Below are 144,179 nucleotides of genomic sequence, written 5' to 3' on the forward strand. Positions count from 1 at the left end.
TGATTGAATTATTTTGGAGTGACCATGTATTAAGCACTAACTGTGCTAGGTACTTTGCAAATGTTATCTAGACCCTTGCTACTCCAAGTGTGGTCGGTGGACCAGCAACATGGGCATCACCTGGAGCTTACCGGCAGTGAAGACTCTCCAGCCCCATCTCAGACCTACTGAATCAGGGTCAGCAGTTTAGCAAGATCCCCCAGGTGATCTGTATGTGACTTGAAAGTTAAGAAGCACCGACTCCCTGGTCCAGGATAGACACTTAAAATAGCATCCTAACAACCCTGCAACAACTCCTCAAGGCAGATACTATCATGCCCAATTTATAGATGAGATAACTAAAGCTCAGAGATATTATTTGGCCTTTTCAAGGTCTCCACAGCTAAACTTAGATTTGTCCGGCTTCAGAGCTTATGATTTTACCGCTTAGAGCATGCTGCCTCCCAGCTAGGGGGCTCACTTTTGGGTTAACTCAGTGGAAAAAGAAAAGGAGATGGTAGTATGTGTTTGCACAACAGAGGACCGACCAGTCATCCTGGCAGATGATGACGACAGCGACGACGACAGCGACGATGACAGCAACAACAGAAAACCAAACAGTTTGCTATTATGCACGCAATCACTTGCTCCACTGAAAGACTTTTTCACTTTTCAACCAGTTATTATGGAATCGTGTAGGCAGCTAAATATTTCAGAGCGGTCAGAGGTCAGGAAAAAAAACTGGAGCAATTATCAAAGTTAGTCCCCCTTGACAGTATCTGTTGACCCAAATATGAACCAAACTGCAAACCATATGCTTTCCCAGAACAGAGAGAAGATGTGCTATAGACTCACATAACTGGTAAATGCATTTCTAAAAATCCGTCAGGCCAGTTTGACATCATATAGGCAGGAAAGGCAGGTTTCACTTTCCAACCAGCTGGGCAGTTTTAACCTATAGCTCTGCTTATACTGAGAAGGGAGCCTGAAATGGCTGAGCACTGTTGGGCAATGCAATAGGACCCTTTGTGTTCTGGGTAGCATTTTGAAAGGAATATTACAGGAAAAGGTAGAGAAAAAGCATAATTCTGGGAGCACACCCCAACTTTAGCAGAAACTCATTAGATCTTAGGAACTTCTCCCTCTAATCCTAGCAGGAGATTAGGCCGTTTCCTACTCTTTCTGCTGCGCTAATGACTCAGGGGATCAGCATGGCTGCTTGCTTTTGCAATGAGCTGATCTGATGATTAATTAGCCTCTAGCAGAAACCTGATGAAGTTCTCAGTTCAAAGCCCCAGGGATCTAGTTCAGGGCAATCTGTCCTCAACAAAAAAAGACTAGGTGAAGAGGCACGCAAACTGGCCTGGTGAGAGGGGGCCGCAGGGCTTATGATTGACTTTCTACTTTACAACCAAATGACCTGGACACAGCCTGCTGTTGTAAAACAGTATTCCTACTGAAAAACAGTAAACCCACTGGCTCAACAAAGCTAATAGTCTACGTGCATGAAATCAAATTCCTAGTGTATCATCTCTGCCTTGTAAATACCTATTTGGATCACTTTATCCCACATTCTTTTTTTTTAATCCCACATTCTAATAGATTTCATAACATTTTATGGCCAACCTTGCCCTCATGCTAAAAAATATAATGAACAATACTAGGAATTGAGTCAAAAGAGGCCCAAATAAAGCCACCTAAGGTAAAATGGATGTCTTATGAAAGTTATCTTAAGAATGTTTTTCTACACATTGAAGGAGATTTTAAATAGTATTTTAATACTGTATTTGAATATTTTGATCACTATATTTTCCCTCTGAAAATCTCACAAAGACATTTCTAAGATCTATTTATCTAAATGACCACCTTTGTAAGGTTAGGAGGGCAGTTATTATTGATCCCTCTTGTGAAGATGAGGAAACAGAGGCTCTGACAGTTGAAGTTAATTGCCCTCCAGCAAGGAAGGGGCACAGCCTAGATCAGCATCCTGATGGTGAGCCGGCCCTCTCTTCTTTCCACTTAACACAGGTTGAAGAAAAAGGTAGCACAAGAGTAGCCACAAAACTATCCCCTAAAAAAACTAAGGCAGCTGAGAACATGCCAGGATTATTAAATTAGTTGGAAATACCTTTTCACTTTGGAAATTACAAGTTACACCCATGGGTCATTTGGTGAGGGGGAAGACACTGAGACACGAGTACTGAAGGCCTTTGGGTTGTAAGCTGTGCTATGGACCCAGAGGAATGGCACTTGGGGTGGGGCACAAAGCTAGCTGCATTCTGTCCTTCCTTTCCTCACTGCTCATACTCTCCCCACCTAAGGGGAAGTCAGGAATATTCTGGAAGGCAGGGGCCCCTACTCAGAAAGTAGGGAGCTGGGGCACTGTTGTGCCAACTTCAAGAAGAGGGCATTCAGTAGACTGCAGTGTCTCCTGGGCCAAAGTCAGATGCCTTCCCCACCTCTACTTCTGGGGCTGGCTATGGAGGGAACCATTAGTTCGAATTTATTCTAAAGGGCACGTCCTAGTGGGTCTGAGTCTGGATCTGTGTATGTGCTGCTATCCAGCTGTGGAGAGCACAGCGCTCTTCGTGACGTGAAGAGCGAGTTAAGTTCGTGAAAAGATTTCAAAATAGTCCAGGGGAGAGGAGGTGGGGGAACCCCCATAGCTTCACTTCTGCTAGCCCCTTCCAGTTTTACCATGACTTTGAGTCATTATTTTCTGATGTTCCTACAACGGGCTATAGGGTGCCCCGTAAAGCTCTCTTCCCCACAAGGGAGTCCTGGGGAGTTGGGCTCCAGTTCGGATTATCTAACAGAATGACCCTTGTAGATACCATGTAGATAACACACAATCAGCCCAAGAAATAAATTCCACACATGAACCACATACATTTGAAAGGCCCCAACTGCTGGGAGCCAGACTAATCTGTAGTTAAGGAAGGGATTTCTGGAATTTTCTGTGAGCCTCCCAGGCTTCCCGCATCTCATCCCTCTCATTACGTAAAAGGAATGGAAAAAGGAGATGTTTGTTTGGGCCAGGACAGTGTGTGATGGGAAAAATCAGCAGGTGAGAGGGCATTTTGTAATATTTAATCTAAAGGTAAGAGTTTTGCTAACTACTGAATAAATTTACGGAAGGAAACAATGTCCTTGGTATAAATATTTATATCAAATAACTCAACACTCCTAAAATCCTGGAGAACGTTCTGGTTTGCATGTCATAGGGGCTGGCTGGACACTTGGAGGAGATGTCGTAGACAGAATTTGGGCATGGGATGGGAGACTGGGCTGGAGAAGTTACTCCTTCAGGCCTGAAATTCTGTGAAAACTAGAGGTGCCAACCCATTTTCTTACGGAAACTGTACTTTTTAAAGTACAAAATTATAGAGATGGAGAACAAATTAATGGTTACCAGAGGTTAGGGATGGTGGAGGGGGACGGGGTAGGTGTGACTATAAAGGGGCACACCAGGGAGATCTTTGTGGTGACAGAATACTTTTGTGTCTTGATTGCGGTGGTGGTTCCACGAATCTATACATGTAATAAAATGGTGTAGAACTATACACACACATTGTACCTATGTCCACTTCATGGCCTTTATATGGTACTATAATTATGTGCAATGTGATCATTGGGGGAGATGGAGTGAAGGGGAACTTCCTATGAGTCTACAATTATTTCAAAATAAAAAGTTAAGAAACATCAAGCACAATCCTGCATTTCTTTTAAGTGCCCTACAAAACACTTCATTTATACAATTTTTCTTTTAAGAGAACCCTACCCCACACACCATAACTCCTTCACTCTTGAGGATTAGAACTACAGACTTAGGAACAAACTTTTCCTTTTCCATCTTAATTTCTTCATTGGGAACAAACTGTCAGAGACTGCATCTTCCCCTTTTTAATTTTAATCTACAGGTCTGACGTTTCAGATGGAGCTATTCGGTTGGTAATGCCTTGAGCAGACACAGACGGGGAGGTTCTAGGTCTGACTAAGCCAGCTCTTCTCTCTGAAATGGAAAAAAAGCAGAAACATGTTAAATTCCTGTCATGCCTTGCATGTGAATAGAAGCATAAGGGTAGGCAGGAGGGAGAAGACAGGTCAGGAGGGTCTGGGGTCCTCTGGTAAAGCAGAGAGGCTCTTCTCAGCTCCTCTGTGCTTCTGGTGTTGAGAAGCATAGAGAAATTGCCCCAGGAGGTCAGGCACTTGAAAGGTAAACAGTTCAACTAGCCTCAGAGAGGGGGCCCTTCGAGTCAAATGTAGAAATGTGAACCAGCTTCCTTCCCCACCTCCCCAAGTACATCAGAAGCGGAGGTGGACAGAGCCTGAGCCCTTCAGTGGGAACAGGTGGTTGTAACGGGCAGGTTATAAAGGGGTTTGGGATGGGAGCACCTGCCACGGGCTGTCAGCTTCCTGACACACTCTATCTGCCAGAGGCCCCAGCTTGGCCTTCGTAGATTCCATGCATCTCTCTGAAACTTCTTCAATCCATCTCATCTGACCCAGAGCACATGACTATAAGCTGTCTCATATTATTCTCTTATTTTGAGTCATAGGGGCCTGGGTTCAAATCCTAGTTCTACTGCTTATTATTTGTGTGATCTTGGGCAAGTTGTCTTAACTTTTCTGCCCCTCAGTTTGCAGATGGGGCAAATGGGGATAATACCTGCCTTACAGGGTTTGTAAAGTGTCTGGCACCTAGTAGGTGCCTAGCAAATGTTAGCCTTCTCTTTGCTCTGCTCATTGTTTTCAGTGTGGCCACATCACCCACTAGACTGGAAGCTCCTTGAGGGAGCTTCTCCCCCTGTACCTAGCATCGGGTTGAGTACACTGTTAATGAGTCCCTACTGGTTAGGCTAAATGGTGCCTTCCCAGCTGCCTCAGTGATACTACTGATGGAGACCCAGAAATGGGCATAAAGGAACATCAACATTTCATTTCTGTTTTGTTTGGCTTTGGTTTATTTTTCACTTTCTTTTTTAAAAAATCTTATTTTTTAATTGAGGTATAGTTGACTTACAGTATTATATTTTTCAGGTGCATCAACATTCCATTTCAAAGATATGAAAGTAACATACTGAATTCTTTACTTCCCTGATACATTGTTATAGTAAAACTGTCCATGTGATAAGGCCCACCTTTAGAGCAAATATAATTTTAGACGAATATTATGTACCTCAAGTAAAATTAAAGTCAGTATAGCAATACAATTCTATCTCAAGAAACAAGAAAAATCTCAAATAAACAACCTGACCTTACACCTAAAGCAATTAGAGAAAGAAGAACAAAAAACCCCAAAGTTAGCAAAAGGAAAGGAAGCATAAAGATCAGATCAGAAATAAATGAAAAAGAAATGAAGGAAAGATAGCAAAGATCAATAAAACTAAAAGCTAGCTCTTTGAGAAGATAAACAAAATTGATGAACCATTAGCCAGACTCATTAGGAAAAAAGGGAGAAGATCAAATCAATAGAATAGCAATAGGACAGGATGTCCGCAACTTACTCTCAAGTGTTTTAGAAAAAAATGTGTGTGTGTGTGCATGTGTGCGTGCGTATGCGCGCGCGTAGAGAGACAATGGTAAATGTAATAAGATGCTAACGATAGATAAATCTTCATCAAGAGTATGTGAAATTTCTTTTTACTACCTTTGCATTTGATCTTCTGTAAGTTGAAAATATCTTGAATTAAAATTTTAAAAATATATTATTTTGAGCATTTAACCATAGTGCCTGATGCTGTGCTAGGTATGATATTCAAGGAAGAACAAGACATGGTCTCTATCTTTAACCCAGAAGCTCATGGTCTGGGGCTGGCAGGACAAAAAACAGGCCAGCACAATTCAGTGTGATAAAGGATGGCACCGAGGAGGTGTGCTAAACCCAGACCTCCTAGGGTGAGGGGGTTGCAGAAGGCTCTTTACAGACGAGGTAAAGGAGAAGCTTAATGTTGGGGGAACTAATTAAGTTTGGGGTGCCAATAGGACATGCAAGCAGAGCTGACCAACAGACTGTGGGTTATAGACAAGAGGTGCCTCCTGAGGACAGACAACAAGGCCTGGATTAGCAGGTGTCAGGGGCCAGGCCAAAATCACCGTAGCCTCTGAGGTAACATAAGAAGTGCAGGCATAAGCAAAAACACCTGAAGCTGAAAGGTTGAACACAAGTGTGCTTACTGATGACTTAGGATGAACTTTGTGGTGCGAAAACTGAATGTCCCAGAGACATCAGCCCCTAGATTGATAAATATCAATAGAAGTAGCCTGGATAAGGGCATGGCCCCAAATTAGCTAGGATTGCTAATAATAGACCGTGAGGCAGGAAGAGGACATTAAGTGATCATAAGAAACAAAAGAAGTGATTTCTCAAGAACAGGATGAGCTTTACCAGCAATAAGGATAAGGTAGTACCCAATTAACACACAACAGGATGGGGAGAGGTTGTTGTTAATAGGAAAAATCCTGAGAACAGTGCTGGGTTCCACAATGAAGGGAAATCAGCAAGGCAGTACTGCTGTTTCAGAAGTCAATGGGGGAATGGGAATTTCCACTCAATTATTAGATATAAGAGCCAGGATGAGAAAGTACGTGAATGTTCCTACCAAGGGCCTGGTGGGAGCTCATTTTTCTCCTTTCTTTGAAAACTTTTATATTATGGAAAATTTATAAAAACAATGAGAACAGCATTGGCTTAAGCCACATTAAACTGCCAAAATGTGACAATTTTTGACCCACAAAAATGCAATTTCATGTTTCAAAAGCAAATGAACTCCCATATACCCATCACCCAGCTTCAGCGATTACTGACACATAAGCAACTTCATTTCATCCAAGTCCCCACCCATTACCCTGGCAAACTAATTTGAAGCAAATCTCTGGTGGGGTTTTTTTTTGTGCTTTTAAATAAATGATTTAATACCTATAAAAGAGATTCATATTATATATACATATGTATTATAATGTTTTTACTTAATTTTCTCAGTAAAGTAATATATTCATGTGGCTCAAAATTCAAAAGATACATCCTGTTGCATACCTTTAATATATACAATTTTTATTTTGTAATTACACTTCCATAAAGCAAAAACAACAACAACAACAAAAAGAAACGTACAAAGCGAAAGGACAACAGCTCTCTTTCCTCAGAGGCAACCGACATTAACAGCTTTTTATGTATCCTTCCAGAGACGTTTTACGCATATGTTAGCAAAGAGATTGCAAACTATTCCCACTGATTTTTACCTTGCTTCTCCCAACTAACAAAATATTTTAGAGATCGTTCCATATCAGCACATAAAGAGCTCCCTCTTTTTTCCAGCTACCTAGCATTCCATTTAAGAACCACAATTTATTTAACTAATCAAATCACTATTGGTGGACTTTTAGGCTGTTTCCAATCTGTTGCTGCTATAGACAGTGTTGCAATGACTCACCTTACGCATTCATCTTGCATCAAAGCAAGTAAGTGTTTATATCTGTAAGAGAAAAGCCTCAAGGCTGAATTGCTGGATGAAAAGGAACATGAACTTGTAATTTTGATAGATATTGCCAAATTGCCCTCAATCAGGTAGGAGTTATTTTAATGCTGTCTTCACCCTTTTATCACACGCAGTTTTCTTGCTGCACCTTTCCACTTCCTCCAAGGGCCCTGTAGGGGACCATTTCAACATATCAAACTCAGAAATGCCTCTCTGGCCTCAGCCTCCTATGGGTCTCTCGCTACCACTCTGGCCACACGACCACCGGCCTGTTCTTCCTCCCCTTTCCTTGCCCAGAGGTCATCATAGACTGCCGGCTTCCTTTCCTCTTTCCAAGCTGGCCCCATGATCAGCTGTCTTAGCCATGCTAGTGTTCATCCCTGGACTCACTCTCCCCATGACCTTCTGTCGTACCTGCTCTGCCAATCCTCGGCCCTGTGAAAACCCCACCACCCATTCTCTCCATCCCCCAGTCCCAGCCTGCTAACTATTGCTGGAGAAGGTCATGAGATTGGCTCTGCTACAAAGCCAGGCCAGTCAGCCTCAGCGGGGCCCCAAGGGCTGCGAGGCAGTCCTTTTATATATCTGTATCAAACTTCTCTCAGTGATTGTTCCAAATCCTCTCCCTCTCTTCAGGTCCCTTTCCCCACTCTCACCCCGACCCCTCAGTTGAGGGCCTAGCCTTGGGTTTCAATGACAGGACACAGGTCACCAAGCAGGAACTCCCCTGATTCTCTCAGCTCTTTACCTCGCCCTTCCTTGGATCTCCGCATTTTCGCCTATGCCTGCTCATCCCCCATCCCTCAGCCTCAAGAGAACAAGGGACTTCCTCCTCAAGGCTTCCTCTTCCACCTGTGCCCTTGACACTAAGTCCTATTGTATTCTCCTGCACGTGGCCCCAGGGACCATCCTTTTTCCCTTTGGGCAAGCTCTCCCTCCCTGCTAGGTTTTCCCTCTCAGCCTAAAAACACTTCCCCCCTATTGGTGTCACTGTTCCACACTACCAACAAACTTTGAAAGTTTAGTCATCTTTAAAATTACACAAGTAATTCATGCCTCCTGGCTTCACTTCTTCCTTCTAAGTCAGCCCCAAAATTTAACAGAAAACTCAGAAAATAATGATAAGTAAAAAGAAGAAAATAAAAACCACCCACAATCCCACCATGTAACTGTTAATATTTTGGTGTATTTCTTTCCAATCATTTTATATGCACATATATTCATTTACATGCCTATATGTATTGTTTTCTTACAAAAGTGGATCATAGTACACAAAGTGCTGTCATACTATATTTCAGACACCTTAGCTTTGCTATTTATTAGTTGTCTGATCCTGGTTAAGTAAATTAACATTCCTGAGTCCATTTCCTCCTGTGTAAAATGAGGACTATTGTAGTAACCATCTTGCAGGGCTGTTATGAGGATTCAATGAGATAAAAATATATAAAAACACTTATCACAGTGCCTGACACATGGCAAGTTGAATTAATGTTAGCTATTACGATCTTCCAACGTCAATAAATATAGCTCTACATAATAATGTAATGAGTTCTGTCAGTGTTGTGTCTAATAGGAGTGACTAAAGCCCTGCAGTGACACCAGCACATATTCATTTGGTACATGAGCAAGTGTATCTGTGGGATAAACTCCTTAAAGCATAACTGCCGGTTCAAAAGCTCTGCACATTTGTAGTTTTCATAGATATTGTCAAATTGCCCTTCCTCAAGTGGAAGTTACCATGAGTTCTCTAACTTATCCCTTATTGATGAATATTGAGGCTGTTTTCAAATTTTTCACTGATACAAACCCAGACTGTGAAGAACATTCTTATAACTAAATATTTGCATGGATCCATGATTATTTTTTTCAGGGCAAAGGAAAGAGTATGAGTAAATGCACAGAGATGGGGGAGCAAATGGTGTGCATGGGAAACTGCTAGTATCAGTGACACACAGAGGGGAGAAGGACAAGAGGTGAGGCTGTAAATAAATTGGGACCAGATTATAAAGGACTGTGAATGCCACATTTATTCATTTAGTCAGTCACTAAATATTTAGTGACTATCTATTACAGGCCATGCACTGTTTTAGGCACTTTATCCACTTAGTGAACAAAATCAGAAAACGATTCCTGCCCTGGGGGAGCTTACATTCTAGTGAAGAGATACAAACAATAAAAGTAATAAGTAAACTACAGACAGTGTTAGAAGGTGAAAAGAGAAAAGGGAAGGTAGAGCAGGCTAAAGGGGATCAGGAGTGCTGGGAGCAGAATTATTATATTATTGTAATATATTGTTATTAAATATTAATAATTAATATTAATATTGCACAGAGCAATATTAAATAGAGTGGCTGCCCCATTGCAGAGTTTAAACTTATTCTAGTAATGAGGAATCACTGAGGTAGGCATTCATATATGTTCATCATCACTGTGCCATATCCACATACCACCTGATACTTGATACCTAATGATTTCTTTAAATCAACTTACCATTCACGAATTAAATTTGTTTTAAATGAAGTTTTATAACACCAGCATAAATGGAAACCCAGTATCGCATGCCATGAGGGCCTAGAAGAGGGTACTGGATGACACTAGGACTGGCCTCTTCCCTTCATTACAGAGACCAGCTAGTAAATAAGAACAGTAACAACCAGCACATTTAAAATTGTGTGCTTATTATTTGCCAGGTAGCTTAGCATTTTACATGCAGCAGATAATTAATTTTATCTTCTCAGTAATTCTATGCTGTAGGTACGATTATAGTTCCCATTTTTTAGGAGGAAATTTGGGCAAGTGATTAACTCTCCCAAGCCTCAGTTTCCTCCTAAATAAATGGGGACAATAATGAGGATATAGATTTAACACCTATCTTTCTCAAACTATTCCAAAAGTTGAAGAGGAAGAAACACCTCTGAACTCATTCTACGAGGCCAGCATCACCCTGATACCAACATCAGACAAAGACACTACCAGAAAAAGAGAATTACAGGCCAATTACAGGCCACCAATGAACATAGATGCAAAAATCCTCAACAAAATATTAGCAAACTGAATCCAACAACACATCAAAAGGGTCATACACCATGATCAAGTGGGGTTAATCCCAGGGATGCAAGGATGGTTCTATATCCACAAATCAATCAATCAAAGTGATAGACCACATTAACAAACTGAAGAATAGAAATCATATGATCATCTCAGTAGATGCAGAAAAAGCTTTTGACACAATTCAACATCCATTCATGATAAAAATTCTCAACAAAGTGAGTACAGAGGGAACATACCTCAACATAATAAGAGCCGTATATGACAAACCCACAGCTAACATCATACTCAATGATGAAAAGCTAGAAGCATTTCCTCTAAGATCAGGAATAAGACAAGGATGACCACTCTCACCACTTTTGCTCAACATAGTATTGGAAGTCCTAGCCACAGCCATCAGACAAGAAAAATAAATAAAAGGAATCCAATTTGGAGACGAAGAAGTAAAACTGCCACTGTTTGCAGATGACATGATACTACAGAATATCCTAAAGACACCACCAAAAAAACTATTAGAACTAATAAATGAATTCAGTAAAGTTGCAGGATATAAAATTAATACACAGAAATCTGTTGCATGGCTATGCACTAACAATGAATTATCAGAAAGAGAAATTAAGAAAACCATCCCATTTATAATTGCATCAAAAAGAATAAAATTCTAGGAATAAATCTAACCAAGGAGGTGAAAGGCCTATACTCAGAAAACTATGAGACACTGATGAAAGAAACTGAAGATGACACAAACACATGGAAAGATATACCGTGTTCATGGGTTGGAAGAATTAATATTGTTAAAATGACCACTCTCTCCAAGGCAATCTACAGATTCAATGCAATCTCTATCAAAATACTAATGACATTTTTCACAGAACTAGAACAAATTATTCTAAAATTTGTATGGAAACACAAAAGACCCCAAATACCCAAAATAATTTTGAGAAAGAAGAACAAAGCTGAAGGTACGACACTCCTTGCTTTCACACTACAGTACAAAGCTTAAATAATCAAAACAGTATGATACTGGCACAAAAACATACACGTAGATCAATGGAGTAGAATAGAGAGCCCAGAAATAAACCTACACATATATGGTCAATTAATCTATGACAAAGTAGGTAAGAATATACAATGGGGAAAAGACAGCCTCTTCAATAAATGGTGTTGGGAAAATTGAATAGTTACATGCAAAAGAATCAAACCAGACTGACTACTTTCTCACACCATATATAAAAATAAACTCAAAATGGATTAAAGACTTAAATGTAAGATCTGAAACCATAAAACTCTTAGAAGAAAACATAGGCGTATGCTGTTGACATCGGTCTTAGCAATATTTTCTCAGATATGTCTCCTCAGGCAAGGGAAACAAAAGCAAAATTAAACAAACGGGACTACATCAAACGAAAAAGATTTGTACAGTGAAGTAAACTATCAGCAAAACGAAAAGCTGCCTAATGAATAGGAGAAGATATTTGCATATGATATATCTGATAAGGGGTTAATACCCAAAATATACAAAGAACTCATACAATTCAACATCAAAAAAACCCCAAACAACCTGATTTAAAAATGGGCACAGGATCTGAATAGACATTTTTCTAAAGAAGACATACAGAAGGCCAACAGGTACATGAAAAGATGCTCAACAGCACTAACCACCAGGGAAATGCAAATCAAAACCACAATGAGGTATCACCTCACACCAGTTAGAATGGGCATCATCAGAAAACCTACAAACAATAAATGCTGGAGAGGGTGTGGAGAAAAGGGAACACTCTTGCACTGTTGGTGGGAATGTAAATTGATACAGCCACTATGGAGAACAGTATGGAGTTTCCTTAAAAATCTAAAAATAGAACTACCATACGACCCAGCAATCCCACTACTGGGCATATACCCTGAGAAAACCATAATTCAAAAAGAGTCATGTACCACAGTGTTCACTGCAGCACTACTTACAATAGCCCGGACATAGAAGCAACCTATATGTCCATCGACAGATGAGCAGATAAAGAAGATGTGGTACATATATACACAATGGAATATTACTCAGCTATAAGCTGCTGCATAGCACAGGGAGATCAGCTCGGTGCTTTGTGACCACCTAGAGGGGTGGGATAGGGAGGGCGGGAGGGAGGCTCAAGAGGGAGGGGATATGGGGATATATGTATACATATAGCTGATTCACTTTGTTGTGAAACTAACAGCAGAAACTAGCAAAACATTGTAAAGCAATTATACTCCAATAAAAATATTAAAAAAAATTTTTTTAACTAAAAAAGAATGAAATCTTGCCATTTACGACAACATGGATGGACCTAGAGGGTATTGTGCTAAGTGAAATAAGTCAGATAGAGAAAGACTACCGTATGACTTCACTTAGATGTGGAATCTAAAAAAGAAATGAACAATCAATCATAACAAAACAGAAATAGAGTCATAGATACAGAGAACAAACAGGTGGTTTGCCCGAGGGGAAGGTGAGTTGGGAGGATGAGTAAAATCGGTGAGGGAGACTAAGAGGTACAAACCTTCAGTTACAAAATAAATGAGTCACAGAGAACTAACATAGTGTTGTAGGTCAATTATAGTTCATTTCTTTAAAAAAGGAAAATAGGGCTTCCCTGGTGGCGCAGTGGTTGAGAGTCCGCCGATGCAGGGGACGTGGGTTCGCGCCCCGGTCCGGGAAGATCCCACATGCCACGGAGCGGCTGCGCCCGTGAGCCATGGCCGTTGAGCCTGCGCGTCTGGAGCCTGTGCTCCGCAACGGGAGAGGCCACAACAGTGAGAGGCCCACATACTGCAAAAAAATTTTAAAACAAATAAATAAATAAAAAAGGAAAATAACCTAAATGCCCCCAAATGAGGGTCTAATTGGAGAAATTATATACTTATAGCTTCTAGTCAGAGTTTATAATAACATAAAAAACTTTTAAGATTTTAAATAAGTAAAACAAAACACATAAAATTATATATACAGCATGATCACAAAAATATTTCAAAAATATGCATAGAAGAAAAGACTGGAAGGAAGTACATCAAAATATTGTTGATTATCTTTGGGAGTTAAGACTATTAGTAAATTTTTAATCTTGTAGTTCTTTGACTTTTCCAATTTTTCTATGAGTATGTATTATAAAATATAAACTTTTTTAAAAAGTTTTAAAATTTTATTTATTTTTATTTTTTAGAAAAGTCAATATAGGAGAGAAGGGCCCATGGCTTCTGCTTACTCCATGTCATGCTTGGGGGAGACTTGGAGAGGGGACAGGAAGGGAACAGAAGCTCCCAGCTACATCGTCCCCTGACCACCAACCCCACAAAATCCAATGATTGAGGTTAGAGATAGATTACTGCTTTAAAATACAAACACCTCCCCTCAGAGTTAAATTTATTGGTCACTTTAATTTTCCTGCGAAGAACTTTAATCAGAATGTCCAAATTGATTACAGACTCGCTAGGATGGGAGTTTTGATTAGAAGAGGGGAAGAAGATGAACCTCTGGAGCATCGGCCCTGGCCCCTTTTGGAAGAGGGCAGACCTGGAAGGTACCAGCAGAGGGAGGGAAGGCTGGCACTTGGGCAGCTGGAGGGAAAGAGGCAACAGAAAGCAAGGTGGGACAAAACTAAAGACAAGCTATCAACTTCGGTTGTCTCTAATTCAAGTCCTTTGGGGAAAGAAACAGAATATAAATACAATAAATAATATATCAGCAGAGAGACAGTGCCTAGTTTCTGTTAACATGCTTAGTCTCTGAAAGTGTAGTACTGCTATTCAACTTCCCGAGAAGTGAGCTTTGTTTCTAAAAAAGAAAGCCACTTTCATTCATAAGAAATAATATGGGACTTTGAACCACTCAACCTAAGAATCTGAACCTGAGATATATCTTTTCCTGGTTTCAGTTATCATTGAATAATGAGACTCCCATAAAGTCACACAGATGAAGCCAGGTTCCCTGAAAGGCTTACAACCAAGAAAAGTTCAATATAATATAGTAATGCAGTCCTTCAATATTTGATTTCTAAAGGGAAGATGAATCTTTGAACGGAGTAAATAATAATATTTTTAAATAGCTTAGAGAAAATTGGAGACTGAAGAAAAGCTTCTCATGGAAACAGAAAAACTAGGAGCAGAAGGGTTATATCTCTGACATAGAGCAAGCACTGCTTAATGACCCCCAATAGTCCTCAAATGTGATATTATGTGGGTCCTATGTCACGAAGGAAAACAGTATTGGATCTGTTTGTTGCAGACCATCTATGATGGGATAGACGTCCCTAAAGGCAAGTACAGCACCCCTGCTTTCACAATGTAGGAAAGGAGACAGCAAAATCCTTTAGTTGATAGCCTGGTGAATGTGGTACCACATTTTCTAGTACACAAATAGCTTCCTTCTCCTGCCCAACACTTGAGGAGTCCCAGACAAGACTCAGACAACCCTGGCACTTCTGCTGGAGTTCCTGTTTGGTAAACTGAAATTAGCAAAGCTTGTTGCTTGGTAACATGTGCTCTATTAAACGCTTGGATCTTGGGTACGATGAAATAGACCAAGTACATCCACTATTTTGTTTTGCTTTTTTTTTTCTTTCTTTCTTTCTTGTCACCAAGATCCAAAGGCTAATACCATGCTTCATAGTTTTCCAGGTACCCACAACCCCCTAACCAACAGGACACTGGCAAATCCCTATGAAAGTCAGACTCTTCTCCTGCCAGTAGGTGAGGGAGTTTGGGAGCCTACAAACAGATTTAGTATGTCACTGAGACTTTAGCAGGCCATAGATTCTCTTGAACTGACTATGATTTATCTATGAATTAAGCCTCTGGAGAAAGTCGTCAGTTTATTTTCTAAATCAAATAGGATTATCTTTTGAAGGAAGTATTCCCCTTAGCTGATCATTTTAAACAGTAGTGAATAATTGCCTTTGGCCAAATACCAAAACCCAAGATCTACAAGGTAAATTCTTTGAAAACAAATATAATCTGATGAGCATTTTTGATAAAATAAATATTTAAACATATTTCCTCATTTTCATCGATGGCTTTCTTATCTCAAGCAACATTTAACACAACAAATCCTTTGGAAAAATAGGATTTCAAAATCAAAATATTATTTAAACAAACTACATACATGAGGCACATAAATGAACATGCATTGCTGGTGTGAATATAAAATGGTAAAATTACTTTGGAAAACAGATCGGCAATTTCTTATAAAGTTAAACATGCACTCGCCATATAATATAGCAATCCTACTAGGTATTTACTTAAGAGAAATTAAAATACACATCTACACAAAAGCTTAAACACAAATATTCATAGCAGCTTTATCTGTAATAACCCCCAACTGGAAACAACCCAAATGTCCATCAAAAGGTGAATTGTACCATATACATACAATGAAACACAACTCAGCAATAAAAAGTAATTAAGTACCGATACAGGAAGCAACATGAATGGATTTCGAGGACATTCTAAGCAAAAGCAACCAGACACAAAAGAGTATATACTATATGATTTTATACATATATATGAAATTCTATAGAAGAGAAATCTAATCTGTAGTGATGAAGAAAAGGAGATCAGTGGTAACCTAGAGCCAGTGGTAGGAGTAGAGGAAGATTAACTACAAAGGGTCGGTGGACATTTTCTGTGACAATGGAAGTGGCTATATCTTGACTGCAAGCTTAAAATAGGTGAAACTATAGTAAGTGTGGAAATTATATCTCAACAGAGTTGATTTTTAAAACAGCATAAATGAAAACTCTTCAAAAGTTGAAGATTTAAAGTTGTATCTGCTTAGCAAGTGTAACTATTAAGTGTCCTGTGCAAATTGTGTACCAAGGTGCAGTCTCTACAATTAGGAAACTACTCTCTCGAAAAAACTAAGCACATAGGAACATGTGGAAGGCATTGGGCCCAATGCTATTCGGAGCTGGTATATACAGTTAACCAGGCTCTTTTAAATAGTGCCTACCGTGTGGAAGGATTGGCAAAAGGAATAAAAGGAAAGGATTCATTAGGCTGGAAAGGAGACCAATACACACCAGGTTGGTTGGGAGATCTGGGATCAGATCAATGACAATAAATGATATTCCAGTACATCACCATGAACCCTGGCTTGTCACTGTCATCTTGTGAGGTGCCTCTCAGTAAGGAGGCCAATTAATCTGGATGCAGCTTGACCTTATCTAAAAATTGGTACCAAATAACTGGGACAAAGAGTAGAAAATGGTATAGGACAAGAGGTTCTTCAGATTCCTTGGCCAGACTATAGGGAATCCCTTGCCCTCCCCATCAGTGTGGAAGCTCTCTCATTCTCCTTTCAGTGTTTCGTAAAAAATTCTACTAGGGTTTTTATAAATGCAGGAGATCAGATGAGGAACAGATCTGGAATATTTTATTCATCTATATAGCTTTAGAAATTAAAAGATGGGAAAAATAGATAACTGAGTATCTCTCATATATAACCTTAGGATAGGATTCAGAGTACAGTCACACCACACTGGGAAATATTCTGAAATTACTTTTTTAATCAGAGGGATCTAATAATATCACAATCTTTAAGGAACTTTTAATGAAATGTGAAAAACAAGTGTGGAGTGTTGTGGTCACTTCAGGGTGCCACACTTGAAGGATATTGACAAACTGGAGGCTAATGGCCAGGATGGTAACAAGGCCTGGAAACCATCTCAGGGAATAAAATACTAGAATGGAAACCTTGAGGAGAAAAGATCTGTCTAGACATGGTAGCTGTTGCCAAGCATCTGAAAGTCTACATCTATGGGAGAGGTGATATAGACTTTGCCTATTTTGTGGCATTCCCTATGACAAATTAAGACCAAAGGATGGAAGACAGATTTTAGTTCAATATCTGGGGGAATTTTTGAATGAGTAGAACTTTCCAATAGTTGAAAGGCTCTTTGACTCTCCTTCAGTGAAAATTCAAATAGAAGTAAGTGAAGAATCCAATAGCAGTAAGGGAGTGCTAATCCTCTTATTCTGTCCCTCACATAATTAATAACTGCATGTGAGTTTCTAAAACATATTTAACTTCTATTATTTCTTGATTATACAAGTAACAGATATGCCATGTGCAAAAAATTGAAAATACAGGCAAGCAAAGAGAAATGCAAATGAAAACAAAATCATGCATCTTCCCATCTCCCAGAGATGTAAACATTTTGGCATATAGCCTTACAAGAACTTTTTCTGTTATAGATCCCTATAAAATATATGCATATACCTTTTAAAAACAAAAATGAGATCCCATTAATCACACTGCTTTTTTACTTTATGATACAGTATAAACATCTTTCCATATCAAGTAATATATGACCATGTCATCATTCTTAATGGGTGTAGAGATTTCCATGAAATGAATGTACCGTAATTTGTTTAATCCAATGTTTCCCAAAGGGCATTCTACATAACATCAATTCCACAAGATGACCCTCAAAAAAGAGAACTTAGGTTACATAGTTTAAATATGCTCCATACCATATCCCCTTTCTTGGGCTTTCACAATGTTAAAGAAATTAATTAACGGAGTTTCCCAAACTTACTTGACCATAGATTCTCCACGGCCTCTCCCTTCTTTAATTCTTCAGGACACTTACTTATTCACATTTTATAAAACACCCTGATAAGTGCTGGCTTAACGGATCCTTTAGTGTTAATACTACGTTTTTTGTTTTTTATATAAAACTTGCCATTTTAACCATTTTTAAGTATACAATTCAGTGGCATTAATTACATTCACAATGTTGTACCATTCCCACTATCTATTTCCAAAAGTTTTTCATCATTCCAAACAGATATTCTGTACCCATTAAGAATAACTCCCCATTCTCCCTTACACCAGCCCCTGGTAACCTGTAATCTACTTTCTGTTTCTACAAATTTGTCTATTCTAAGTAAGTGGCGACATGCAGTATTTATCTTTTCGTGTCTGGCTTATTTCACTTAGCATAATGTTTGCAAGGTTCATCCATGTTGTAGCATGTGTCAGAACTTTATTCCTTTTTGTGGCTGAATAATATTCTGTTGTATGGGTATACCACATTTTTATCCATTCATCTGGTGATGGACAAAAGTTGCACCTTTTGGCTGTTGTGAATGAATAATGCTGCAAGGAACACTGGCATACAAGTACCTGTTTGAGTCTTTGTTTCCAAGGAGTGGAATTATTGGATAATATGATAATTATATGTTTAATATTTTGAGGAACTGCTAAACTGTTTTCCACAGTTGCTGTGTCATTTTACATTCCAACCAGCAATGTGTAAAGGTCCTATTTCTCTGCATCCCCACCAACACTTGCTATCATATATCTTTTTGATTACAGCCATCCTCATGTATGAAGTGGTATCTCTTTGTGGTTTCTATTTGCATTTCCCTAATAACTAATGATGTTGAACATCTTTTCATGTGCTTATTGACCATTTGTATATCTTCTCTGGAGAAATGTCTATTCATGAGGTCCTTTGCCCATGTTTTGATTGGGTTATCTTTTTGTTGCTGAGTTCTAGGAATTCTGTATATATTCTGGATTAAACCCTTATCAGATATGATTTACTAATATTTTTTCTTATTCTATAGGTTGTCTTTTCACTGTCTTGTTAATGTTCTTTGATGCGCAAAAGTTCTTAATTTTTATAAAGTTCGATTTATCTATTTTTTTTCTTTTGTTGCTCATGCTTTTAGTGCTATAGCTAAGAATCCATTGCCAAATCCAAGGTCATAAAGATTTACCCCCTTTTTTATCTAAAAGTTTAATGGTTTTAGGTCTTAATATTTAGGTCGTTGATCCATTTTGAGTTAATTTTTGCATATGGCATAAGGTAGGAATCTAACTTCATTGTTTTGCACGTGGATATTCAGTTGCCCCAGCCCCATTTGTTAAAAACATTAGGCTTTTCACGGTGGCAAAGAACATTACAGTAAACATCCATTTCAACCTGTCCTATATTTTTCCCTAAGAAAAATTCCTATGAGTTGCTCCACCAAAAGATGTACACATTTTAAGGCTTTTGATACATACTACCAAACTTCCTCCAGAAAGGACATTAGGAATCTACTACAGTGAATTCAAATACCACTTTCCCCACACTCTTAACAGACTTGTCTATTATAAAATTTTTTAAATCTCTGCTAATCAATGTGGCATGGAAATGTATTCCAAATCAAGTTTAAGGGAGTTTTAGCTGAACTTCCCTTGATAGCCCGAACATGCTAGCCTTAGCACCTTCCCCTCCAAAGACCTCACACTTATGAAAAGATTATCTAAGAATAAGACTTGATGTAAACCACTGCAGAGTTTAATATGTCTAGCTAAGGAAGCAAACTAAACCCTTCTTCTCAGGAAAGCGGGACTAGAAATGAAAAGTATATTTAGGTTCCTCTGCTGGATAGTGTAATTTCAAAATATTTCTTTCCTCAGCACAGAGTCACAGACCAGCTGTTCGCGACTTTCAAGTGTGTCCTTTTTCATTTGTGTTCAATGGAGAGTTACCAAACACGAGTCATGCCAAAAAATCAACTAAACTGAAATTAGAGGAAGAAATTTTTCTTATAGCCATATAATGATTATCAAGGAAAAAGAAAAGGCTATTTTGCTGGTTATCTGCTTTTTAGTACTAGTTGAGTACTTCCAAATGTGTATTGGGACAGAATTTTTTTATAGTTGATGTTGCTTTTGGCGCTGTCTCCTTTGCTTCTCTGAAACAAATATACCAAGTATAGGGCTTCCCTGGTGGCGCAGTGGTTGAGAGTCCGCCTGCTGATGCAGGGGACACGGGTTCGTGCCCCGGTCCGGGAGGATCCCACATGCCGCGGAGCGGCTGGACCCGTGAGCCATGGCCGCTGAGCCTGCGCGTCCAGAGCCTGTGCTCCGCAACGGGAGAGGCCACAACAGTGAGAGGCCCACGTACCGCAAAAAAAAAAAATATATATATATATATATATATACACCAAGTATACCTTTATTTTGTTTTGTCTCAAGCTGTAGTTATAGTAGAAAGAAAATTTTATGATTAGTGTTTTGTCAGTGGGAACTTGTTATTAATATGGAAATCCTTAGAGGATCATCTATCCACACAAAACAAGAAACCAGGGGGAAATGAGCTTTCCACATTTCATCATAAAGCATGCATAATTCATAGAAGAGAGGAAACTATTGTTGAGGCTGAAGAAAATGAGTTTCTTGTTGCCAGAAAGAATCAAAATATTAGGTACAAAGCTCTCTAATTTCCTAAATATTTTCTTAAGGCCTTCTGAAATTTAATGTCATCATGACTTTCGCTGTCATGCTAGCAAAGATGAAGGCAGATGTTTTTACAGAATAAATAACATTTTAAGAGGCAGAAGGGATCTTACAAATATCTAGTCCAACTCTATTTTACCGATTGGAAATATGAAACCCAGAGAGGTGACGTGACCTGCCCAAAGTCATACAGAGCTAGTGACAGAGCTGGACCTACAAGTCAGGCTTCCTGACTTCTGTACTCACTAATAATGTAGGCTGTTCCCTCGCCTAAAAGGTTGGTGTGAACCAATGTTACCAATTTGCTTTGCTGTCAGTAATGCCACAGAGATCTCCGATTTCATACAATAGCTTATTGGGCAAGTTATGGGATTCAGTTTATAACTGCATCAGTTTGACACATTTCTTCTGAGAGACTAGGGTCATTGTTTCCCATTATGAAGAAAGTTGAGCAAGTTTCCAAGATTCCTGTATTCCTATATGATTCCTATTTCTATTCTTTTCCACCTATACCTTGTGGACATTTGTAAAAATCAATCTTATTTACTCTTGGGTTAAGAAGCACATTTTAAGAAATGCTGTGAGATATCATGGAATTTAAGGGAAAGAAAGCTACCTTTTCACCAGAGTAACTTATTGTTCTCTGGCCTTTTAAAAATGCACAATTTCAACTATCTGAGAGTGAAGTCTACCTATATGATGTATTTTTCAAGCTCAACTTTTAAGATTTAAAATATTTAAAAACACTTCAGGCAAATTGTAATTAGTTTTCTCCATAGATATCCAAAGTACCATACATGCATTTTCATCATGGATATTTATATATAGTTGCTTCTAGGTGAATTTTAAAAATTCATTTAGCAGATGAGATTAAATATCCTGTAGTGGGAGTACTAATAATTCAAGGAGCAGGGACAAAGATTAATGCAGAATTAGAATCTTAACTCGTGTGCTTTTAAAATCTCACTTGATTTGCCTCAGTTCTAAAGAGCCAGTGAAACAGGCCACGTAGATACAAATTCTAACTCCATACCCATTTTTAATGTAAGAGCTTTCTAATAGTGAGAGTTGTCCAACAATAGAATGAACTGGCCTGTGACGGAGTTCAGTCAGTCACTTTGAAATCACAAGATTTCAAACTCAGGCTAAAAGGTAACCTGTCTGGAGTTCTTAAAAGGATTCTTGCAATGAGAGGTAGATTAAAAGGCTTCTAAAATCCTTTAAGATCTAAGTTTCTGTAATTTCAATATTGTCTTTCTCTCATACTTTTATAGTACAGAGGTCCTTTCATATGTGTATTTATAGTCATATTATCTTAGACTGCCTTGTACCGTCATTTTTGCACTTATGTTATCCTGCTTAAAGATAGCAATAGTATCTCACTCATCTTCATATAACCTACAGTTTTAAGTATAGTTTATGTACACAGAAAGTATTCATTAGATACTTATTGAATATACTTGAAATTACAAGCTTGATTAGTTGACTTAGTCATTATAAATTTTAAGAACCATATTTTTTTCCCTGGTCTGAGAATCTAATTTATTACTGCAGTGAGTTTTCATGTTAGGATGTATCTGGGTGCTGCTCTTTTATAAGGTTATAAGTAAAATAAGAATACTTGATTGAACACGAACACATATTTAAGGGTTAAAAACGATGCTTTTAAAGTATATGAAAAACTATTTCCATTTTCATTTATCCTCTTAGTGACAATGTGAAAACTAGCATATATATATATACACCTATATACATTTATAATATATAGGAAGGAGACATACAAACACTTATGTACAATATGATCACCTCTTGTTCTTACATTTTTTTAAAGATGGGTTATAAGATAGACAATTTAAAAACTAATTTAAGAAAATTGGAACAATCAAAATACCAAAACTATCCTGTTGTGGGTTGAATTGTGTCCCCAAAAAGATAAATGTTGAATTTCTAACCCTCAGCACCTGTTAATGTGACCTTATTTGAAAATAGGGTCTCTACAGATATAATCAAGTTAAGATGACGTCATGCTGGATTAGGGTGGGCCCCAAATCCAATGACTGATGTCTTTATAAGGCCATGTGAAAACACAAGGACACAGGGAGAACCCCAAGTGATGATGGAGACAGAGACTGGAGTAATATGTCTGCAAGGCAAGGATTTCTGGCAACCACTAGAAGCTAGGAGAAAGACATTAACAGATTCTCCCTTAAAGCCTCCAGAAGGAACCAATGCTGCTGACATCTTGATCTTGGACTTTTGGCCTCCAGATCTATGAGATAATCCATTTCTGTTGTCTTGGGCTACCCAGTTTGTGGTACTCTGTTATGGCAGCCCTAGGAAACTAATACGTGTCCTTCCCTGTGGAAAACTGGCATGACAATTCCTTGGCATGTTTAGGATAACAAAACATAGTCTTTCCATAATTTAAAAAAAATCAACCACAGGACTTCCCTGGTGGCGCAGTGTTTGAGAGTCCGCCTGCTGATGCAGGGGACGCGGGTTCATGGTCCGGTCCGGGAAGATCCCACATGCCGCGGAGCGGCTGGGCCCGTGAGCCATGGCTGCTGAGCCTGCGCGACGGGAGCCTGTGCTCCGCAGCGGGAGAGGCCACAACAGTGAGAGGCCCGCGTACAGCAAAAAAAAAAAAAAAAAAAAAAAATCAACCACAAAATACCTCATGTAAAAGTTAGAATTGCTTTGGTCTGAAAATTAATAAATAGAAAATCATTTAAGATATGGAGCCCCCCAATACACAAGCTCGAAAGGTAACAGAATGGAAAACCAACTACAAAGTCCTCAATTCTGAGCATATTATAGTGATTGTGGCATCCTAGGATTCAGCTAAAACAATAAAAACTAACGAAATAGAGTGAAAGAAATTGTCTAAGTTGAAAAAAAAAAGTATATTGAGATGAGATAGCCAAGATTACCAAGATTTATTGATGAAAGTTCCTCACACAAATGAGTAGTAGTCTCACCCCCATTGTTCACTTTCTCCATCCTTAGTCTTTGTACTTGATCATTCTGAAAAACTTTTTTTGCTGAAGTGTCGATAGCACATGGGGACCTTTTTTTCTGTCATTGATCTATAATTTCATCAAGGAACACCACTGCAATCACACCTCATTCCATGAGGGCCCCCTTATATGTTCACAACTCGTCCACTGAAGTCTGGCAAGAAGCTAAGTAACAAAGGCAATATTGATAGTTCACTTGTCCTTAGCCAATTTGTAGAATCCTATCCCAGTTTCAGGAGACCATATGATTCCAGTCATCTCAGAAATATTCAGTTTCATTTATTCACAGGTGAATAGAATCTCCCCCTGCCGTATATATACATTCTAATCAATTCCATCAGGGCTATTGTCAAAAAATTCTTGATGCCAATCTTTTTCCCATGTGGAATATACCTACATCAGATTTCCATCATTCTGATTATTTCTAATGACAAGGAAAAACGTTTAATAAATATTTTAGATAGCCACTCCTACCTTCATTAGCTGAGGAAATTTAAACCAATTTTCAACTTCATTTCATGAAGATACATTTCTATTTTTCAAAATGCTAATACTACCCCCAATTACCTAAAGCACTTACTTTATATTTAAAATTTTTAATACATGATTTTTCTTATTTAAAAAATCCTTAAGACTTTTGAATAGAAAATTGGGTTTTAAACAAACCTTTATAGCCCTTTGGGAACAAGTGGAAGTGCATGGTTCTTGCAGAAAAGCCCTAACATATTAAGTCTATATTTAATCAAATCAGTAGTCATGATGATGAATAAAAGGTAATTCATAGAAATGTAAAACACCACAATTTATCCACATTGTCTTTTTTCCACACTTAATTAGAGTACAAAATTGATCAGGGATAACCAGGTTAAGTACAAATTGAGTGAAGCCCCAATTACATATTATTTTCTTGCTATTCAATTAGCTTCCATTCATCTTGCTTCCCCTACCTATTCCTCCCCAACAAATTACACATCCAAGGATTCATGTCAAAAATTGGCAATCCTTGGATCAATACAGTATAACTAGCTTAATTTTAAAACTGCTTTTGATAGATGATTTTTCCTTACCAAATGGAAACTAGCAATTACTGAAAATATTAAAAACTAGCATAAATATTCAGTACATAACTTGAAAAACCATTTTACCTGTTGATTAATGGAACAATAATATTTCATTAGAATGTATAATTTTATTTATTTATTTATTCACATAAATAGATAGAGCTCTCAATTATTTAAAAAAAAAATCAAGGTACAGCATATTTCTATACATTAGCAACTTGAAGATGTATGATTGTATTGTCAACATACTTCTTATTTAGAAAACATCTTTGAAAGTATTACTACATTGCTTTTAAGGGCATACCCAGGAATTAGACATGCAAGTTCTATAGAGAAACAGAATTCTAGGAAATTAAGAAGAAAAGATAAATAGGAAATAGTCTAAATTATACCACATACAATCCTGTTATTACTCTAATGTGTGTGTGTGTGTGTGTGTGTGTGTGTGTGTGAGAGAGAGAGAGAGAGAGAGAGACATCAAGCGAGTGCACGTTTGTTTCTCCATTGCTCTATTGGGGAGAGTCTTGGGATAGGTAAACCACTTAGTTAAAAGCTCATCTGCTAGAATAAATAGAGAACTAAAATCAGAAGGCAACACAGGAGAGTTTGTGACAGTGCTGATTTTAGCTGGTGAATTATGAGAAGACCCTGCACTGCTGCTGTTTCTATCAAGAGCATCTGAAGATAGACTAGGAAAAAGAAAATACCACTCATTGATAACAGAATTCAAGAGATCTCTGTGCTTCGTCTACAAATGAATGCAAAATATGTGAAGCAAAGAATTGGCATTAGTTACAAGAGCAGTTTCATAAGAGCAGTAAAACAAAACCAATAGTAACGGTAATAAAAATCCATTCACTGTATTTCCCATTTTGATCATTAAAACTTGCTTTACTGGCACACTTTTAAATAATATGCTCAGCCTAACAAAGCACTCAAAAATCCAAGACAGAAAAAATGGGGCAGACGATGACTCTTTTCCAAGATTGCATTTTTATGTATATCTCTAATACCTCTTAATCTAATGCCAAAACCCCACTTCTAAAAATGTGTCTAATAAATCACAGCAAGATCTTTTTTGACCCACATCCTAGAGTAATGGAAATAAAATTAAAAATAAACAACTGGGACCTAATGAAACTTAAAAGCTTTTGCACAGCAAAGGAAACCATAAAAAAGACGAAAAGACAACCCTCAGAATGGGAGAAAATATTTGCAAACAAAGCAACTGACAAAGGATTAATCTCCAAAATATACAAGCAGCTCATGTAGATCAATATCAAAAAACAAACAACCCAATCTAAAAATGGGCAGAAGACCTAAATAGACATTTCTCCAAAGTAGACATACAGATTGCCAACAAACACATGAAAAGATGCTCAACGTCACAAATCATTAGAGAAATGCAAATCAAAACCACAATGAGGTATCACCTCACACTGGTCAGAATGGCCATCATCAAAAAATCTACAAACAATAAATGCTGAAGAGGGTGTGGAGAAAAGGGAACCCTCTTGCACTGTTGGTGGGGATGTAAATTGATACAGCCACTATGGAGAACAGTATGGAGGTTCCTTAAAAAACTACAAATAGAACTACCATATGCCCCAGCAATCCCACTACTGGGCATATACCCTGAGAAAACCATAATTCAAAAAGAGTCATGTACCACAATGTTCATTGCAGCACTACTTACAATAGCCAGGACATGGAAGCAACCTAAATGTCCATCGACAGATGAATGGCTAAAGAAGATGTGGCACATATATACAATGGAATATTACTCAGCCATAAAAAGGAACTAAACTGAGTTATTTGTAGTGAGGTGGATGGACCTAGAGGCTGTCATACAGAGTGAAGTAAGTCAGAAAGAGAAAAACAAATACCGTATGCTAACGCACATACGTGGAATCTAAAAAAACAGTACCAATGAACCTAGTGGCAGGGCAGGAATAAAGACGCAGACGTTAGAGAATGGATTTGAGGACGTGGGGAGGGAGGGGAAGCTGGGATGAAGTAAGAGAGCAGCATTGACATATATACGCTACCAAATGTAAAATAGATAGCTAGTGGAAAGCAGCCACAGAGCACAGGGAGATCAGCTCCGTGTTTTTTGACCACCTAGAGGGGTGGAATAGGGAGGGTGGGAGGGAGTCTCAAGAGGGAAGGGATATGAGGATATATGTATACGTATAGCTGATTCACTCTGTTGTACAGCAGAAACTAACACAACATTGTAAAGCAATTATAATCCAATAAAGATATAAAATAAAAATGTGTCTACCATATATTAATGTCACACGTAAGTGTTGGGGAGAAGAACTAAAGTTAATATTATAGTATCCATTTGGGATATTCATTTTTTAAAACTTCTAAAAGTATTTCATAATATACCATACTTCTGAGTATATACAATAACCAAAGTAGACTTAAAAACCAAGTTAAAAGTGGCCAATGAATGCTTAAAATCTCATGTTAATACTCACAATACATTCCTATCAGATAGCTGGGTAGTATCAGAAGAAAGCACGTTGGTTGTGTCTTGGAAAAATCTCTTTGGCTGATGTTCAAATGTCATTTCACCTATGACGAAAATGCAGATCAAGGTAGATATATTTTGTCTAATGTGTTTATTATGCTTTTAATTGCAAAAGTAAAACTTGTTCATTGCAATTAATTTATAAAATACAGAAAAACAAAAGGAAGAAAATTTTACATCACCATTATCCAGAGATAACCATTTTTCAGTAATTCCTGAATGTGTGTATACATGATTTTTTTAAACAAAATTGGATTTGCACTGTATATAATACTGATACGTAATCTACTTTTTGTTTTTAATGATTATAATTTTTCTCATATTAGTAACTAAATTCTACAACATAAATTTATATAGCTATGTAGTAAGGATGTACCATAATTTAATCTCATTCCTTATTTTAAAACTTTTAAGTTACTGCTCTCCTTATTTTGCTAAACATACACAATGAACTAAATAGATCAATTTTTTTTTTACAGCATACAATGAACAAAATAAATACATTTTCAAAGATTAGGGAGAAAAACTTAATCTCAAAAAACCACATTGCTATAATCTTCACTTTGAAGTAAATGTTACACATTCATGTGATAACCATGTCTGGATGTGAGTAAAACTGATGATCAAGTCCATAACTTCTATGGTGGAATATATTTGAATGATAAAACACTACGGCCACCTACTCATTAAAAAATATCCCTAGGAATAGAGATTTCCAGACCTTCCTTAGGAGTATAATCATGGCTCATAAAGCTCGAAAGAGGTCTAGGTATTATCATATCTCATGCCAGATACACTTACACCATTATGGAAAAACTACTCATCTCTCCTTTTTGGTTTAAATTAAAAACAAGGCAAATCAAAACAAATTCATCATAGAAGAAAATTAAAATTTTCTTTGCTAAAATCATTATTACTCGTAAAACAATATTTATAGCTGCCCAATCTCTGTAGATTTCTCAGAATTCCCACTTGAAGCCTTATTTTTTCTTGCTTGTTCCCAACGGAAGTAATTGCTGCTAATCACCATAAAATATGCCTTCATATGCTTGGAGACTCTAACCCTTATTTCTCCTCCACTTTACAGAGAGTCCTCATTCTTTTTTTGTTTTTCCCCCCCAGGACCTCTTTTTGATTTTTTATACCATCTTTCCCCACACTTCACTTGTATTAATGTGATAATCGGACATACTTTGTTGTTTCCCAAATAAATATTCATATTCCAAAATATATAATTAAAATTAAATTTCTGTTTAATCTGTTATTACATCTGGAAAGTCAGATAAACTTTGACCAGATCTGTATAGACTATATTTGGGAGGGTCTGACTTAAAACATATAGACCGTGTGGTACTTATAGAATTTGCTTTGGAGTTCTTAGGGACACCTCAAAGAAATGAGGCAGTTAACTTCCAGAGCAGCTGAAAACCAGGTACAAGAAGCTCATGTGGAACATGCCACATCCACCAAAACACTGGATGGAAACCAAGTCTATTATGTCAAAATTGAAATATAAAAACAATTTTTAAAATCATAAATTCTAAGAAAATTCCAGGCATTTTCAACATCATGAAACATTTTATGTGTTATGTTAAAAGAAGAATTATTTTAATTTAGTAAAACACTGTCTTTAATTTAAGCGTATTTGATTTTAAATACTCAAATGATGCCCCCCCCCAACTTCCTAACAGCTCTTCAACTGCTAATACATTTGAATGTTTTTTCAACATTAGCCCAAACTTCACAGCACAGGTAAAAGACACTTAAGCTAGGTCATTGATCCATTGTCATAAAACAATGTGCTTAGTTTGTAAAAGAGCATTTTCCAGAACTGATCTCCTCTTAGTCTTAGAATATAACGAGTACACGCTGAGTTAGGTATGTTGTTAGGGAGACTGCCATTAATTCATGCCAAATGCAGGGAACATTGCAGTGCATTTCAGTTTCCTTCCCTCTAGTTTTGCTCTTCCCCTACCTCTGCCCCCCCACTTCCATTTCTTCTTCTTTCTCCTTCTTCTTTCCCATCTTAATGGATTTTTCACAAATACACATTTTTAAGTTTAATCTCCTTTCCCATTTCCCCTCCTTATTATAGTTTAACTTTGTATTAAGCCCATAATTCAGTAGTCATATCCAAAAAAAGGAAGAAGTACATAGCTTAGTGAGGCAGGGGTGAGAAAGGGGATCCAGAACTGTGGCAGTTTAAAAAAAAACCACTTCTGTTCTTTCCCTGCCCTTTTATTACTGAATAGGTGGATCATTTTCCATATATTTAACCAAACAGAACCCCCATAAACAACTGAAACATCAACATACACTTTAGCATATATTTTTAGTGCTGTAAGTGGATCTAATTTGTGTCAACTTATTCATATGATATCAACGTGGACGTGTAGTGGTGGGGCAGGTCAGGGGTTGAGATTCAGGAGAATACTTGATGGCTGAATCACTCTATTTATTCATTCATTCCCCACCTTGTTTCAGAAAGTATTTAAGGCAGCTAGCTTGGTGAATTATATAATGAAAATCATAATAGTTGACTAAACTGGAATTAAAATTTTCAATTCACATGGCCCTTTATAGCTTTCAAAATGTCTTTACACATAGTTTCATTTCAGTGAAACAAAAGGCCTCTAGTAATTTATCAAATATGTTTTAAATAAATAAATCCTTTAAAATGAATTTTTGTATAATACTTGATTTTATGTGATATCTTATGAAAATAAAGTTATATTTATTTCTGTTGGTAGATAAAAGTACCTTTTCTTTTTAATGGTCCAAGGATACTTGGTCTAATAGTGTTGGTTGGGACTTTGACTTCTTCTAAAATAAAATTATAATCGTTACAAGAAAACATTTGAAAAAGATCAGCTGTGACTATTTCGTTATAACAGATCTAAGGATATACACTAAAAGAGGACTGTATGTAGTATCCCACATCACATGATTTCACTGCTTTTCTCTAAATCTAGGTAAAAACAGGAAAGCCTCAGGACAGAAAACTGTCTTGTAACTTATAAGGATTCAGGATTTTCCCAAGTTGTGGGGAAAAAAAGCTAGAAGGACCTGTAGTCCTGGCTGTGACCTGCCTTAAGACAAGGTGAAAATCATGAGTGAATAAGGGGATATGGTTGTTAAACGTTCATTTGTTCATTCGAGAGTTAGCTCTGATCCTTATGAACAAGCTGGGTCAGAGGATGGCTATGTTCAGACAGGGTTAATGAATTACTGATTCTTCATATGGTCACATGTTCTCACACATTCTTAGTTGATTCTTTTCAAAAATACAAAAACGGCTTGCCTGGTGGCGCAGTGGTTGAGAGTCCGCCTGCCGATACAGGGGACGCGGGTTCGTGCCCCGGTCCGGGAGGATCCCACATCCCACATCCCGTGGAGCGGCTGGGCCCGTGAGCCATGGCCGCTGAGCCTGCGCTCCGCAACGGGAGAGGCCCGCGTACCGCAAAAAAAAAAAAAAAAAAAGATAAACCAAAACGATGACATTTTAATTTAGCTAAAAAGACATTACTTGTTTGGTTGTCACAGAACCTGGAGCTACAATTTTTTTTTTTTTTTTTGGCTGCACCGTGCAGCTTGCGGATCTTAGTTCCCCAACCAGGGATTGAACCCGGTATAACTTTTCTCAGAAAGCAGATTAGTGGTTTCCTAGGGTGGGCAGGGGTGGGGGGAGGAGATCAAGTGCGAAAGATCACGAGGAAACTGTTCAGAGTGTCGGAACTGTTCTATATCTTGATTATGGTTACGGTTACAGGATTGTACACATTTACCAAAATTAATCAAATCGTATACTTAAAGATTGGTGACTTTTGTAATATGTAAATAATAGTTTAAGAAATGAAAGGGAAAACTGCCATTTTGAATCAGCTATAACTATAGCAAAATGTATCTCCCAAAAGATTTGGGTGGTGAAACATTGATGTTTTATAAGTATTTCAAGGGACACAGACTTTTAGACACTCCTTTCTTACCTTCTCAGTCGCCCTGGTGAGAGAAGCTGTTGGGGGTGCTAGAATTAAATCAGTGGACTTTGGAGAAGGTGGTTTCTCTAAATCGTTGTTACTCTTTATAAGCAGTGTCCAATTGTAGCACCTATTGCTTACTTATCAGGTGCTGAGGGTGATAGCTATGGCACGGGGAAGGGAATCCTTACTGCGTCAGTGGTTGTACCATGGAGCTCTCACCATCCTAAAGCAAGCAGGGAACCCAAGATTCACTTCAATAAGCAAAGGCACCTTTTGCCTTTTGGGAAAGAGAGCTACATGCCGGATAAGGGGCTTCCCTAGCACCCAAAAAAGACCTAGAATGTGACTACTCAATATTGAGCAATACCTAACAGATACACAAATCCTAAATTTCAGTCTTTCTCTTTGGGTTTGACCTGTGATTTGTTATTGAAAACTACAATGCTGTGTCCAGGAAAGGATCAAAAAAGCTTTGGTTAGAACGAAGATGCAAATGGGACAACAAAAATAAACAGCTATAAAAATGTTTATAGATTTTACGTGGACAAAATCAGGACCACACAATTCAGGATTTTAAAACATGTTCTTTTCTTCTCCAAGACACAAGTAAAGTTATATTACATGTTTCCTTCCTCTTTCTAACACACTTGCAGATTTACTCACTCACACTAACACTTAAATTAATTAGAATTAGGTCAGTTAAGGGAATCCAAGAGCCTCTATAAATTGTATTAGCACCAAAACATGAAAAGTGACAGGCTCCAGAGGTTATCTACTCATTCTTCAGGACTTATTCATAAATCAGGAATAGATGGCAATCTAAGGCGCTCAGGGCTCAAAAGAAAATAAGATGTCACTGCTTCTGCTGATGACCCATTTCCCTACCTAATAATCCCCAAATCTAGAAACTGACATCTAACCAGAACCTCTTCTACTCAAATTTCAGCTCAGTTCTTATTTTGTCATTATCTGAGATGTCCATGGAAAAGAACCCTAAACATCATTCAACTACTACAACTTAGTAATTATAATATGTACAGGGACATAAAAAAATGTTAGCAAGGAATGTAACTACATTCCAAACATGTTTAAATGAAAGGCTGTACGTTAAAATGCTAGTAGGAGTATATGTATTACAGGCATAAAAATGCAGTATTTTCCCAGTAAATCCATGGCCTGTGGTTTAAAATTCTAATATATAGTTAATAAATTACATAGAAGGGAGTGAAATCATTTATCATTTCATCATCTAAGCAATTCAACCAGCACAACTGAACTTTTTTTAGACTCACTAGGACAGAGAGGAAGTTGATCCACAGGAACAGTGGTTTTGTATCAGACAACTATTTACTTTGAACCCCACTCTCAAACAATTAGTTATTTTTATGAGTAAATCATAAACTGTTTCTTAAGAGCAATAAAAAATTATGCAGGGCTTCCCTGGTGGCACAGTGGTTGAGAATCCACCTGCCGATTCAGGGGACACGGGTTCGTGCTCCGTTCCGGAAGGATCCCACATGCCGTGGAGCAGCTGGGCCTGTGAGCCATGGCCGCTGAGCCTATGCGTCCGGAGCCTGTGCTCCACAACGGGCGAGGCCACAGCAGTGAGAGGCCCGCGTACCGCAAAAAAAAAAAAAAAAAAAATTATGGAGCATATATAATTTTAGTTTCAAATGAGAGTTTAAATGTCTAGAAATTACAGCAAAACTAGGTAGTGCCAACATGAAAAATCAGTAAAAATTTCAAATTTTCTACAAAATTGAAGTGCTAATACCATACCATACCATACTTCAAAGTTTCTTTCCAAGATTGACCCGTCTGTATTGCAGTTTGTACCTCCTTACAAAAGAAAAGATATCAGTACTGAAGTTTACCTACCTAAAAAAAAAGATATAACTGAATATGATCAGAATAGTAATTCAATGCACACTACTCACCATTCATGCATTGTTTCCCTATTCATTAAATTCATGGCTTCTTCCTGAAAGGTGAGAACGTGAGGATAAACTGAATGCCCTGTTCCTATGATTTTACAAAGTTTTACTTCATTTGGCTGTACATTTATTATTATTCACTGGGCTATAGTAGAGCTAGAGTATAAACAAATCTCTAAACAAGTGTCCGGTTCTCTACTTTTCATTGTTGCACCTACCACACAGAGATCTATTACTTATGCATTATAGTACATTGGATATGCAGGAATTGATTAGATGAAAAACTTTGTACCTTTCTTCATTCAAAAGAGAAAACATCAAACATTAAACATTAAACTATTTTTCCAACCATTAATACTATATTAACAAATAGTACTCACAGTCCAACAAACTAAATGTCTTTCAGCATGGGTTTGCTTAAGCAAATGATGGTACAAGCATGATTTAAATCTAGTCATTGACATTGAAAAACATGTATTACATATTAAGTAGGAAAAAACCACAAATGCTTCTTACGTAAAACTGTAAATGAGAGGTGCTCAGAAGGATGTTCCCCAAAAGGTTAACAGTACTTATCAATGAGTAGTGAGATCTGTGACAGTTTGTTCTTTCTTTCTCTGTACTTTACCATATTGTTTGACCTTTTTATAAGTATGCAAGTATTTTTCACATAAATAGTTACTTAAAAAAATAACCCACATATGGAAAGACATCCTGTGTTTGTGAATTGGAAGACTTAATATTGTTAAAAAGGCAATACTACCCAAAGTGATTTACAGATGCAAGGCAACCCCTATCAAAATCTCAATGGCATTTTCTGTCAAAATAGAAAAATGACCTTGAGAAAGAATAAACTTGGGAGGACTACACTACCTGGTTTTAAAGCTCACTACACAAAGCTACAGTAATCAAAACAGTGTGGTTCTGGCATAAGGACAGACGTATAGACCAATGGAATAGAATAGAGAGAGCCTAGAATAATCCCTTGCGTATATAGTCAATTGATTTTCAATAAGGATGCCAAGACCATTCAGTGGGGAAAGGACGGTCTTTTCAACAAATGGTGCTGGAAAACTGAACATCCACACGTGAAAGAATGAACACTTTCCTTACACCATATACAAAAGTTAACTCAAAATGGATCAAAGACCTAAACTTAAAACTTAAAACTATAAAACGCTTAGAAGAAAACATAGGGCAAAAGCTTCATGTCATTGGATTTGGCAATGATTTTTTGGATATGATACACAGGTAACAAAAGAAAAAATAAATTGAACTTCATAAAAATTAAAAATTTTCTGCATCAAAAGAGAGTGAAAAGACAATCACAGAATTGGAGATGTTTGCAAATCATATATCTGATAAAGGATTAATATCCAGAATTTATAAAATATTCCTACAACTCAGTGACAACAACAAAACAACTCACTTGAAATACAGATGGTCCCCAATTTACAATGGTTCTGCTTATAATTTTTCAACTTTACGATGGTGCAAAAGCAATGTGCATTCAGTAGAAACCCTACTTCGATTTTGAATTTGACCTTTTCCAGGGCTAGTGATATGCAGTCAGATACTCTCTCGTGATGCTGCGCAGCGGCAGCTATGGCAGCTCCCTGTCAGCCATGCAATCACGAGGGTAAACATCCGATACCCTTACAACCATTCTGTACCCAGACAACCATTCAGTTTTCACTTTCAGGGCAGTATTCAATAAATGACATAAGATATTCCTCACTTTATTATAAAATAGGCTTTGTGTTAGATGACTTTGCCCAGCTGTAGGCTAATGTAAGTGTTCTGAGCACGTTTAAGATAGGCTAGGCTAAGCTATGATGTTCAGAATTTCGCTGCATTAAATGCATTTTCGTCTTAGGATATTTTTAACTTATGATAGGTTTATTGAGACATATGCCCATCACAAGTTGAGGAAAATCTGTATGGGCAAAGGACTTAAATAGATGTTCCTCCAAAAAAGATATAGAAATGGCCAATAAGCATATGAAAAGATGCTCAACATCATTTTTTATTAGGGAAATGCAAATCAAACCCATAATAAGATACTGCTTTACATGCATTAGGATAGGCATTATTTTAAAATATGGGGGAAAAAAAACCAAGTGTTGTTGAGAATGCAGAGAAACTGGAACATGAATTGCTAGTGGGAATGTAAAATGGTGCAAACTCTGGGAAAAAATTGGTTTCTCAAAAAGTTAAAGATTAAATTATCATATGATCCAGCAATCCCATTCCTAGGTATATACCCAAAAGAATTGAAAGCAGGGACTCAAACAGATACTTGTATACCAGTGTTCATAGCAGCAGTATTCACAAGAGCCAAAAGGTATCCTTTACCAGATGAATAGTTTTTTTACATGGTATATACATACAATGGAATATTATTCAGCCACAAAAAGAATGAAGTTCTGACACATGCTACAATATGAATGAATCTTGAAAAGATTATGCTAAGTGAAATAAACCAAACACAAAAGAACAAATATTGTATGCTTCCACTTATATGAGCTACCTAGAATAGTCAAATGCATAGAGACAGAAAGTAGAACAGAGGTTACAGGAGTGGGAGGGTAGAATGGGGAGTTATTGCTGAATGGGTACGGAGTTTCTGTTTGGGATGATGAAAAAGTCCTGGAAGTGTAGAGTAGTGATGGCTGCCCAACATTGGTGCTAAATATTATGCGGAACATGAAATAAGCAGATGAGCCTTCCCTTAAAGAGGCCTAGAATCACATTGGAAAGGCAAGCTTTATCATATACATTTAGTCAATCTCCAAAGTAAGCATAGTCATAGCCCAGGGGGTATACAAGATGATCCACTGAGAAGAAAAAAGAAAACAAAATAGAAATTTAATTTATATACTTTAAAATCCAAGACAGTAAGAAATGAAAGCTTGCCGATATTAGACATACAGATTGACACTGGTGCCCTCACTCAGCCCATAGGGTCCAAAGATCTTGTGAGAGGAGAGCCTTTTTTTGGCCTTTAGCTAAGTACAACTAATTGCAGTTTTATCTAGTTTTAACTAAACCAAGCACCGCAAAATGGACAAGTGCCTTAACAAGATTCCCACGAGAAACCTTGGACAGAGATTAGTAATGCAAGTCTGTGCAGACAACAGCCTCTCCTGGCACAGCTTCTCATCAGCCACCTGACTGAAAACACAATGCTGAGCTAATCTGCTTTGTCAAGGAGCTGGCTAAAGTAATTCTAATCCTCAAGACCATTGGAAATACGAATTCATACTGACTCTCAATAATCATCTATAATTAATAAAATAAAATTTTAAAATTTCTAGAAACATCATTTCATCTTCATCTCATCCTTGTTATATCTCTAATCTTGCATATATTCTATGAGTCACACTATATGCTGGCACTCAATATACACTATATTCACAGTATATGGCGATAATGTAAATACAATAGACATAAATTGGAAGCATGTGCTCAGTTTTTATTGATGCAGTGCGTGATTAAAAGAGTTTAAATATTACTGTCCACAGTATAAACAATAAATGTCATAAATAGTCTGTAATAAAGAGTGGTGTGAGTTGTGTGACTTAAAATTTGACCTCGGCCTTGAAAGATGTTTAAAATCTGGACAAGCAGAGGGTGGAGGGGAGGCTGTAACAGCAGAAGGAACCATATGAACAGAAGTTTAGAGGAGAGAAAGTATATGGCAGGTTACACGATAGCGAGGCTAGTTTGGTTGAAAGGGAATTTGCACTACAGAGCAATGAGAAAGAAAACTGGTAAGAGCACCAGATTTATGGGATCTTAAATAATTGAAGAGATTGAATTTAAAGAGTTTGGGCAGAATAGCATAGCTGTTAGGACCACTGGTTTTGGAGCCAAACAGAACTGAGTCAAATCCCAGCTCTATAACTTACTACCTGTGTGACCTTAGGCAAGCAACTTAACCTGAGCCTCAGTTTCTTCATCCTATAAAGATGATGATAATAATAAGGATAATGACGTGGTTGTACAGTTCCTATTAAAAGGTCTGGCACGGTCCTGGTGGCGCAGTGGTTGAGAGTCCGCCTGCCGATGCAGGGGACACGGGTTCGTGCCCCGGTCCGGGAGGATCCCACATGCTGCGGAGCGGCTGGGCCCGTGAGCCATGGCCACTGAGCCTGCGCGTCCGGAGCCTGTGCTCCGCAGTGGGAGAGGCCACAACAGTGAGAGGCCTGCATACCACAAAAAAACAAAACAAAACAAAAAAAGGTCTGGCACATAGTAAGTGCTCAATACAGCCTAGCTATTCTTCTTCTTATTATTATTCAGAAGGTAATGGGAAGCCATTGTAACTTTTTGCACAGGAGAGAAAAAGATGAAAATAATGTTTTAAAAAAGATATTTTGGTGTTGGTTGTGGAAGTCAGATTAAATTAGCAGAGATAGGAAATCTATTAGAATATTATTACAGTAATCTGGACCCAAGGGACAGAAGGAAGTAGTAATGGGAACAGAGAAGGTATTGTCAAGGAAGAATTAATAGGATTAGATGCCTAATTGGATACAGTAGAAAAATAAGGAAGAATTGAAGATGAACCTAGAGCTTTGAGTCTTAAAACTGTTAGACTGACTATTTTGATGCCATTATGGAAAATGAGAGAAATTGGGAAAGGAAGTTTAAGAAGTTAATCAGTCTTTTAAAACAATGGAATAACAGTAAATCTTTTCAGCAAAACGTAATTGTTAGCATAGTTCTTCCATTTAATATTGACGTAGATGTAGATGTTTTCCTCTAGGGAGAAGCTCAAAGTATTTTGTAATTCACTCAATCCACAAGTAAAGAGCAAGTTTTCCCAGAACTAGGACAGAATTTTGCTTATTGTTTCTCCCACTGAAAGTTGGAGCATTCCCCAACATCAGCTATTTTAGTATCATTAGTAAAAGTGGGTTGACACTTTTATTATTTACATCTGGCCTATTTCCAAAACGGATATGAGATGGCTTATGATAAAATAAGATTGTTAAATTAAGGATTAAAAGTCAAGAGCCATGTAACTGTCAAGGGCAAAGAGTATGCTAGAAACCTAGGTTAAGGAGAGTTGTTGTACTTGAGCACTGAACTTAGCTTTCAACTTTTTAGTATCTAAGGTAAAAATGAAAATAGGAAGTCACCCACTTTTGCTCTCTGAAGGAGAGTATGCTTGAAAGATTTTAGTTGCCCAGTGGTACCTGGCTCAATAAATGCTTGCTGAAAGAATGAAACAATTTGTAAACTAAGATCAAATTAAATTTCTTTTAAAACAAGCTAGGCTATTCCCTTAGAGAAGGTCTCTTCATAAGAGAGACTAGGTACTTTGTAGGTTCCAAGGAAAACTCAAAAACAAATCACAGAAATCTAATGTCATTGCTTTACTAGACTAAAAAATGGTAACAAAGTCCACAAGACAGACTAACTGTGAAACCTGGCCAGCAGAAGAAAAAGCTCACAGGCACACCTTATGTAACAGACAATATCTAAATTGTCCCTATCACAATCATGCCCTGTACTCCAGCTGGTATAATCTGTTTTAAATGGCCTCATCTCATAAACCTCCCCTACATTTTTGTCTAAACCCAGTTTAATCTATCCAAACTAGGTAATATAAAAAGAAGACTGTAAAATGTGTGGCTAAAGTTCATATTTGTGAAGATATAAATACAAGGGATGCTAGGAATGCAGAGGTAGTATGTAAGTAGATAATTTTTTAATTGATTTCACTGAAGGCACTACAGAGAAAGTCAAGTTCTTATTGGGTACCAATGATTTTATTTTCTATTTAACAAGTCAGGAAATAAATGTAAAGTTATAGAATAATATGTTGTGAACGAACTGTTACGGGTTCAATTGTTTCCCCCTCAAATCCATATGTTGAAGTCCTAACCCTCAGTGCCTCAGAATATGACTTTATTTGGAGAGAGGGTCTTAGCAGAGGTAATCAAGTTAGGATAAGGTCATTATTGTGGGACCTAATCCAATACGACTAATGTCCTTATAAAAAGGAGAAATTTGGAGATAGACACTCGTATAAGGAGAATACCATGTGAACATGAAGATGGCCATCTACAAGCCAAGGAGAGAGGCCTGGAACAGATCCTTTTCTCACAGCCCTCCAAAGAAATTAACCCTGCCAACACCTTGATTTCAGATTTCTGGCCCCCAGAGCTGTGAGAAAATGAACTTCTGTTTAAGCCCCCAATTTATGATACTTTGTTAGGGTAATCCTTGCAAACTAATACACAAGCTATTTCTGCAGGGATGTTATTTGTTTAGGGGACTGGGAGAGAGGGAAATAAAGCCTGAGTGCTTTCAAACCTCTTGAAATATAAGCTCAATTGCTATTAGGAAAGGAAAATGACATAAAAAAGAATAATTGCTGAATATTTAGGAAGAATTACTATGTTTAGAAAATCAACTTCAATGGTAATCATTTTGCAATATATACACATATCAAATTATTACGTTGTACACCTTACACTTAGACAATGTTATATGTCAATTATATCTCAAAGCTGGAAAAAAAAAAAGAAAATTAACTTCTAGCTTGATGTTCTCAAGCTCTCTAATACCAAGAAAACAACTAACAACCACAGTCAAGAAGAAATTGTCCGGGACTTCCCTGGTGGCGCAGTGGTTAAGAATCCGCCTGCCAATACAGGGGACACAGGTTCGAGCCCTGGTCCGGGAAGATCCCACATGCCGCGGAGCATCTAAGCCTGTGTACCACAACTATTGAGCCTGTGCTCTAGAGCATGCGAGCCACAACTACTGAGCCCACGTGCCACAACTACTGAAGCCCGTGTGCCTAGAGTCCATGCTCTGCAACAAGAGAAGCCACCGCAATGAGAAGCCCGCGCACCACAACGAAGAGTAGCCCCCGCTCACCGCAAAACTAGAGAAAAACCTGCGCGCAGCAAGGAAGACTCAACACAGCCAAAAATAAATAAATAAATTTAAAAATAAATAAGTAAATAAATGGCTTCATTTAAAAAAAGAAGAAGAAGAAGAAGAAATTGTCCATTAACTGCCTAATAGGAAAAGGGCAACTTAAACCATACCCTTACTTAAAAGTTGACCCAGAACATAATATTGACTTGGGGCTGTGTGCTTGTTTTAGAATAAAAGCAAATATAATCAAATCAGTTTGTAGAAAATACAGGGGATAAAAGAGCATATTAAACAGCACCACATGGAAGCAAAATCAGAATGTGGGGCTTTCCACAAGACAAATGGCCTGGTTTCTTCAATAAGGAAGTGTCATGGAACAAAAACAGGAGGGGAAGACTGTTTCAAATAAGAGACCTAAAAGATCATGGTTGGAACATGTTTGAATCAGTGAAAAAGGCATTTTTTGAGAATCAGGAAAATTTAACCTGGACTGGTTATTAGATAAAATTAAGGAATAACTCTGTTAGATGTGATGATGGTATTGCAATTATGTAAAATAAAAAGTCCTCAGAGATTCATACTAAGTATTTAAGGGTAAAAAGATATTAGGGTTTCACTTTAAATCACACTCCTCCCCCCAGAACAGAAGGGGATAGTTGAAAAATGATGTACAAAATGTAATCAATAGTTGAAGCTAGATATTGAATACATGGAGGTTCTTTTTTGCATGTTTTAAAATTTCCATTAAACGATTTTTAATGTAGTGTGCCAGGAACCATACATATATTAAATCCTTTCATCCTCACAAAAATCCTATGAAGTAGCTACTATTATTTCCCCCGTTTTGCTACAAAATGAAATTAAATAAATGCCTTTGTTAATGTCATTAGAGTGAAAGTTCAGAATGTAATGAGGCAAGAAACAGACATTTCTGTTTTGTACTTAAAAGGTTAAGTTCAACAGCTAAAAAGAAGTCATGGTTAAAGAATGCATGTAAAGAAATATGCAACTTAAGATATCTATCAGACAATTAAACTGCTGAAAATAAGTCTTAATTTTCCATTCAATCAGCACCCAGATTGAAAGTTAATGTTATTTCTATTTTCCCATTTCATTCATTTTCTACTTGTGTTTCATTTTATTTTATTTTAGCTTTAATTTTTGTTTTTTAATTTTTTTAAATTTTAATTTATTTTTTACTGAAGTATAATTCACCTACAACACTATGTTAGTTCCAGGTGCACAGCATAGTGATTCACTATTTCTATATATTACAAAAAATGATCACCACTTGTGTTTCATTTTAAATGTTTATAATATATATTCTGTCACTATGGAAGTAAGTTGCTTTACAATTTATATTACTAACCAGTTAAATTAGTCCTGATTTCAAGCTTCATAATCAAATAGAAACATGTAGTAATCAATTTAAAAATATTTGGTCTAATTTAGGGGAAGCAAAAAAAAAGCACAAGTAAACCAGAGGTCCCTTTAACTACTAGTTTTAGGTTCTTTCATTAAGAATTTCTTAAATAGCTACATACTCACAAAGACAAACAGTAAAAGAATGTCTTATTTACTAAAAAGTAAAAGGATCTTTTAAACCATACTCTCTTGCTAGTGGATGATAAGCTGGGCGTTAGGGAAGCCATGGTGTGAGGGAGAGAGGGAGAGAGGGAAAGGAAGCAGGAGCTGGAGCACAAAAAACTAAGGTTACGAGATACTCTGGGTTTTGTGCCACTGAAAACATGGTGAGGGTAGCTGTAAAAGAATCCAGTAATTTGGGGCTAAGTCTTGGCTTGACACTTGCTAACTCTGGACATTTGGTAAATTACTAACTTTCTGCCATCTTTGGTTTCTGACCTTATAAGTTTGTTGTGGGATGAAATGAGACCACAGATGAGACCTATTATAGTGCTAAGTGAATAATAAGTGCTTCATAACAGTTAAGCGGCCCCGCCTTGAACAAAAGTCTGCTTGTAGTTGGGTGAAAAAAATAATCCCACCACCTGTGGTGAAATGGCGATTTGATCTTTTGAGTTCTGTGGCTAATCCTTGGATAAATCAAAGATTTAATTCTGTATTAGGCTTTTGCTATTAAACACACACACACACACACACACACACACACACACACATACACACACAAAACATAAGACAGTGAGGTACAATGTGTTCCTGAACTCAAATCACTGAGAAGTGAACACAAAATGATAGCATAAAGATGGTTTTATGTGTCAAAAAAATTCTTCATCTGGGGATTTAAGAAAACCATGATAACTATGGCTGTTATGAACCTGAAAATTAATTTTCATATATAGCATTCATCATCTTCTTTGAGATCCCTGAAAGAAATTAGATTCAAGGTAAAAGAGTATGCAGTATTTCGGGAAGCTATCAGTTTATTAAGACAGTTAATAACCCAAATAAATAGAGGGCTCCTTAGTTGTTTTGGATTCTTTTTTCTTTCTTTTTTTTTTTTTTTTAGAGAAACCATTCCTGGAATTAAAAACTTAATCACATGTGACCTCACTTAGAATTACTGAACCACAGGTATTGTTTAAAAGAAAAATAAAATTTACTTTTTTTAATGAACAGCTGTCAGTTTCTCAAAACTTCTTCTTACCTGTTTGATTTGATGAAGGTGACTGGTGGAAGCCTGAATGGGAGAAGGTGGCACAAACTGAAATTTAAAATATAAAAGTCAAGTTTCCTTTAATGTTTCTGATTATTTCTAAACATTAATTAAGTCAATGTTGAATGGCTTAAAGTATTTCTTGAATGCCTAATGCATGCTAGCAACAGCATTAATTAAATTTAAAGTTTTTAAAAATCCAATTGAATCTTGCCTGAAAATTATACTACTTGAAAGTCTATATATACCATAACAGAACAAAATAATTGTTAACATAAATACGGGGCAGAACATCAATAGAACATTTTGTTTATCTCTAGCTGTCCCTTCCCAAAGCACTACGATCTTAAAATCACCTCATTTTTCCTTGCCATTTTTAGCTCATTATTAAAGCTTAGTGATAGGCATTATCCAGAAAAAACTGAAACAGTCATTAAATCAGCAGCTAACTTAATAAGCATATAAAAGAAACAAACAAAATAATTCCAAATATCTTGGAATCTAGCTGGGGAAACTAAACTTTCATAATAAGGAATGAGTAAGGCAATCATGTTCAAGGAGTTCAACACATTTTACTCTTGCTTGGTCAGGTACTTGCTGTCTAGGCCCTTTCTCTTTTGCAGGACTATTTTCTCCTTTTTGGTCTTTTCTCAACGCTTATGAAGACCCATACAAGAGGGAAATGAAAGAATGGAGAGATTTAAAGCTGTGTGAAAATAAGGCTTGAAAATTACCTTTAGAATTCATTTATCAATTCTATCTGTAGCCTGGTTCGTTCTTGAAATGCTAGATAATGAATTTACCATAAATTATGTTCACATTATATCTTAAGATCACATTGAATTGTATTAAAACATATTTAATGAGCACCTACTATATGCTAAAGCACTGTGCTAGGCCCTGAGGATCCAAAGACAAATAAGACATTTTCCTGTCCTTGAGAAATTCAAAGTCCAGGTAGGGAAAACTAGGCCACAGGTAAGTGCCAGAACAAGTTAGGATTTGTAGGAATTCAAAGGACAGAGAATATGATTCTGCCCGGGGTCTTCGAGACGGCATCACAGAAGAGGGCAGGAATTCATTAGATAGAAAAGAGGAGGGAGGCTATTTCAGGGAGTGGGGAAGAGATGCTCAGGCAGAGAGCCATGTTTGGGGAACAGAGAGGTTCAGGGTGACTGAAACTTGGCACGTGATAGTGCACAGCAAGAAGCAAACTTGGGGGAAATTTGGCTGAAACCAGGTTGTTGTTTTTGTACTTTAGCCTTTGAGCCTAATAGGAAACCTAAAGCATAGGGCCCTCTGAGGTCTTAAACCTCAAAGGTATTTTAGACAAGAAGATCATATCTATTTTAGAAAGGCAACCCTAGCAGCATATGCAAAACAAATTGAGGGTGGAGGGAAGAGGTACTAGAAGCAGGGTCACGGGCCAGGTAAAAGATGACAAGGGTTTGACCGAAAAAGGGAGGGATGAAGACAAGGAGGCAGATTGGAGAAATGATAAGAAAGTAGAAAGAGCTAAAGGTTGGCCTGAGGGTTCTAGCTGAAACTATAGATGGGTGGTGGTCAAGAAAGGCAGTGAGAGGAGCGTGTTGGCCAAATAAATATTCTTATGAAGCAGACAGTCTGAATTTTTATTACGTTTTAAAATTTATCATATGACTTTTAAAGGAGATATTACCTCGCCAATTATATTTTTCTGAAGAAAGTGTTGAAATCAGTTTTTTTTTCTAATCATTTGCTAGAAGATGGAGGAAACAGCCAAGGTTCAATGACATTGACACATCATCAACCAAAGTTCACAGCTCATATTAGAGTTCACTCTTGGTGTTATACATCCTATGGGTTTGGACAAATGTATAATAACACAAATCCATTGTTACAGTATCATACTGAGCAGTTTCCCTGCCCTTAAAATCCTCTGTGCTCCACCTATTCATCCTGATCTTTAATTTTTTCAGCAGAAATTGACTCACTTTCTTTCTCATTATAAAGCAATCAATACATGCTCAGTATAAAACATAATTAATGGGGGAAAAAAGCATCATCCACTCTCCAGAGATGACCATAGTAAATATTTCAGTGTTTATTTTTCCAGATACTATTTTGCAGTTTGAGTTTTTGGGTTTTTTGATAACACATTCCAGCTCCACATCTGGGGCCACTTGCAGCTCTCAGCTCCTGGTCCAGCTTCTATCAGAATGTCTACTGTTCACAGAATTCTGTGCAAGTTTGACACTATCCACCTGACCACTGACCACTATCCACCCCCAAATGTAGACAGGTCAGTCAAAGCATACACCAACTGGGATGCTGAGCGGGACGCTATGAACATTGAAACGGCCATCAAGACTAAAGGTGTGGATGAGGTCACCATCGTCAACATTTTGACCAACTGTAGCAATGAACAGAGACAGAATATTACTTTTGCCTATCAGAGAAGGACCAAAAAGGAACTCGCATCAGCACTGAAGTCAGACTTGTCCAGCCACCTGGAGAAGGTTATTTGGGGCCTTCTGAAAACACCCACTCAGTACGAGGATTCCAAGTTGAAAGCCTCCTCCATGAAGGGGCTGGTGACAGATGAAGACCCTCTCATTGAAATCACCTGCTCAGGGACCAACCAGGGGCTGCAGGAAATTAACAGTCTACAAGGAAATGTACAAGATTGATCTGGAGAAGGACATTGTTTCTTTTTAAAAATATTTATTTATTATTTTTGGCTGCGTCAGGCCTTAGTTGCGGCATGCAGGATCTTTCATTGCAGCGAGCAGGCTTCTCTCTACTTGTGGCACATGGGCTCTCTAAGTTGAGGTGCGTGGGCTCAGTTGCCCCGTGGCATGTGGGACCTTCATTCCCTGACCAGGGATCGAACCCATGTCCCCTGCATTGGAAGGTGGATTTTTAACCACTGGACTACCAGGAAGTCCCAGGACGTTGCTTCTGACACATCTGATGACTTCTGCAAGCCGATAGTTGCCCTCGCAAAGGGTAGAAGAGCAGAGGATGGATCTGTCCTTGACTATGAACTGACTGGCCCAACATACTTGAGATCTCTATAATGCTGGAATGAAGAGCAAAGGAACTGATGTTTCCAAGTGGATCAGCATCATGACAGAGAAGTGTGTGTCACCTCCAGAAAGTATTTGAAAGGTACAACAGCAATAGCCCTTATGATCAAGAAGGAGGGCAAAGGAGACCGGCAAAATGTTTTCCTGAACCTGGTCAAGTGTATTCAGAACAAGAAGTCCCTGTATTTTGCTGACTGACTGTACAACTCCATGAAGGGCAAGTGGACTCACAATACGGTCCTGATTCGAATCATGGTCTCCTGCAGTGAAGGAAGGGGACACATTGAAAATTAGGTCTGAATTCAAGAGAAAGTATGGCGGGCACTGCCACATCCAGGAGGACAGCAAGGGTAACCACTAGTAAGCGTCGCTGTGCCTGGGTGGTGGGGGTGATGCCTGAGATGGCACAAGTGTCCAGAAGTGGGGCTCCTATGATTCCAGGTGACAGTTCTAGAAACTCAGTTTGCAATTAGCAGCCCCCTTGTACCCATCCCTCACCTTGCCTAAGCATTGCCTGACTTTCCCAGCAAGTTTCTCCTTTTAGCCAAAGAAATGAACATTCCAAGGAGTTGGAAGTGAAATCTATGATGTGAAACACTTTGCCTCTCTTGTACTGTATGGTAAACAGATGAATAAATTGAATTTTTACTTTAGAAACAAAACAAACTCAAAATCCATTCCAAGTATCTTTCCATGTTAAAATTCACCTGCAACATCATTTTTAAAGGCTGAAAATTATACCATATAGAAGTACCATAATAATAAGAAGCACCTATTTACGTGCCAGACGTGTCTTATCTCACTCAATTCTCCCAACAACCCCATGACAGAATGGCACAATGGGAAATTTACACCAAAGATACCAGTGAGGTTTATTGACATCTCAGGAAACTAGTTCTATTTTAATACCTTGCTTCATGTAGAAAAATTGACATTATTATTGTCCCCATTTTAAAGATTAGAAAACTGATGGCCAGAGAAATTAAGCAACTTGCTCGGTCATACAGCTGATAATTGCTAGAACTGGGACTCAAACACAGATAAGGAAGGCTCATTCATTAAATCTGTTCCCTGTTGCTGGACATTCATACTGTTGCCACATTTTTTGCTTGCTTTTTATAAATAATGCTATGATAACCTTTAAACTAATCTTTGCACACATCCTTAGTGAATTCTTTAGGATAAATTCATAGAGTTGGAATTTCTGGGTCACAAGGCTGTTGATACGCATTGCTGACCTGCCCTACAGAAAGCTTATACAAATTCACTTTCCAGCAGTGTATGAAAATATTGATTTCCTTGTACTTCTCCAACATTAGATATTATTGCTAATTAAAAAAAATGTATGCCCATTCTTAAGGCATACTGTAAAAAATAATCTATTTTCCAAAGCAAGTAGAAAATATTGTGATTTATCCACAGTTTTGGATATTCTCCCCCAATGTGCCCGTCTATTAGCATTGATCATTGAGAAGTTGTGCGGCAACATGCACCAAATCTGAAAAATTTAGGTTTACCTTTAAAAAGTTCAAATACATTGGGTTGGCCAAAAAGTTCGTTCGGATTTTAGGACAACGTTATAGAAAAACCCGAACGAACTTTTTGGCCAATCCAATATATATCCACACACATATCTTTGAACAAGCAGAATTTTAACAAGTTTAATTCATACTACTGATGCTCATATCATCCTCATTCAAATGCCCAGAAAGTTCACAATATAGAATGTGCAACACTAAGGTTTATAAGATTTATAATCTAATTGAAAAGACATGTTAACCTGAACTTAAATATATACATACACCCTACATATAGAAAAATATGGTACTTTAGCTGTTTTATAAATGACTGTTATTTTTTCAAAAGCCAAAAGAAGAGAATTGTATGGTGTGGCAAACTGTTCTAAACTAATTATGAAAGACTTCCTGGAAGAGATTATTTTTAATTGATATCTAAGAGATGGGAAGGAACCAGTTTAGTTTCAGGCAACAGCTCAGAATTTCCTACTGGAAAACTTTATCCAGGAAATCCTGAGAAGATTGCCTGACTGAAGTTGATGACATCTGCAAGGATATAGTGTGAAATGTCTGGGGAAGGTAGGATTTGAACTTGAGCTATAGAAGTATAAGCCACAGTAAAGCTTTTAAACTGGACAAAATATGGATCATTTATGGGACTTGGTTGGTTCTTTTAGTAATAACGTAGAAAATTAATTGTAGAAAAGGCATCTGGAAGAGAATTCTCCCAAAGATTAAGTACTGTACGTGGTATATGCAAGGGAATGACCTCAGATAATTTTTCTACATGAAACAAGGTATTAAAATAGAACTAGTTTCCTGAGATGTCAATAAACCTCACTGGTATCTTTGGTGTAAATTTCCCATTGTGCCATTCTCTCACACTTTAGGGTAAAAAGTCCTTGGGAGGAAGCAACAGTACCAGCATCAAGGAATGATGTCACAGGGCAGGGAGGGTAGGAGTGGGAGTGGGGGGTTGGGAGGGTGCTGGGTGAAGCTGATTCCCAAGTGTTATCTCTAGTGAAGGAATTAAGATAGGAGGAAAGGTCGTGCTTAGTTCCATTTAAGAGAGACCACAGAAAACTAATATTGTAAAGACATTAAATTTTTTAAAAATAATGTTTAACTTTCCTAGGTTTGCTATTTTTAACCCATTTCCTACTGTAGTTACTAGAGATAAAGCACTTAGAAAATTCTGAACAAGGGTTGTATGCTATGTTTAGGAATGTCTCTCCCGAGTTCCCAAAATGATTTAAGGTGGCTTACGAAGATACTGAACATGAATTGAATGTAGGCTAGAAGGACAGAAAATAATGCAGGGCAAGGAATGTATTACATACTCACTACTGGGTGGGCCATAGATTGGATTTAGAGTTCATAGCTGCCAATGTGTAAAGCAAAACCTAATCAGGTAAATATTGGTAGCCATAAAATTAAAACGGACAAATTGCTCAAGTAAAGTACAACCGTTTCTGACAGGAAGATGAGATACTTTTCCTGGGGAAAAGACAAGGCTGCACCAAGTTTAACAGAGGTTCCAGGAAGAGAATTCCAAGCAGAAGAGTGGGGAAACAGGCATGCCAACCTCGGAGGTCTTAGGGGATACAGCAAAGGGGTAATTCAGGGGGAAGGCATAGTCTCCATAGCCAGAAGAGGGCCTCAGGTTTCTGCTCATCAGAAGTGGGGTGGGGTGATTTCCTGATAGTGGTGAAGAAAACATTTGAGCTTAATTAAGAAAATAATTGTGAGATAGCAGATTTTTACAAGGTTTGTAAATACACATCTCTATTTTTGTGTTAAATGGCACCCGTGATTCTTCAATGCCCTCTATCACCGCATTTTTTTCTAAAACACTGTTCTACCTACATTTTAATACATTAAAAGCAGCCTCAGTTAAAATTTTTTTAACTGTGGTAAAATATACATAAACATCAAATTTACCATCTTAACCATTTTTAAGTGTACAGTTCAGTAGTGTTAAATAAGTACATTCATATTGTTATGTAACCAATGAAAAGAATCCTTTTCATCTTGCAGAACTGAAACTCTATACCCATTAAACCAACACCGCCACCACCATTCCACTTTCTGTCTCTGGGAATTTGAATACTCTAGATTTCTGCAGTACCAATTTTAAGCACAGTCTAATATGGGATAGGATCCTTAAACTTATGGTTAATGATATCATTCAATAACACTTTTCAAGTACAGTCGACCCTTGAACAACATGGGTTTGAACTGCACGAGTCCACTTACACCTGGATTTTTTTCAATAAATATACAGTTGGCCATTTGTATCTGAGGGTTCCCATCCATGGGTTAAAACAACCACAGATTGCAAATTTAATACACAATCTGTGGCTGGTTGAATCTGAGGATTCAAACCCTTGGATATGGAGGGTGGGCTATGGGACTGGAGCATACTCGGATTTTGGTATCATCCGCGGGTCCTAGAACCAATCCCCCGCCAATACCAGGGGACGACTGGATTTTCAAAACAATATTTTTTCAACAGGGATGTTTCTATTTTGCAATGTGGTATATCCGCTAGAAATGAAAACACCTCTATTGTTGATGCTTTGTGAAAAACATTCAAATAGTATAGAAATGCATAAGGTGGAAGTAAAATTCTTCCTATAATTCCATGCTCCAGAGATAACTACTAATAATAGATTGATACATATCCTTCTCGACATCTGTAAACATATAGAAGATCATGCTATACATGTGATTCTGAACCCTGAGTCTAATTACTAGGTACAAAGGTTAGTGAGGCTGCTCAGGATGGTAGAGTGGAAAGAAGGAAGGAACCTGGGTCTCTGATGACATCCCTGAGCCACTGAATTAACCAACCCTGGAATCTCCTTTCATAAGACTTCTTGTTGTTTGAGATAATAAATGTCCCTTATTGTTTAAGTCACTTCTAACTGAATTTTGTTACTGCTGCCCCAAACATTCTACTTACTATGTCATTTTCCTAGATAACTCAGCCTATCTATACTTAAGGCAACTATGTACCTCCATATGTCTTATAATTATAATGAGGTGATACTTGGAACAAAATAAAAGCATATGCATAATGCTGTTACAGCAAGCTAAACCAATAAGCCTTGAAATTCCCATCATCAAATAAGTTAAAATGACTTCAGTTCTGCCAAACCCAATCCATTGTACAAGATGGTTTATTTTAAATATGCATGATATTAAGCTGAACCTTACGGGAATTAAGAGCCTAGAAATCCTAAGGAAAATTATGCATTTAAAAAAATGTCAGGTACATAGTTTCTCTACATACGTACTATTACTAGCAGAAACACATTTATTGAGCATTTAGTATGTACCAGTGCTGTGCTGAGTGCTTTACACCAATTAATATAATCACAACAAACTTATGAGGCAGATACTATTACATTCCCATTTTACAGATGAGGAAATTAAGGCATAGAAAGGTTTATCTGCCCCCCCCAAATAATCAAGCTCATATGTATGGTGCCATTTATAGGTCCTTTACTCTCAGTCATTATTTAACCCAATCCAGTCTGGCTTCTCATCCTACCCTTTTCTCCACTGAATTTTCAAGTTCATGAATAAGCTCCATTTTGGTAACTCAGAAGGACACCTTTCAGTCTTTATCATGTTTCACCACTTAACATGATACTCTCTTCTGAGTCTCCTCCCACCTCTCTGACCATTCCATCGTAGTCTTCTTTTGTGGGGTCTCTTCTGAGACTGATTTTTAAATCTGGTGATTTTTAAAGCTTTTTCCTATAGCCTCTTCTCTTCTCCTTTTATACTCTCTCCATAGGTCATTTCATTCATTCCCATAGCTTTAAATAATAATCTATTGATGAGTCCTAAATGTATCTCTAGCCCAGATCTCTATCCTGAGCTTCAAACTAGTATACATAACATCTCCACTTAAAGATCTGAGAACCTCAAACTTAACATGTCCAAAACTAATCTCATCTTCCCTTCTAAATCCACGCTTCTTCCAATGTTCCCTTCTTCTGTGGTACCACTATCCCATCAGTTGCCCAAGCCAGAGAGCTAGTAGTCATCTTTGCCTCCACTGTTTCCCCCTCTCCATCGAATCTATCACCAATTGATTCTACCTTTCAAGTATCTCACGTATCTGCCACCGTTCTCCATGCCCACCGCCATCACATTAGTCCAAGTTACTATCAGCTGTTTGCCAGGGTTACTGCAGTTGCCTATCTGAGCTTCTTGTATCTACTTTTGTCCTCTTCCAATCTATCAATATTTTCCCCCTCTGCAGCCAGGGTAATCTTTTAAAAATACAAATTTGGGACTTCCCTGGTGGCACAGTTGTTAAGAATCTGCCTGCCAATGCAGGGGACACGGGTTCGAGCCCTGGTCCAGGAAGATCCCACATGCCGCGGAGCAGCTAAGCCCACGTGCCACAAATACTGAGCCCGCGTGCCACAACTACTGAAGCCTGTGCGTCTAGAGCCCGTGCTCTGCAACAAGAGAAGCCACCACAACGAGAAGCCTGCGCACCACAATGAAGAGTAGCCCCCGCTCGCCACAACTAGAGAAAGCCCATGCGAAGCAACGAAGACCCAACACAGCCAAAAATAAATAAGTTAATTAATTAATTAATTTAAAAAACAAAAATGCAAATTTGATCAGGTCAATCACAGACTTAGAATTCTTTAACGGCTTTCCACTGACCTTAGGATAAAGGGCAGAATCTTTTTTTTTTTTTTTTGGCCACACTGTGTGGCTTGTGGGATCTTAGTTTCCTGACCAGGGATTGAACCCGGGGCCCCGGCAGTGAAAGTGCCGAGTCCTAACTATTGGACCACCAGGGAATTCCCAAAGTGCAAAATCTTTAAAATGACTTGGAGAGCCCCACAAGATTTTGCACTAGTTTATATCTCCAACCTCACTTCTTACCACTTCATCTTCCACTCTAGCTAGAATGTACTTCTTTCAAATTCTCTACACACTCTGTTCTCTACACACCACACTCTAGGCCTTCTAACATGCCATTTTTTTAACCTGGAATATTGTCTGTTCCTGTAACCAATATCCCAAACTAGCGAACACCTACACAGCAGTAAGATCTCAACTAGTATGTCATTTCCTCTCTAAATCCCTCAAACTAGGTTAGATCTCCCTGGCAAGTAGATCAGGGCTTAATACATAGTAGGTTCCTAAAAATATTTGTTGACTTGGCTGAGTAGAAAAGAAGACTGTATAGGTATGGAGGGCTTTTTATTTTTAACATCTTTATTGGAGTATAATTGCTTTACAATGGTGTGTTAGTTTCTGCTTTATAACAAAGTGAATCAGTTATACATATACATACGTTCCCATATCTCTTCCCTCTTGCATCTCCCTCCCTCCCACCCTCCCTATCCCACCCCTCTAGGTGGTCACAAAGCACTGAGCTGATCTGGTATAGAGGGCTTTGATAGACAAGCAAGTGCTCAGTAAATGTTGAATGAAGGAGTAAATGAGCGGGTGGGTAGAGAAAGAAAGATTTGTTTAATGAACAGTTCTATTTTTTTCCCAATATACTATTAGTACATTTGTGGGAATAATATTGAATATCATCTTATAAAGATGAAAATGTCCAGTTTTAAGATTAGGAGGCAATATTTTAAAATAGGTTCCAAGCTATAACATTTCATTAAAATATGTTCTATAGCTTCCATCATATTAAATCATATAAGAGAAATCTATGAATAACTGTATATCAACAATTTTCTCAGATAATCTAGACAAAATGGACAAATTTCTAAAAACACACAAATTACCAAACTAACTCAAGAGGAACTATAAAATCTCAAAAGACCTGTAAACAAGTAAAGAGATAGAATCTGTTTCCACAACCTCCCAATAAAGAAAAGTCTAGGGCCAGATGGCTTCACTGGTGAATTCTACCAAACATTTAAAGAATCAACACCAATCCTAATAAAACTCTGCCAAAAATATAAGAGGAGGAACATTTCCTAACACATTCTATGAGATCAGCATTACCCTGGTACCAGAGCCAGCAAAGATACTACAAGAAAAGAAAACTACGGCCCAATATCCCTTATGAATACAGGTGGGAAAATCCTCAACAAAATAATAACAAACCAAATCTAATAGTACATTAAAAGGATTATACACCAAGACCAAGTGGGGTCTATCCCAGGAATTCAAAGGTGGTTCAACATAAGAAAATCAAAGTAGTAATTCATATTAACAGAATAGAGAGGAAAAAACAAATGATCATCTCAATAGATGCAGAAAAAGCATTTGAAACAATTCAACACCCTTTCATGATAAAAATACTCAGCAAGCAGGAGTGGAAAGGAATTTCCCTAACATGATGAAGTGCATTTACCCAAACCTATAGCTAATATCATACTCAATGATGAAAGACTGAAAGCTTTCCACTTATGATCAGGAACAAGACAAGGATGTGTGCTTTTTGAAACAAGAGAGAGGTGGTGGTTGGACAACATCGTGAATGCACCAAATGCCCCTGAATTGTATACTTTAAAATAGTTAACTATGTGTTATATGAATTTCACCTCAATAAAATGATTCATAGAGTGAATCATTTATTCACTTTGGCTTACTGATGTACAAGCATATTTCCTATGTTTACAGGATAATTTGTAGATGAGTTCTAATTTAGAGATTGCATTATAACACCATGAAAAACAAACTATATTTTCATTTCAAGATAAATGCGAGATAAAGTCCAACTATAAGCCTGAAAACTACCCTTAGGAGAGCCTGCAAGTTTTCCTCTCAAAATTAGAATGTTCTTTTAAAAATTGAAAGCCAGATGGTTTTATATATAAAAGCAAATCTCAATGTTAATCCATGTGGGATTTAAAAGTTAATTCTGCTGCAGCTGCAGCAGCTGTACCAATCATAACTGCAGCCAATGTGTTTATTTTTCCTTCAGTAATGTTTAGAGCAATGTTTCTCAAAGTGGGAACTTGTTAGAGATGCAAATTCTCAGGCCCTGCCTGAGACCTCCTGAATCAGAAACTCTGGGGTTGAGGGCCAGTAGTCTGTTCTAACAAGTTTTCCAGGTGCACACTCAAGTTTGAGAACCACTGACTAAGACCAATAGTGCAAGTCTATAAGCATTTTCTTACCAGACAGTGCTGTGCCATACACGATGTACTGTTTCTTCGAGTTCTTAATGTGTCAGATTGGAACACCTGTGTATTACCCCTAAGAAGAAAAGGAAAACATTTGTCATTTAAAATCCATTACAAACATTTTTTAAAGAAATAAGATTTCAAATCCTTAAACAACAATGCCATTGATGTAAATGGCTTCTTTGTGGAGACAGCTGTGCAGATGTAGGAAGTAGAACACACACACACACACACACACACACACACACACACACACACACAAAGTCTTGGTTGGCTGAACCTAAACAACTGTCCATGTAAGGTAAGGAATTCTCAAGCATGCCACGTTACCTCTAATCATGCTACCAAGAATAAATATAATTTATTGTGGCCTTGGAGAGACATCATTTTCTGTGTAAACTTGTAACCAATTTAAATTTATGACCGAAGCTATTATGTGCTAGTACCAACTCCCTATCGACTCCCAAACTTTCACATGAATGAGAGGGATAGCCAGTAGCAGGGGTCGACAGAACTGAGATTTTCAGATATGTTTCATTTGGCCTACTCAGCGTTAAAAATGTTTTTGAATTAGTTGTGCACACTTGGAACAACTCTGGAGATTTCACATAAAGAATCCAGATTCCAGATTTCTGGAATCTACTGAAAATTTGCAAGATTTTGCCACACTGGGCCACATTCCCCCACGGCAACAACGTACTGAAGCTGAGCAGCTGCTGCATGCTGAAGATGGTCCTTGTTTGCCCAGCTTTGAAGGTGCTCACCTGGCGGGCCTCAGCCTGATTTGAGGTTGGGACCCTGAAGAAGTCCTCTTTTCCTTTTTATGTTTTGTTTTTGTTATAACTTAAAAAAAATATTTTATATTGGACTATAGTTGATTTACAATGTTGCGTTAGTTTCAGGTGTACAACAAAGTGATTCAGTTATACATATGTGTGTGTGTATATATATATATTCTTTTTCAAATTCTTTTCCCATTTAGGTTATTACAGACTATTGAGCAGAGTTCCCTGTGCTTTACAGTAGTAGGTCCTTGTTGGTTACCTATTTTAAATATAGTCGTGTGTTGTTATAACGTTTTATTTGGAAACTGTTTAAGACAAGAAATTGCAAAAAGAATATAGAGAGTTCTCATGTACCTTTCATCCAGGTTTCCCCAGTGATAATAAGAAAACATCTTTAACATGTTCTTTTCTGCCACCTATATCCAATCAGGTGCCAGGTCTTTTAGGTTTTACCTCTGTGATCTCTCACGTCCATCTTATTCTTTCCAGGCTCCTTGCCAAAAAACAATTCAAAGCATTTTTACTTTTCCACTGACTCTGCAATAGTCTAATTGGTCGGCTCACCTCTGTTCTTTCCCTACTGCAATCAGCTTGCTCTCCTGCTCACAACTTTCAATGACTCTCTTCATCGCCTGCTGAATTCAGTTACATTCTTTCCTATAACTTTCAAAGCCTTCCACAATTTAGCTCCACAGACTTTTGGATTTCATAGACTGGGAAAATTTCAAAACAAAATCTTGGCACAAACATACAGTTGCTACCATTTTCTCTTGCCAAGTAAGGTCATTCTTTAAAAATCTCACCAACTATCAACACCATCATTTCATTTATAAAAGGATATTTTGTTATTTAAAAAAAGCAGGGCTATTATTAAAAATAATAATAATAAAGCAAGACTAACAATCTGAGTAAAATACAGTCCTGCCCAGGAAAGTATGCTGTAACTTTTTAAAATCATGGATTGGTAAAATGTCCCCTAGGATCAGCACTGGTCAGCAGATGAACATTTGGGAGCCAGAGATCCAGACAGAGTTGACCAGCATTCTGGAATACACCTATGCTTTCCTACTTCCAAGCCTGTTCCGTGTCGTTGGAATGCTATCCAGCTATCTGGCCCCCTTTCTTCCCGTCTGCATCCTGTCAATCTGTTAGGGCCCATCTTAAATGCCACCTGTCCAAGAATCTTTCCTGTATCCCTCACCAATTCTGCTGTCACTTCTCACTCCCTTCTCTTAATTACCCTAGCACTTTCTTTCCCTAAGCACATGTCATTCTACCATACGTTGAAGTCTTTTGAGTATTTATTTTCCCTATTAAAAGCTTATTGAGAGGTTCCCTGGTGGCACAGTGGTTAAGAATCCGCCTGCCGATGCAGAGGACACGGGTTCGAGCCCTGGTCCGGAGAGATCCCACATACTGCAGAGCAACTAAACCCGCGAGCCACAACTACTGAGCCCACGTGCCACAACTACTGAAGCCCACACACCTAGAGCCTGTGCTCCGCAACAAGAGAAGCCACCGCAATGAGAAGCCCGCACACCGCAACGAAGAGTAGCCCCCGCTCGCCACAACTAGAGAAAGCCTGCACACAGCAACGAAGACCCAACACAGCCAAAAATAAATACATTAAAAAAAAATCTTATTGAGCCTAGATATACATCTTTGCAGAATAGTAACTTGCATATAACAGGCAGTAACTCAATATTTTTTGAGAGGATATATGTACAGGTCTAATTTTTACTTCCTTTCCCAGTCATTTTCCCCTATGAGAACAGGAATATATTTTAGCAGTCACTGCTAGGAAGTTGGAGGGAAACTAATGGGTTACATATTTCCACGGTCTTGTGTGTATGTGGGTAATTCTTTTTTTAAAAAATTTTTATTGGGGTATAGTTGATTTACACTGTTGTGTTAGTTTCACATGTACAGCAAAGTGTATCAGTTATACATATACATATACCCACTCTTTAGATTCTTTTCCCTTATAGGCCATTACAGAGTATTGAGTAGAGTTCCCTGTGCTACACAGTACGTCCTTATTAGTTATCTATTTTATATATAGTGGTGTGTATATGTCAACCCCAATCTTCCAATTTATCTCTCCCCCTGCCCGGGCTAATTCTTAAGGCTGACAATTATATTCTCCCCTAAACTTTCATCTGCCAATTTTATTTAATAAGACTATAACTGAAAAAAAATCATTGAGGCAGCATATATTTCAACTGATATGAGTCACTCAACATGAATTCATAAAATCCTAGGTGATATCTAGAATTAAGCGCTACTTACAATTTGGAAAAAGTGAAAGTTATATAACTAGATAATGTTTAAGTGATCAGTAAGCAGTAATATAACTAGATAATGTTTAAATGATCAGTAAGCAGCTCTGTCTAAACTACAGTATATTTATGCCAGTTATATTCCCAAAGCAATCACTCTTCATGGCCACTATTCTTCTTCCAGGTTTGCACAAGTTTAATAAACCCAATAGTTGGCAAACTTTTTCTGTAAAGGGCCGGACAGTAAATGTTTTGGGCTTGGTGGGCCATACAATCTTCGTTGCAACTACTCAACTCTGCCAGTGTAGTGGGAAAGTGGCCCAAGGACAATAAGTAAACAAATGGGTGTGGCTGTGTTCCAATAAAACTTTATTTGCAAAACCAATCAGCAGGCTCAATTTGGCCCCCAGGCAGTAGTTTACCTTTCAAACAAAACTGAGGCAGTAAAAGTTTAAATGCAGGGTCAGGCTAGCAGTATTTAAAGGGGGAAGGCACTGGCAGAAATCCACGAATTTAATGTCTAATTCTAATAAGGGCCAGAGAAGTAGAAGAAAAAAAATACTACCTTTAAATAAAGTCACTGACACCGGTATCGAAGTCAGCCAACTAGAGGGGCTAAAGAGTATAAAGAACCAAGAGGTTTAAAACTTTTGACATTGGTATTTTTATTAATACAAGATGAACACAAAACTATGCAGGAACTTCTTAAAAAATAGTGATACTTGTGGGCTTCCCTGGTGGCGCAGTGTTTGAGAGTCCGCCTGCCAATGCAGGGGACACGGGTTCGTGCCCCGGTCTGGGAAGATCCCACGTGCCGTGGAGCGGCTGGGCCCGTGAGCCATGGCCGCTAGGCCTGCGCGTCCGGAGCCTGTGCTCCGCAACGGGAGAGGCCACAACAGTGAGAGGCCCGTGTACAGAAAAAAAAAAAAAAAAAAGTGATATTTGTAGTAAAGAGTTGACATTTAAAGAACAAATTCTGCAAATGCTGCTGCAAGAGAGACTGAAAGTCTTTATATACAGGAAACATCAAGCAAAACTGGAAAATTGCTTGAAACAAGTGCAACAATATTTAGTGAGCTGTGATAGAAGCCAGGCAATGAGTATTAGAGGCCCACCTTAAGGAAAGTGGAAAAGTGAGCAGTGGACATATGCAACTGCAAAGAACTGGGGGGAAATGAATTCAACTAAGGCTCTGTGTAATTCTACTCTAAATTTTTTCTTGTTGATTACATGACCTCGGGCATGTGATATACCATTCCTGTGCTACTTCTTATAGACAGACAAGAGTCCCTGGACTTGGTCTGCTTTGTGGGTTAACTCCTACTAGATAAATATGCAACTGCCCCTAACCTTTCTGTACAAAATTCACTTCCTGCATCAGGATCTTAAGCCATGGAATTCAACACTGTAACCACGCTCTAAGATGATAAAAGCAAAAATTTCACATCCTTTGCAGAACAAAGCAAAGTATGAAGGGATAACTGGGATCACTCTTTGCTTCCAGGACTTTGAGGATCGGGAAAAGGGGCCTGGTCACCCACCTCCCCCCGCCCCAGCACTTAATATATTAAACAGGATCCACACGTTCCTTCAAATATATATCCTCTGTCATCTACGTATTCGCAAATTGTTCTTCATTTCATAAAGCCTTTCAATAAAATGAACATTCTCCTCAAGTGTTTTCTTCTACTAGCAGAGTGTGTCCATAACAGCTCATTTATTCACACAACAGGATTTAGAGTAGAATCCTGAATTTATAGAATATTCTTGTTCTCAGTACAACATGCAGAGCTGCCTCCACCCTTTATTTTTCTATCTGCCTGTTTAAAAAGGTAATGTATTATTTTCTGGTCACTTAGTTTGCTTTTCATTTTGTTACAGCATATTCTCCCTTAACTCAAATAACCAGAAAGCTGCATCTGTTTAGTTAATCAACTTAGATATTGATTAGTAGTGGACAAAGCACTAGCCTAGGAGTTTGGAGACACAGCTTCCTAGTACTGGCTCTACTACTGACTGACATTTTGGAGATTCATGGGCCTGTTTCCCCATACATTAAACAAGGAAGATAGATCTGGTCTCTTGAGTTCCCTTGTAACGGTGAATGCATTTTTCAGACATTTTTACAATACTGAGAAAACCTTATGATACTGGGATGTGAGATCCAAGATCTCACTTTAAAATTCTATTTTAAGAAATAATAAGCTTAAGTCATGCCAGATCTTTGGATATGTGCAGGAAATACAGTTAACCATCAGTTAGTTAAATCTTTTAAATCTTTTTTCATCAGCAGAGCTCTAAAGAGCCTTTTAGACATTTCCTCCCCCAACTCCTCCTCGAAAATCCCCACACCATTTAAAAAGCACAAATATACTGCATATCAGTCTATGTGCTGTATGTATACCTGTGCTTTATACATACGAGAAAAAATTTTTCACCCACCAAGAACTAACTAGGGGCAATATTGGCCATTGAGAATGCAAAATTTAGGAGATCAATTTTCGGTGATACCTAAACTTTTTGTTCAAATAAAAGCTAGGTGTAAAAAAGGCCCAAGCTTATTTGCTTGACAACTAGTTCCATTCCAACTGTGCTGAAGGTGAAGGTCAGAAGTGACAAAGCAGCGGAGAGAATGACAAAAATTAGTCATTACAGAAGATCTGGAGGCGAGGGTGGGGAGTGCACAGTTTCTTCAAGAGTGGGTAAGAGATGGGGTGAAGCTAGAAAAAGTCGTGCTCCAAACCAAATGGTTGCTGCTTTTCGGTCGCGATGAACTGTCAGAAGAGGACGTTCAGGTTCCTGTGTGAGCTCGCCCTCCGGTCAGCCCGCCCCACCTCCCCCCGCCCCCAGACTGAGGGTGGGATCTTCCGGACACCAGGAACACCGGAGATACCCGCAGAACCTCGATGAATAAAGGGGTGGGAATGCTATTGGAAGTCACTTTTTTGCAGCTCTTGCCACCCTCCACCGCCCGCGCTTGCCTCCTCCAGTATCTCAGTCCTGCTCACCCAAGCCCACTGATCAAAGGGACGCTGTTGGATCTTCTCAGAGTGTTGTCTTCTGTGGTGGTTGAACTCGGCAGCACCTCCAAGCCTAGTTCCATTTTCTCCTGTGCCATGTCCGTGCCGAAGCTTAGTTTGGAGCTCTCAAGGTTTTCTGGCTCCCGTTCATATAAGCACAAGTCAAAGTGAGGAGCTGATGTAGGGAGAGAGGAAAAAGGGGGGAAAGAGAAGAAAGGAGGAAGCTCTTAGACGAGTGCGTGCTCACTTTTGCAGCCCTACCATCCCCAACACCGGTGGGCACAAAGTGGGGCAGGACTGGCTCCGACCCGCCTAACTCCCAAGCTCGGGGCACCAACACTGAGATCCTCCACCTCCAAGCCTGTAATGAAAATGAGGAATTTATCTTAATCCGTGAATCCTTCTCCTTTATTTCTCTCAGCCAAGGCAACCCGGGGTAAGCCTCTCCGGCCAAAACAAAAACTACAACCTGCAGCCCTGGATAATCATTTGGGCACCGCCCCTCCGCGCATGCGTTCTGGGTCCGGCCCGCTGACGCCTGTTTACCACGCAAGCAATGAGCATTATCGCAGGCGCCTGGGTCATTCTTGCTGGGGGCGCACAGGCAGTGAGGGAGCCTCCTTTCCCCACAAAACCCGGTTCTCCCTTCGCTCTCCCTAGTGCAGACTCACCTTGTTTGTTCTTCCGCTCCTGTGTTAACCCTGGCGTGGTTTCGTTAACCATTATTTAGGAAAGAAAGAATGGAATAAGGTGTATGGGAGCGCCATCCTTTCTGCCCTAAGTCTAATACCCTGTTTTCTCCGTTTTGGTTAGCCCAGTGTCCCCTTATGACTGAGGCCAACAAGCTTGTTATCTCCCAGGACGAATTTTTCCATCCTGTTACGACACCCTACACCTTTGCAATTAAAAAAACACTGAAGCCTGGGGGTGTGGGCGGGGACACTTTTACGTGCTTAGAGACCACCCACTCCCAGAGGGTCCTGGTAAGGCTCTAACACAATTGAACCAATCGCACAAACAATCATTGTTTTCCGTGTGTGTGTGTTTTACCATAATCATACAGTATATTTTTACAATGAATAAAACCTAGCTGCTCGAAGCTATTCATCTAAGAAAAAAATTGGGGTTAAAGCAGGGAGGCTTATTTTCTTAAAGCAAATATCTCAGAATTTAGTATACATCCCAGTGTTTCCATTTAACAATGCTATCATGGCTCGAAACATTCTAAGAACTGCTCTTTTAGAATTTTTCACCACCAGTTAATGAGCCACACTGAGTAGTGAAATCTTAACTCCATGCTAATAATTTTGAAAAACCACACATTTTAGGAACCATATAGAGAACTGGGAGAGAAGGCAAGTGAAACGAGTGAAATGGGAGTTATTAAAATAGTTATAATGTGGTATAGCACTTTACAGTTTTAAAAAAATGTTTTCACATATCTCAATTGGTTCAATCATTAACCTTGCTCAGCTAATCAGTGGTGAATTTAAAATAATGGGATTATCTTGAGACAGTTGATGACAAGCTCATGTATAACATGAAGTATCATAATCATTCTTCATTCATTCTGAGAATAGACTAAGAAAAGTGTAGTTATATTGGGCAGAATTAGGTTACCTAAACCCCAGACACGAGGACGATTTGGAGTCTCCATTCCTGATATAAGACAGGTTAACAATAGCTACCATTTGGGGGGCACTTATTATGTGCCAGGTACTGTCCTAAGCACTTGAAATATGTGATCGCATTTAATGCTTACAGTAACTCTGTGAGTTAGGCGCCATCACAATGCCCATTTTTCAAAGGAGGAAACCGAAGCCGGGAGGGGTTACTCAAATTACAACTACTAAGTGGCAAAGCCAAGATTCCTCTGCCCTTCTATTTCAGTGAAAAGACAGACCAGGCGCCTCTGGATATTTCTCTGGATACTATTTTTGTACCCATAGGTACTCGACAAATACTTATTAGATTATTTTATGAATAAATACAGGTTTAAATAACCTGTCCTTCACAGCTATCCTGTAAAGTAGGTAAATCATTTCTATTTTACAGTTGATAAAATTCCAGAGAGATTAATGGCACATAACTAGGTAGCAGTAGAATCTGGGCTGGTACCAAGATTCCTGAAAGCCACTGCTGAAGTTCCCAGGGTAAGCTGGAAAGTTTATGAAAGATGGCAGCTAAAGCTTAGTAAAGTCAGGGTGACTGCAGAAGGCAATGGTTAAATACAGAACAGAGGGTCAAAACCAAACTGTTTGAATAAGAGATAAATATGGAGTACATCAGAGAACAGGTAGCTCTTACCTCCACTCTACTGCTTATTTTACTTTTCAAAGAGTTTATTACTATTCTTGGCAGATAATAAGGTTTAATGGATATATTCTGAATGAATAGACCAATCAAATCTCATCATGTCTAAACATTACTGATATCTAAACACAGAGCTTGTGTTTCTAACCCAGCTGGCAGGAAAATATAGGCAATTTAAAGGAAACTATCTAAAAGTGGTTTAAAAACTCTATTATGGTCAGAACACATAAATATTGAGGGTTAAAATGACGATTAGGCTTGGCAAGTTTTAATATGGTACAACTGAGTTGAAGAAGCAGGTAAAACTATTTTTGCAAAAGATGGATTTTTAAAATTTTAAATTTCCTGTTTATTAAGTTTCCTGTATTTTCTAGGTATGTATGATTAACACAACACAGAGGCCATCTCTCTCCCAGGGTCATTCAAGTGGTGAGGATTAAATGAGTTAATATTTCTAAAGCTCTCAGAATACTGCCTAGCACACAGTAACTGCTACGCAGGTGTTCAATAAAATAAGTAATTCCAGGGCTTCTCTGGTGGTGCAGTGGTTGGGAGTCTGCCTGCCGATGCAGGGAACGCGGGTTCGTGCCCCGGTCCGGGAGGATCCCGCATGCCGCGGAGCGGCTGGGCCCGTGAGCCATGGCCGCTGGGCCTGCACGTCCGGAGCCTGTGCTCCGCAATGGGAGAGGCCGCAGAGGTGAGAGGGACGCGTGCCGCAAAAAAAAAAAAAAAAGTAATTCCAGGTTTCACACAAGAATTCTGGTTCTGCTACTTGCTCGTCAGGGCTTTACCTAATATCATTGAAGCGAAAGGTGCTTGTATAATGGAGACGAGTGTTTCTCACTAACTATATGAACTCTCACTAGATTTTCTTTATTTTTACCCCATTGCTTTTGTTTATTCACTTCCCTTTGCATCCCTAGTGCATCCAAATGGATGATCTGAAAAAGAAATCTGCCCCTCCAGACAGAGACCAACAAAGTCGAGGGATTTAAGAAACGAGTGAGGATCACAGAAGTCAGAGCATACGAATTGGGAGCGAAAAAACGTGGAAACCACGTGTTTCTTTTTCCCATGAATACTGGCCCAAACTCCTCCAGAAAGATGATGCTCCAGTATCTCCAAACGATTGGTCCTTTTCAAAATCGGGCGCCAGGGTCCCCGGGCCAATGCAGTCAAAAAAGGCTCCGGGCTCCCTGGAAACGCTCCTCCCCTTTGGAGGAAGTTTGCCGGGCGGGGCTCCCACGCATGCTCCGTGCCCGCGGGCCCATTGGCGCGGCCGCCGGGCGCGTGCGCAGGACCCGATGGGTCCCTGGACGCGGAAGACCTGGCCCGGCGGAGGTTCCCGCTTCTGAGGCGTGAGAGGCGGCAGGTTGTAGAATTTGGTCTTGGCCCCGAGGGGTTCCCCCGGGCCATTAGAACCCAAGACAGGAGAAGGAGGCACCGCGGCGGCGGCTGGTCGAACCCCCCACCTGTCCTCTAGGCAGGGAGGGGGGGCGAGGAGAGGAGAAGCACCGATCGCAGGGCTGAGGAGCCTCCGGACCGGGTCCCGGAGCATGGGGGACTGGACCGGGTCCCCGAGCATGGGGAGCTGGAGTCTCCGAGGCTGCCCGGCCGGGCCCTGCCCGACTGTCAGCTCCTCGGTGCTAGTGCTGCCCGGGCAGCTGGGGTGTCTGTAGCCCGGCCCCGCTTGAGGTCGTTGGCCAAAAGATAGCAGCATGAGTGCCGCCGCTGCCTAGTTTCCTCCCCGTCCTTCTCTGCTCCCTCCTTTCTCTCTCCTCTTCCCCATACTTCGTCCTTCTTCTTTCACTCCCCCCGCTCCTCTTTTCCCTCCACCCTACCCTCCTCCTTTCCCCCGGTCTTCTTTTCCCCCTTCTGTCCTCCTCCTTTTACCCTCTTTGTCTTCCTGCTTTTCCATCTATCCTTTTTCCCTCCCTCTTGCTCTTTTACCTCCTCCTTCCATCCCTCTCCTTCCTCGTTCCTCTTCCTTTATCCTGTCACCGTCCACCACGACCTCTCCGTCCTCCTCCCCTCCCTCATCCTCATCCTCCTTCCCTCCTCCTCCTCCTGCTTTTCTCCGCCCCCGCCCCCAAGCCTCCGCCCCTTAGCCCCCGCCCCCCAACTGCCAGTCCCCAGCAGCTCAGTCCTGCAGTGAGAGTCTTGGGAGTCCATAGCTAAGCACCAGGAGCTGAGCACTGTCCGCCGTGCCTGCCTGCAAGTCTCCGACATGGCTCAGGAGAAAATGGAGCTGGACTTGGAGTCTGACACATCTGATGGGGTCACCCTGAGGAGAGCCAACAGCGCTCCCCTGATCCAAGGGCTCAGGTGAGCACGGTTGGGGAGGATGGAGTGCAGGGTTCAGGGGCTCCTCGACCCCCTGCAAGCAGTCTTCCTTCCCTCAAGTGAGAGTTGGAGCTCATTTGGGTCCTCCATGCTGAGGGGGTGGGGACTTGTTTGCTTGACAGTAACTTGGGTCCCAAGGTGGAGTGAAAGTTTGACCCCAAACTCTGGGAAGTGTGGGGAAAATGGGGCCCTCTCTACCTGGGGCTCTGTTGGCCCACTGTAAAAGAAACTACAAGAAGCTTCTGGCTCTTCTAACAAGTTGCTTGCCCTGCCTAATTTACACCACTGAATGTCAGACTGAAGCCCCTGGAACTAGGATTGCAACTTGACACCTGCATCTAAGAGTTGCTATTTCTAAGCTTAGTTTAGGAACCCTGGCATTAACACAGGTTTACTTCAATAAATCACAGTTTATCTAATAACTTGTAATTAAATGGCATATTCATGTCCTATTAAGTGATTGGGATTTGTCATAATGTTTTCAGATCCTAGAACTGCCTGAAACGCATTCTGGTCAATAAAAAAAGAAGGGTGGCATGTCAGTGAAAGCACAGGTTTTCGAAAATAATCGAAAGAATTGACCCTTGAATTTTAGCGTAAGGTCTTGTGTTTTCATGTGAATTAAGTCACCAGAGGGTCTATTTTAAGGTAGACTCTTGTGGTAGTGAAGGTTAGGTTGGCAGACGTCTTGAGCCTATTACATTTCACTTTTTGTAAGTGGGCAATTCATCTTAGAGCCAATTCGTGAGACCCTGTAGAAATGGAATGACTCCAAAAAAGGGGGATGGGAGTAGAATTAGCCAAAAACACTAATCAGGCACAGTGAAGGCAAAGGAAGAGGTAATCCTTGTCTGTCAAACTGATTATAATATCTTTATTTTGGGGAAAAAGCAGATTCACCTTTTTTTTATATTTCAAAACTGAGGGAATGGTGGAGTGACTCTTTGCTTTTCTAATGCTGTCCTCAGCTCTACATTTATTTTTGACACTATAGGAATAAACTGGTCTTTTCTGGTTATCTTTTTGAATCTCATAAGCCAGCAATTGCTGGGGACTGGGGTGAGCCTGTTGACCTGCATTTAGACTGTTGTAGAAATAACATGCTGGGTTTTTTTGAATCATGATTTGAGTAATTATTTGAAAGGTAGCATGATGCGACAGAAGAAGGAGTGAGGCGACCAGGCCTAGTCCCAGTTTTCTCCCTAACTGGCTGTGATCAGGAATGAGTCACTTAGCCTTGTTGAGTCTCTGTTTTCTCATTTTAAATTTCAGAGAGCTGGATTAGGTGATCTCCATGGTCCCTTGAAGCCCAATCCAGTTCAGCCCTGAAAATCCTTCTTGACCTCTTGTCCTGGGCATGGCACTCTGCTAGGGACTGTAGGGATGACCAAAACACCTCTACCAAGGGGTTTAAACCACATGCACACTTTCCTTTAATAAAAAAGTCGGTGTCTCAAGAAACATCTGATTTCCCATTGTGCTCCCACCCAATGCAAAGGAGGGAATGATCGCATTAGGTTTGTGGAATGAAGAGGGGCTTTGTGGAGGGTCTGGCATTTTCGATGGGTGTTGAAGGAGAGGAAGGGTTTGGACAGATGGTGGTGGGAGGGAAGGCATTTGAGGCAGAAGGGGCAACAGTAGCAAGATTGCAGGTGTGCTGATGTAGTTGGACAGCAGGGTTCCAAAGTAGAACACATGTTTAGGGCAATAGTGGGAGATGTGCTGATAGGGCTCCCAGTGGACATCAGGGCTCCCCAGCCCTTCTCAAGTCACAGCACATGTAGAAAGCAGTAACAATTGCGGGTAGGTCCTCTGGGGTAAACAGATGAGGCTGCCAGTGTCTGGTGGTAACCGGTCTGGGGGCGTGAGTTCTGCCCAGAAGGAGCTGGAGACAACCAGTCTGGAGCTCCGCCCCATACCTCTCCTAGCCAGCCCCTAAGGCGGAGGAGATCAGTATCAGCCAACCTGTAATCCAAAGCACACCACTCTGGGAAGCTCTGAAGAAGAGGAGGACTGTGAGGAGGTGCTACATTGTATGAAATGAGGAGCCGTTGTCGATTTCACTGTTAGCCAGAGAGCTGGCGTTAATACAGTCGAAGGATATCTTATATGAGAAGACATTAATCATTTTCTTTTTTATCTTTCAGTGACCTTTCCCAGGTTTTTCAACCTTACATGTTTAGAACTCGGAGGAATAGTGCAACCATCATGAGCCGTCACAGCTTGGTAAGTATAGGAGTAAGTATCATTAGTAGTTGGGATCGGGGGAAGCACTTGCAAATGTAGTTCTTTCTTGAGATGATGTGCTCTGCACCATTGCTTACAAAAGAAACAGATGATATTACCTGTCTTGTTTACTGCTTATGCTATGGCTATTTTTAGCTTTTGGTGCAAAAAGGAAACCTGGTTAGAATTTTTTCTTGGCTGTGGGACTAGGTATTTTTAAACATTGTTCCTTGTTTTTTGTCACTACTTGCATATGGTAGTGAGGTAAGTCAGGATTAACTTCTAATTATAACTGAGAACAGTGGTCTTTATTTGTCCTAGGATGCAAAAATCATGTATATGGTAGCAGAGTGTTTATTTTTGTTGGACAGTGCTATCCATTCAAAGTAAAGTCTATTTGAAAATGCTTGGATTTGTATTCCAATAGAGGTGCTGATGGTGACTGGTCTACATAGCCAGAGCCATCAGGGAACAATTTTTTAGTTGGTTGGTTGTGTTGGGAGAAATTATGTTGAGGTTTTTACATAGTAGCCCTTCACATGTGGAGCCCACTTATCCGGTAATTGCAGTGCCCTGGAAGATATGAGATGTAAGCAGATAGACCTCTAAATGGCTGAACCAGATTTCCATAGACTGTGCACAAAGGTTCATCAGTTTATTTATAGGAGGGGCTCTCTGACCTCTGAATCATCTAAAATTTACGCACAGTTATAATAAGCTTCCAACCCAGTAGTGTGTGAGAAGCAGCAAATCAGAAGAGGTACATTTGGGTTAAAGGTTTATTAGCAGCAAGGGAGGAGAGGGGAAAACTGAAAAGCGGACAGAGGTTCTTACAAAATCAGCCCGTGGGTTGGTCTTAGGGCTGAGAGCCTGTTAATAGACCCTGAGGGTGTCACGGGTGTTGAACTGTAAAATAATTGATGTTCCTACAGATACCTGGGTCATTAACCTTTCCTTAAATTATAGTAATACCTACACTCATATGGTATTCTACATGTTACAGAGTACTTTCACACATTTAATTCTCATAGCAACCTCTGTGAAGTAGGCAGGGCAAAAGATGTTTTTCCCAGTTAAAAGAGGCAACAGCTAAGACTCAGCCGATCTAAGTAACTTGCTCCGAATCACACAGTTAGTAAGTGGCAGAGCTGGGATTAGAATAGAGATCTTCCAGTGCCATTCTGTTTGGTCAAATCTGTTTAAGAAATGGGGGTGGGGAATATAACACTTTTAAGAAAGATTTCCAGCTGAAGTGGCTACAGATACTTCAAGGGGGAAATGGTAGCTCTCTGGAGATTTCGTTTACTGCCCCTTCTTCCCTGAGCATACTAGAACATAGAACTACTCGTTTTTGCTGTATATGTGAAAAATGTTTCTATATGTTCTTCAGCCGTGTTCTGATCTCAACAGCATAGCAAAGAAGGGAAAATGATTTTGCCCCTCTGAACTTCACTTGGCTCTTTTCTAAGATGTGAAGATTCTTATCAACTCTGGCGGGGTGCATCTCTCATTAATAGTCTTTCTTCTGGCTCTACTAAAATGCACGCAGACTGAAATGGAAAGGGCTGGTGGGGGGGAGGATGGGGCTGAGAAAGAGATGTGCAGAACTAGGACCTTCATTATTAACTGATTAGATAGAAAGGCAGGAGAAGAGGACTGCAGTGACTGAGATTTTGTTTCTTGGTGACCAGGGGTAAAAGTGTTGCCTTTATTCTGGGTAGAGAAATGAGAGGAATTGGTCGTTTGAAGGGAAAAACAATAACATTCTTTCCAGGCATGTTGGGTTCAAGGTGCCAGTGGCCCCGTGCTGTTCTCCAAAGCAATATTCAGAAATCTTCTCAGAAACGACAATCGTCCTGCCTCACCCCCTTTCACTTTCAGCAGATGACCCTTCTCACTTCTCAGAGAAGGCAGACACCTCTCTTCCATAACCGGCAGCTTTCTTCTCCTGGAAGCGTCTTTCCCTTCACATGGGGTGCTTTCTGCTAATGGTTGGGAATTTGTCGGACTCCCCTGTGCCTTTGCTTAGTCTGTCGTCTCTGCTCTATCTTGTGTCCTCACAGTCTCTTCCTTGCTGGCTCTTTCCCTCCCACCTTCTTCTCCCGGCTCACACATCTCATATCTGGAAGACAAGCTTCTCTTCTTTTTCATACGTCTGTCTTTCCCTTTTTCCCTTCCCCTCTCCGAGCTTTTTCAAAGTTTAATCCACACTCAACTGCCTCTGACTCCTTGCCAACAATTCAGCCAGTTTATAATCTCACTACATCTACCACAACTCCATTTAAAAACCATGCTGCTAAAGTCCCCAGTGTCAGGGGCCTCTGTTCTGGTCCCATTTAAGCCCTTTGCTCTAATTTCACACCATTAACTGGCGCCTCCTTGAGGTTCTTGGCTTTTTGCTCAGCCCATCCATTGCTCTTGTTGCTGGTACTGGACACAGCTCTGCTGTTCTCTGTCCCTCTTGCGGGTCTACTCTCCAGTTCTGTCTCAAATTGACGAGTTGTGGGTGATATAGATGTACCATCTAAGCTTGTGGCTTTCTCCACAGTCAGCTTCTGGCAATCCATACTTTGGCTTTCCTGATTATTTCGTTGCCTTTGGGGTTTCTTTTGTTCCCTGACTGACATGTTCATGCTCTCTGCCACAGTATCCTGATGGAGTCTTTCCTGCCTTATTTACTTGCCTAGTAGCTTAGCATTTTTCAAATGACCTTATCAAGAGTTCACCAGCAAACATATATTACTTTCATAATGGAAAAAAATACTTTTGGAAAGGAATTTACTGGTAAAGTTTTTCTTGTTTCAAAGCCTAGGAGAGGAAGAAGTAAAAGAAAGGGGTGGGAAATGAAGGGATCTCTTTTGAGGTAAAATCTTATTTTAGTGGATAACTTTAAAAAAATTTCACCAGAATTAGCTTTTGCCTAAAAACCTTAGAGCAGTTTATCATCACCATTTATACCGCTCACTACATGAGTATTTTTTAAAGTTTGAATAGGATAGGGTCTCTTGTAGCAGGATAATTGTCATATTTGGTTTTATAGTATTACAGATTCATTTTCATTTCATCATGGAATAAATAGCAGTTGTTTACATTATGGCTATAGACTCTCCCCCCCGCCAACCAGCAACTGAGTAAGATGTTGATATAAATTGTACCTTACATTTCATGATCAGATTATGATGATTTTGAAGGAACACAATTTGGCCCCCAAGTCATTTCATCTTTGCGTTATTAAAACATGATCTAAGGGAAAGCAACAGTTATCTTAAAAATGCACCTTGCCTCTACATTGATTTTTTTCTGAACTAGTAAGCTTTGTGGTGATAGCATTAGTGATCAAATTTTAGAATTGACTTAGATCACGCAAGTAAAATCTCCTTATTGCAGTTTTAAAGTGTTTTCGATAAACATTAATCATAGACAATATATTATATTGGGCTTATTTGCTTGTCTTCCTCTGTCAGTGCATTGGTAATAAAAATGAATAGAATCAGTGTTTTTGCTTTCCCTTCGTATAGAGTTCCTTATTTTAGATAAGTGGGGTAATGGCTATTTCTAAGACCTGGAGTCTTTTTTTACATAAACGTACACGGCTCTGCATTCATTTTGGGAAAAATGTTAAAGTCAGTGCCTGTCTAGTGACAGATGGTGCTTTGAGGTTGGACACCTGGTGTACTTTCTAAAGACTGAATGTACTCGTGGGTCATTTCAAATAGGATAAAATGTTGAAACATTAGTTGCTGAATGGCTCTCAGTTTACTTACCTTTGCCTGCTTAGGAGAGGAAGACTAAAGCATTGTTTTCCAACCAGGAAATGCACAATTACTTGCTTCTTGGCTTTTGCCAGAGATGAAGGTTTTCAAGGGTTAAAATTATAATCAGTCATAATTCTTGTAACCAAATTTCTTTATCAATTACATTGTGATCAAAAAAAACCCTGAATGTACTGCCTCTCTAGTGCATTAATGTTCAGTGATTTAAAGAACTCGATTTCTAAGAAGAATATGAAAAATTATCTAGGAAGAGGTTGTACACTGGCACTGACAGCAGGCCGCTGCTTTGTGATTCAGAAAATAGTAAATGTTTACTTCTTCTTTCCAGTTGCTGTCACCCTCACCTAATCGGATTCCTAGCAGCAGACTGCTTCAAATCAAAAGGGTAAATTTTACTTACTGGCTCAGATCTGTAATTTTCTGCATTTTACATTTTGATTTTATTTTCATTTTGCAGATTTAGATATTAAAAATGAGTCAGGCTGCCACTCTGGTTGGTTGTGGACAGGTTCAAATTCTTCTGAGTGGGCAGATAAAATACAGATGTGGCACAGGTGACAGTCTTAAAATGTCAGTCCCGGTGTACTGTGATGATGTCAAATGAGGCAGAAAAGTCCTTTTCATTTTCTTTGAAATAGAGAACTGTGTGGATAAATTTTATGTTTTCAGCACATGTTTGCCTTTGCAGGAGGAAGGCATGGATATGATGAACAGAGAAACTGCACATGAAAGGTTAGTGCCTCACAAGAACAGGGTGTGGGCAAAGGTATGTCTTGTTTACGAGCACTAATGGCCATTCATTTTTGTCTGTTTTAGAGAAGTGCAAACTGCAATGCAGATAAGCCAATCATGGGATGAGAGCTTGAGCCTGGTAAAGCTTTCACATATCTGCTTGTTTTTTATTTTCTAGAACCTGCTGTATTGTTCACTGGCTTCATTCATTTTTTTCATTTACCTCTTGCCCTCCTGTTTCCACATTTGAATTCAGTGTTTTTGATCTCTGCTTTCCCACCAGAATATGAGATTGCAACTTTTTAGAGTCTATACATTTCTGCTCTAAAAATGTAGGCCTATTTGTGTAGTAAAGAAGAACTGTGATGTGTTGAGTTGTGAATTATGAGGAAATAACACTTTCTATTTACAGAGTGATAGTGATTTTGACAAGCCAGAGAAATTATATTCTCCTAAAAGGATTGACTTCACTCCGGTTTCTCCAGCACCATCACCCACCAGAGGATTTGGAAAGGTAGGTTCATTGACAAGATATTAACTCTCTTTCACACACTGACCTGTTTACTCTCTAAAATACACACACACACACACACACACACACACACACACACCACCTCAATTTTGATGAATTCAATGACTGGAAGGAAAATTAATAAAAGTCTATAGTAGTAATTTGAAAAAAATCTATCAATCTATCCATCTGTCTATCTATCTATCTATGTATTCTCTCATAAACGTGTATGAGAGACAGACAGGTAAGCAATCCTAAGGATGCTGTTGTTGTCATTTTGATAAGAACCTTTTGAAAACTGGAGCACTAGAGGTATTTTAATATGTTTTTCCCTAGCAGTGTTTTTCACCATCCTTACAAATGTTTGTGAGCAGCAGCGGGCTACCACCAAGTCCCGTTCCTAGTCCAAGACGCTTTTCCAGGTAAGTAAACCTGCTTTTTAAATGTGGTTGAAAGGCTGTTCATTAAATTTGTCTCTTTGGTGAACTTTTCCCCCAACATTTTATTATGGAAATTTTCAAACAGCAAAACTGAAAGAATTTCATAGTGAACATCCATATACCTACCACCTATATATTCTACCATTAACATTTTACCATATTTATTTTTTTGAGACTTATGCCAGTTTATGTTCAGAGGGGACACACACACTTGAAAATATATTCTTTATAAGGATAAGGAAAAAAAATTTTTTTAATTGTAGACCAGTCAAAATCCCAAACAACTTATTAATAAGGTTTATCTTTTTTTTTTTAAAGTGTTGTGGATATTTTGTCTTAGAAAACGAGTTTTTTTTTTTTCTGTATGCGGGCATCTTACTGTTGTGGCCTCTCCCGTTGCGGAGCACAGGCTCCAGACGTGCAGGCTCAGCGGCCATGGCTCACAGGCCCAGCCGCTCCATGGCATGCGGGATCTTCCCGGACCGGGGCACGAACCCGTATCCCCTGCATCGGCAGGTGGACTCTCAACCACTGCACCACCAGGGAAGCCCAGAAAACGAGTTTTTAAAATAGCTTAAAATGCCATGTTATTCCAGATTGTCATATGCCAGGTCAGATCATGTACTCAACCTACAACACAGACGTTGTCCATTTCTCCCTATGTATCCGTCAATTTTATTGATTTGCCAAAAGTACTTCAATGTCATCCTGTTTGTTTATTCTTTAAAGCAGGAGAAGCCAGAGTCCAGTCAAGTGCATTAGGCCCAGTGTTCTTGGTCCTCTTAAAAGAAAAGGTATGTGTCATCCCCCTTCTGCTATTAAACATAGTCCAGCTTGAGTTACAAATTAGCATTTGTGTCTGAAATGAGTTCAAGGCATGACTCCTTTCTTCTAAAGAAATAATGAAATATTCTTTCCAATGTATGCTTTACTGATTCTAAATTCTGGGAATTAGTTATTTGATACTGTCTATATTTTTTTATACTTCATAACTGAATCTTATTCAGATATTCATAATATCAATATATATTCCAGAAATTTTGCCTCTCAGTGATCTGAATATAAAAGAGATGTAAGTTGATACATTGCAGAAATATGTGTTAATGTCATAGCAAATAAGTCCATACACATGCTGTATGCTCAAATATAAGTCACCACCAAATGATGCCTCCCATTTGAGTCTCTATAGGGTTTTTGATATGATAGGGTACTCTTTTTTGTGTGTGTGGTTTATAAGAAATACACTTTATTTTTTTTAAATTAATGTTTTTATTGAAGTAGAGTTGATTTACAATGCTGTGCCAATCTCTGCTGTACAGCAAAGTGACTCAGTTATACACAGACATTCTTTTTTTCATATTCTTCTCCATTATGATTTATCCCAGGATAATGAATATAGTTCCTTGTGCTATCCAGTAGGACCTTGTTGTTTATCCATTCTATGTGTAATAGTTTGCATCTACTAACCCCAAACTCCCAAGGGGTGCTCTCTTAATTACCTTATTTTAAACCACAAAGCACTGAACGAAAATGATCTCACTCAGTGCTAGTTTTAGATGCTTATAGAGGGCACCCAATGGAGTCTATTAAAAAAAAGGCAAAGAAATTTAACACGGGTTTAGTCATTATTCCTGGGGATATGACCACATGATTACAAGTGTTGGATGTCATTTTAAATGAGAGTTTTAATGATCATTTTAAAAAAGCAATTCAGTAAGTGGTTTTTTTTGTGCAGATCACCTCTGGAGCTAGTAAACAAATCAACTCTTCTAATGTTAGGTAAACAGATACTTGCAGCTTCGGCGAAGACTTTCCAGTGGTATAGCATCATACACAGATTCAAAAAGTGCTATATTTCAGACAACTTAAAATTAAAGATGGTGTGCTGTGGGGAATAGATGCTGATACAGTGACAATATTTGTATTTAGTGAATAAATTTTATTTTATAAACTAATAGTCTTTTTCCTTAATGCTGCAAGGAATTATTTACAATCCGAAGAACCTTCTCAGGAGCTATTATGTGAAAATAAAACTTGGAAATTAAAGCTAGTATAGTTATTAGTATTAATTTTAAATATGTTGTAGGAAGTTGATGGAATGTAATATGGTTGTTCAGTTTCAAAGCTATTCCAAAATATACCAGCAGATGGAGGGATTCCTTGCTAAAAAACGGCTAAAGTCTTTTGCTAATGAGGTGTTGAAAGCCCGGCAGCAGCTTTGAAAAGCCGCCTGTTAAAGCATGGAAAAAAGCAAATGAAAACATAACCTTTCTTGAATTGCAGTAATTTTCAGAATAGCTCCAGAGGAAAGATAATATGAATTAATTAATAATATGGGGAAAAATGAATGTTGTATTTGTTCTTCCTTGATCTTTTTCCATCATAAGAATCTTGTAGAGGTTTAAGTTCGTGGTTGCTCATTTCTTAATGGAGTGTAGATAGGCCCATGAATTAAATTGTCTTTAACATTCAGTTTTAAAGCTCAGATAAAGAGCTTTGAAACCAAGGTATGTGCATGTTTTAAATCATAGCTTATTTGGAAAGGGGCTTTTCTGTCTAATTTAGGGTTGTTAGTCTGTGCACTCCCAGTGGCAAAATGTTAAGCATTATTTCTTCTGATGCAAAGTTTTTCCATTCCCAGTTCTGAGAAAATCTGTAGGATTGAAGTAGCCAGTACAACATCAATTTTGTGAATTAATTAATAATTGCTTTCAGTTACAGATGTGCTTTCAAACTTATATTTTCTAATCTTCATTTTCACTAAGTAGCCTAAAGCAACCTTTGATTTATATGCTCTTTATCAGACTGCATGCCTTTGAATCCATTTGACTTCAACTCAGGAAATGTTCTGACATTAAAATATATAAAATCAAGAGTCTTTACTAATCATCTAGCATAAATTATTATTCACCGTGAGCTTCAGCTCTTGGGGGATACTTTATTTCTGCTGTAGTTATTAGTCTTGATTCATTTTGCCTAATGCAATCAGTGTTCTACTTTTCTATTAAAGAACCTGACTATATGGGCAGCAGACTACATACAATAAATGAGAAGGTATTTTTAGGGCTGCTGACTTTTTTTTTTTGCGGTACATGGGCCTCTCACTGTTGTGGCCTCTCCCGTTGCGGAGCACAGGCTCCGGACGCGCAGGCTCAGCGGCCATGGCTCATGGGCCTAGCCGCTCCGCGGCATGTGGGATCTTCCCGGACCGGGGCACGAACCCGTGTCCCCTGCATCGGCAGGCGGACTCTCAACCACTGCGCCACCAGGGAAGCCCCGGCTGCTGACTTTTTAGTTGAGTTTATGTGGCAGTATATTTCTTCTACATTAAAGCACATGGGAAAATAGCTTTCAAGTAACAGTTTGAAGTATTCCGATCTTTGGTTAAACAAAGATCACCCCATTTTAGCAGCAAGCCTGTATCTGTAAAATTGCTTTATGGTAGCATCATCTCTTTCTGTTTTAGGTGAAATGGAGACCGAAAGCCAGCCCAAGAGGCTCTTCCAAGGCACTACCACTATGCTGTCTCCGGAGGCTGCACAATTGTCTGATCTTAGTTCATGGTAAAAAATGAAATAAAATCCAAAGGATACTAGGGAATGATGTATTTGAAAAGAACCGCAGCAAAAGTATATTGGGATCATTTAAAACATATTCAGCTTTTTATCCATGCTCCCTAGAGGTGAAATCTCCATGGAGATGTAGACAGTGTGAGAAACCAGATTGTTTGAAAGTCACCAGGACTTCCTTTGGAAGTGCGTGTATCTTTTTGGCACCTTCACCTTCATGCCTAGCTCCTGTTAGGCCAGCCTCTCAGTAGGTGCTAATAGTGTGGGAGAGTGTCAACAGCTGGATGGCATGAGAAGGAGCTTCTGGGTTGCCCTGGGTAATATGCCTTGATTGTAGCTGCTCTGCCTGCATTTTGTATTATATCCTTTTAACTTACCAGAGAACACCAGCATTCTCTTAAGCATGGCATTTTCTAAATAGCACTATCTGTTGTTATAAAATCTTTTTGAAAATTTTGGGGTGTTTCGTCACAATAGTAACTAAGGTTTCGTTTAAATAGTAACACTTGCAGATTCCTGTGGTCTGTTCACATAACTTTTTTTTAGTCTTTTAGTCTTACTCATCCGAGTTTAGATGTCTAACTTAAGGCCCTTTCATGTTTTTGTGCGAAAGTTAACTTCTTTTCCTGTACCCAAATTTGAGTACTTGGATGAGTTGAGTACTTGGATGCCAACATACTTATAGGAAGGAAGAGAAAGGGATAATAGCAGTGGCCAGGTGATATTTTGAAATCTTTCAGTACGTTTCAGTCAACTTACTGAGCACCCATGTTCTGGATGCAATTGTGTAGTGCCTTGCAGAACTTTTTGTTCCCTGAATTTTATGGCTAAGGTTCTTTTTTTTTTTTTTTTTTTTAAGAACCCCAGAGGGCGTTCACTTTAAAATAAAAAAGATGGTGCTCTCTAAATGGAAGAATCCTGTAAGCCACTTATAAGTTATACAGACTGACGATTCCTTCTTTCCAAATCACTTATTCATTTTTTTTCCAAGGTAACCTCTACTTCTAGTTGACCCAAGAAGTCACAGATTATTCTAGCTCATTAGACTCGTTGATCAGTACCATTCTAACCTTGGAACAGATGCCTTTTAGATGGTTCTGGCTATTTTCAGCCCCACACTCTCTCTTCTCTCTCATCCCTGTCTGTCCTTGTTAGCTCAATGTGCTAAATTTGGTACAGAATGTCTTTCCAGGTATGTAGATGATTGCAAAGAGAAAACTTCTAAAGCTTGTCAAGAGGACTAGTGGGTGAAACTCTATACTGAGTGGAAACTGCATATCACTTTTATGGTAAAGTGTGTTTTAATATAGGCACATGACATTATAAATAGATTTCCTTACGCAGTTACTAACCAAGTAACCAAGTTCATGTTAAATGATATGAAAGCATTCGCCAAGCTAAACACATACAGGGTGAGGTGATTTTTTTTTTAAATATTGCTGTAGGCTGACTGTGCTTGACGCTATGAAACAGGTTCACACTAATAAGTAAGGAAGGACAGAGAATATATGGCATTTACCAAGGGCCCTCTCCCCTTGTTCAGACGTTTACTCCTCTGAGCAGCACAACCTAAGCTGTCTGTGATGGTAGCTGTTGTGAGGCTTCTGTTTTTTTTTTTTGGCCATGCCACATGGCTTGCAGAATCTCAGTTCCCTGACCAGGGGTTGAACCCAGGCCACGGCAGTGAAAGCCCGGAATTCTACCCACTAGGCCACCAGGGAACTCCCATGAGGCTTCTATTTCTATTGCCACCACCTCCATTCTCCGTAGACATGTGACTGGCTGTGGGAGCCCTGGGAACATCAACATTGGGGATGAAGGGCACTTCTGATCTGTAAACACAAAAAGTGTCGCCTCACACTGGAGAGATTGGCTTTATTCGTGGCTGCTCATAGAGTGCTAACAAGCCAACATATGGCTCAAGTAATATATTAAAAAGAAACTTATTACTCAAAATTCACAAAACTCAGTATCAAAGATATTTAGGTGATTAAACTTTCAAGCGATGTTTTTAGTAAGTTTGGAGCATCTGGACTTCTGAGGCTGTTAAAGCTGACAATCGCAATAAGACACTTGGAACACCTTGTGTACTAAGATTGCTGACATTTATGTCTTACAATTAACAGAATTTAAATATGAGTTATTCATGATACGTAAAATTGGATTCTGCTTTTGCAGAAACTTTTTTTCCTATCTCTTAAAAGCAGCTTCGTTGATCAGAGATCCATATTCTTAGAAATGGGGACAGAGACAGGAGCTACCTGTTGCCAAGGATAACAATCTACTCGATAACTAAGGAAACCATTTTTATACATTTTAGGGAGAGAAAAGGTATCAGATCATCAGTAGGTATTATCTCATCATTTCAATCATTATAGTTTGTTCCCTGCCCCACTCCATAAAGAAGAGATGGGTTTTAAAACTTTAAAGTTTATATACTAGATAATGATCTTTAAAAGCTTGCATCTTTGAAGTATAAATTATCAATAAATGTGAAGTTTGAGTATTGACCCATATGGAGTTTGTGACCGGTGTGCCAACTGCTATGCAAAGGAATAGTAGGCCTCCTTTTCATAAACCTATTTCTTTTTTTTTTTTTTTAGTGATTGAATCTTTTTTGTTTGTTTGTTTATTTTATTTATTTATTTTTGGCTTTGTTGGGTCTTCATTGCTGTGCGCTGGCTTTCTCCAGTTGTGGCGAGCGGGGGCTACTCTTCATTGTGGTGCACGGGCTTCTCATCGCGGCGACCTCTCTTGTTGCAGAGCACGGGCTCTAGGCACGCGGGCTCTAGAGCACAGGCCCAGTAGTTTTGGCGCACGGGCTTAGTTGCTCCACGGCTTGTGGGATCCTCCTGGACCAGGGCTCGAACACGTGCCACCAGGGAAGCCCTATAAACCTATTTTTTACTAAGAATTCTTTTTTTTGCCAAGCAAATCTGGGGACCTTTGTTAACCACAAGGTAGGAATTACGTCATTCTGCATTTAGTCCTTATGAACATCAGGAGTTTGACCATAGCTCGGAAGTATACCTTTACATGGCGCTTTCATTCTTTTCTTCATGCTGGGAACTCTTGTTCTGCTCCTCATTCTTTTAGGAATAAGGCTATCTGTGGCATATAAAATAAAGGAGTTTTCAGGGCTGCTAGCCATGTAGTGAAGATTAAGTGATAGTCTATTTCTCCTACAGAAAAGGAAAAAGTCTTCCATGAAATTTCCTGCCCAGTGCCTTAGTGTTAACAGGACTGCTGACTTAACCTTTATGGTTTTATTTTAACATTTTACACTAGATTTATCTTAGTGATTTTTAACATTTTTTTTAATGTATGTGTCACGGCAAGAAAATTTTATCATGAGTATGTTACATGTACAAAGAATAAGGTAATCATTATTTATTATGACAGAAATGTTCACATATACTTGAAGATGTTTATGTGAGCAGCTTAGACTTCTGTGCTGATACTTTTTTTTCTGGTGATTAAAGAGTAGTATTTTTAATTAAAATTTTTTTCTTCCAGTTTTACTGAGTATAGTTGACATACAGCACTGTATAAGTTCAAGGTGTGCAGCATAATGATGTGACTCACGTACGTCATGAAATGACGGCCACAATAAGTTTAGTGAACGTCCATCATCTCATGTAGATACCAAATTAAAGAAATAGAAAAAGAGTTTTTTCCTTGTGATGAGACCTCTTAGGATTTGACTTTCTTAACAACTTTCATTTATAACATATAGCCATGTTCATTATCTTGATCATGTTGTACGTTACATCCCTATGTTCTGATACTTCAAAACTCCTATCCCCAAAGTGACAGTGGAACTGATCATATTTAACTATGTGATCTTAAAAACCTAGAGGTTATACAGCAAGATAATGCTGGGTCTTCGTAAGGTAAGATAGTAGAGAGTAGAGAACAAACCCTATGGACCAGTTTAACCCACACCAAGGGGTAGGGGTATGCCCTGTAGTCTTACCTTATACTAAAATCTGTGCTGGGACTGATAGGGCTGTGGCTGATTTCTAACGCATTTACCTGCCTGGCATTTATCTGATAGAACCCAATTTACTGACTGGACAAGGCACAAGAGTGGCTCCACCAGATGCGTGATAGCGTGAGTCACACTGGACAACCTAATTTTGTTGTTACTTTATCACTGAATGTTTTAATGATTCCCTTATACTTTCTCCCTTAGTTTTTTTAGACAGAGGGCACTACTTTAGCTGTCATAAGTATTTTTGGTGGTGTGGTTCAAATACTGCCTCAATTGGTATAGTCAGTGGCTGAAATGAATTAGTTTACTTTTGTTTCACGTACTCCTGTGTCCAATTTGAATTGTCTAGGTCCTTTGCTTTCCTGCCGTTGTTTGGCTTTGGGCCACTAGTCTAAGGCTCATTAGCACCTCCATCAGAGCTTAAACTAGGAAAGGAAAAAAGAGAGAAACTTAAATTGGACCACGCTTTGTTGCTTTTAGAAGCCCTGGTAGAAGGTTTAATAGCAGACACAGTGAAAATCACTTTTGTACAGTGATCTCTCTGGAATTACAAAATCACGTTAAGTCTTGCTTGTGGGTATATTAACAGTGGGTAATTTGTGACCTGTAGTCACTGCTTCTAGGACCAAGCATAGTAGTGCCAGATTAATTAGAACAGAAACTAGATTTTAGTTTAGTGAAAATACCTGGTTAAAGGTTTACCAGGCTCTGAATTTAAATTGCACTGGAGACTAAATGCAAGTATGCTATTTTTCTGTCAATGAAACACAATTATATATGTTTACAGTTAATAATTGAGAAGAAATTCTTGAAAAAAATATATTCTTGAAAAAACACATGAAGTGAAATGTTCAGACTCATTTTTTTTCTTGGTAACTTCCCCATTAGCTTATTTCTTTAAGGTAATCAACAGCATTAGACGACAGATTTCATGGCGAGTCACGTTCTATGTTTTTGAATGAATACAGGATTCACCTAAGCAAGCAGGTTTTATGGCAAATGGAATCTTTTAACCCAGGGCTCACCATAAGTCTGGTTGGAATAAGAAAGTATTTATATTCAGATTATCTGTTTGGTGGCCAAATTTTAATCTAAGCCTGTTTCTTCCTGCCAAGTAGCAGAGAGCGTGTCCTTCGGCTTCCCAGCCAATACGTGCTTTAGGAAAGTAAATTCATTTTAGTATTAGTCTAGGCAAAATGCTGCAGGAGGAAAATCACATATGTTCCAAAGGCAAATATAAAGGTCTTTTGATTTTCCAACGTCTTAGATAATTTGTGCAACTTTCTTTCAGTACTTTGAATAATTCATATTTTAGACCCATTTTGCCATTTGGTTGAAAAAATACCAGAGCCAGCTAAATTTTCCAAACTTCTTACTTAAAAGTGGTATTATTAATGATGCATTTGACAGCAGAAAGTATAGAGTAGGAGGATTGGGAAATATACTGTTGCCATTTTTATTGGGTTGGCCAAAATATTCCTTCGGTTTTTAAGTAAAACTAAAAGACACATTTTTCATTTTCACCAAGAATATTATTGAACAACGTATTCACTGTTTTGTTCCACTACCTTCTGCCATTTTTCAGGCAACTTCATAATTTCATTTACCCAAAACTTTTTATCTTTTTGTGCAAAGCACTGTTCCAGGTGCCTTTTACAGTCTTCCAGGAAATTGAAATTTTTTCCATTAAGAGAATTTTGTAAAGACAGAAATCAATGGAACTCCGAAGGTGCAATGTCTGGTGAATACGGCGGATGAATCAGAACTTCCCAGCCAAGCTGTAACAGTTTTTACCTGGTCGTCAAAGAAACATGCAGTCCTGCGTTATCCTGATGGAAGATGATGCGTTTTCTGTTGACTGATTCTGGACGCTTTTTGTCAAGTGCTGCTTTCAGTTGGTCTAATTGGGAGCGGTACTTGTTGGAATTAATCGTTTGGTTTTCCAGAAGGAGCTGATGATAGAGGACTCCCTTCCAATCCCACCATATGCACACCATCACGTTCTTTGGATGGAGACTGGCCTTTGAAGTGGTTGGTGGTGGTTCATTTCGCTCGCCCCATGATCTCTTCTGTTCCACATTATTGTACAGTACCCACTTTTCATTGCCCGACACAATTTGTTTTAAAAACAGAACATTTAAATAGAGAATCGCATGCAGAAATACTGGTTTTTTGGTGTTTTTTTTTTTTTTTTTTTTTTTTGCTTAACTTACGTGGAACCCAAACATCAAAGTGATGAATGTAACCAAGCTGGTGCAAATGATTTTCAACGCTTGATTTGGATATTTTGAGTACATCGGCTATCTCCTGCGTGGTATAACATTAATTGTTCTCAATTAACGTCTCGATTTGATCACTATCAACGTCAACTGGTCTACCCGACTGTGGAGCATTGGCCAGCGAGAAATCTCCAGCACAAAACTTTGCAAACCACTTTTGACACATTTGATCCGTCACAGCACCTTCTCTATACACTGCACAATCTTTTTTGTGTGTGTTTCAGTTGTGTTTTTAACCTTTCTTGACATAATAAAGCATAATATGCCGAAAATGTTGCTATTTTCTTCCATCTTCAATATTAAAATGGCTACACAAAAATTCACCAATTTTGATATTTTTTAAATGCACGCTGATACGACAGCTGTCACAACACAGTCTAACAAAATTGTTTCGAATGAAGTTAAAGATGACTAAGCGCTACTGTTGCCATCTTATGGGAAAAAACGAACGAACCTTTTGGCCAACCCGATATTTTTACTTTTCCAAAGCCTATTTGTATTCTGTTTCCATCTGAAAACAATCCACAGGCAAAAGAAAGAAATGACATTTTGAAGAAATATAAGAGTAGAGAAGCTGGGTCGGGGGAAGTTACATTTTATTAAGGGTGGTACAGAGCCCAGAAACTTCCAAATGTATCATAGGTTGCTTAACAGTGGAAATATATTAACTTGGAAATTCATAAAAACGATAATATTAAAGACATAATATTGAGTTTCAGGGCAGTTTAGACCAGGATGAGCTTTTGCAAAGGAGCTAGTGATCAAACTTAAACTAGAACCTATATTTGCTGATTCACAAGTCCTTCTCCAATTCTATGCTTTGTTTCCTTTTCAAAAATAAAAAAGTGTGTCTGTGTAGATCCTAAAACTACCTGACTCCCTCACCAGCTTTCTCTCATCATGTTCTCCTTGCTCCCTGTGCTATAGCCATACTAGCCTGGTTTTGGCTCCTAGAAATAACCTTGCTTCTTCCCCAGCTTTACCCAGTTAAGGCCTACTCATCTTTCAGACAACTGCTCAAATATCACTTTGGGGGAGGCTTGTTCCTCCGTATTCCTCCAAATTAGATCAGGTCACCCATGTTATATACTCTCAGAGTCCCTTATATCTTTACTGCTTTGATCACAAATTATAATTATATATTTATTAGCATGATTATATAACTGTCTGTCTCCTGTACTATACTGTAAATTAGATGAGGGCAGGGATCATGTCTGTCTTATATACCATTGTATTTCTAATAGCTGGCGTACATTCTGCACTTGGCAGGTACTCAGTAAATATTAGAAGAAATGTAATGACTGAATGAGTGAATTCGGGCCAAATATACAGCACAGAGCTTACACGTTGTATTGATGGGTATCGTAGCCAGGAAGGCAGCCTCATGTCACATTGTGAAGGCTGCCAATTGTGAACGCTAAAGTCTGTAGCCAGATTCATGAGGCAGGCTGGCTTGATTGTTGGGAGCCCTGGGAGCCTGGGCTGGATGGGTCAGGTATCCCCAGGCTGGGTTCTAGAGGCTCTTGATGACCAGATCAGGAGTCTTAGTGGAAGGACAGGAGCACAAGCCAATTCTCAGGATTCAAGAGGCAAATGGGCTGTGAGGGTATTGGGTCTGTGGATATAGAGCATTCCTATTAGAAGCTTGACTGGAAGTTAACTGAAGGGATCAAAGAAACAAGTCTTTTAGAAATAGGAGGGAGACCTTTGAGTTTTGAAAGCAATAGGAAAGGAAATAGTCTAAGAAATTCATAAAATGAGAAGAACATAAAAGGCAAATAATGGAGGAAATTAGAAAAAAATGTGTATTTGAGTCGAAGGGCTCTTGGGAGTGGGGAAGTGATAAAATCTAGAGCAGTTGAAAGACTGTTCTGGAATGGAAGGACCATGAAGCAGTATACTTGCTAGAATACTTCCGACAGTCCAGGGTACCTCAACGAGTAACCACTCCTCTTACTCGAAGGCTGAAGGTAAGAAGAGAAGTATAAAAATAAAAACAATTTTTTAAAGAAGAGAAATACAAGGGTAGAAATCGCTTGAGCGGAAGGTAGGGGAACTCCCTCACGGAAACCATGACATGTCAAGAGGAACACTTCCTGGTATGTTGGACCTTCTGGTGCCTCTAGGAGAGCACCCAAATGATACAGAACCTTGCGTGTCTTAACTTGGGATTTCTCTGACATTGTCCTCTCCCAGGTATCTGAATATAGTACATTCTCTAGTTTTGCTGTTGCTTTTATGCTTTTTATGATTTACCAATGCTGTACTGATCCGTGAGTTCTTGAAACCATGTCATTGCATGTTATGTTTGCCTTTACCCTGATAGATGCATCTGCTTATAATTCTTTTTGCTTTGTCCTCAGTTCAGATATTTTGGATGGCAGTAGTAGCCGCAGTGGCTTGTCCTCAGACTCACTGGCTAAAGGCAGCACAACCGCAGAGGCTCCAGTAGCATGCTCCAATTCATGCTCTCCGTTCATCTTGATGGATGATCTCTCACCCAAGTGACTTACCCATTTCTGATTCAGTGTTCTAACTGCTGTTTCCTGCAGAAAACATTCAGGGAGGAACACAGGGAACTTTGATCCATAATGAGGATTAAAGTGTTACTGATCTAAACCATTTTGATGCCGTTCTTTTTTGGCACTTCTCTAAAGTTTGATTTTATGAGTGTAGTAACCTTACTTAGGTCTCTTTTGGCTGATCTCATTTTGAACTAGTAATGAATCTCAAATACTCATTTTTGATTGCTTAGAGTACATATATATATATTTTTTTTCTCAGTGCTTCAAAGAGCACGTATTTTAGAGTCTATACATTTAAGGAAAGCGCTAATATGTATTTTCAACAATGGTTCTTTTTCCCAGCAGTGTCATGACAGCTAGAGTTGATCAGAAATTCTCTTGCTTGAGAGATTTTTGTTGTTGTTGTTCTCTGTTGACTATATAAGTCTCAAATCTCTTTATCTCACAATATTAGATGCGTTGCTTTTGATATAAATTTTTATTTTTCTGCATCAGCTTAAAGTACATTATTTTGTTTCCCTTTCCTGTTTGAGCCGCTTCCTTGCCATTTCTCACAAAGGGGAAAAAACATGTCGTTGCTTTCATTACTGTGCATATTGCTTCTTTGCTGTTGGAGTGTAGGATGCAAGGATTGATTTTAGTGCTGAGAATGTAAACGGACTTAACAGGATGCCGGGATTAGTCACCACAGCTTCTTATGACTAAGCTACCCCAGTTGATATTGTTCTCCTCAAACCTGTTGCCCTAAGGAATATATAAAATATTGTTAATGTTTCTAGGTGGTGTTATCAAGGAGAAGAAATTCCTGCCTTGACCAGATGTGTGGAGCATCTACAAATGAATGAATAATGTTATTTACACACAAACCACTGTGTAGAAAAGTGTACACGGAGCTTGACAGCTTGTCTTGGGTGGTGTAATGAGGCCTGAGGGGCCTTGGGGTTCAGTGTCATGCTGTAAAGATGTATATCATAAGGTAGGATAGAAAACGGGCTTTATGTGTCTGATTGCCACATACCGTTTTGATTGCTGCTTCTTTCTGATTACTTTTTTGTCATTGGAGTTGTTTGTTTTGTTGTGTGGTGAGTGGTGTTGTCAACTGTATTTTGGTTATTGTGTTGCCCCCAGAATCAGAGTCCAGTTCTTATACATGCTGCCTTATGGGAAGCGCAGTTTAATATCTATGAGGAAGCTTTTAGGAGCTGCCAAAGTCAATGTCATTGTGCATTCTGCTTTTAAGAAGCTGTTTGAGCTGTCAACAGTGTACATGATAGTAAGTCTGCGGTACCATAAGTTATTTAACATTTAAAAGAGGAAAATCCCGATAGAGCTATTTTAAAAACCTGAGTGTAATCTATTGCCGTGTTATTTATTATTTAAAACTGTGTGCAAAATGTCTGTTGTGATAGATCTCTTTTAATGTTCAGACATCGTGGTTGGATTGTCTGTATTTAACATGCAAATTTGCCTGCTAGGACCATAATATTCCATTTTTAAATGAATGTAAGAAATGAAAACTACTGCATTTGTGTCTTTTGAAGGCAAAGGTCGTTGAATTTTAAAGGAAGATGATGTGCTTTGAGGGTACCCACAGACTAGTAATACTGTAGGGCTTGAAGGGAAACCTGTTCTCTCTGAATTATAAGAGAGCATCACTTAGCTTGCAGTAAGTAGTTCTGTTGTAGCATCAGCTGTGTTGTTTATTTTAAATTGTGATAACTGCCATAATGGCCATTAGAGGCTTTATTTCTCATATTGGCTTTCACCTGTGCAAAGTCCATAATCCTTCAAACCTAACATGAATGTATATACTATGAAGATTGTTCTCAGTATGTCATTTTAAAGAAAAATTACATCAGTGGTATGCAGTGTATTTATTCTGTTTGTGAAAGAACCATGTTAAAAGTCTCTGCCTATATAATACTGAGAGATGGTCTTCTCCTATAGGGTATTTATCCACCAGCTCTCTACTGTCTTCTTTGCCTTAAAGGGACACTTTTGGCCATCATTTTTTGGCTCTAATTTAGGACTCTTAAGACATAACCTTTAGAATATAATGATATTTAAATTTATTTTTGAAATTCAGCGGTGGGGTAGAATTGGGACAGGAAAATGCAGTTGTTCCTCTGTTATGAGAACTAGGAGGCAAGGTAACTGACTTTACTGTTTAAGCCAAGGTTCATTTTTATTGTTTAAAGTGACTAGAAAGTTAAGTTTGTGCAGGGGTTGTTTCGGATTACATAAAAGATAGAGATGCTAACCTTCAGGTGAGCTTTGTTGACAGTACTCCTTTATTTTTATATAAAGTCTAATATTTGAAAAGTGATCATTATAAAGTAAAATTCTCTCTTCCTATTCTAATATGATATCATATTTCAGGCTTCTATTTGAAAACAAGTATAAGAGATGATATGATAAGAAAATTTACTAGATGCTCTTTTTGCTTGACTGACATATAATCACTGTGTTTCATGATAACTGCTTTTGGAATAATAATAAGTTTTGTGAACTGCTGACCTTGTGTATATCTTAGAATGCAAACTTAATAAAGTGTGTACACATGCATAAAATTCTGTAAAATTTTTAAGCCTATCCATATCCCAGTATTGCATTCTCTGTGTCTAATTGCAGTCAAGTTTTGAATAAAAGGATATGGGGAACACAAAAGAACTGATAGCTGTTTTGAAGTTTGGGTTGTTTCCCAAAACAAAGAGAAACCTCTCCACATAATCCGTCAAAATTTCAAGAGCATTTTGTAGAATTTGACAATTTACAAGGTTCTTGCCAAGGCTACACATATTTCTTACTTGTTTTGGATTTATTGTATCTTGTGTTTTTTTTTTTACATATTCATAAGACTCTAAATTGTTTTTGGAGCAAGGTGGCGGGGGTGGGTAGACAGGCAAAAAATAAAAGCCTTTCATGCATGACTCAGGCTTTAAACACTCACTTTTCTTTTCAGTATTTAAAAAATACATGAACTATTTTATTTCACACTTAGAGAAAAGTTGCAAGAATAGCCCAAAGAACTCCCATATATTTTTCACCCAGGTTCCTCAGTTGTTGATATTTAACCACATTAGTTTTACCATCCCTCCCACTCGCTTGTATGTATGTATGTGTCTGTGTATATTTGTATGTGTGTGTCACATTTTTTCTGAACCATCTGAGAATAAGATACAGACATGATAACCCATTACTCTTAAGTGCTTCAGTGTAAATTTCCTAAAGACAAGGGCATTTCTACATGACCACATTGCAGCTATCAAAATCAGGAAATTAACCTTGATACAAAACTATCCCACCTAGTGCACAGACCCCATTCATATTTTGCCTGTGGTGCCAATAAGGCTCTTTTAGCAAGAGGGAAAAAAATTTCCTTCCGGCCCAGGATTCCATCCAGGATTATGTGTTACACTTACTCATTATGTGTCTTTAGTCTCCCTCAACCTGGAAATCCCCCAGTCTTTCCTTGTCTTTTGTGATCCTCATAGTTTTGAGAAGTACTAGCCAGTTATTTTGAAAAATGCCCTTCAATTTAGATTGACTGATATTTCCTCGTTACTAAATTCAGGTTATGCATTTTGGGCAGAAATACCACAGAAGGGGTGTTGTGCTCTCAACATCTCATTGCAGGAGGCACATGGTACCACTTCGTCCTATTACTGGTGACCCTTGATCCTTTGGTTAAGGAGGTGTCTGCTGTGTTTCTCCACTGCATAGTTAGCGTTTTCCCTCTGAAACTGGTAAAATATTTTGTGTGGAAGTACTTTGAGACTATAAATATCCTGGTTTTTCATCAAACTTTCCCCCAGTAATTTTAGTATCTTTTGCTCTTTCTTGCCTGCTAGTGTTATGATGACTACCCAATGGTGACTCTCTACTTCCCTTATTCCTTCTACACCTATTAATTGGCATTCTAGTGTAAAGAAGAACTTTCCCTTCTCCACCACTTATTTGATCCTTGTGGACTCGTGGACTCCTATTTTAGTCAGTGGGTTTTTATTCATAACCATGACTTTTTTTTTTTGATATTCACATCTCAGATATGGACAGTGAGAGTCCCTGCAAGCTGGCTGCTGTGTCCTTTTGGCAAGTCTATCATTTTTTGAGCAGTGTTTTACTTTCTGGCATAAGATGTCCCAGATTCATACTTTCCTTGCCCCAAGCCCTGTGATCAGCTGTTTCTCTAAGGAGCCTTGATTCCTTTTAATAGAGAATGGTATTTGGTACAATTACCAAAATATAGGCACTAGGTATAATCACTGCTACTTGAGCATTATGGTTTAAAGTCCCTCTCGGGACTTCCCTGGTGGCCTAGTGGTTAGGATTCTGGGCTTTCACTGCCATGGCCTGGGTTCAATCCCTGTTCGGGGGACAGATCTTGCAAGCTGTGCGGCACGGCCGAAAAAATAATAATATTAATAAATAAAGGCCCTCTCAACACAGAAAATACATGTAAATGTATATTTATGTATACACACATATGTATATCTGATAATCTATTAAAGACCATGAGTATCTCCGATTCCAGTTCAACACTACCGAGTTCATTCCAGCATCCGTCCTATCCATATTTGTAACTATTCTCGGATAGTGACAAGCCTGTTTCCCTTTATCCTCAATACAATTGCTCATTTCTCCTGTATGTAACCGATTTCTGACCCTGACACATCAATGCCCCCTCGGCCCCTCCAGCCCTGGCTGCCTCCATAGGAGGAAGGGAAAGGGAATAGTATTCTAAATACTCAAGTTTTAAATATCCCTTTCTCACACGCACCCCAGCCATCCCCAAGCTTCTCTTCCTCCGTGTTTACCTGTTCACAGCTCATGGATTTCTTATATTCATCAATTTAAAAGTATTTATTGAGCCCTGTACTGGGAACTGTAAATGCAGATGCAGTCAGTACCTTCAAGGGGACCAGCCTAGTGAAATAAACAGAGGTACGCTGACCATTAGAAGCACCAATTCTAGTGTTTTGGGGAGCACAAAGGGAGAGCACCCGGGCTGTGCTTCTGGAGTCCTTCCCAGAATACTGGGAAGCTGAAGCTGAATCGAAGAACAAACCTCGGGTGGAGGGAGAAGTGAGAGGGAAATCGGATACAGGAAGAAGAGACCAAGGCACTCTCACAGTCATACAAGTAATTTGCTAACATGAGAAATGGGGTTGGAGAGAGAAATAGAGGCACCTCTGGTCTTTCAGGATTTGGGAGTCTTTAGGTTATGTAGGTGGGAGCTATGGGTGTAGACATAAGAAGGGAGATTTATGGAGAAGAGGGTTAAGGACAAAATCCTGACAAGCATCAACATACAAGAGGCAGGTTGAAGGAGAGCTGGGGTGGCAAGAGGGATAGGAGAAAACCTTGGAGAAACCAGCTAACGCTGTCAGCAAAGCTAAGGAGGGAGTCGTGTCCAGGGTCACTTAAGATGAGGATACAAAACTTCCCATTGGATCCGATCATTAGGAAGTCTCGTAGAGACTTTCATGAGCGTACTTTTGGTGAGGTGGAAGGAACAAAAGTCAGATTGCAATGGCTTGAATAAACAGGGGTTTAGGAAATAGAGACAGTACAGTCTGTGCCCAAATCTTCTAACTTCGTCTTTCCCTTCTTTCCCTATCCGTGCTCAGTTACGATACGAAATTGTTCCCATGTTCTCCCCTGTATCCTCAGCGCTGTATCTACTACATAATAGTCACTCAATAAAATTTTGTTGAACAATAACCCTCCTCCCCCCACTCTAACCCACAGAGGGAGCTGAAAGATAATCACTCCAACCTGTAGAGGGAGCTGAAAGAAAGTCATGGGGGAGGGTTAACCTATAGAAGGAGCTGGAAGAAACTCCCAGAGCAGTGTTAACCACACACTCTGACCTCTAGGAGGAGCACCAAGCTTCTTGCGTTCCAGGCATTCCTGAGGAAAACTTGCATGAGGAATCTTCATCAAGGAGTACTCCCTTTAGGTAATAGTTATTCATATGTACCTAATATGTACCTTCTGTTTGTGGCATGTGATACCAATTTTCCATTTATGAAAGTGATGGGAAGTGTTCTGTTAAAATAAACTTAGCAAATTTAAAAAATTTTTAAAGATGTATTTTAAAGATAAATGTAACAAAGAAAAAGTGAGTTCACTAAAAGAAACATCTTCAGTAAACAGGAGTCTGAGTAATAGCTAGCTAGGTATAGCCAGAATCTTCAAAGTAAAATATAAATCAGAACTTTGATCCAGGATTGGATTGGGTCACAATGATGTGTGGAATTGTTGGTATGAAGAGGTTAAAAGCTGTTGAATCTGTGTGAAATGCTCTTTGGGGTGCCTCTTTGGAGCCTCTTTCTGGGATTCTGATTCTGCTAGCTCTTCTCCTATAAAGTGTGGTAAGAGAAGTCTGGCATCTCTCCTTTAGCTTCTGAGGAGAAGACACTCCCCCTCACCTTGCAGATCAAAGGGGAACTTGGTTGGGGCTCAGGGAGAAGAGGCCTAAAAAGCACTTGAGGCCTGATTTCCTAGGTCCTGGTTTGCTTGGAACTGAAGGGTTTTCTGGGGACTTTCAGTGCTAACACAAGGAAAATCCTGGGCAAACTGGGACCAATCAGTCACCCTAAATGGTTTCTTGCCTTCCCTAGGTGTGGTTTTCCTTCAGTTTGTTTCCTTAACCATCTCTTCTGACTAAAGTAGTGGTGAGAGCTCCAAAGCTAAGGTCAGAATGTAGCCCTCAGAGAAAGAAGCTTGTCGTCTGGGTCACTGAGGCCTGCCCGGTTTGGGCAAAAGGAAGTTTTAGTCTAATCCCTTCGGTGACTACACTGAAGTCTGAGGTGAAAGACCGAGCTAGTTAAGTGTTTCTTTGTCTGAATCTATTCTTCAGACATTTATCTCCCTCCAGGACCTATGGGGTTGGATTGGGAGGACGGGGGACTGGCTGTTGTAGGTAGTGGTCAAGAATTTTAGGATTTAAAACCCTGATGTTGTATATTTCCTCCTCTAAGACAAAACTAACATTTCATAACAGTGTTTAAAATCATTTTATTTTTTAAAAGTGTTTTTCTTCATTTTAAAATTATAAATTGTGAAGGGAAAAATTCATTATAAAGTTTAAACCTTATAGAAGTATGCAAAGTAAATAAATGCCTCCCCCCGTAGCCTTTTCATCCATAGTTTGATTTGTATGCCTAATTACCTTTTTCTATGTATATGTGAACATATTTATAACAGACACACATGCATATTTTCACACTTTTTATTGAAGTATAACATACATACAAAAAAGTGTACAGCTTGATGAATTATTACAAACTGGATGGTCTGTGGAATGTTCTGTGTGATCTGGATGATGGTTACATGGGTTTATTCAGCTTGTGGTCATTCACAGGGGGTGAACGGCTAGAAGTGGGCATTAGGGGGCGCCTCAAGTGTTCTGGAGTGTTCTATGTGACCTGGGTGATGGTTACATGGGTTTATTCAGTTTGTAGTAACTTACAGGGTGGGAAAGGCTGGATGCAGGCATTAGGGAATGCTTCCGGATTTCTGGAATATTCTATGTCAGCCTGGGTGATGATTTATGGGTTCATTTTTAGCAATTGTGTAGTATTCCCATGTATGAACATTCCATAATTTATTTAACTAATCCTTAACTGATGGTCATTTAGGTTCCTTATACTTTATTAGTATACACAAGTAATATCTTTGTTTCTGTAAGTATTTCTGCAGGAGAGAATCTTAGAAGTGATAAATAGTTGAGTCAAAGGGTATGTGCATTTTATTTTATTATGCTCCTTTTGAAAAGGTAATACAAGTTCAGCATAAAAATTCAAAGAATAAAAAGGGCATAGAGGGAAAAGTCAGTCTTCCTTCTACCCTGGATTCCCAGTCCCATAAGGTCCTTCCTCAGAAGCAACCAGTGTTATCAGCTTCTGGTGGGTTCTTCTGGAGATAGTCTGTGTATTGCATATGTATTTGCATATTTTATCAGCATTTCTTTTGTTTAACATCTTTATTGGAGTATAATTGCTTTACAATGGTGTGTTAGTTTCTGCTTTATAACAAAGTGAATCAGCTATACGTATACATATGTCCCCATATCCCCTCCTTCTTGTGTCTCCCTCCCACCCTCCCTATCCCACCCCTCTAGGTGGTCACAAAGCACCGAGCTGATCTCCCTGTGCTATGCGGCTGCTTCCCACTAGCTACCTATTTTACATTTGGTAGTGTATATATGTCCATGCCACTCTCTCACTTCGTCCCAGCTTTATTCCTGTCCTGCCCCTAGGTTCTTCAGAACCATTTTATTTTTTTAGATTCCATATATATGTGTGTTAGTATACGGTATTTCTGTTTCTCTTTCTGACTTACTTCACTCTGTATGACAGACTCTAGGTCCATCCACCTCACTACAAATAACTTAATTTCGTTTCTTTTTATGGCTGAGTAATATTCCATTGTATCTTCTTTATCCATTCATCTGTCAATGGACACTTAGGTTGCTTCCATGTCCTGGCTATTGTAAATAGAGTTGCAATGAACATTTTGGTACATGACTCTTTTTGAATTATGGTTTTCTCAGGGTATATGCCCGGTAGTGGGATTGCTGGGCCCTATGGTAGTTCTATTTTTAACTTTTAAGGAACCTCCATACTGTTCTCCATAGTGGCTGTATCAATTTACATTCCTACCAACAGTGCAAGAGGGTTCCCTTTCCTCCACACCCTCTCCAGCATTTATTATTTCTAGATTTTTTGATGATGGCCATTCTGACTGGTGTGAGGTGATACCTCATTGTAGTTTTGATTTGCATTTCTCTAATGATTAGTGATGTGGGCATCCTTTCATGTGTTTGTTGGCAATCTGTATATCTTCTTTGGAGAAATGTCTATTTAGGTCTTCTGCCCATTTTTGGATTGGGTTGTTTGTTTTTTTGATATTGAGCTGCATGAGTTGCTTGTGTGTTTTGGAGATTAATCCTTTGTCAGTTGCTTCATTTGCAAATATTTTCTCCCATTCTGAGGGTTGTCTTTTCGTCTTGTTTACGGTTTCCTTTGCTGTGCAAAAGCTTTTAAGTTTCATTAGGCCCCATTTGTTTATTTTTGTTTTTATTTCCATTTCTCTAGGAGGTGGGTCAGAAAGGATCTTGCTGTGATTTATGTCATAGAGCGTTCTGCCTATGTTTTCCTCTAAGAGTTTTATAGTGTCTGACCTTACGTTATAGGCATTTCTTAAAGCCACACCTCCACCCCACCAAGATTGTACCAATTTATACTCTCATCAGTAGGGTATGAGAGTTCCCATTACCACTAGAGATGATTCAAGGGTCCTGGAAAGACATGAGTAAAAGAAACAGATTTCATTCATTCACTCATTCATTCATTGGAAATACATTCATGTGTTTAAAATTCTACAGGTACAATAGGACAGAAAATGAAGTGTCTCCCTCCTGTCTTCATCCCCCAGCCACCATAGCTCCTCTTCCCCACAGCAATTGTGGTTTTATGTTCCTGTGTATCCTTACAGAGAAAGTTTGCATATATGTAAACAAATTCATCAATATATTCTTTTTTCCCAAATTTCACACAAATGGTAGCATATTTATATAAGCTATTACTGTGTAATCTCCCTCTCCTTCCCCCTGAATCCTTAGTGACTTAAAACTAAATAGTTCATTTTTTCTCATGAGTCTGTGGTTGAGCTGGGTGGTTCTGATCTAAAAGAGATTATTGGGACAATTTGGGAAATCTGAATATGGACTGTGAATTAAATAATATTATTTTATCAATTTTTTTCAATTGAGGATTCAAAATTTAGGCTCAAAGGTCATGCAAATTCATTTAGTTGTCATGTTTCTTTAGTTTTCTTTAATGTAGAACAGTCCCCTCACTTTCTTTCATCTTTCATGAAATACTCATTTTGAAGAGTCTGGGCCAATTGTCTTGTATGAGGTCCTGTTGTTCAGATTTGTCGGATTGTTTCCTCATGATTAGATTCAATTAAACATTAGATTAGTTAAATCTTTTTGGCAAGAATACCACATAGGTGATTCCCATTGCATCATATCAGGAGGTACATGATGTCAGTTGTTCCACTGGTGATGCCAAGTTCAGTCACTTAGTCAAGGTAGTGTTCTCCAGATTTCTCCACTGTAAAGGTACTTTTCCCCCTTTGTAGTTAATATTAAATTAGTATTTTAAAAGTATTAAATGTGACCATGTAAATGTCCTGTTCCCCAACAACTTTCACCCAATAGTTTTAGCATCCATTAGTGATGCCTCCCTGGGTCAGTTTTTAAGATGGTGGCTGCAAAATATTTTACTAATTCTGTCATTCCTTCCACATTTATTAGGTAGCATTCTTCTGTAAAGAAAGCTGCCCCCCTTTTTGCATACCAACGTGTTATAACCTGTTACCTTTATTATATTATACTGGTGCGTGAACAGACAGATCATTGGAGCAAAGCGGAAAGTCCAGACATAGACCAAGTGTAAAATTTAACATATAGTAAAGGTGGTATACCCAGATCACTGGGGCAAAAATGGACTTTTTTTTTTTTTTTTTTTTTTTTTGCGGTACGCGGGCCTCTCACTTTAGCGGCCTCTCCCATTGCGGAGCACAGGCTCTGGATGCGCAGGCTCAGCTGCCATGGCTCACGGGCCCAGCCGCTCCGCGGCATGTAGGATCTTCCTGGGCCGGGGCACGAACCCGTGTCCCCTGCATCAGCAGGCGGACTCTCAACCACTGCGCCACCAGGGAAGCCCTGGACTTTTTAATAAATGCTGTTGGGATAATGGATTGCTGTAAAAATAGATAATTTGGTTCCATACCTCACAGTGTACACTGGAATAAACTCCAAGTGGATCTAAATGTTAAAAAATGAAACCATGTAAGTAATATAAGAAAACATGGATGAAATCCTTTATAACCTGGGTATAGGGAAAGCCTTTCGAAGTATGACTCCAAATCCAGATACAATGAAAAAGATGGATAATTTCAACTACATAAAAGTAAAGTCTACATAAAAATAGAAACCTGTTGCGTGCCAAAAACCCCCCAACAAAAACAAACAAACAAACAGACAAAAACACCACATAAGCACAGTCAAAAGAAACACAACAAAACTGGGAGAAATACTTATCTAAATGGCTAATATCCCAAATACATATATAAAGAACTCAAATTTCAGAGCAGGGGGTAGGCTAAAACTCACAAGAGGAAAATGGGCAAAAATATGAAAACACAGTTCACAGAAGAAATGAGCCTTAAATATATGAAAAGCTACTCAACTTCACACACAGTATGAAAGATGCAAATATGTTTTTTCAAAATATGCAGTCAACTTGACTATCTGGGTCACTTGGGGAGGAGGGCAAATGGTTGAATGAACGATGAACTACTCGGTCCTTATTCTTACCAATGGGGCCTGCCACTTAACAGTCGAACGAATGAATGAATGAATGAAGTGGAGGCAACCCCTATGTTTTCTTTAGTTCCCTCTCACCGCTTCTGCTTCAGTTCTTGCCCAGTTTCCATATCAAAATCCCTCTCCTAATTTTTCTCCCTAATTTCCATCTTGTGTCCATTTGTTAACTAAAGTAAAACTTCAAGTATGGCCAATAAGCATAAATTTTAAAAAGTTGCAAGTTTTAAAGGGAACTTAAATGTTAATATCTAAAGTGCTTGAAAAGGTCCGCCTTTCTTATCTTTCTATAATTATTCTCTCATGTACCAAAACGGGAAAACTGAAAAATAATTTATTGTTGAAATCATTCCAGCATTTGTTTGACCTTATTACTAAAACTACTTCTTAGAATTTCGTTGCAAACCTTCAGTACTTTAGCTTTACTTTTGTGAATTAACTTGGGACTCTAACTACCATGACTTTGTTTCCTCAAGAAAACGCTTTGCAGGCACCAAAAAATAAATATACCAATAAACGTTTGAAATGTAGCACACTTGTAAGCTGAGGGCCTGCAGGTTTATGAGTGCCTATCAATTGAATTTGTTAATAAACCCTTAAGCAGTTGTCTTTTTTCTCCCTACCACCAGAAACCCTAGGTGTATTTTTCTATTACACTTAATTTTTAACATGTAGAATAAGGCTTTCTTCAAATGTTGATTTTTTTACCTCAGAAATTTAATGAGTCACTTGATTTCACAAGCCCAGGAAAACAGGCTTTCCCCCAGACAGTCATTGTAAAAGGAGCCTCTTGGTAATAGATCCTGTTTTCTCTAATACAGAAATTATAGATTGATCCAATAAACGTTACTTTGAAATTTCACTCAGTTGAAAGGCACTATAGAAAAATCACGTATGTTAGGCTCTACAAATCTGCTTTCTCCTTATCTTTGTGTGTCTTTAGGAGTTTTGATAGCCTATATAAATAAGCATGCTGCTTAGTAGCAGTTTACCACAGAAAAACATTTTGCAGGATTTTTTTAAAAGGCTTTGATGAATGTGAATACAAATTGACCTGGGACAACTAGGGGTTTGAGGTTAAAATTGAGGGAGCGGTCGCACTAGAGAGGCTATTAAAAGATACAGTAGGGGCTTCCCTGGTGGCGCAGTGGTTGAGAATCTGCCTGCTAATGCAGGGGACATGGGTTCGAGCCCCGGTCTGGGAGGATCCCACATGCCACGGAGCAACTAGGCCCGTGAGCCACAGCTACTGAGCCTGCGCGTCTGGAGCCTGTGCTATGCAACAAAAGAGGCCGCGATAGTGAGAGACCCGCACACCGCGATGAAGAGTGGTCCCTGCTTGCCACAACTAGACAAAGCCCTTGCACAGAAACAAAGACCCAACACAGCAAAAATAAATAAATAAATTAAAAAAAAGATACAGTAATATCCAGAGGTGTGTGGAAAATGAATTATCAACAAAGTTGTACTGGAGATATGCCATATCTATCATTTATTCCTTTGGTTAGAGAATTTTTTTGGTAACAGAATATTTTTTGATGATTGTGCGACAATTGTTATTTTTCTTCATTCACTGACATGTGGGAAGAAGAAAATTTAGATTAATATTAATTTCTGCAATAGGAACCATATTTTAGGAGAAGAATAAACATGAACATTAAAAATCCCATAGACATTGTCATGTTAGTACAAACACTAACATGCATCAATTTTGGAAGAATGTGTGTAAACTATTTTCAAATGATTTTTTGTTTGGGTGTTGCTTTGTTTTTTATAGTGTGTCCTCCTGATTCAACTCGTTTGGCATGTTTTTCCTTAGTACACTATTTTTCAATTGCCATAATGTATCCTTTGTGTTTTTCTTTACCTCATTAACTTTACTTATCCTTTAAAAATCTTCCTCTTCACTCATATATATAACATATTTAGTGCTTATTAGCTAGGACATATGAAAATCCTTTTTTAAATGAGACCATCGCTTTTTGTACCTTACTTTCCCTAGATTTTCTTTCAAACGCATATTTAAAAAACAATTTATTGTCTTGACTATTTATCCGTATCTTTAAAAAAAAATACCTTCATCTTACAGGTTCCTTTATATATTTATGTTACATATAATTGTAACCTTTGCCTGTTGAGGATATTATGCATGATTTTATTTTTAATAACTCATTAAAATGCTGATATTGACAATTAAAAAAATAAAATCGAGGTAGCAGCCTTTCAATAACTAATTGTAAAAGGACTATACACTCATTGGAGAATATCTGAAAAGTAATGGAAAATTGAAGGCAAAGTTTAAAGTGAAAATTAAAATCACCGTAATTACACCAGGTGGAAATAACTATATGTTTGTGGGGTTTTTTCTAGATAATTGAGTTCATACTCTATATACAATATTTTAGTCTATGAAAGCACTTAAAGATGGAGAGTATTTTTTAAAGAAATAGTCATCCAGGGTATTTAGGTTTTATGGGTTCGCACACTGCTGTGGTGAATGGTTTGAGAATCTGCGTCTAGAAATCAATTCATAGAAGTCCTGTTTTGATTACCTGCAGATGTCAGTGTGGATCTGAGTGTGGTTCAACAGTTTGTTCCAGGATGTGGGGAGACAGTTTAAGTCCAGTTGTGAACCAGTTGCTTATTGAACAAACACTAGTTTAGTTTGGATGAGAAACGTGAGCTGCAAGGGCCTTAACTCGATGAAATTTCTTTTGACACAATCTTAATAAGCGTGGTATATTCTCTAGTTACAGATGTTCACAGAAGATTACACCCTCTTGTTCTTGCTTCTGATTGCTTGACCAGACTTCCTGAAATTTTTCATAGTGCTAGAGAAGCGGAGTTGATGTTCTTGGGCTTATTCAATTTGACTTCAACCCAGATGGCAAGTCTGGGGGTTATATTACAAGCTGTGTTGGTTTACTTTCTACTGATATCTCATATTTAAACACAAAGTTTAAAACCCATAGTTCCTTCTCTCAAAGAGCATTGTCTTTGCCATTCCTTCCAACTTTTCCTTTCTTCTCTACATGATTCCACTCTCATCCAACTTCATAACATACAAAGTCAGAGTGTTTATTAGGCTAGGAAATTGTCAGAGAGACTAGCAGGGGCTCATCATGGCAAAACCCTGTTCTCTCCCGAGCCACAACAAATCACCATCTGTTTCATAAGCTAGCAAGCTTCCTCTCAGCTATAATTTGCTATATATATTGGTACATAAATTGTTGGTAGCTTCTGTTTACCTAGCAACAGAATCTGTTTGGCAGAAGGCGGTGGGAAAGGAGGCTTTTCTTTCTTTTTTTTTTTTAAGGCAGTTTCTTCATCTACAAATTTTCTTCAAGTGCAAGAGAGGCAGATGTACTAGCCCAAACAGTCTGCCTTTTATAACATTTTAACCCAAATTGCCTAGTAAATGCTGACTTTGGAGATTATTTTTGCTACTTTGATTACCTCGGATATAACTGAATGCCCTCTTAAAAAATGTTTTTTCTTTTACAAGCAAACTTTGTACAAATCACTTTGAAAAACTGCCTTGACCTTGTTGCTGTCAAAGATCACTGTGTTTGGGGACTGCCCACATCTGTCCAGCGTAAATTTCTCCTGTTTCCCAGTGTTTTGGATTCACTTGTGGGTTTTGGATAGTGAATTTACATTTCAAGAGCACTGGTCAGGAGACAGAGAATCATTGTATGGCATCACTTATATGTGGAATCTAAAAAAAAAAGTCAAACTCATAGAAACAGAGAATGGTGGTTGTGAGGGGCTGGGGGTGGAGGAAATGGCGAGATGTTGGTCAAAGGGGACAAACTTCCAGTTAAAAGATGAGTAAGTTCTGAGGATCTAATGTACTGCATGGTGACTATAGTCAATGATACTGTGTTGTGGACTTAAAATTTGCCAAGAGAGTAGATGGTAAGCATTCTCACACAAAAAAAGGAATTACGGGGCTTCCCTGGTGGTGCAGTGGTTGAGAGTCAGCCTGCTGATGCAGGGGACACGGGTTCATGCCCCGGTCCGGGAAGATCCCACATGCCGCGGAGCGGCTGGGCCCGTGAGCCATGGCCCTGAGCCTGCACGTCCGGAGCCTGTGCTCCGCAACGGGAGAGGCCACAACAGTGAGAGGCCCGCATACCGCAAAAAAAAAAAAAAAAAAAAAGGAATTATGTTTATTGTTCCTTAACTTGATTGTGGTAATCATTTCCCTGCGTATACATATATCAAATCATCATGTTGTACACTTTAAATATATTACAATTTTATTTGTCAACTATATCTCAATAAAGCTGGGGGGGGGAAAGAGCATTGGTCAGGACCTGGTGGTCTTTAAATTAAGTGTAACCAAATCAAGCACTATGCAATGTGTTGTCTGCATTACTTTAATTTTCCTTTGGCTGAATAAGCTATATATTTCTACCTATCCACTTTCTTAGCTTTCTAATCAGCAGAGCAATGTGTCTGCTGAAAGAAAAAAAAAGCCAAAGGGAAAAAAAAGTTCTGATGTTCTCTTCATGTTAGTTATAGACATAGGATGCTGTTAAAGGCTAGAGCGTATTTTTATGCATTCATTTTGAGAAGGGAAGAAGGTGTTGTCCTGTCAACTTCCTTCACAAAACACCAGGCTGTAATTTGCTGTGGGCTTACTGCAGGCTAGTGCCTTGGTGCAAGTGACTGGTTTTCCATTTTGATCTACAACTGTTGTGGAGTTTGCTATGAAAAGGCAAGGCGGAGGTGATTAACCCACTCCTCCCTCCAAAAGAAAAAAAGAAAAGAAAGAGGAAGGAGTCAAAAGGAAAAAGAACTTCTATATTATCCTGAGGTTTTGACACTGGTTATAAGAAAAGACTATGGCAGAATTATTATATAGACAAAGTTCTTTTGGCCAGAGCGTTCCCATGTCTTCCTTTTGTAGTCTTTGTTTCTGCCCCCTTCCATCCCTGACTCTTCACTTGCCCACAGGGTTTCAAGGGACATGGAAATTAATTGGGATAGGAGATAGCTTTCTCTGCCTTCATTGATAATACCAACACTTATTCTTGGCACTCTCCTGTAATGCCAGGCAGGTAGGTGAGGAATTAGCATCTCGAGCCATGAGATTGAGACCCGTTTTCATAGAGTAGATAGTGGAAGGCAAATAAGGGAAGATGAGTTCATCAGAGAAGGGCTGGCAGAAGAAAAGCAGAGGACTGGACTTTCAGGACAGGGGGGAGCAAATGATCAAGGAGGGAAGCTCGTTGTCTCATCTACGCAACATTTCTTCAGCAATGGGATGTGCCAGGGACAAGAGGTGTGAGAAACAGGTTAGAGAGGAGAATTTTTAGAGGGTGATGACTAGGAAAAAATGGTGGAGGATGCCCCAAATGTCTTTGGTGGCTTCTTAGCAGGTACAGAAGTCAGATTGCAGAGGACCAAGAAAGGAATGCAAGCATGAAGGCAAGTATCTATTCTAAAAGTTTGGCAGCATTTAGATACTGGTAGCAACAAGGGTATGACGGTCACTTGTAGGGTAGTTGTTACTGTTGTTGATGATGAGATTGAATAGCCCACGGGATAGTTAAGAAATCAGAGGACCCTACTGAGCACTGCTATCCAGTAGAATTTTCCACAATGATGGAAATGTTCCGTATCTGCACTGTCCCTTCAGGTAATCCCGTGTGGCTATTGAGCACTTGAAATGCGGCTAGTGTGATTGTGGAACTGAATGTTTAATTTTGTTTGATTTTAATTCATTTACATTTAAATGGCCATATGTGGCTAGTGGCCACCATACAGGACAGTGCAAGTCTGGAGGGAGAGGATAAGTGTGGGAGTAGAAAAGTATGAAAGGGTGAATTCTACAGCAGAGAGGGAGGGGATAACTTAGAGAGTACTCAGAAAAAAAAATCATCTGACGTGAGAGATATTCTCACATCTCCATAGCTTCAATTTTTTTCAGCAAACTTTGTCAAGCTCATCTACTAAGAATGGGGGTGTTGGAATAAATAGGACTTGGGAACCTGAAGATAAAGACTGGAATATTCACGGTATAAGGTATATAAGGAACAATTGGGCAGTGGTGAGAGCCAAGCTGTAGTTGACAGTAATGACAGTGGTGGGCCAAGTCTAAGGGGCTCAATATGGTGAAATTTGTACTGGGCCAAGTGTGTGCAATTCCATACAAGGTTCATTTCGGAATAAGAAACTAGCTAAAAGGATCTGGAAAAGATTATTATGCGGTTTAAGTTTAGGAAGTTATGTTTAAGTGTATCTCAGCAGCTCTATTACTCTACCTGAAACGTTTCCTGGTAAATTTCATTGTTTTTTTTTTTTTTCCTGGTGAGTTTAAGCGTTGATAGTATAAAATATATTTGAAAGAATTTCACTAGACAGGTTGGGCTCCTTCTGCCTGGGTGGTATTTGGTTAGGGTGATCTGCCAGATTCCATTGCTTGTTGTCCTTGTGAAAGAGTTTGGGGGTAGCTCACCCATTGCTGGTGTAGGGGTGAAGGCGGAGGGAGGCTTCTTTAAATCTATAAAAATTATAGCACTGTGCAAATCCATGGCTATTTAACTAACACCCTTTCCAGATGTCCTTGGGGGGCAGGAGCAGGAGATGCTTATTGCAACATATATCCTATTTTGGAAGCTAGCGTTCTTCTGTATGTTAACAGCATCAAAAGAATTATGAACCAAAAAGTTTTTTTTAAGTCCAGGCATAGACCAATATAGACAGCAGTTTAAAACCTTGATTTTTAAATGGAAATCACCAAGCATAAATTTTTAACTTCAGAAAAAAGTGTGCACTTTGGCTAACTGGTCAGTCCTGTGGCTATTTCCATGTAAGTCTTTGATTCTTCTTTTCATTGCACCTTAACCTTCTTGGGAAAGGCTAGTTTATGTCAAAAGCCAATGATGAATAACCCTGGTCAGAACTCTTCCTCTAACCCTAAGATTTAAAATGAGCACAGTGTGTCTCATTTAATACATTCCAATGGCCAGAAAGGGGCAACGTGACTTCTCCATTCTATAGAATTCCAGCCAAGACTTTAAAGAGAAATAAAATACATATAGAATCCTCAACTTGCCAATATCAGACCTAGGTCATTGACTTGCCAGTTGTTTTATCCTTCGAGAAAGGGGATCTGCTATAAGATATCAAGACATTCCCCCATATAACCCCTGATACCAGAGTATTTCAACCTGCCCAAGTAACCCCAGTAGCTCTAAGCAAATGAAGTTTCCAAAGATGAGGACAAAATCATGGAAAGTAGAACCTGGCACGCCTCTAAGGTATAAGGAGTAACTCAGAAATTTTAGAATTTCAATTCATTCATTCAGGCATTTGTTAAGTATCTTCCAAGAACCCGTAACACTGGTGGTGACGTGGGGAGAGGATGGAGATTCAAGGCAGTATGAGGTCTGGCCCGAAAAGATCTTGTACTCTAACTGACGTATCAGATCTGAAGCTTCTAAAGCAATTTGAGAACGGTTAGGTGCTAAATTACTTAGTAAGGGCCAGAAGGGTGAGTAGAACCTATCCTCTTAAATATAAAAGAGATATGTGATAGCATGGAAAGAACCCCGGACTAGCGTGTTTAAGGCTAGTTTTGTCATGATTGACTGCATCATCTTGGCCTGAAACTAACTCCTTAGTTGGTCTTCCTGTAAAATGAAGATGATGCTACTTGCTAAGCTGGCTTCAACAAAGGGCTTCTTGGAATATCAAACGAGAGGGATAGTGGAGGTGAGAGTCTTGCCTGGGTTGGGGGGCCAGGCTGGGTAATTCCTAAAGTCCTTTCCCACTTGTAAGATTCTAGGATTTTGTGGTAGTAGATGCAAAAGTGCTTTAAAAACTGTAAAGCGGTATAAAATGTGACATTTGTGTCATCCTCATCATTATAAATGCTCCTTGTGGGCTCCCGGTGGCTGATGTTCTCCCTCCCGCTGCCGATGGGCCCACTGCACAGCACACTTCCTGACTTCCAGGCCAGGGTTCTCTTTATGACCCCTTAACCTCTCTTAAAAATTAATAAGCTGACTGACCAGCAGAGAGTTTCCCAAGGAGGTCCCTACTATTTCCTCACTCCCACAGACATTTATTTTCTCTTCCCTGGCAGAGTGCAAACTTCACTACAGGCCACTGAACAAAATAATGTCTTCTTTTAAAATCATTAAGCTGAGTGACCAGGCAACTCGAAATATAGGAGGGCGTTTCCCGGGGAGGTCAGGTCACCACCATCTCCACATCCTTAAGCATATATCTTCCTTTCCCCATCAGAATGCAAGCTGCTGTATAAACCACTGGGCAGACGTTCCTCGGGCCTCCGGATAGGCCAAATTTAGCCACAGGAAGCAAGCAGCTGAACAGGGCACTCTTGGTGCAGGTTGGCAATGGGTTAATGAGAGGTTTCATTTAACTCTAGGTGGTCAGTGGTGTTCCACCCCACCTCTCCCAGAGTATGTCATTGTCCTGAATGAAAAGGCCCAAGGGCAATGCTTAGAAATGAGTTTAAGCTGTTATACATCAACTAAGGACAAAGTCCCCTGTGCTTCTGTCCTTACAGCCTTGCTCTATACCATTCCTTCTGACCTAGCATATACTACCTTGGATTGTTTATAATTTTTCCAAAGCATATGGCATGTATCCCTTACTAAAATCCTTGTAGCCCATTTAAGATTGAGCACAATGTTCTGTACATAATATTCACTTGATTTGAAAAACAAATTCCTAGTAATGTAGAAAATACAATCTTTCTCAGTACTTACAGTCCAAAAGAAATTATACTGATACTAATCCAAGAAACTTGGAAGTCTGTTTGCTTCCACCCTTTCACCTCAAATAATGCAGATTGGTTTAACAGCCCACCACGTCTCATTAATGTGAATGTCTGGTTACCTCTGGCAGTCAGTGCTGGGATCTGGGAGTGGAGTTTGGGCATTGGTTAGCTTTGCCAATGACTGTGATATATCATCTATAATATATGATACGTGATATAGCAAGCAGAGCCAAACAAGTCACTCCGAGAGTGAGTTATTGGCTTTCTGGACAGAAAAGGTATTGGGTCAAGTCCAAAAACAGCACTGAATTTTCCTACTCTGTGAGCAGCAAGAAAAATGAGGGCCAAGGTGACCACAATCCTATCTAGCCTCCACATCTGCATTTACCGAGATGTTTTTAAAGTCCTTGATGTTAACTCCAGAGAAGCAGTAAAAACGGACCCAAACCGGAGAGATGTAAAGGGTGCCTTCCTGTCTCTTGGGACATTTAGGCAGCCAGCCAGCCTGGCCAGCTGAGGGAGAACAAGGAAGGCAACCTGCCCAGGGAGACCAAGCAGAGGTCAGGCAAAGAACCGAAACCGTTCTGCAAGAGGGGTGGGAGTTTTGAAAAATTAAAAACAGGTCAAGGAGGAAGCCAGGGGTGGGAACTGGACCCTGAGGCACAGGCCTGTGGTTGTCCACCGTCCAGAACTGGATGTCACCCTGAGCTCTGCAAGTTCACCCTCCCCTGTGTCAGTGTCTGGAGTCCTCAATCGCAGCTTGAATGAATCTTGGTTTCTCAGGTTGATTCATTTTAAATTCAAGACAAACTGTAGAGGGCTGAGGAGGGGCACAGATTTTCGGGCCTCCTTACCTCCCTCCAAAGCTGCAGCTAGCATTTTTTCCCCCAGCACCTTCAAACAAAGGGAGAGCCATGTTAGCTTCCTTCTGGGAAAGGAAGGAACCGGGCTTGCTGGGGTTTGGGTCGTGTTTGCTAGTGAGGCATTAATCAGGGTCTTGACATAGCTGGAAAGGGCTGGTTTCCTCTTCACATATAGAATCATAAAGGGGGCACAACATTCAAACAAAAGGCCAAGGAAACCTCTCCCAAAGATCCTATCAACTGCAGTTATGGACCAAGGAGTTTGGCCAGAAGGGAAAGCCCATTTTAGAAAAGGACCCTGTTTTTCCAGGCAGTGACATTCCTGTTACTCCGGATATGACTATAGTTCCAAAGAGGTCACTGGGGTAGACCTTAACTTCAGCTGGCTTTTAGGGAGTGGCCAGTTGCTCGGGGGTAAGGTTATTTTTCATTATCTCTAGCATTAAGGAGTGCGGATATCCTACAGTTGAGGAGGTGACCATTGCAGTTTGATATCCTACTGTCACATCGTTTGGCACAAGTGTAGTTTAGAGGATTGCTTCCAGCTTCAGTGGGTGGAGACTAACCAGTTTAAAGCAATCTTGGTAATGCTGTTGCCCCTGGATATTTCAGATATACCTGGCTACAAGGATTCGTTTGGAAATGGGCATGTGACCCAGTTCACAGTAATGAGAGATGAAGGAAAGTTTGCTGTGAGGAAGGTTTCCTCATTGTTAAGAAAGAGGTCTCTTTCCCTCTGATATGTTGTCGTATACGAACGTGAGGTCTGAAACTGCCGCAGACATCTCACTCGAGCTTGAGGATCAACTCAACTCAGGGAGGAGATCAGGACACAGAGAAGAGCAGGCAAAAGGAACTGGGGTTACAGTATTATGTTAGCCCTGAAGCCACCTGCCTCTGGACTTCCAGTTTGGTGAGCCAAAAACTGTCTTGTTTGGGGGGGTAGATGGTGACCAAGAGAAGCTGGCTGTTCACTGAGACTGGAACTCCCAGCGGGAACTCTGAGGGTCTGATACACACTAATTAGACTCAGAGGAGATTATAATTCAGGAGGTCAGTTTATTCATTAACGATGGAATGTATTCCTTTCCAATGCCTGGAAGACTTATGTCCTCTAATTTTCTTTCCCAGTATCAAGATAGCTGGGAGACCAAGTTGGTAGTAACAGTAGCCACAACAGCAAATAATAATAACAAACAGCCTAATTTGCCCAAAGTTACATAGCTAGTAAATAGATTTAGACTCTATTCTATCTGAGTCCAAAGCCCAAACTCTTAACTACTGATTTATCTAGCCTTTAGTGGCAATCAGGATGTTTTTATGACTAATGAAAACAATAGCAACCTTTTAATGAGCTCCTGCCTTACGGCAGGCCCTGTGCTAAGCACTCCACGTGTATTACCTAATTGAATCCTCATCATAATCCAGTGAGGGTAGGTATTATTATTATTCTTCCCATTTTAGGAAACTGAGGCTTGGAGAGATGAAATAAGTCCCCAAGTCCACATGGGGTGATAAGTGGTAGGGTCACCCAGCATGACTCTAAAGGAACCACTATGTTTTAGGCACTCATAACCAAGGGAGGGAGAGAAGGATAGCATCTGGGTAGTGTCCTCTGTTCTGATCCAAAATATACCTTTCTAATGGCCCAAAGAACTTAGGTTCACTTTTGTAAACAGTGCTGCACACTAACTGACAACTTCTTACGATCCAGGTCTCCTTATTCAGCACAGGTAGACCTTGTTTTATTGTGTTTTTCAGATTTTTCTTTTTTTTTTAACACATTGAAGTTTTGAGCAGGTGTGTTGGCTCCAGTTTCCACCAGCATTTGCTCTCTTTGTGTCTGTGTGTCACATTTTGGTAATTCTCAGAACATTTCAAACTTTTTCATTGTTATTATATTTGTTATGTGATCAGTGATCTTTGACGTTACCATTGCAAAAAAATTACCAATCGCTGAAGGCTCAGATGATGGTTAGCATTTTTTAGCAATAAAGTATTTTTAACTAAGGTATGCACATTGCTTTTTTAGACATAAATGCGCTATTGTACACTTAATAGACAGTATAGTGTAAACACGACTTTTATACACACTGGGAAGCCAAAAACAAAATTTGTGTGACTTGCTTTATTGCGTGCAATATTTGCTTTATTGCGGTGGTCTCAAGGCAAACCAGCAGTATCTCTGAGGTGTGCCTATAGTCACACTCCAAAAACTTTTGTCACAAACACATTAGATAACTCATTTGGTATGTTAGCCTTTTAAACCGATTCCTTCCAGTTGAGATTTTAGAAGCTGTCCTCACAGTCCCTTGTTGATTTTGAGACAATACCCTCATCTTAATAGCACCAATGGTTAGAGTTTTTCTTGTTAATGTCAGTTTCAGAATGTGACGTGGGCTTGCCTTCTTCCTACAGCCTGGGAGTCTTCCTTATTTGTAACCCGTAGCCCTCTCCTTACTAACTTCAGCTTTTTTGTGGTGTTGAATTGTCCATTCTTACCTGAACCATACATCTTGGCACTAAAGTCTGTTTCTTTTGGTTCTTCACTATGTCTTTATTTTCTAACTTAATTGTTTTAATTGTTCTATGTTTAGAAATCTTCTCTCTCCCAACTAAATGGCAAACTTCTTGCAGGCATTGACTGTGTTTTCTGCTTCCTACACATTCCCCACAGCACCAAACAGAATGCTGAGCACGTAGTAAGCATTCAGTGAATGCTGATGGAATTGAATTATGAACTATTGTCTCATGTTCAGTCTTTCCTCAAGGGCTTTTGGTTAGAACATTTGGCTGGAATGCCATACAGACCAAACTGAATTAGGAAAAAAAAACATGCAATATATGTTACAGTCAAGGCTCAGAATTTCACATTACCTAATGTTTTGACTTCTTTTCAAATCAGTTAGTTATTATCTGGTCTCACAAACATTGCCTATTTTTTCATATCTCCTAGGAGGGTATTTTCTTATATTTGCCCCCTAATTTCACATTTTTCCCTCTCGAACAAATCCTTGAGTGAGGTTTCTCTTCTTGCTGAAGAAGTCACTGTGGTGACCATCCCTGAGTGGCCTAATTTGGAACATGTGTCATTTCACTTCTGTCTTCGCTTTTCTTTTTCTTTTCTTTTTTTTACATTAACAGCTATGTGTAGATGACAACAGCTCGAAGGTGACAACAGAAATGAAGGACCCAGCCCTTGCTGTCCTTGTAACTTGCACTTTCAAAGGGGCAAGACAGAGCATTCACTCAAAACGAAGCACACACATTTGAGGATTCCAATGCAGGAGGAAACTTACAGGAGAGTCATCCATCAATTTTAACCTAATTTGGCCCCTTAAGGAAGTCAGCACCCAAATCACTGCCAAAACTTCGCTTATTCTTACTGAGAACTTCAAACCCCTCTCAGAGTTGCGAGACCACTGTGATCTTCTTTACTTTGTCCTCCATGCTCCCGACAATGTGGCCGCAGTCCTGTATTCTTGGTGTCTGGGCAGGGCTAAGGGGGGACAGTCTGCTCCATCAAGGAGGAAACGGCAGGCCTGTCTGCCACCTCCAGTGATGGGGTCTCCTTGAACCGACAAGTTCAGTAACTGGATTTAGGCAGCAGTGGCCCCCTTTAAGCAAATATGTATGAGAGCTGACGTATATGAAGGTGGAAAAAGGCCCTTCCCCGGCGCCCCATCCCTTGCCCTGCGCCTCTCTGCACCTGTGACTGTTTGCAATCCCCACCCTGCCAGCTTTGTTCCTCAGTAATCCCTGCTGAGGGAATTTGGGCCTGCTCTCCACAGCCACTTCCATCTGTGCTTGGCTTTAGTCTTGAGTCCACAGTTCTGGCAAGTCTTGACTTCTTCAAAGCCAGTGTGAGGAGAGTGCACGTTCAGAATCATCTGCCTGGGGTTGGAGAGAGTGGAAAATGGAAAACATGCTCATTTTGGAGTCATCTCATTCTTTTGGAAAAAATCTGAAGCCTCTACTGGTTTATTGTTTGTAGGCTGCCAAATGTGTCCTTTTTTTTTTTTTTTTCCAAGACAGAGGAAACCATCTTTGAATCTCATTCTTAACAACACACAAACAATATGTAATGCTTCTCCCACCCACTGCAAAATTGCCAGATAGGGTGGAGTTAGGGTTTGGCTTCTTTTTTTTTTTTTTGTGGTACGCAGGCCTCTCACTGTTGTGGCCTCTCCCGTTGTGGAGCACAGGCTCCGGACGCACAGGCCCAGCGACCATGGCTCACGGGCCCAGCTGCTCTGCGGCATGTGGGACCTTCCCGGACCAGGGCATGAACCCGTGTCCCCTGCATCGGCAGGCGGACTCTCAACCACTGCGCCACCAGGGAAGCCCTGGCTTCTTCTTCTTGTTGATCACAAAGAATTCCCAACTGATCCACTTTGAGCAAAAGCAAGGTGTTGGTCATTCTATCATTACCCCAAACTTCCAGACAGTTCCTGTCCTGGAGACTTGTTACCCCTTACCCACCATGCTGCCTACTTCAACAAAAAGAAATATATGAAAAATGGATGTTGGCTACTTGCTTCTGATATTTTGTCTTCCAAAGTTCCCCTCACCGTACTGCAGTGGAGGGAAAGACTATGAGTATACATTTGTTAGGGGCATAGTTTTTTGACTTGGTGAAAGGCTTTCCTTGTTGTTGTAAAGCACAGCTTAAACATAAACAATGAGACCTCATAAAGCCAGGCTCTGTTTACTCCAAATGGTGGGTATTTGGAAACTAGAATATAGAATCATAGATTTTTAAAATAAATTTTTATTGAAGTATAATATACATGTAAAAAATACACAAACTATTAGTGTACAACTTGATCAATTTTTACAAAATGAACATACCCATGTAAGCAGTACCCAGATCAAGAAACAGAGCACCTTCCCTGCACGAGTTTCCTAGGGTTTCTGTAAATTGCCACAGATTTAGCGGCTTACAACAGAAATGTATTCTTTCATAGTTCTGGAGGCCAGAAGTCTGAAATCAAGATGTCAGCAGGGCCATCTCCCTCTCGGGGCTCTAGGGGAGGAGACTTCCTTGTTTCCTCCTGCTCTGGGGGCTCCAGGCGTTCCTTGGCTTGTGTACGCATTGCTGTAAATCTCTGCCCCCTTCTTCACAAGGCCCTTCTCCTTCTTCTCCCTCTTCTGTGTTTTCTCCTCTTCCGTCTCTTATAAGGACACCTTGTCATTGGATTTAAGGCCAAATAATCCAGATGATCTCATTTTGAGATCCTTGACTGAATAACATCTGCAAAGACCCTTTTTCCAAATAAGGTCACGTTCACAGGTTCTGGAGCGTGGATATATCTTTTGCGAGGCCACCATTCAACCTACCACACCCCTCATTTCCTCTTCCAGCCACTCCCCTGTCATAGCTAACCACTGTCCTGACCTCTAACAGCATAGATTAGCTTTGCCTGCATTCGAACTTTATATAAATGGAATCATACAGGATGTGCTTTTCTGTGTCTGGCTTCTTTCGCTCAACATCACACTTGTGATGTTTATGTACATGTTTGCTTATAGCTGTAGACCAGTCATTCTCATTGCTGGATAGTATTCCGTTGAAGGACTTTGTCACAATTTACCCATTTCACTCTTGACGGACCTTGGAATTGCTGCCAGTGTTAGCTATTATAAATAATTCTGTTATGAGTATTTCTGTACATGTGTCTTAGAGCACGTGTGCATGCATTACTGTTGAGTACCCCTAGGAATAGAATTACTGAGTCCTAGATTATTTGCATGTTCAGCTTTGGTACATAATGTCGAAGAATGATAAGAGTATGAAAGTTAGAATGAATTTTTGAGATCAAGACCAGATGCCTCACTTAAATAAAACTCAAGTAATCCCAAATCTGCTGAATTCAAAGTCTACTCTTTCTCCTGCCCCGAGACCTTTTTTTTTTTTTAACATCTTTATTGGAGTATAATTGCCTTACAATGGTGTGTTAGTTTCTGCTTTATAACAAAGTGAATCAGTTATACATATACATATGTTCCCATATCTCTTCCCTCTTGCGTCTCCCTCCCTCCCACCCTCCCTATCCCACCCCTCTAGGTGGTCACAAAGCACCGAGCTGATCTCCCTGTGCTATGCGGCTGCTTCCCACTAGCTATCTATTTTACATTTGGTAGTGTATATATAAGTCCATGCCACTCTCTCACTTCGTCCCAGCTTACCCTTCCCCCTCCCCGTATCCTCAAGTCCATTCTCTAGTAGGTCTGCGTCTTTATTCCCATCTTGCCCCTCGGTTCTTCATGACCTTTTTTTTTTTCCCCCCTGAGACCTTTTGAATTGGGCAGATTTTATTGTACGTTTTCATTCTGGCTTAGTACCCCGTCAAGGTGCTGGGCCAAAATCACACCACATTGCCTTTGTCAGATCACACAAGTGAAAGGGAGCTTGGTTGCACTGGCCATGGGGGGAGGCAACAAGCAAACCATATGACCAAGGGTGTTAGCTGGAGTTAACTGGCTTCCTCCCTGCACTTAAGCCTCCTGTTTGCTCCAGGACTCAGCCGGCTCAGGATCAAGTGTCTCAGGCAGGCTGTTTCATCCTGACTTGTGTAGGTAGAGGAGTGATGTGTGCCTTGTAAAGAGCATTACCCATGAAGCTTTCATTGAAAGAAGTATATGTTTCAGAAAAGAGTCCCATCTTTTGGACCCTGAGCTGAGGAAAGCCAAAGGCAGTTCAAAGTCAAACAAACAATTTAACAAGATAGATACTACCCCCACTCCCACCCTGCTGTGTTATTTTTTTAAAACCATTTAGTGTAATTAAGCCATTGCCTCATAAAGTTGTTTCACCAGGAACTTCAGTTTCCCCAGGAAGAGATGAAAATAAACTGAATGTTTCATGTCACTGTTCCCACGATTCTTAAAAAATCATGTTTGTCTTTAACAGCATGATATGAAACATCTCTTGTTGATAGAGTTGTTTTACCTCAAGAGAACAAGGCAACAAAATTTACAATGACAATTTTTATGCACATTTAAAACATGAATTCTTCATCTAGATTACCAGGCATTTTTGACTCCGACTCTATTTTCCCACATAATTATTTCTTTTAAATCCCCTAATTATTCCATTCTGTTGAATACCATCTGTCCTGCTGAGGGACAATTGTGTCTAAACAAATCAACAGGTTTTACATCATTGTCTAAATATGAGGGAGAAACGGCCCCCAAACTATACTCTGGCACTTTGGTGGAAATTAACAGAGTTCAAAATCCCACATTGGGAATGCCTCATCTCTGGCTCTCCTGGAAGCTAACTTTCATAACTTGTCGAGCCCCAAACAAAGCCAAATGAATTTTGGAAAGGTCAGTGGGAAAGAGATTGGGGTGGGACTTTCCCAGAGAATGTTTGAGCCTTTGCTCTCTGAGCTGTCTGGTCACCTGCACAGTTTGTACTTCTCAGGGGGTGTGGAGGAGAGGACAAAAGCCATCCTCTCTTGGTACCTGGGGCCAGGGGGGCTGGACACGGGGATTTGCCCACTTTGCTTGGAGGCAGCCATCTCACCCTGGGAACCCCAGGAACAGTGTAGTTACGTCAGGAAACTTGGAGGATGAGCACAGCATCTGTGGGAAGAAAATTGCCAAGGATTGTCTGCTTTGTGTCTTGTTATCTAGAGAACCACTGATGTGTTTCAAATAATCAAATACTGTGCAGTGGGAAAGCGCTTCTCCCTGAAGCCTGTTCCAGGCACCCCAGAGCTCCAATGCTTCTGCTCCACGCCTGCAGACGTTGCTCTTAGCACTCTACCTTCCAACAATAATTGACCTTTCACCTTTTTGATTTTTTTCTCACCGTCTGTGTCTTGCTCTCACTACTTGCCCCTACCCCCAACTTAGTTTTCTTTTTATATGTTTATTTCTTTCCTCAAAGATGTGGCCAAGAAGCCCTGATGGCTCTCAGGGTTAGAAAGGAGGTTAAATCCACTGGTCTGTGCTAGTCAGTGGTTCTGAGTGATCAGTAAGTCCCAGGAGATTCTTTTCCTACCTCTATGATAGTATCAGCCTCCCTCTCCCCTACTGGCCTATGTTATCATAGTCTCTCTCTCTCTCTTTTTTTAAAATTTATTTATTTTATTTTTGGCTGCATTGGGTCTTTGTTGCTGCACGCGAGCTTTCTCTAGTTGTGGCGAGCGGGGGCTGCTCTTCGGTGCGGTGCGTGGGCTTCTCATTGTAATGGCTTCTCTTGTTGTGGAGCACGGGCTCTAGGCGCGTGGGCTTCAGTAGTTGTGGCTCGCAGGCTCAGTAGTTGAGGCTTGCGGGCTCTAGAGCGCAGGCTCAGTAGTTGTGGCGCATGGGCTTAGTTGCTCTGGGGCCTGTGGGATCTTCCCAGACCAGGGATCGAACCCGTGTCCCCTGCGTTGGCAGGTGGATTCTTAACCACTGTGCCACCAGGGAAGCCCCATAGTCTCATTTTATAAATGCTCACTTCTAAATCAGTTGATTCAAAGACTGTGAGCATCTGCCTTCAGCTAATTAACTCTGATTTGGTTCGAAGCCCAATCAAAAGGGACCAAAATGAAGGAGTAGACAGTCCAGCATCTCTACCTAATTTCCCATAGACCCGATTGGTTCCTTCACAGGCCTTGGTGCGGTTAGAGATTCTGTGTCTCCTGCGCGCAGGGCCCCGCGCAACATCAGGGGAAGGGCAGAGGAGTTCACCGTTACCACGCTGGGACTGGGCAGTGCCCCCAGGCAGGTGGCGGGCATGTCAGCACACACGCACTTCCCGGACTCTCCCCTGGCGCCTGCCCAGAACCCCAGCAAGCTAATCACAAGGAAACTGTCTGTGCATGAACTTCAGAAGTGAACGGGCAGGTGGCTTGCTTGAGAATTAGCCTGCAGCACCTCTTTTTCTAGCTGCCATCCAGTATCGGACATGGTAACCACACCAGTTAACACCCCGGATTGGCTTGGGATTATGAATGGAGGGAAGGGAGATCCCCGTGCAAGCAAGCAGCTGTCCCTTTGGTTAATTATTGGGATCCACAAGCCCATCCCTACTGCCGGGGCTCCAGTGTCGAGATGATGAAATAGGTGATTAAAGGACTTGGAGATCAGTCCACACTGCAGCTTTGTCTGGAGTGTTCCAACGACAAGTGTTATTAGTCCACTAATCATAACATTGCCTGCAGTGGAATTTCCTTGGGAAGGAATGGGGCAGCGCCTCCATGCCAGAGGGCTGCACTGCATGAAATTACTAACACATCACAATTGGCTGTTCTGTGGGAAGGCGATTCCAACATCCAATTCAGGAAATAGGTCACCAGGCTGCTAGATGCACTGTTATTTTGATTTACTTCCTTAGACTCTTGCACTTTTTATACACTTCTCTCTGGGTAGAATGAAACTCCTCCGAGTTATTTGGCTTCTGGAGTGCCACACGGGGAAAGATTCGAGCAGCTTCTGAAAAGAGGCAGGGGTTTTCCGTGGTCAGGCCTGCGGGGTCCACTTGCTTCTAAGAATCAGGCCCGATGCCCTTCAGGTTGATACTCCTCACCTTGCCCCCTTTCGGTGGGGTCTCCCGGAGGTCTGAGGCCATGGCTTTCGGGAGCCTGCAGCTGTGCCTGCCAGACAATAAATGTTTAGAGAGAGGATGAAGAGATACAAATGGGTTGGAGGGCGCCAGACCCTTCTCAGTAATGAGCATAGCAAAGCTTCCATTTCCAAGGATCTTGAGAGGAACGAGATGTACTCATTTGGAGTATCGCACTGCCAGAGCCGTTAATACCAGCTGTTGGATTCTGGGACCACCCTGTCGTTGGGGTTAGAGGCCCAGCCAACCCTCTGGTCACTTGGGCCTTAAGAAGCAGGAGTCAGGGGGAGCTCTGGGGCTCTGTCACCGAGCAGCTGCCTTCTCTTTCCTGGATCAGTCTAGAGTTCCCCTGATTTTTCCTAAACCCAAGCAGTTGTCTACTGCCTTGCAGCGTCAGCAGAGGGTATTTGTGGGTCCGTTGGTATTTACAGATTTCACATCAGGCAAAAGCTTATGTTTCTTTTTTTTTTTTTTTTAAGGTAGACAGATGGTCTGACACTACAGGCTCTGAACTTAGCCCCCTGCTCTCTTTTTGTTTTTAACCTTTCAACTGCTGGGTATTTGTGGATTCATGACATCTTTCTTGGTGCTCAGAGACATACTGTTTTTTATTGGGGCATAAAGTCTGGGCTTTAGCTCACCTCCCCAGAGGTGCCATCCCAATGCAGTCTTTTAGGAGATGGAGACTTGTGCCAGTGATTCACTGGGGCACTGAAATGCCATGGGAGGGTTTAAAGAGGTCTCTTGGAGAGTAAGACCTTGCTCAGACCCACTGCTCCTCCCCCCACCCCGCCCTCGCCTTATCCGGCCACGCAGACCTGTCTAGGCAAATAGGAGAGGGGAATCTTTATGAGAAACTCCCCTAGCATTATATTTCTTTGGGCTCTGGACTTGAGAAGAGTTTCACTGCCTTTTCAAATTCTCAGTGGCCCGTTAAACACAATCTCCGCCTTTCAGTTTTGTTTGTTTGTTTGTTGTATAAATCTATAGAGCAGAGGTTGTCACACTTAAGTAGCTGGAGTCGAATGTACAGTCACCCCAGAACCACCACGTGGCTTCTGCATATGCTTCAGAGACAAGGAGAAGCATCGTGAGCGCAGGCGCGGCACAGTGGAGCACAGTGTAGGACGCTCACGGACACACCGACGGCCGCTGGCCGGCTCTGATTCCCGGCTGGGCTCCTTCCTAGCCGTGGGGCGAGGCAAGTTCCTGAGCCCCTGCTTCCTACGCACAGATGAAAACGAGAGTTCTTAGCACAAATGGGTTGGGAAGGTGAAATAAGAAAATGTAGGTGACGTGCTTTGTTAGGTCAGTCCTGGAAATTAGCAAAGTGGCCGCTAAATAGTGGCTTTTCTCATTATGAAAATCACCTCCTGGGCTCTGGAGTCCTGTTTCCTGTTTAATAGCAACCGTGGGAGTCACAGGAGCCACCCCGCATCTGAGTCTGGCTATTTTCGAGGCTCCCTTTGGAATGGGCCGGCCCCAGTGTCCAGGGGGTGGGAGGCGGGGAGGGAGCAGGCATTATTCTCTGGGTTGCAGCTGTGGCAGCCAGTACAGTAACCTCCACATGCCAGATGAATCAAGCCGAGGGCCAGATCTGGGCTGTGGGCCAGAGGCTCCCCACGCTGATTTATAGTGTGGACAGAGATGTGGGTGTTTTGTGAATATATTTTGATGATGATAAAAAAGAGAGAGAGAGAGGCAAAAAAAACACCCTTCCTAAAAAATGTGCTGAAGGAGGGAGGTTCGGGGCTATCTGCAAGATTAGAGCGGCCTGCGTGTGGGCAGCAGCAACTCGTTAGCAGGAGGCCCGTGGAAGAGCAGCCTGGGATATGCAGTGCCCCTTGGAACGCAGTGAATTGTGAATGAGGCCCCTGTCTGCCAGCCATTGGGGCAGAGCAAGCCTGGCGTCCCTCTGCAGGTGTGCAGTAGGGGACTAAGCCTGCATTTTAACTCCTGCGGGCCCCGCCGCTGGACCTGCCGGGCTCTGCGGAGGCTCCCGACTCCCATGCTTGCCCGGTGCTAACACTTCTCCAGAAACCAGCCAGCCGTTGCCTTTGGGGTCAGGCCTAGGTCATGGCCAATGAGCCGGAGACAATAGGCTAAGTGTGGGAAGGCCGCCCTGGATGGAGCTTGGAAAGAAACAATATCCAGGATTTATTCTTCAGCACAACACATTTGAGAGGGCTCCCAACTCTGGGGCCGAGGGAGGGAGCAGAGTGGAAGCAGGGAGGTTGAGTCGGGGCTGGGGGTCAGGGCTCCCTGCGGAGTGTTTTCCCTCCCAGACAAGGCAGAGTCAGGCACGGCCCTCCTTGCTTTACTCATGAAATGTCAGGCACAGGTGTCCTGGCTTCCTGTATTTCATCCGAGAAAGAACCTCAACCAGGTTTCCTAGGACCCATACAGATCTTTGAAGACAGCAGATTTATTCCTCAAGGGTGAGGCCGCTAGGCAGACATCAATCCGGCTGGAGCTTGTAGTGCGCAAACTCACATTGGTCTGCAAACATTTTTCCCCTGAGGGAAGGGCAGTGAACACTCTTATGCCCATAACCTGCAGTATGTGACAAGTATAATCTGGTGTTTTTGTTTTTGTTTTTTTTTCATTTCCTTACCTCTCAATGCTCCTGGTCTGGGGCTTTCTCTGAAAGCCAGGCCTCACTCCAGGCCTCTAGAACCCCTGCCATTCTACCATGCTCATTTTTGCCTTTACACTTTTGCTTCACCCAGAGCCCTCTTGCCCTTTGATGATTCAAAGCCTCCTTATCCTTCCACATCGCCAGTTCTCTGAGGAAACAGCCCCAGGCACCCTTAGTCCCCCCATTATTGCCTGGCCCAGGGCTTTGGGGCACATACTGCCTGCATGTACAAGCTCATGAACTCCCTGTTTGCCCACCAGTCCAGAGGGCAAAGAAGTCGAGAAAAGGAAAGTGAGCCTCTCTCTATTTGGCCGCCCCTTCAGACCCAGCTCAAGTGGGTTTCTGGAGCTTTTCCTGCATTTTTCTTTTTGCATATATTCACCTCTTTTATGCATTCACTTCACCGAAACACAAATCCACCACGCCCATGAGGCCAACCCTGGGTTACAAAATTTCAGAGCCTACGGCGATTTCCCCCGTCAGGCGAAGCCTCTCCTGCCCTGAGCCCTGGGAGTTCTCTGCTTTCTATCCAGGATGAGAGATAAGACTCCATGAGAAGGGCCCTGGTCTGTGTCACTCGGGGCTGGCTCCTTTGCAGGATGGTGAGAAGCCCCCTGAAAATGAAATGAAATGGCTTCTCAGGCTCTTCTATTTGAATTTCCCATTTCCTGCCTTGGAGCTCAACAAAGGACTTGTGTATCGAGTGTGTGTGTGTGTGTGTGTACCATGGCAGGAGAATGCACACAGGATCCTTGTTGTCCATTCACTTTTCTTGGGAGGAAACAGAAGTGGGTGTCTATTCCCAGCGGTATTAGGGAACAGCGGTGGAGGCCTCCACCATCCCCCCTTCCAGCTTGCTAGGGATGTCTTTCACTCACAGTTTGGTTGGATGAAACCAAAAAGTTGCATCTCTGGCTTCTGACTATGCCCCACTCCCCACTCGATGCCCACCAAAAAATCGTGTTCAGTGAATGTTGAGGGAGACTACGTATTCTCAGCAGATAAGGGAAGCTGGGGCCACTCCTGTCTGGTGCTGGCGTTGCCTTCTAACAGACATCAGGGTTTCTCCACCCCTACAGTAGCACTTTTTTTTTTTTAATGTTATCTTTTTTGGAAATTAAATTTATTTATTTATTTATTTTTTGGCTGCGTTGGGTCTTCGTTGCTGTGTGCGGGCTTTCTCTAGTTGCAGCGAGCGGGGGCTACTCTTCATTGCGGTGCGCGGGCTTCTCACTGCGGTGGCTTCTCTTGTTGTGGAACACGACCTCTAGGCACGCGGGCTTCAGTAGTTGTGGCACGTGGACTCAGTAGTTGTGGTTCACGGGCTTAGTTGCCCCGTGGCACGTGGGGTCTTCCCGGACCAGGGCTCGAACCCGTGTCCCCTGCTTTAGCAGGTGGATTCTTAACCACTGCACCACCAGGGAAGTCCCTACAGTAGTGCTTTTTGACGATCTGGCAGCAGCCTAACTTGAGTCACTGCTTTGGATGGCCTGACCTCAGCATTTGAGAGCGTCTGTGGGGGCTGGGCTTCATAAAACTTGGGTTTTCTTTGAGATCCTGGTAAAAATGGAGTAGGCATTGTGGGTACACGCTCATCACAACCCTGGGAACAAACCCTTGGCTAGGAGTGTAGCGGGGCCCATTTACAGACCAAATGTGCTAATTATAAATGGCTCTTATCTTGTCATTAAAGCAGATCTGGCAGGCCTGGGACTTGGCAGCCCTCGGTGAGCTATTAGTTCCATGCTACTGTACTGGCTGGGCAGTCATAAAACTGTATCTCTTTGAAAAATGGTCCATAATTTAGACCAGCCTCCTCTGCACCCACTAGCCCAAATTGGTGTGACTTGATGGCCCAGTCTTGGGCTGCTCAGATGCTGGATTTAATTTCTGTCTGGAGTTTTAGGTAGACTGGAGGGAGGGATGCAAGGGCCCTGTGCAGTGAGGTCAGGTCAGAGGCTCTGGCCCCCAGCCCCCCACCTCCTTCAGCACCAATTGGCTTCCTGCTGCGAGGCAGCCCTCTAGTTCACATCCTCATTCTGTGCCCGACTCTGTCAAGCCCTGCTAAGGAATTAACTGCAAGTTGGGAGTTAGTTGGTAAGAGCCCGGGGCATAACAGGCATACTTGCATATTAACAGGAGTCTCAAGGAGGCTAAAATTCTCCATGGATGGAGGCCATAGTGCTGGGATGGGAGCTAATAGGGTAGATATTTCTGGATTGAGTTCCTTAGAAGATGCTGTGGGCATTTCAGGTATCAGGACGGAATGATTGGGAAAATGGGGTGGAGGGAGTTGCTTCCCAGTGCCCCAGAAATCCCACCAAATAGACCACACCATCTCCGGTCAGACGGTGCCAATCTCTCTGCCCCACCCTGGCAGTGTGGTGGAGAGCGTTTATGAAGTATCAGGTGGCACACGTGCCTTTGTGAGTTTAGGGCAGGCCCCCAGGGTAGCTTATAGTCTAGACAAGAAGGCTGAAGGCTTTATCCAATGTTTCTCAAACTTGAATTGGCTTTCATTTGATTCAAATGTCTCAAAACAGAGAAAGGACTCAATCTTCTATTGACACACAAAACATGAATTTGGGAATCAAATCCAACCATTGCTCATTTCTTCACTTTTAAAAGCACATATTTAAATATTTGCTTCATTGGGTGAGATAAGTAACATACAGGTGCATCTTGCCTCTGAGAGTAATTTCCATTATCCTACAAAGGAAAAGATACCTGCCCTGGATATTGAGAAACCACTATTAAACCTAATTCCATATAACAAATAAAGTACTATTTAAAAAATAAAAGCACATATTGAACACTTAATATGTTCGAGGCACAGTGCTTCATATGTGACAGGCAAGTACGATTACGTTCCCATTTTATACACCAGGAAACTGAGGCTCAGGCACATTAATCAAGGTCACACAGCTCTGAAGTGGTGGCACTGGAATTAAAACACGGTAGCCTCCATACTGTTCCACATATACACTACCAAATGTAAAGTAGATAGCTAGTGGGAAGCAGCCCCATAGCACAGGGAGAGCAGCTCGGTGCTTTGTGACCACCTAGAGGGGTGGGATAGGGAGGGTGGGAGGGAGGGAGACGCAAGAAGGAAGAGATATGGGGACATATGTATACGTATAACTGATTCACTTTGTTATAAAGCAGAAACTAACACACCATTGTAAAGCAATTATACTCCAATAAAGATGTAAAAAAAAAAAACCAAAACACGGTGTAGCAGAGAGCACAGGTTCTAAAATCAGGCTGTAAGGAACATTCTTTGTCTTATAAAGAGATGTGTAAAATTAAGTGATGTTTCTTTTTGTGAGTGTTCTCTGGACCTCGGCCCTCCTAGGACAACAGCTCTAGCTCAGTGGGGAGGTTCAGTATAAGGATATAGGTGTGGGAGCCATCAGCATATAGAAGGCAAGTGAAGTCCGGTGGACAGGAGAGCACCAGCCGGAATGATTTGCTCAAGGTCATACAGCCATCAAGGGCAGAGCCCAGCCCAGGCGAGAGCACTTCCCCCATCGCTGCTCCTGTCAGCTGGGTGGAAAGCGCAGCTCTCCAGCTGCAACCTCCACACCGGGAGGCTGCTCTCCCCTCCCCCCATCCTGTTCCTCAGCCCCCTTCCTCTTGCTTTAACAGACAGGAGTTGTTTCCCAGATGGCAGTAACAGTACTGACAATCAGAAAAATTTGTGCTGAGTAATATTTCAGACCTAATGGAGGGAATTCCAGGATAAACAGATGACTCTGGGGTTTTTACCACCACTGCCCCTGAAGACCCATCCTCCAAGGCTCCCACATGAAAGACTGTCCTTCTCAGGAACTCAGTGCTTCTGTCTGTGAGGATGTTTCCAGAGCAATGACTGCCGTTTGACAAAGGCTCTCCAAAACGGTGGCTTTTGTCTCTTGACACTCTTCACCATGTTGCTTTCTCTTCCATGGAGCCCTCAGGCCGTCATGCTCTTGTGTTTTCTCCTTTCTCCAAATATGATAGCATCTGGCCTTGACTTGTCTGCATGTGCACAATAAAGACATCTCTCTGGAAAGAGTATCATAATACTGTTTTCTAGATCTTTGTTTCAGGGGACAGAAACTTAAGCCAAAGGAATAAATCTCTAAATGTGAAATTTCAGATATCGGCCAGCCAGTGGGAGGGTTAATAAAGGGATATTGAGAAAAAGCACCTTTCTTGTACTTCTGAAATCATACTAGTGGCTCTGAATGTCATCTCCTTATATGGGAACTAATATCTATAGCTGGAAAAATCTCAGACACTCCTGACATGGTTGAGCGGAAAGGGCATGGGCTCTGGAGCCAGACTGTGTAAGGTCACATTCCAGCTCTGCCACTTCCCAGCTGGGGTACCTCGCATAAGTTGCTTAAACACTTGCTGCATCAGTTTCCTTTTTCTATAAAACAGGATAGTTATAGAACCTAATTCACAGGGTTCTTATATGGGTGAAACTAGATAACTTGAATATCTATAAACACCTAGCATGGTGCCTGGCACAGTGGGAAGCAGTTAATGAATGATATCTAGTCTTGGCATTTCCTCATTAAAGCTGGCTTTTCCTTAGGTCCTTGAACTATGTAGGTCACTTTAGGGGAACTCAATTCAGCTGGAATTATTGAGTATCTGCTGTGTGCCTAGCCCCGTGCTTGGGACATTGTGAGGAAGACAATAGAAATCTACAAAGGAGGAGCTAATCTCAGAGATCTGCTTTGGTGTAATGTTTTGAGCTTCTTCCAAAGAGCCCCATCTGACAGCTAGGTGAAGAGGCCCAGGGCCCTTCCTTACACAGAATAGCAAGGGATTTAAATTCATGGGCTCCGCAATCAGGCAGGCGTGTGTTCACTTCTTGCCTCTGCCTCTTGACCGTGGTGTGACCTTGGCAAGGCACACTACCTCCCCATGCCTCAGCGCTTCATCTGTAAAATGTGTGTCATAATTTCATCCTTACCCATGCCGTACCCATCAACATAGATTCGTAATTATTGCTTTATGCAGTTCTCTTTTCAATCAGATGGAAAAAATGGAGTTACAAAAATATATTAGTATCTTTAATGTTTTTAGATAAATATTACATTTACTGGTGTTCTTTACTTATTTGTGTGGATTTGAGTTACTGTCTAGTGTCCTTCCATTTCAGCCTGAAGGACTCCCTTTGTCATTTCTTTTTTTTACCTTCTTTTTAAAAGTTGAGGTATAATTGACATATAACATTGTATTAGTTTCAGGTGTACAACATAATGATTCAATATTTGTATATATTATGAAATTATCACCACAGTAGTTAACATCCATCAAAAGACATAGTTACAAAAATTTTTTTTCTTGTGGTGAGAACTTTTAAGATCCACTGTCTTAGCAACTTTTAAATATACGGTACAGTATTATTACCTAGTCACCATGCTGTACATTACCTCCCCATGACTTATTTATTTTATAACTAGAAATTTGTATCTTTTGACCCACTTCATCCATTTTGCCCAACTCCCACCCTCCACTTCTGGCTACCACCAATTTGTTCTCTGTATCTATGAGCTTGTGTTTGTTTGTTTGTTTTTTAACATTCCACATATAAGTCGGATCATATGGTATTTGTCTTTCTCTGTTTGACTTATTTCTTAGCATAATGCCCTCAAGGTCCATCCATGTTATCTCAAATGGCAAGATTTCATTCTTTTTTTATGGCTGAATAATATTCTCCTTCATTCTTAAGGGTAGTTTTGCTGGATATAGAATTCCTGGTTGACAGCTTTTGCCATTCAGCACTTTGAATATGTCATCCCACTGCCTTCCTATCTCCTTGGTTTCTGATGAGAAATCAACTGTTAATCTTTTTTTTAAAATTATTTATTTATTTATTTATGGCTGCATTGGGCCTTTGTTGCTGTGTGCGGGCTTTCATTGCGGCAGCTTCTCTTGTCACAGACCACAGGCCCTAGGCGCGTGGGCTTCAGTAGTTGTGGCTCACGGGCTCTAGAGCGCAGGCTCAGTAGTTGTGGCGCACGGGCTTAGGTGCTCCGCGGCATGTGGGATCTTCCCGGACCAGGGCTCAAACCCGTGTCCCCTGAATTGGCAGGCGTATTCTTAACCACTGCACCACCAGGGAAGCCCTCAACTGTTAATCTTATTGAGGACCTTTTGTATGTGATGAGTCACTTCTCTCTTGCTGCTTTCAGGATTTTTTCCTTGCCTTTGGACAGTTTGCTTATGATGTGTCTAGGTGCAGATCTTTTTGAATTTATCCTGCTTGGAGTTGGTTGATCTTTTTGGATGTGTGGATTAATGTTTTTCATCAAATTTGGAAAGTTTTCAGCTATTATTTCTTCATATACTCTTTCTGCTTCTTCCTCTGTCTCCTGTCCTTCTGAGAGTCCCATTATATGCATGTTGGTATACCTGAAGGTGTCTCACAGGTCTCTGAAGCTCAGGTCATTTTTCTTCATTCTTTTTTCTATTTCTCACATTGAATATCAATATTTTCAAGTTTGCTTATTTTTTCTTCTGCCTGTTCAAATCTGCTGCTGAACCTCCCTAGTGAATTTTTCATATCAGTTATTGTACTTTTCAACTTCAGAATTTCTATTTGTTTCTTTTAAAAAATAATTTCTATTTCTTTATGGATATCTGCTATTTATTAAGACATTATTCTCATACTTTAGTTCTTTAGACATGGTTTCTTTTAGCTCTTTGAATATATTTAAAATAGCTGATTTAAATCTTTATCTAAAAGTCCAATATCTGGGCTTCCTCAGGGACAGTTATTATTGGTTGTTTTGTTTTTTCATGGGTATGGGCTACTTCTCTGCAGGTCTCATAACTTTTTGTTGAAAATGGGACATTTTGAATATTATAATGTGTTCAATCTGGAAATCAGATCCTTCCTCCTCCCCAGGGTTTTTTGTTGCTGCTTGTTGTAGTTGTTGTTTGTTAAGTGACTTTTTCTATCTGAACTTCCACGAGAGCTGGTTGGTCCTATCTCATAGTTACAGTTTACAAGGTATAACTCCCCCTACTGTTTGCTTTGGTGGCCCCGGAGCTCTTTTGATGATATTTGAGGCTAGTCATTGGGAGAAGCTAGTTATAAATATTAAACTTGTCTTATGCTTCTTAGATCTCTGCTGAGCAACTTCTATTCAAGGAACCTTGTAAGTCAGAAGGCCAGTCAGCCTTCATTATCTGCCTTCATGTGAGAAAGAGAAAAAAAATAATGAGAGATTTATATGGCACGAGAGAAGAGCCCATTCCACTCTTCTAAGAGGGCTGAAAAGACTCCCCTAAAGAGAATAAGCCACACTCCAGAAAGAGAGTGGAAATCCATGTCATCCAGGATAGATGCCCCTAGCCCTTTCCTTCCATTCCCCATCTTCCCTACTTTTGAGGGGAGGGAAGTACACCCTTGCAAAGTGGAGTTGGCTGAATCCTGCAGTGTTGCCAGAGACAGGGGTGCCTATGTGAGGCTCTCCCTACAGAAAAAGGGGCAGCTTTAATGGTGAACTAGAGTCAATCAGAGACTGGGGCAGAAGGACTGGAAAGAAAGCCCGAGGAGCACAGGTAGAGTGTCTCCAGCACTGGATTGGGAGTGGGCGAGGGAAGGAAAGGGGAAAGGGAGACAGGCAATGGCAGAAAGAACAGTCGATAAATTCTGTGCCATTGGGGCAGGCTTAGAGCAAGAGGCAGTTTGCTTTTTCCTTTTTTTTTTTTTTTAAAGTAATTTTTATTGCAGTATAGTTGCTTTCTTTCTTTCTTTCTTTCTTTATTTGTGGTACGCAGGCCTCTCACTGCTATGGCCTCTCCTGTTGCGGAGCACAGGCTCCGGACGCGCAGGCCCAGCGGCCATGGCTCACCAGCCCAGCCGCTCCGCAGCATGTGGGATCCTCCCGGACCGGGGCACGAACCCGTGTCCCCTGCATCGGCAGGCGGACTCCCAACCACTGCGCCACCGGGAAGCCCACAGTATAGTTGCTTTAAAATGTTGTGTTGGGCTTCCCTGGTGGCACAGTGGTTGGGAATCTGCCTGCCGATGCAGGGGACATGGGTTTGAGCCCTGGTCTGGGAAGATCTTACATGCCGCAGAGCAACTAAGCCCATGAGCCACAACTACTGAGCCTGCGTGTCTGGAACCTGTGCTCCGCAACGGAAGAGGCTGCGACAGTGAGAGGCCCGTGCACCACGATGAAGAGTGGCCCCTGCTCGCTGCAACTGGAGAAAGCCCTTGCACAAAAATGAAGACCCAACACAGCCAAAAATAAATAAATAAGTAAAGAAATAAATTTATATATACCAAAAAAAGCTAACTAGGCTGTACATAGGATTTAAAAAAAATGTTGTGTTAGTTTCTGCTGTACAGCAAAGTGAATCAGCCACTCGTATACCTATATCCCCTCTTTTTTAGATTTCCTTCCCATTTAGGTCACCACAGAGCACCGAGTAGAGTTCCCTGTGCTCTACAGTAGGTTCTCATTAGTTATCTATTTTATACGTAGTACTATATATATATGTCAATCCCAATCCCCCTATTCATCCCACCCACCTTCCCCTCTTCATATCCTTAAGTTTGTTCTCTGCATCTGTGTCTCTATTTCTGCTTTGCAAATAAGTTCATCTGTATCATTTTTCTAGATTCCACGTATAAGTGATATTATACAATAATCGTTTTTCTCTTTCTGACTTACTTCACTTTGTATGACAGTCTCTAGGTCCATCCACACCTCTGCACATGGCACAATTTCATTCCTTTTTATGGCTGAGTAATATTGCATAATTCAAAAAGATACATGCACCCCAATGTTCATTGCAGCACTATTTACAATAGCCAGGACATGGAAGCAACCTAAGTGTCCATCGACAGAGGAATGGGTAAAGAAGATGTGGTGCAGTTTGCTTGTTCTGATTCCATATTTTCACCAAGCAGTTTTTAATAGTTATTTGGGTTCTTGAGATGTTCGTCAGCCATCCACCTTATACCTTCATTCAACAAACATTTACCAGGTGTCAGGCACTGGGCATAAGGATATGAATAAAACAGGTCTCTCATGGTTATAGGAGAAAACAATGTATGGAATATAACGGCATAATGAAAGAAGGGCTATAACTGAGGGAAGGCCAGAGACCTGGAAGCTGCAAGGAAGCCTCTCACTCCAGCTTGGAGTGGGGGGTAGGACGTAGGAATCTGTAAGTCCTCTATAAGGAGGTCGTGCTTGAGCTGAATCTCTAATCTTGACGCACAAGAAGTTTGTCAAGTGTTGGTGGGAGGAGTGTGTGGGGATGCAGGCATCCTAGAGAGAAGGAACGGCAAATGCAGACAGAAGCCAGAGAGAGCTTGTGGCACATTTGGAATGAAAAAATAGCTTTGGAGGGTGGACATGGGGTTTATGAAGGGTACCAGAAGGAGGTGAGATTAGAAAGCTAAACAAGGCCAGACCATGAAGTGCCCTGCGTGTTTCAAGGAGGCACGTGTGCTTTATCTTAAAGGTTGTGGGGCACTCAGTGAAGGCTTTCACAGGAGAGTGACCTGGGTGGTGTAGTAAGATGGTTCAGAGTGTAAGATCTGTACACTATTGATGTTCAGAGTGTGGTCCCTCTACCAGCAGCATCAGCATCACCTGGGAACTTGTTACAAATGCAAATTCTTTGGGGTTTTTTTTTGGTTAACTTTATTTGTTTGTTTATTTTTGGCTGCGTTGGGTCTTTGTTGCTGCACGTGGGCTTTCTCTAGTTGCGGCGAGCGGGGGCTACTCTTTGTTGCGATGCGCAGGCTTCTCATTTTGCTGGCTTCTCTTGTTGCGGAGCATGGGCTCTAGGCACATGGGCTTCAGTAGTTGTGGCGTGTGGGCTCAGTAGTTGTGGCTCGTGGGCTCTAGAGCACAGGCTCAGTAGTTGTGGTGCGTGGGCTTAGTTGCTCCGCACCATGTGGGATCTTCCCGGACAAGGGATCGAACCTGTGTCCCCTGCACTGGCAGGCGGATTCTTAACCACTGTGCCGCCAGGGAAGTCCTACAGATGCAAATTCTTGGGCTCAATCCCAGACCTACTGAATCAGAAACTCTGGAGGTGGGGCCAGTCGTCTGTGTTTTCACAAGCTCTCAGGTGATTCTGATGCATGCTTAAGTTGGAGAACCACTGCCCTAGGCAGACCACCTAGGTTGGAATCCCAGTTCTCCCCCTGTGTAACTTTGGGCAAGTTTGAAATCTTTCGGAGCCCCAGTTTCCTCAGCTATAAAATGTGGATTATAAAGTTGTTGTGAGGATGAACTACGTTAATATATAAAAAGCACTTAGAGTAATACCCTGTCCATATAGTATATGAGCCATTATTAAGAATGTTATTGTCACCCAAATTCCTTCTGGATGGCTGAACATTTTTATCTGACCTGGGGGCCTTAGTTAGTGTCATGGCTTTTCCCTTCCCTTCCCTGCCCTGCTCTGCCCTTCCCTTTCCTCATATGTAGAAAAGTATCTATCAAACGTCTATCACAAGAAAAGTGGTGTTTAAGGGGAATTCACTTGGAGATAGTGGTAACACCCTAATGATAATCCAGGTCTGCTAACTGTATAGAAGAGATGGAACTCAGGGGTGGCCTTGGACATGCCCCCTTCCCCAGATCTTGTCCTCAGTATGCTCATTTGTGGGGCGAGGGGGTTGGAACAGATGATTTTGGAGGACTCTGACAAAAAGGTAATTTTGCTTACCTTTATTTATTTTTTTAAATTAATTTATTTTGTATTTTATTTTTGGCTGCGTTGGGTTTTCATTGCTGTGTGAGGGCTTTCTCTAGTTGTGGTGAGCGGGGGGCTACTCTTCGTTGCGGTGCGCGTGGGCTTCTCACTGCGGTGGCTTCTCTTGTTGTGGAGCACGGGCTCTAGGCACGTGGGCTTCAGTAGTTGTGGCACATGGGCTCAGTAGTCGTCGCTCACAGGCTCTAGAGCGCAGGCTCAGTAGCTGTGGCGCACGGGCTTAGTTGCTCTGCAGCATGTGGGATCTTCCCGGACCAGGGCTCGAACCCGTGTCCCCTGGATTGGCAGGCAGATTCTTAACCACTGTGCCACCAGGGAAGCCCCTTTGCTTACCTTTAAATGAGTCAGATTTAGCACACGTTTACTGAGTACTATTCTAGTAACTTTCACAAAATTTCACAAGCCTGTGAGATACGTATTATTATTATCCCCCCCAATTAAAAATGAGAACATGGAGGCCAAGAGAAGATCAGCTGGCCCCAAACTGCATGGAACCCAAGGGGCAGAGCTGAGATTTGAGCCAGGTCTGCCTGATTCTAGGGCTTGTCTCTTCTACATGGTGATACTGCCTCCTGTGGCTCACTGTGACTTCCTTCAGAGATAAATTGGCTTGGCCAAGGTCACACAACTAAGCAAGGAGCAGAGGAAGGACTAAAACCCATGTGTTCTGACTCCAGGGCCAGTGTTTGGTCTACAAATCACAGTGGCCTGTAACAATGAAAGCTAACAGCATGCTAAGTGCTGGACTGATTAATGACCCGCCTCTTGCCTACCAGCTCCAACAATCTAAAGTCAATAGACAACACATCAGCCATGTAACCAAGAGCCATGTGGCACCAAGATCAGCAGACCTCTGCAGGAGTCAATCTGAAATGCCTGGAGGGGTCCAAGAGGGTTTGAGATGGACTTCCTGACTGCAGACTCTGTCAGAAGCTATTTGAAGGTGTTATGAAAAGTGACTTGCTGCCTCTCTTTCCAAAGAAATGGATTAAGTTGAAGATCTCCCCGTTCACTGACCTCCAAAGTAGGGTATGCACATTGAGGTGTGGGAAGAAAATGTTAGAACTTCTAATTCCATTGTCTGTTTTTTAATCACTTTTAAATTTCTATTTTCTTTTTTTTTTTTTTGGCCGCACCAGCCTGTGGGGTCTTAGTGCAGCATGTGGGATCTTAGTTCCCCAACCAGGGATCGAACTCACACCCGCTGCATTGGAAGCGTGAAGTTTAACCACTGGACCGCCAGGAAATTCCCTAAATTTCTATTTTCTATGTATGCTTTATGATGTAAAACATACACACTACTTAGTTTATAATTTACAAATTATTAATATACCCATAATTTATAAATAATTTTCTATTTTTGTATAGGTTATAGAATGTCCTTAATTATTATATTAGTTTATAGTACATTAATATAATTTGTAAACTAGAAATATATTTACAAAGTATAAATGCATTGATAAAATATATAACGCATTGATAAATATATATAAATGCATTATATTATATATAAATGCATTGATAAAATATATAAATAAATATATTGAAATTATACATATTTTACACATATTATACATGGTATTTGGAGATATACTTGAAAACTTTTTTCTAAACAGAAGTGCAAGGAGATAATACACAGCCCACCACTATCCACTAGAAATAGCAATATTCTGAGGCCTGCTTATGTTTTGGTAAAGCAGAAAACCCATCTTCTTTTGCATTTAATAGCCATAAATCATGTGTTGGTCCACCTGTCCTGGTCTAAGTGTCTACCCCGAGTGCAGAGACTCTGTCAGGGACAGAGTCCCTACATTTGTATGGTTGACAAGCACATGGTCCAGTAATGGGGGGCCAGTAACATCAATTTTGAACCATCCACACAACAGAATTTTATCTCATGATTTTAAATGATGTTGGAGACAACATATATAAACAGTTGATACAACTCAACATCAAAAAATAACCCAATTAAAAAATGGGCAGAAGAACTGAATAGACATTTACATTTTTCCAGGAAATGCAGATGGCCAACAGGCACATAAAAAGATGCTCAACATCGCTAATCATCAGGGAAATGCAAATTAAAAACACAATGAGATATCACCTCACACCTGTCAGAATGGCTGTCATCAAAAAGACCACAAATAACAAATGTTGGCGAGGATGTGGAGAAAAGGGAACCCCTATATATTGTTGGTGGGAATGTAAATTGGTGCAGCCACTGTGGAAAATAGTATGGAGGTTTCTCAAATACTGAAAATAGAACTACCATATGACCCAGCAATTCAACTCCTGGGTATATATCTGAAAAAAACAAAAACACTACTTGGAAGAGGTACACGCATCTGAGTGTTCATAGCAGCATTATTTACAATTGCCAAGATATGGAAGCAATCTAAGTGTCCATCAACAGATGACTGGATAAAGAAGATGTGGTATATATATACACACACACACACACACACACACACACACACAATGGAATACTACTCAGCCATAAAAAAGAATGAAATAATGCCATTTGCAGCAATGTGGATGACCTTGGAGGGCATGATGCTAAGTGAAATGTCAGAGAAAGACAAATACTGTATGATATAACTTATATATGGACTCTAAAATATAAAACAAAGGAATGTATATAACAAAACAGAAACAGACTCATAGAGAACAAACTAGTGGTTACCAGTGGGGAGAGGGAAGGGGGACAGAGCAATATAGGGGTAGAGGATTAAGAGGTACACACTATTATGTATAAAATAAGCTACAAGGATATATTGTACAACATGGGAAATATAGCAAATATTTCATGATAACTCTAAGTGGTGTATAACCTTTAATACATACATACATACACACATAAATAAATAATGTTAGAAAAAAATATGTCATGATTTGGAGAGATGGTCTTATATTGCAATCATAAACAAAAGTAGTTTACAATAACAACAGGATGATCAGTATTTTAATTTTTTAAAGAAAACAACAGATTGTGTATACATGCATGGAAAAAGACAAGGAGGAAATAGCCCAACATACTCATCATGGTGTGCAATTGTAGGCATTTTAATTTTCTTCTTTGTAGTTATCTTTGCTTTCTAAAATTTCTATTAGAAGTTTATATTGCTTTTGTAATCAGGAAAAACACTTTTCTGAAAAGAAAATAAATTGAGCACATGCACTTGAGAAGGATGTACGTATCCTTTCAGTACACAATGCAGTCCTACAGAAAGAAAAATGAGCCTGACTTGTCACAGTTTCCTGCAAGAGGATGCTGAGGACCTTATCATATCAGTGCGTGGTGAGGGCACTGGGGGAGAAGTTTCTCTCAGGTCTCAGAACCAGGAAAAGCTACACTGGTTTGCTTTTATCTTATGGACACTGTGACTCATGTAACTCAATAATCTTCAAACGCTTTTGCCTGAGCATCCCCTGAGATTTTTAAATTTTTATTTTGAAGTAATTTTAGATTTACATGAAAGTTGACAAAAAAATACTACAGAGAGTTCCCGTGTACCCTTCATCCAGTTTTCCTTAATGTCAACTGACTTAACCATCATACAGTGATCAAAACCAGGAAATTAACTTTGGTACAATAATAGTAACTAAATGTTTTAGTCCACTCAGTTTGCTGTAATAAAGTACTGTTGACTGGGTGGCTTATAAACAACAGAAATTTATTTTTCACAGTTCTGGAGTCTGGAGGCCTGATAAATGGGTGCCCACATGGTTGGGTTCTGGTGAGTCCTCCTCTGGGTTGCAAACTGCCATCTTCTCTCTGTGTCCTCCCATGGTGGAAGGGGCAAGGGAGCTCTCTGGGGACTCTTTTATAAGGGCACTAATCCCATTCACGAGGGCTCCACCCCCATGACCTAATCACCTCCCAAAGGCCCCACCTCCAAATACCATCATATTGAGGATTAGGATTTCAACATATGAATTTGGGGGAGGGGGGACACAGACATTCAGTCCATTACACTAAACATCAGAGTTTGTTCTGATTTCCCCAGTCTTTCCACTGATTTTTTTTCTGTTTCAGGATCCCACATAGCATTCAGATGTCATGTCTCCTTAGTCTCCTCCAATCTGTAACAGTTCTGTCTTTCATGACCTTGATGCTTTTTAAGATACTGGTCAGCTACTTTGTAGAACGCCCCTCAATTTGGGGTTGTCTGATTTTTTTCTCATGATTAGATCAAGGTTATATATTTTCGACAAGAATACCACATAGATGATTTGTGCCATTCTCAGTGTTTCCTGACCTTTAATAACAGTGTCCCCTTGCACATTTTTATCACACAATTTTAAAATCATAAGTGTAAATAATTGCAAACATGTTATTTCCAATCTATTATAAATATCAGCATTTTAAATAATACTGTTACTTCACTCTTTTAAATGTATTCTAAATACCAAATACCGAAGTGATTTTTACCCACCATCATTTTATTTTAAAACATATAAACATTTTAAACATTTAACATTTTATTCCTTGAATCTGTATTTTTAGTTCATTTCCCTCAGAGAATTTTATCTTAAGGTAATATATTTTTATATGTGAAATGTAATGCTTCCACATCAGACTTCTCTGTAACAAAAATATACTTATAAAGTGAAATTAATTTTTACTTCCTGTATCCATAAAACACTACTAAAATTATTATAACTACTGTACATAAATGATCAAAACAAAATAAATGTATTAAAAGGTTTTGAAAATAATTAACAGTTACAAAAAGCATTTTAAAAAAATTTTTATTTTTGTATACACTGAGTCTTTGTTGCTGTGCGCGGGCTTTCTCTAGTTACGGTGAGCGGGGGCTAATCTTTGTTGCAGTGTACAGGCTTCTCATTGTGGTGGCTTCTCTTGCTGCGGAGCACAGGCTCTAGGCTCGTGGGTGGAGTAGTTGTGGCTCATGGGCTCTAGAGTGCAGGCTCAGTAGTTGTAGCGTACGGGCTTAGTTGCTCCGCAGCATGTGGAATCCTCCCAGACCAGGGCTTGAACCCGTGTCCTCTGCATTGGCAGGTGGATTCTTAACCACTGCGCCAGCAGGGAAGCCCAAAAAGCATATTTTTATTTAAATGCATCTCAGTGAAATGGAAGGGACTTTTTTTCAGGTATCCATGGACAAATATTACTATATTGCTAGAAAGAGACAGTTATTCAGCATCAATTCTATTTCTAATTTTCTTTATATACATAAGGACTGAGAAATCTTGTTCATATAAATAAGAAGATGAGACTTGAAAAATTTTATTATAACACTGTCGTATAATTCTATGAGTTCCTTTGAGTTCCATACCAAATATCAGAGTGATCTCCCAGCAAAAACAACTTTTTCCATTTTTTATTGCAATATAATTCATGTACCATAAAATGCACCCTTTTAAACTATAAAATTCAGTGGTTTTAGTATATTTTAAACATGGCGCAACCATTACCACTATCCAATTCCAGAAGAGTTTCATCACACCAAAAAGAAATTCCTTACACATTAGCAGTCACTTCCCGTTTTCCCTTCCCCCCAGCCCTTGGCAACCACTAATCTTTCTGTTTCTATGGATTTTCCTATTCTGGGCATTTCATATAAACGCAACAGTGTAATATGTGACCTTTTGGGGGGGTCTTTTTTTTCGCTTTTTCTCAGTGTTTTCAAGGTTCATTGTTTTTATGGCTGAATACTATTCCATAGTATGGATGTACCTCATTTTCTTTATCCATTCATCAGTTGATGAACATTTGAGTTGTTTCCACTTTTGGTCATTGTGAATAGTGCTGTTATGAACATTTGTATGCAAGTTTTTGGGTGGACATATGTTTTCATTTCTCTTGGGTATATATATCTAGGAGTGGAATTTTGGGGTCTTATGATAACTCTATGTTTAACCTTTTAAGGAAGTGCCAGACTGTTTTCCAAAGTGGCTGCACCATTTTCCATTCCCACCAGTAGCATATGAGCGTTCCAATTTCTCCACATCCTTGCCAATACTTGTTGGCAAAATCTGTCTTTCTGATTATAGCCATCCTAGTGGGTGTAAAGTGGTATCTCTTCATGGTTTTGATTTGGATTTCCTTGATGGCTAAATGATTTTGAGCATTTTTCATGTACTTATTGGCCATTTGTATATCCTCTTTAGAGAAATATGTCTATTCAGATCTTTGCCCACTTTTAATTGGATTATATGTCCTTTTATTATTAAGTTGTAAGAGGTCTATATATATTCTAGATACAAGTCCCTTATCAAATATATGATTTGCAAATATTTTCTCCCATTCTGCATGTTGTCTTTTCACTTTCTGAATGGTATAATTTGCAGTACAAAAGTTTTAAATTTTCGTGTAGTCCACGAAAATTTTGTGTATCTCTTTTTTTTTTCTTTTGTCACTTGTGCTTTTGGTGTCCTATTTAGAGACCCATTACCTAATTCAAGGTCATGAAGATTTATAACTATGTTTTCTTCCAAGAGTTTTAGTTTTAGTTTTTATAGTTTTAGCTCTGGGTCTCTTGCCATTTCCATATGAATTTTAGGATCATCATGTCAATTTCTGCAAGAAAACCCAGCTGGGATTTTTTTAGGGATTTCACTGAATCTGTAGATTGTTTTGGGGAGTATTGCCATTGTAACAATATTATGTCTTCTAATCCATGAACAAGGAATGTCTTTTATTTATTGCTTCTTTTATTTCATTCAGTGATGTTTTATAGTTTTCAGTACACAACTCTTACACTTCCTTTGTTAAATTTATTCCTAATTATTTTTTTATTGCAAATGGAATTGTTGTTTGATTTTCAATTTGTCTATTGTTAGTGTATAGTAGTAAAATTGATTTTTGTATATTGATCTTGTATCCTGCAACCTTGTTGAACATGTTACTAGCTCTAATATGGTTTTTTTTGTAGATTCTTTAGGATTTTCTGCATACAAAATTATATTATCTGTGAATAGGGATATTTTTACTTCTTCCTTTCCAATATGTATGCCGTTTATTTCTTTCTCTTGCCTAACTGGCCTGACTAGAATCTCTAGTACAATGTTGAATAGAAGTGGTAAGAGTAGATATCCTTGTCTTGTTCCTGATCTTAGGGAGAAGGCTTTCAGTTTTACACCATTAAATCTGATGTTAGCTGTGGGTTTTTCATAGACGTCCTTTGTCAGATTGAGGAAATTACTCTCTATTTCTAGTTTTTTGAATGTTTTTATCATGAAAGGACATTGGATTGTGTGAAATGCTTGTCCTGCATCTACTGAGATGAATATGTGGGTTTTGTCCTTTGTTTTATTAATATGGTGTATTACATTGATTGATTTTCATATTTTGAACCGACCTTGAATTCATGGGAAAAATCCCACATGGTCATTGTATGTAATCCTTTTTATATGTTGTCGAATTCATGTAATTCGTATACCAATAATTGCTGGTATTTTGTTAAGGATTTTTTATTATTGTGGTAAAATACACCTATACATAAAATTCACCATTTCAACCATTTCAAAGTGTCCAACTCACTGGCATTTAGTACATTCACAGTATTGTGCAATCATCATCACTATTTAGTTTCAGAGCATTTTCATCACCTCAGAAGGAAACCCCATACACATTAAGCAGTCACTCCTCATTCTCCCCTCTCCCTAGCCCTTGTCAACCACTTATGTAATTTCTGTCTCTATGGATTTACCTGTTCTGAATTTTGTTGAGGGTTTTTTTTAATCTATATTCATAAGGGATATTGTCTGCAGTTTTTGCCCAGGTGTGAAGTGCAAATAACTTGGGTGAAATCCTTTCTATTTAGAGAATGACTAATTCAAATTCTTTATAAGTAAAAAAGGGGGCCTAGCCTTTCTGTAAAACACAATTATTCACAGGCCCCTTTGTACCCCTTTCATTTGGCAAGAGAGGGAGGTGGGCAGAGGAAAGGAAGAGAGCAGTTTTTCAGCTTTGTCTCTCTTCTGTCTGATAGAGAAGGAGGACTTTGGAAGGAAGCCTTCCCATTTATCTTCCTTGCCCTCTAGTCTCCCCTTTCTGTTGCTGTGCTCAGCCCCAAGTTGCCTCAAGTAGCCAGATCCCAGGACAATATCTCTGAGGTCTCTTCTCCTCAGCTGGGGCCTTCGCCCTCAGACTACTCTCAAAACTGCTTCCCTTTTGGGTGTCCCTTGCCTATAACCCTTGCTAACTGGCCAGATGGCATCCATTTGCTTGAATCACATGTTCTTGTTTGCTAAGGTCTCCCTAAAGTCTGTCCAAATTCCCTGAGCATGAGGAATGTCAAGCCCCAAAGTTGTAAAAAAGGGGACTTGCTGGAGGCCAACAAGGAGGTATTTCTGGAGATCACGGTGCTGTTTATGTAATTTTCAAGTAATGCACACAGGCAGGTTCATCATTTGGTGAAGCAGGCTCAGGGAGTGGGAGTAAAAGTTTACTCCCACCTTTACAGTGCCCCTCATAGCCCAGCCCACCCTACAGCTTTGTTGAGAGCTAAAAGTCCCTGGAGAGACTTGGAGGTGGGGAAGATTTTTTTTCTCCAGGGAGGCTTCCTGGCTTACACTTCTCCAGACCCCAAGGATACTCCCAGACTCAGGGTGATGTCATTTGAGTGTTTTCAGATAGAGAATTTAAGACTTACTCTGACCTCATGTGCTTTGTGTTTCCAGCTGAACTCAAACTTTCCAAAACTTGGGTTCATTTACCTTTAGTCAAAAATTCCCTTTCTTGGCTCCATTTCTAATTACACGTGGGCCTCTAAGTCTTCTTGGCCATCAGGTACCAGTTGATCAAAAGTACCACACATTTAGGTGGGGCCAATGAGGCTGACATCTCCTTTGAAGTTCAAATAGAGTTGGAAATGAGTGCAATATTGCTCACATGATGTCAACTCACATGTTTGAAATATAGTGTGTGACATTTGACAAACTCAGGCACATGGTAAGGCAGCCATTCTGCTTATAGAGCCAAAGATTCCACTCAGGAATAGGGAAATGACTTCCCATTGAGGGTCTGCTTCTCTGTTGATGGCGGACTCAGAATAGGGAGCTCTTTGATGAGGAGTCTGAATGCTACTTCCAACTCTTGGGTCAGTAATGAGCTATTTGAATGATTTCAGAATTTTAGTAGGCAGACCTACCCTCATCCCTTGCCCTCACTCTAGGGGAGAGCCCCCACTGAAGGCATAAATGTTTTTCCTGCATGGTTGATAAAAGCTACCTGTCGTATGTATGTAATATACTTCTCCCTGAAGACTACTCCGGGTAGCTGGGGCTTGGCCAGCCAAACCAGAGAAGGCAAATTTCCTGCAAGTAAGCTCTCACTTCCCTCATCTTCACCATAGCAGACTTTAGAGCACTCTCTTCTATCGAATCAGGATGAGATCACAGAACCTTCAATTCAGCACCCCTGGTAACCTGGACCAGTTGCCTACAGTTGTTATACAAAATAATAATAGTAGTGAGTAGTCTTGTTACAATACCGTTATCATCATCTTACAGACAAGGAAACCAAGGCCAAGGGAGGGTACGTTATCTTTCCCAAGATCAAACTGGCAGAACCTGGGCTGGAATTCTGGTCTGTCTGACTCCAGAGACTACCTCTTAACCATTACACTATGTCAATTCATTCATTCACTCAACAAGTATTTAATCAGCACCAATTATGTGTTAGCACTATTTTAGGCACTAGAGATACAGCAGTCAGAAGGTCATCCAGCGGATCATGACACTGTGGGCCTCCAGAAGGAAGAAGTCTTCTGGGGATCAATGACATACAATGGAGGGTATATCTATTTGCTAGCAGGATGAGGGATCTCAAAAAGGTGAGAGCTCCAAACTCGAGCACGGGCAGCGTATAAAAACCTCAAGCTGTGAGGCAAAGGAAGGTAGAGTTTGAGCTCAGCTCTGGTCCTTAGCAGCATCCTATGGGCTTAGTGTAGGCAGGCTGTGGCCCACGTGCCAGTGCTTGAAGTGGAGAACATGCCCCATTAGTCTCCATAACTCTGTGAAGGTCAACCACCCAGGGCCCCCTAACCATAGGCCAACCTTATGTTTCCATGTCTGCTCACCCTTTTTTGCTATTAGCAGCTGAATGTGTGATGCTTGTGGCTCCTTGCAAGGAACTCTGGCAGCGGGTCACAGGTGGAGCTGAGCTCACCCCTCCTATAGATACATTTCTCCCTTGTAAAGAAGGGAAAGAAGATAGATCAAAGGACACCAGGGCCCATGTGCTTCATATGGAGACCCGGGTGAGCTGAAAAGGAAGGGGGAGGAGGAGACTAGGGTAGGCTACAGCCGAGCCATGATTTATTGGCTTGTTTTGCTCCTGCACTTCTGTTTACCCAGCTGGGCCTGCTGCTGCCCAGGGTCCCGGCATGTGCACAGCCACTCTGGCCAGTCCTTGCGGTAGTGTCAGAGAGAGCGTGGACTGTGTCAGCTCCTGGCAAAAGTGAGGCAGTGGAGTTCGTGTTTGATGGTTGCAACACTCCTACCCCACTGGGCCTTTTCTCACCCCCGTGGGGTACCCCCTCCCCACACACGTATCCCAGCCTCGGCCACAAAATCCCTGGGGCCTTTTTCTCCTTAGTGGAGCCTGGTGTCACTCAGGTATCTAAGACATACCTACACTAACAGGTAAGCATCTGCCAACAGCCTCAAGCCTAATTCTTCTAGCATTTAAAAATGCTGGGCACCTCTTTACTTAATCCATTCAAGGTAGATAAGAACAGAGCGCCTCAGGAGAAGAAATGAAACAAATAGCTTGTGGAAGAGTTGTAGATCCAAGAACATGAATCGAGTCCCTAGTCTTCTAGGCCAGTCTTCTAAATCCTGGCATCTCCACAAAGCTCACTGACTGTTTTAAACAGCAATAGAGAAGTCTTGGCAGCCCCACATTAGAATGATTTCAGAGCGGTGTGTGTGCACGTGCCGAGACAGAGAGAGACAGATAGGGTGGTAGCGGTGGTGGTCAGGATTTGAGGACTCAAAAGGCCCTTCCAGGTACATGTGGTCAATGGTCTGTTAGTGCGTAGAATCAGCTCTACTTCTCTCAAAAATCAACACAATAAATTAGGAGTTTGGGATTAGCAGATACAAACTACCATATATAAAACAGGCAAACAACAAGGTCCTACTGGATAGCGCAGGGAACTATATTCAATAATCCTTTAATAGACCGTGATGGAAAAGAATATGAGAAAGAAAATATACGTACACACACACACATATATGTGTATAACACTGCTGTGCACCAGAAACTAACAAAACATTGTAAATCAACTATACTTCAATTTAAAAAAAAAAGAAAGAAAAACTCTCTGGGGAAAAAAAAAACCAACAAACCAACACGACCCCAAACCAAACAGAAGGGAGTAGCAACTGGTGGCAGAGGGCCCCTGGGCCTTGAGTAAGCACCAGAGGGGGCGGTTCTGAGTGGGGCTTTCAGATCCTAGCTCTGCTACTTATTAACTCTTTGACCTGAGCCAAGTTGCTAGCTTAGCTTAGCTTAGCTTCTCTTAGTCTCAGAATCACCCTCTAAAATGGGAGCAACACCTGCCTCACCTCATCGTTGTGGATATTGAACATGATAAAGTCTGTCAGGCACTTAGCAACCCATCTGCATGATCGATAGGAGAGGGCTGTGATGATCAAGATGAGGATTCCGGAGAACAGAGGATGGGACATCTGAAAGCTTCAGCACTTTTGATGTTCATTCCTAGTGTTTCCACAGTTCAGAGGAATGTTTGGAAGGGTGGAAACAACCCAAGTGTTCATTGACGGATGAGTGGATAAACAAAATGTATCAATAGTATACACATACAATAGAACACTACTTAGCCTTAAAAAGGAAGGAAATTCTGACACACGCTAGAACATGGATGGACCTTGAAAACATTATGCTAAGTGAAGTGAGCCAGTCACAAAAAGACAAATACTGTATGATTCCACTTACAGGAGGGACCTGCAGTAATCAAATTCACTGAAACAGAAAGTAGGATGGTAGCTGCTAGGGACTTGAGGTAGGGGGAGAAGGGAAGTTGTTTGATGTGTACAGAGTTTCAGTCTGGAAGATGAAAAGGGTTCTGGAGATGGATGGTCGCACAACAACGTGAATGTACATGATGCCACTGAACTGTACACTTAAAATGGTTAAAATGGTAAACTTTATGTTAGGGTTCTGTTACCACAATTTGTTTTGAAATTAAAGTTTGAGAATTGATGGGGTTAGGGGTGTATGCGTGAGGAATGAGAGCGGGGAAGAGCCCTGGTAAATAGATGAGTGCTCCAGTGAAAGCCTTGCTGGGATTCTACTATGTTCTACCCTACTATGAGAGGGCGGCTGATTTCCATAAAGGGGCAGAGACAGAGAAAACAGAAGTAGGAGAGGACGATGGCCTGGGGCTGTCAGTGTAAAACAAAAGATACAAGAGAATAGAGGTTTCTGAGCTCTGAAAATGCAGCAAGCTAGGAAAGAAGGCTCCATCCCAAGGCTATGGTCCCCTATGGTGAGCACCAAAGCCCATTTGGACCACAGCTGCAGCCAGAGGGGAGACCTTAGAAGGGAAGGAGGAGGTGCCTTGGGCTGGCCTGAGGTAAAAATAGCAGAGATTCACGAATGCAATCAGCTCAACTGCCCATCATTTCCAAGGCAGAGTGGCTGGGACCAGCCTCTCCTCTTCCTGCAATCCCGCTCCCTCCGGCTCCACAGGGCACCGTAAGGATGCCCTTCTCCTTCAGTTGGGCTGCCTGGTTTCCCTGGAGGGGAGGATCTGGAGGCAGGCCTTCCAGTCCTCACATCCCTAGCAGACCTACCTCCTGGCTGGACCATACCGGCCCCTGCGCCCATGGCCCGTGTCCATGTGGACACACCTAAGTCCAGGACCGGCACAAGCTGAAGAGATCCCAGCCCAGGCACGGAGGGAATTAGGCACGTCTTCTCTGCTCCTGAAGTAATGTTTGTCTTTCAAATTCTGCCAACCAAAATGGCTTGGGCTGTGATTCACCATCACACCGTTATGTCATACTTCCTTACTGCTTTTATGACCAAGGAAGACTCCAGGCACAGTAGCCATGTTATGTCCCAGCAAACTCCTGCCCAAATTAAGTCACTATTTCTGGTCCCTGTCGCTGTTCAAAAATGACATCCAAGGATAATTGCTGTTTTAGGGGCACATTTTAAGGCAAATGCAAGAAATAATGAATGTACCTATTTTCCGACTGAAATTTGCATCCGTCTTTTTACCCTCTCCTGGCAAACATGTTTTATGTTTATTTAAACAGCCCTTAATAAAAATGTACAGCTGCAAAGCATCTTACTACTCAATGCTTTCTGGTTAAGAAAATTGCCCATAATCACAGTTGACTTTCCTATTTGTAACAGAATATTATTTTTCATTGATGCATGGCTGCGGCTCAATGTGTGAACATTATAAACGCAGTGGGAGGCTTATCTGAGGTTGCAAGCACTTCATTCATTCATTCCTTCAGTCAATCAACAAACTTGTTTTGTGGATTTACCATGTGGGGTTTAGGACCTTTTACAGCAGAGGGAAAAGCATCCTCAGAGACATGAGAGAGCATGGCAGTCACCGATATGATAAGGGTAGCCACTGTCAACCACAGTTGATGTGTCATGATTGGCTGTAAAGTGTGACATCAATAATTTGTTACTGATAATAGTGAATGTACCAAAATTTACTTTAGTTATAAGTTGGAATGGACTCAAGGTTCTCCTTATAATAGCAGCGTCACTCTCACTTGCTTGCATTTCAGTATGTTTTAAAATGAGAGGTAGAGAAAAGGGTCTAATTACCAGCCAGCATGCCAAGAATCGTGTATTCCCCGAGTTCACCCACGGGAGTGTGTCACGCTTATGAACATCATCTGTCAGTTGTATCACAGTTTAGAATTGTTGGACTGGCCCACAAGGTGTGTGTTACGTGGGGGAGTAGAGAGAGATGAACCTGGGGAGGTCCGATGGGTAGGCGCAGCTTTTCAGAGCTTGAATAAACACATTTTCGACTGGATTGCTCCCAAATTTTGCAGAGCTAATTGTCGTTGACATCACAGAGCTACTGCTCATTTATCAAGTTCCAGTCTTTCCCCAGATACAGAGATGGGATCTTAGTTAACGTAGGGACTGTCAGCCCATACTTGTGACTTTAGCCTGTCTTGGAGAAGCCATAATTATACTTCTCACAATCAACTGCTCCTAATACTGGCTGCATTGCATGTTGAGCGCCTTAGAAATGAGAATGTGACCCAAGAGGCAGTTTCCAGGCTAGGTTTCATGGAGTGATTGTATTGTGCACCTCATATATCTGTCTTGGAAAACAGATGGAAATTCTCAGTAAAGAGTCAAACTAGAAAAGGAACTTACTAATAATGAACTTGATATGCTATCTCTACTGGGCGTGTGGCAGGCTGCTGGGGGTACAGAAAAGGGATGCCTGTGTTGCCTTACCTTTCCAATATAAACTGGATTTCTGGAATTAACCAAAAGATAGATGGAATAATACCTCACATGCAAATAGAATAAGTGATTGGCTTGGTGTTCTGATTTGAAGGGTACCCAAAATGTTTCCCTGCCCCTGAAACTACTCTCCCACTGGTGCTTGATTTTCTAATATTAGAAATTGTGGTAGAATTACTTTATTTGTTTAAAATCTATGCTTTGTTCTTTTAACTGTTTTTCTTTTTCTTTTCTTTTTTTCAAATGTATGCTTTAGGAAAGGAGGATGCTTTAAAAAAATAAGAAGCACATTCAGGAATGAACTGGAAGCCTGCTAGAATTGTTAAGAAGACCAGTTGTGTGGAGATGCAACCTCAGTAATTAATCAGTGAGCAGCTAGCAGCCAAATATCTGATAAGAGGGAGGAGGCCCTCT

General features: G+C 40.2%; 2 protein-coding genes, 1 non-coding gene and 1 pseudogene across 11 annotated transcripts; 3 read left to right on the top strand and 1 right to left on the bottom strand.

The window, feature by feature from the left end:
* Window positions 1-3,977: 3,977 nt before the first annotated feature.
* Window positions 3,978-61,304, bottom strand: PABIR3 (PABIR family member 3). Its single transcript, XM_089904069.1, has 6 exons — window positions 60,626-61,304; window positions 54,548-54,626; window positions 42,827-42,883; window positions 33,304-33,347; window positions 27,334-27,430; window positions 3,978-3,991 (listed from the first exon to the last, which is right to left on the bottom strand). Exons 1-5 carry the CDS (start codon window positions 60,733-60,735, stop codon window positions 27,427-27,429), a joined length of 294 nt encoding a protein of 97 aa, XP_089760195.1. The 5' UTR covers window positions 60,736-61,304; the 3' UTR covers window positions 3,978-3,991; window positions 27,334-27,426.
* Window positions 44,974-46,669, top strand: LOC111164561 (annexin A2-like; annotated as a pseudogene).
* A 2,940-nt stretch (window positions 61,305-64,244) lies between the features above and the next one.
* PABIR2 (PABIR family member 2) lies at window positions 64,245-88,210 on the top strand. 9 transcript variants are annotated; one of them, XR_016391272.1, is made up of 11 exons: window positions 64,251-65,275; window positions 67,441-67,519; window positions 71,621-71,677; window positions 71,981-72,024; window positions 72,109-72,163; window positions 72,437-72,538; window positions 72,872-72,957; window positions 73,705-73,769; window positions 76,442-76,538; window positions 80,602-80,658; window positions 85,181-85,274. XR_016391272.1 is itself a non-coding variant. In XM_022554274.3 (10 exons), the coding sequence occupies exons 1-10, from the start codon at window positions 65,178-65,180 to the stop codon at window positions 86,189-86,191; spliced, it is 747 nt and encodes a 248-aa protein (XP_022409982.1). In that variant the 5' UTR covers window positions 64,245-65,177; the 3' UTR covers window positions 86,192-88,206. The 9 variants fall into 9 exon arrangements, 8 of the variants coding, with proteins under 8 accessions (XP_022409982.1, XP_022409978.1, XP_022409980.1 ...); XM_022554274.3 differs by lacking the exons at window positions 80,602-80,658; window positions 85,181-85,274 and adding an exon at window positions 86,122-88,206 and having other exon boundaries at window positions 64,245-65,275; window positions 72,875-72,957; window positions 73,708-73,769; XM_022554270.3 differs by lacking the exon at window positions 80,602-80,658 and having other exon boundaries at window positions 64,247-65,275; window positions 72,875-72,957; window positions 73,708-73,769; window positions 85,181-88,210.
* On the top strand, window positions 79,600-79,734 carry LOC115803326 (small nucleolar RNA U109). The gene has a single exon (XR_004024008.1). It is a non-coding gene; the product is annotated as a small nucleolar RNA U109 (small nucleolar RNA).
* Window positions 88,211-144,179: the final 55,969 nt, after the last annotated feature.

Source organism: Delphinapterus leucas, chromosome X (assembly GCF_059928025.1).
Source record: "Delphinapterus leucas isolate spDelLeu-1000000601 "Yukka" chromosome X, BTC_Dleu_Yukka2, whole genome shotgun sequence".
NCBI classification, from domain to species: Eukaryota; Metazoa; Chordata; class Mammalia; order Artiodactyla; family Monodontidae; genus Delphinapterus; species Delphinapterus leucas.

Coding starts and splice junctions, on each gene's coding strand:
- PABIR3 (XM_089904069.1), bottom strand. CDS start 60,735: ATGGCACAGGAGAAAATGGAACTAGGCTTGGAGGTGCTGCCGAGTTCA. Junction 54,627..60,625: donor CCTTTGATCAGTGGGCTTGG/GTGAGCAGGACT, acceptor TTTTCTTCTTAG/GGGTAATACACAGGTGTTCC. Junction 42,884..54,547: donor GTATGGCACAGCACTGTCTG/GTAAGAAAATGC, acceptor TTTAAATTTCAG/TTTGTGCCACCTTCTCCCAT.
- PABIR2 (XM_022554266.3), top strand. CDS start 65,178: ATGGCTCAGGAGAAAATGGAGCTGGACTTGGAGTCTGACACATCTGAT. Junction 65,276..67,440: donor CCCCTGATCCAAGGGCTCAG/GTGAGCACGGTT, acceptor TTTATCTTTCAG/TGACCTTTCCCAGGTTTTTC. Junction 67,520..71,620: donor TCATGAGCCGTCACAGCTTG/GTAAGTATAGGA, acceptor TCTTCTTTCCAG/TTGCTGTCACCCTCACCTAA.